The 115,539-nt window shown below is 39.3% G+C and overlaps 1 protein-coding gene and 1 pseudogene across 2 annotated transcripts; both read left to right on the top strand.

Moving 5' to 3' along the window:
• Window positions 1-20,097: 20,097 nt before the first annotated feature.
• Window positions 20,098-20,623, top strand: LOC123798592 (ferritin light chain pseudogene; annotated as a pseudogene).
• A 24,139-nt stretch (window positions 20,624-44,762) lies between these two features.
• Window positions 44,763-114,961, top strand: SEC63 (SEC63 protein translocation regulator). 2 transcript variants are annotated; one of them, XM_045806947.2, is made up of 21 exons: window positions 44,765-45,003; window positions 60,671-60,770; window positions 65,270-65,384; window positions 66,739-66,851; window positions 74,385-74,446; window positions 75,044-75,102; window positions 76,632-76,682; window positions 77,894-78,002; window positions 80,299-80,393; window positions 80,494-80,626; window positions 82,142-82,234; window positions 83,657-83,811; window positions 85,640-85,787; window positions 88,283-88,365; window positions 91,196-91,255; window positions 91,455-91,628; window positions 95,511-95,669; window positions 99,775-99,876; window positions 103,835-103,933; window positions 112,574-112,678; window positions 113,890-114,961. In XM_045806947.2, the coding sequence occupies exons 1-21, from the start codon at window positions 44,880-44,882 to the stop codon at window positions 114,031-114,033; spliced, it is 2,283 nt and encodes a 760-aa protein (XP_045662903.1). In that variant the 5' UTR covers window positions 44,765-44,879; the 3' UTR covers window positions 114,034-114,961. The 2 variants fall into 2 exon arrangements, with proteins under 2 accessions (XP_087721488.1, XP_045662903.1); XM_087865362.1 differs by lacking the exon at window positions 99,775-99,876 and having other exon boundaries at window positions 44,763-45,003.
• Window positions 114,962-115,539: the final 578 nt, after the last annotated feature.

Below are 115,539 nucleotides of genomic sequence, written 5' to 3'. Positions count from 1 at the left end.
TCACCCTTTATTCCAGGCTTCTTTATTTCTCAGGTGTAGAAATTACAACTAGTCAAGTGGTTTGCCCAAGTAGATGGAGCCGTAGTGGCAAAGCCAGGGCTGTGACCCGTGCCCCCTCACTCCCAGACTACCACCGGAACTGCACTGTGCCATCTCCCCACGTCCCCTTCTCCATCACTGCGTTCCCATACCTCCTTGTACTGCCTCTCAGTCAATTCCTTCTCTCTTGACCGATGCATCTGTTCTTCTTCCTCCTACAATTTCAAAAGCAAAAACTACCAGTGTCAAAACAACACACGTGACCAAGACTGGTTCCTTGGACATTCTCCTAACACCTTTGATTTGTCCATAGTTTGCTAATAAATATGTCTTAGATGCCAACATGCTTACGCATTCATTTCATTGAATTTGCTGTGGACTCATCAGTGTTTATTAAGTCTATTTCTAACAGGAAAAACATATTTTTCTTCTTCTTCTTTTTTTTTTTTTTTAGTTAAGACTTGTTTTGATTACAAGTGGCAGAAACCCAACTCAAACTAGCTTATGCATAAGAGGAGATTTATTGGATTCCGTAGCTGGAAAGTCCGGAAAGTGATCTCACTTCTGGTTTGACTGGACTCAGGAAATCAACTGGCTGCCCTATGAACCCTTCGTCCACTTATCTATGTTGCCTTCATTCTTTCCCACTGCAGACAGGTGCTCCCCATGTAGTAAAAAGAAAAAGAAAAAGAAAAGAAAAAAGGCTTCTGGCAGTCCTCATTCTCATACTTCCAAAAAGTAACACCCCTTCTCCAACTCCAAATTGAAAAGCCTCAGACAAGGGCTCTAGTTGGCCCAGACTGGGGCAGAGGTTGCCCATCCCTGAACCAATCACCGTGCCTAAGAGAATGAAGTACTATGATTGTCTGGGCCTAAGGCTCTATGCTTGGCTGCTCCTACCACTAACACACACTCATGTCTCTGTTCATCTGTTCAAAAGGCTGAGTCCTGCAACTTGGCAGCCTTGCCAGAATACTATGGAGTGGCAGAGGAAGAAGTATCTACAAAGACAAAATTGAAAGATAATTATCTTAAAAGACGAATTGGTAGACTCCTACTTTAAAGCCCTTCCCACTGTGTCCCCTGAAAACTATCTACTTCCCAGCCCTTTGGAGTAGATCTCTGCCTGTCACCGGCTTCCATTCCCATTGTACTTGTCATTAGCACTGCGGTATCTGCTCACTGGTGTCAACGCCCTTCTCTCTCTTTCCTGACCTCTTTTTTTTTTTTTAAGATTTTATTTATTTATTTGACAGAGATAGAGACAGCCAGCAAGAGAGGGAACACAAGCAGGGGGAGTGGGAGAGGAAGAAGCAGGCTCATAGCAGAGGAGCCTGATGTGGGGCTCGATCCCATAACGCCAGGATCACGCCCTGAGCTGAAGGCAGATGCTTAACTGCTGTGCCACCCAGGCGCCCCCCCCCTTTTTTTTTTCTTTCCTGACCTCTTAACACATTACCAGGTGAATACTCTTGTACTGCAATTCTGATCTTGTTTGCACATTTACTCAAAAATCTTCCTGATGGGAAATCTCAACAGTCAAAGTCTGCTGATTGCTCAGGTTTGGAAATTGTGATCTGAGTAGAGTTTGAGACGGGGCAAAAAGATACAGTACAGCTTTCTGGTTTCCTTTTGATTTCACACCACCTGGAGTGAGTGTCAGATCCCACAGGTTAAGGGCTTAGTTCCACAAAACTGCCCCCAGCCTCTCACTTCAGAAGCCAATCACAAGTCCTACGTTGTTCCCTATATTTCGGACTGACTGACTATACTGGGGTTCTCACAACCCTCTTTATGGGTTTGATAATTTACTAGAATGGCTTACAGAACTCAGGGAAACACATATTCATCAGTTTATTATGTAATTAAGAATATGATAAAGAATACAGATGAACAGTCAGATAAGGCGATACACGGGAGAGGTCCGGAAGGGTCCTGAGTGCGGTCCCTTGTAGTTGGAGTGCATCACCCTCCTCACATGTGGATGTGTTTACCAACCCAGAAACTCTCTGGATCCCCTCTACTTTGGGGGTTTTTATGAAGGCGTCATCATGCAGATATGATCAATTAGTAACTCAATCTCTAGCCCCTTTCCGAAACTTCCCAGAGAATAGGGGGTAGGATTAAAAATTCCAAGCTTCTGATTATGGCTTGATCTTTCTGGTGACCAGCTCCCATCCCGAAAGCTATTCAGGAGACCACCAAGAGTTGCTTCATTAGAACAAAAGACACCCAGGAAATTCCAAGCAATTGAGGAGCTGTGTGTCCAGAACCAGCATCAAAGACCAAATATTAGAACAAAAGATGCTTCTAGGGCTCTTTTCATTTAGGAAATTAGAAGAGTTCTAGGAGCTCCATCTTAGGAACTGGGAAGCAGAGACCAATATATATATTTTCTATTATTTCACAAAGTCCTTTATCTTTCCCCTTTCCCTCCATCCTGCTGCTTGGAATATGGTTGTAATGGCTGGAGCTCCATCTTGAAAGAAAGGACAAGGGCCCGTGCGCAGCAGAGCAAGAAGCCCGAGTCCTTAACACCATGGAGTCCCCTACCAACTCAGGACTGCCCACTCAGATTTTATGTGAAGGAAGAATAAACTTTCATCTTGCTTAGACTACTATTATTTTGAGTTTGGGGTCATTCCCAATTAAACCAACACCAGAGGAATTCTGTTTTGCACTAAGGGACAAGATAATGTGTAATACTGCTCACCCAGGATGGGGTGAATGTGTGGTAGCCTGGTATGAAAAGAGTGAAAAGCTAGGTATCTGTTTCGGGGGACTTGGTAGGAGCAGTGCTACTTCCTATAAGTAACCAAGGGCTAGGCTTCAAACTCCCTTCTTTCTCTGCTGTTGGTCCTTAATCTACCAGTACAAATCCCTCGAGCATCCAATGTCCGAATTGGTAAAATAATAATAATAATGTTCTATAATGTGTTTGGCTTTTCATTTCATAAATAAGAAACACGAACAATCAATAGAGAGATACAGATGCATTCTTAGACAGTTTGAAAATGGAAATATACTTAAAGATAAATAATAATAAAAAGAAGAACTCCAACTTATTGACAGTCTTTGATGTTTTAAGCACGGTGCTAAGTATTTTGCAAACATTATGTCATTTAATCCTAACGACAACCTGATGTGTTAAATACTGTTTTTAGCTCCATTATCTGGATAAGAAAACTGGTATTTAGAAAGGTGGCGCATACACAGAATCACACAATTAATAAGAACGGATCCGCATGACTTCAAAACCCAGATTCCTAAGCAATACTCTGAAGTGGTGAAGAAAATATGTTTTATTAACTCAAGATCTCTTTTAACAGCTTCATTTTGCAAATGAGTGGCAGTTGGTTTATCAGTCATTCTCCCCACAGGAAACAGAATTCACCCCAGACAGTTCGATGAAGAGACTGGAACCCAGTGGCTACCTCGAGAGGTGCGGGCAGGGTGACGAAATAAACAAGGGATTTTGAGTCCGACACCAGCAGGAAGCCATTATGTCCCCTAGGGCTAAAGGGGCCAAGGGCAGGAAGATCGGTGTTGGAGCCTGGTGAGAGCTAGAGCAAGAAAGATGGGCCACCTGAGCGGAGCCAGAGGTGTGGAATTTCCCGGCTCCCAACAGAGACACAGCTCCTAAGCAGGGAGGGCAGAGATTAAGTCCTCATCGCTCTCTCCTCCCACCCTCTCATTTGAGGGGGTCAGTCTCCTTGGGCACGGAGCAGGGCAGGGAAGGGTGGAGAATGAATCTTGAAGGCAAGCACAGGTGTTATAACCAGCACACTCCATCTCTGAACTACAACAGCTCTGTAATCCAGCCACCCTTCAGACTTATAAAAAATGGTCTCTTTGGGCAGTTCTTCTAGGGTCAAGTCACTCAAGATCAAGGGCAGCTCCCAGAGCTCAGTACTCCTCACTTTCTTGTGCCACTTTGCAAGGATAGCCCTGCAGAAAGCAATCTGCTGGATGGTGTGGGCATTTTCATCTTGTAGGCTCATGTCTTCTCTTCCTCGATGTGGCCTCCAGCTAGGCTTTAGGACAGTCTCAGCCTTCGTCGCTGAATTCCTTCATGCCATAGAGAGGAGAAGCACCTGTCAGAGTATAGAAGTCGATGGTGGTCAGTAAGAAGCTGTTTCAGTGGAATATTTTATCAATAAGAACCAAAAGTTTGTTTCAAACTGCGGTAGCAGACACTTTTTTTTTTTTTTAAGATTTATTTATTTATTTGAGAGAGAGCGAGCAAGTGAGCGCATGCTAACGAGGGTGGGGGGCAGGAAGGGGCAGAGGGAGAAGGAGAGAGACTCTTAAGCAGATATGGTGTAAAGCATAGAACCAGGTGCAGGGCTCGATCTCACGACCCTGAGATCAGGGCCCTGGGCCGAAGCCAAGAGTCGGACACTTAGTCCACTGTGCTGCTGCCCAGACCCCCTGGTAGATAAACACTTCTTAAAAGACACGTGACAAGGCCCGTTCCACTATTAGTTTTATCTCATATTATTCACAAATTTTCTGTTAAAAGGAAGTTAAGAGAGGTGCGGGAAACTTGTGAGAAAATATTTGGGGTGAAATGAAGTATAAATACATTGATAATCTACCGTCTTGACTTTTTAAGAAGGAAAAATTCTAAAATTTTTAGTTTTCTTTCAGAGCATATTTTATAGTCATTGGCTAAGAAAAAAATTGGTATTGTGAAGAGAAGGAAAAGCTAAGTTCTGGTCATTAAAGCCTCTGGGAAGCACAAGAGATTAAGTGACACTGCAGATGTGGGGTGCAATCTTGTTTTCATTAGGAAGTGTCTGGAAAGAAGTCAGCTGCCGGCACATTCCAGTAAAGGCTTTTCTAAACAGATATTGCCACCTTTGGGGCCACTGGAACATAAAATCAAATCCTCAGGCAAATTATAAAATGATACTCTTAGGAATTATGAAAATGAGTAAGTCTACTTTTCATATATATGATGAAATCACATTGTATCTCAGTTTTTGTGGTTAAATTTTATTTTTAAAGTATTTTTTAAAGTTACATTTTTGTAAATGGCGTTTCTAACTTTGTGTTCTTTCCCAAAGCAGTTTTGTCACATTTTTCTGTTTGTGATGGTCACTAAAGGGCTAGTTTATATATAGAAAAGGAATAATACCAGTTCTGGCTGCAATAGGCAGAACACCAAAATTTAGGAGAAGCACCTATTTCTTTCTTACTGAAAAATATATATTTCAGGTCTTAAAGCTTTCATTTGGGCTTTTGCCATGCCACACAAAAAGTAAACGAAGATCTCTGAAGAGTGTTGACATTGATGGGGAATTTCTTCTAGCACAAGAGTGCTTATGAGGAAGGTGGGATTGCTCACTAAGTCAGTGTTTTCCAGAAAGCACTCTGCAGAATTCGTCTTATGAGATGCTACACAGACACACACACACACACACACACACACACGGACACAGGGACACACACACACACGGACACAGGGACACACACACACACGGACACAGGGACACACACGCACACAGACACAGGGACACACACACACACACACAGACACAGGGACACACACACACGGACACAGGGACACACACACACACACATGGACACAGGGACACACACGCACACGGACACAGGGACACACACGCACACGGACACAGGGACACACACACGCACACGGACACAGGGACATACACACACACGGACACAGGGACACACACACACACGGACACAGGGACACACACACACATGGACACAGGGACACACACACACGGACACAGGGACACACACATACATTCTTTTGGAGACTCATAATGTACATTAATATATTAAAGGCTCTGAGAATTGCTACAAGAAAGAAATCTGCTTAACATTTGTTCTACTCACCCTTTTTCCCCTTCCACAAAACCTTACTAATCCCCCATGTAAGTTATTAGGAAAAATTTAAAACTATGTTTCGGGGAATGCGGCCTTAGCTAAGGTTCCTCTAACTACAGTATAATTCCCTATAAAGATTTTTGTTATCAAATTATTTTGAAATTTTTAAGCTCATCCCACAAAGAGTCTGGTTTCAAGAAAGTTTCATTGGGGACCAAGTCTAATCTTTAAGCTGGGGGACGTGCCCGTATGTCACATGACCGACCAGCAGCAACACGAAGGATATCTGGGACCCCTGCTTTGTTCTTGACCCTGTTCACAACCTGAATTTCGGAGAAATTCCTGATCCCGCCGGCCCGAACTTTCCTTTTATCTCTTATTTTTCGCCTCAAAAAAATCCCTCGGGGTGGGGGGAAACCAAAACAAAGTACATTTGATACTCCTCTGGTGTTGGCTCCCTTCCCTCTGCTTTGATCCGCATTTACTGCTTAAATTCTATCTCCTTCCAGCACTTCAGAAATAATCCAACCAGATTCAGTTTGTCCTAAGGGGCTGGTGCTGGATTGTGTCCACTCATTCATTCACTGAAGAGTGTTTCTGGTTCCCTAAGAAAGGCAGGCCGTGCGCCAGGCACCGGGGTTCCAGCAGTGACCCAAGGGATATGGGCCTGACCTCAAAGAGTTTCTGATCTAAAGACAGTGCCAGGGAGGTGGTCTAGCGCCCAGGCCAGGAACTAGGCAGGTCCCAAGTGAGAAGACCAGGAATTACGAATTTAGAGATAATGGAGACTGGAACTTAATTGAAAATAGGCAATTGCATTTTATTCAAAATTTTAAATTGTATAACCTTTTTAATAGGGCGGTTATTGTTTCTTTGGCTGTTTTAATTTTATATGAAGAGCGAAGCTGACTATAAAAGCATGATGATTTTCCTCTAGATTAACTGGTCTTCTAGGTAATACAACAATAACCACGTTTACTTGGTGGCCGCATATTCTAACGTCAGTAAAATAAGTGGAGACCAATAAAAAGCTTCTTCAGAGAGCTGGTGGTGTAACTCAAAACATTCATTTTTAAACAATGTTTTGAGTCATTTTATTTGTTTGTTTAAGTAATCTCTTTGCCCAACGTGGGGCTCAAACTCATGACCCCAAGATCAAGAGTCTCATGGTCCACCAACTGAAACAGCCAGGAGCCCTGCTCAAAAAAAACCCTTTTTTTTTTTTTAAAGATTTATTTATTTGTGAGAGCGAGAGAGAGCACAAGAGCAGGGGAGAGAGAGCACAAGAGCTGGGGAGAGAGAAGCAGACTCCCCGCGGAGCAGGGAGCCGGACGTGGGGCTCGATCCCAACACGCTGGGATCATGACCCAAGCCAAGGCAGCCGCCTAACTGACTGAGCCACCAAGGTACCTCCCCCCACTCAGAATTTTTAAATGCTAAGTGAATGGTAGGTATTCACACGTGCGGAAAACAAATCATGAAGAACTTTTTTATGTCCAAATTCTTTTGAAGTGAGGCTGGGGATTTTTTGCAAGGTGCTCTGCGGGATGGGTTTGGAACCACTGGGCTTGGATAACTTTGGTGGAGAGCGAGAATCGGATCAGAAAACCCGGCTTCAGATAGACCATATCGTCTCTTTCTCTTCCTTGTTCTCCTTTGTGAATACGAAATTCTACCAATCCCAGCTTCTCTTTCTTCTCCCTGGTTTCGAGATGAATTGAACTCCTTTTCCAGAGGCAGAGACTGGCAGCTGTGTGGAAGCTTGAGCTGTTCCCTGCCTCAAGGTGCTTGGGTTTGGGGCAGGAGGTGAGGTGGTGCTTCGGGAAGGGAATGGCGGTCACTTTCTCATAAGCCATTGTGGGTGACACAGCCTTTTGGGTCAAGATGTACTCAGGAGCAACTCAGAGGAAATTCTCTACCAAATCTCATGTTCCCGGCACCAGGGCCGAAAGAAAAAAATTTTTAAGAACACTTTGTCCTGGATCCTGTGCTCATCTCCATAAAATGTGGTCATTATGCCCCAACTGGCCTTATCCATAGGCAGAGTAGGTAATTCTTGCTTCAAAAATGACAATCCGGGGGCGCCTCGGTGGCGCAGTCGTTAAAGTGTCTGCCTTCGGCTCAGGGCGTGATCCCGGCGTTATGGGATCGAGCCCCACATCAGGCTCCTCTGCTGGGAGCCTGCTTCTTCCTCTCCCACTCTCCCTGGGGGGTGTTCCTTCTCTCGCTGGCTGTCTCTATCTCTGTCAACTAAATAAATAAAATCTTTAACAAACAAAAAAAAAATGACAATCCGTAAATAAGTCCTGGGGATGTGTAATGTACAGCGTGGTGATTACAGTTAATAATACGGCATTGTATGTTTGGAAGGTGCTAAGAGTAGACCTTAAAAGTTGTCATCACAAGAAAAATAATTATGTAACTATGTGTGGGGACAGATGTTAACTTGATTTATTGTGGTAAATTTCACAATAATACAAATACTGAATCATTATGTTGTACACTTGAAAAACTGAAATGTTATATATATGTCAGTTATATTTCAACTAAAAACAAATGCAATGAAAAAACCCCCCGAAACAAAAAAGGACAACCCGACTGCCCGCCAATCTATCTCTCTAGCTAGCTTCACCCTTTTTTTTTTTAAGATTTTATTTATTTATTTATTTGACGTAGAGAGGCAGCGAGAGAGGGAACACAAGCAGGGGGAGTGGGAGAGGGAGAAGCAGGCCCCCAGCCGAGCAGGGAGCCCGATGCGGGGCTCGATCCCAGAACGCTGGGATCATGACCTGAGCTAAAGGCAGACGCTTAACGAGTGAACCACAGGGGCCCCTAGCTTCACCCTTTTTGATTCTTGAGAGCTTTCTTCTTTAAAATGCAGGTATCCCTTAGAGCAGTTATAGCTCAATTTAAGAGTTACAGCTTGCTAGATAACATGTCCAAAACTGAATTTCTGGTTTTCCATCTCAGTAAATGGGTATCAATGCTCACACACTTACTCAAACTAGAACCACACCCTTTCCCCTGGGTTTCTTATGGAGTGCATTACCCATTCTTGTCAGTTTTTCCTCCAACATATATCTCAAGTCTATCTACTTCTCTCCCTTTCCACTGCCACCATCCTGGTCCAAGTCACCCTCATAGGTCATTTGCAATGTCCTCCAATGCATTCCCTCAGCACCTTGTACCACCCCCATCAGCAAGTGTTGTAATTGCTGTTTACTCACCTGCCCCCTCCCACATGAGTTCAGGGCCTGGTTTGTTGGAGAGATGAGTGAATCTAAGTGACACCATCTTCTCAGCCACTGGAGATGAGGCTGGAGATGAGGTTGTGAATTCTATTTACTATGCTCAACAAGAATATTCTTTCTCTAGGTCTGGTGTCTGGATACTTACGAAAAGCCCACAGATATATTTTGAAGGGTAACTTGACCTGAAATGAATACTAATCAGTTTAGACAGAAAAATATAAGACTTGATTTAGAACCAAGAAGTTTTTCTAAGTTTTTCCTATCAGAGTATCTTTGGTGCTTTCTCATCATGTTGAAATCCTTCATGAAGCATATTGCTAAGTGTGTAAGAGATGATGCTGGATACATTAAACAGCTGGTATACTTTTGAATTGAGTCTTGGGAGCAGCTTACACAGAGTAAAGATCCCTCTTAACCTTTTGGACTTCAGGGTCAAGTTGTCATGTGAGGGGGGAAATCTACCCCCACATCTGGATGGCTTGCGGGCTCCTTATGCTAACGATCACGCCTGCTCGTCCAGCTCCTGCCTTTCTCCAATGGACTGTAGTGCCCATTTGCACTTATACCAGCAGATGCATAGGAGAAACGAGAAAAAGCCCAGAACAGTTAATTTAGCATTGCTGATGTTTAACTAGGAGCGGGTTGACTAGAGTACATTCCAGACTCTTGTTTTTTCAAGCCTTACTTCGTTTTTCTTACAGTCTGTCTCTTCTTGCTTCCCTCATCTTGTAATAAATTTCCTCCATCCTTTCTCAGAAACATCTCTTTGCTTCCTAAAATCATAGACCCTTAGAGCTAGAAGGTCAAGAGACTCCCCAGTAGTTGGTTTAATATCCTCTGCAGGGAGGGGCGCCTGGGTGGCACAGCGGTTAAGCGTCTGCCTTCGGCTCAGGGCGTGATCCCGGTGTTGTGGGATCGAGCCCCACATCAGGCTCCTCCGCTGTGAGCCTGCTTCTTTCTCTCCCGCTCCCTCTGCTTGTGTTCCCTCTCTTGCTGGCTGTCTCTATCTCTGTCGAATAAATAAATAAAATCTTTAAAAAAAAAAATATCCTCTGCAGGGAAAGCTGAGGCTCAGAGAGTTGAAATGGCTTACCCACAGCAGTTAGGAAGCCGGTCTTTGACCCATGGCCCAAAATTCTTCCTCCTGTGTAATGCTGCCTAGCCTCTCTCAGAGAATAACAAGGAGAAATAAGACTCCAGTGCTTACAGAAAAAAAAAAATTCTCTTTCTTGTATTTGGAAAAAATCAATAACAATAGCACATATGCATTTGTGCTTTCAAGATATTAATTTTCTGACTTAAAGAGCTCCACCCACGTAAAAGAATAAAAGTGAAAACCCGATTAAACTAGAAAATAAAAATACTTTTAATATAAATTTATCATTAGATTTCTGACTTGCTTCTCCAGTTAACTAATTAGCCGCCCAGTATTTCTTAAGTACAATGCTCTGATAATGTACTTCTAATCACACTCTATTGAGCAGTGGGCACCCTCAGCCCTGGATAAATTAATTCAAGAGGCTCAGAACTCTCTTGCATGCCGTACTTGTTTCTTTACTTTCTTTTCATGGATTTGGTTCACTATTCTTCTTCTTCTGCATTCTCAAGTGTTGAAAGGTACCCATTCAAGTGTCTCTTTGTTTAGGTATGCTATAAAAATTAAAGTTGACACAAAAATGAAATATCAAAAGATTATACTCGATAGAAATATTCCTAGGGAGGGCTGCTTCCAATTCAGTCTTCATATTCAGTCTTGAGAACGTAGGACCTGTGGCTGAAAGGGGTTGTCAGAGACTGACTTAAGAGTAGTTGCTCAGAGTATAATGGGGTTTGTAGAGATCCAGATCACCTTCTTAGTACCCTGCAGAAGAGCCAGCATGTATACAAATGGAAAGTATCTATCAAACACTCTCTGAGAGAATCCTGAGAACCGTGTGGTCAGCCTAAACCCCTCACTTTGTTTAGCCTGCATGGCCCTCATGACTCGACCCTATCTGCTTCTCCTAGGCTCCTCGCTGACCACTGTCCTCTCGTTCACCATGCTGCAGCCCAGCTATTTTCCATTCTACCCCTTCAATTCCACATGCTCTTCTCTGCTTGGAGGCCCTGCCCCTGCCCTCACCTGTTCCCTTGACCTGGAATGCTCTCCCTTCTCAGGACTAGCTCCTCATCCCAAGGGGAAGCCTTTCTGAAGCACTTTACCAGAGGGAGGCACCACCTCTAACCAGTCTGTCTCCAGCCCATCATCCTATTTGTTTCCCTCATAGCACCTACCATGATCTGAAATTATTGACTTAATCTTTTACTGTTTGTTGTCTGTGGTATTCCCCTCCCCCAAGCTCCGTAAGAATCTGCTTATCTTGTTCACCCTGAGTATCCCCAGCATCTCAGCATCTGGCATGTTGTAGACGCTTGAGGAATATTCGTTGACTATATGAATTAATGAATCAAACAAGCTGGAGGTTTGTGGATTATTGTTCAAATAGCAATGGGCTGTGCAATTATAATGTCGACCAGATTCAGAATCGTCTGCCAGGATTGAAACCTCCAAGAACATCAGTGTGGGAAGGAAGACACTAGACTCATCAGCCTAAGGCAACTGCTTCTAATTAGAACTTTTCCTAAACCTGGGCTGTACCCTGATGGTCCTTTGTAATGTTTCCTATCACATGTCAGTTTAAATTCCTCAGTGAGGAAATGCCCAAGCAGTATTGGGAGGTGTGATATACCTTTTAATGGTAAGCCCTGGGGACAGAGAGATGAGGAAGACTCCATCCCTTTTCTGAAAGATCTTGTAGTCTAACAGGGGGAAGACATAAGGGGCTTTGTTGTTTGTAGATTGCCTAGATCACAGTATTCGCATTAGCACATGATGCAGTCTTAGCAGTGGTGTTCTATGATATAAGACGTTGGAATGGCTCCTGAGTCCTTCACCTTTTGAAGCCTAGAACGCTTCCTAGTCCACTAAAGTTCTGTGTTCCAAAATCAATAATGACTTTTTAAAAAAACCTACCCATTACTGAGCTCCTATTATATGCTAGACCTTGCCCTGGGCATTTTTTACAGTTTTTTTCCCAAGGTAGTTCCGGTGATATTATACTCATTTTTACCTATGATGACACTGAGACTCAGGAAACTTCAGTATCTTGTTCGAGGTCACACAACTAGTAAGTGAAAGCCATGAATCAAATCCAGGTGTTTCCAATGGCAGAGCCCGTGTGCCCTGTGCTATGCTACGGGCTCTTGTTTCAAATATTGCAGGAATCAGTTCCTCCATTTTTCACCTACACTGGATCTCTCCCCAGTTTCCCTTCTCTGCTCATGTCAAAGGCCATCTTTATACATACCAGGTCAAAACCTTACAGACCCAGGCTGTCTTTTTACAAAAAGAGTGCAGTCCAATGGTGCATTGTACTGATAGAACCATTAAAGAAGGTTATAGGAATTCCAAGGCTACCTAGGAGACACGGGGTAAAAAAAAGCACTAAATAATCCATTGTAGATGTGACTGACACGAGGCCCATAATGGGCTCAGCTTCTGCTTCCCCTTTTGTAATGGCAGAAACTTTCTGGGTGACACCATTTGTTCCCTAGGTCTGTCCAGATTCCCCTCATCTCTTGCCTTGGCATAGGTATTTTCGGTTCTTAACAGTTAGTTAAAAAGTGTTCATTGAATAGAAGTAGCTGTATCTTCCAAGGCGTGTGACTTCCCCCAGTGAATGGGCAGCATTGAGTGCTGGTTTCCCCGTAAAGCCAAACTCTTCCTCCACCTCAGGGATGCTGTGCCACTCCTCCCAGCCCCTGGTGTGAGGTTTTCATAATTTACCTGGAAAATTGTGATTTTACTCCTGCTCATTAAGTCTTATAAATATTATGATTTGCATGTCACATTCCCCAATGAGTTTCCCCTTTGTAAACTCTGAGCTGTTTGGACAGGTGCAGAAATAGGTAGGGAGGCTGGAGTTGGGGGGAATGAAGACAGTCACTGACACCCCCCCCCAATACCATCCAGCCACGGGCAGGGCACTACTGAAAATGAACAAGCACAAGGAAGGAAAACTTGTGAGAGCAATTATTATTCTGCTGAGGAAATACAATTGAGTTTCCTTAGACCCCCTTGGAGCATCCGGGAAATATTAAATTATCTTTCAACCTCTTGAGTGTGAACTGGTTTTGTAGGTATGCGTGACAACCGACTTCAAAACAAAGGCTTTTAGAGGAGGGTCTCTAACTAGCCACTCTCCTCTCTAAACATGCCTTCTAAGAAGGCATATGCCAACAGGAGAAAGGGGGGTGAGAAACTGGGGAAAGAGTGGAAGAGAAAATGAGGGGAGATGGCAAGGGAGGAGAGGAGAGAGGGCGAGGCAGAAACAAAGGACTCATTGGGGTTTATTTTTTTTTTTTTAAGATTTTATTTATTTATTCGACAGAGATAGAGACAGCCAGCGAGAGAGGGAACACAAGCAAGGGGAGTGGGAGAGGAAGAAGCAGGCTCATAGCGGAGGAGCCTGATGTGGGGCTCGATCCTAGAACGCCGGGATCACACCCTGAGCCGAAGGCAGACACTTAACCGCTGTGCCACCCAGGCGCCCCCACATTGGGGTTTAAGTGTTCTGCTTCCTTTTCTCTTTCATTAGCTCAAATAATGGGGCTGCCCATGGGTTTCAAATCCACTTAAGCTCTTCTTGGGAGCTGGTTGTGGCCTGAGGCACAGGCTGACTCAGAGGAGAGCCTGGCGGGGGCAGAGGCAGAAGTCACACAGAAAGGCTCTGACACGTGAGCTGTCGGGTGGTGTCAACAACAGCTGACCTGTCATAAGACCTTCGGAAGAAAACCAACGAGAATCTTGTTTCAGAGCAGTAGTGCCCGGCCAGCTCCCTGCTAGGTGCTTGGAAACAGACTGACTAGCATAATGGAGTGGTTTTGTAATCTGTCATAATACCATAAGCCACAGACCCACAGACTTTGACCCCTCACAGGTATAATAAGCTCCTTTATTCGGCTGCACATGTACTTCCTACGGGGAGAGAAGAAGGGGGCCCTTCTCCTCATTACATAGCCACAGCAGATGTTTTGCTGGAGAACAAAGCGCTATATTCATCAGCAACAATCTTATAAACCAGGTTCTTTCTTCTAGCCAGTTAACTAATTGACAGTTAAGAATTTGTATTAATAATACACTGCAGCCAGGCATGGCTTAATCTGACAGTTTTATTAAAAATGTAGGCAGGCTCTACAAGCCACCATGACCGTCAGCCCTTATGTAGGAATCCTGCTTACAAAGTATCTTAACTTGCCCGTAAAACAATACCACCCTGGCAGAAAAGTGTTCTCTCGGGTCGAAGTCTAGGAGTCAGCACAGTCAGTCGCTTGGGTGATTGTTTGTTGTTCTTCCCTTTGTGACACTTCTGAACAGGGAAGTGATTTTGTCCGTGTTTTCTTAAAATCTTATGGGTATGGTTCTCCTGCTCTGGACCAAACGATCGGGGTAGTGATGTATTCGGACTCTTCCTTTCTGCTATTCTGTGTCCTCTCGCTTGAGATGTTTTCTTACCGGGTGCAGAAAGAACTATTTCTCAAGTCATTAGCAGCTCCATCCCAAGCGACGTGGTGGGAGAAATAGAGAAATCCAAAACCTATCTTATCACTGCCTTTTTCCAGTCTTTGCCTTTGAAATCCTACCCATTTTTCAAGACCCAGTTTAAAGATCCCCTCCTCCGTGACATCTCCAATTTCCTTCACTGGCGGAAACCAAATATTTTCCTCTTCTGCTTTCCCAGCACGTGCACCGAACTTCTTTCGTGCCCTTGACTCATGGACTGTAACCCTCTTGGCACACAGTCTGTCCCATTATGCCCTCATCCTCCCTCCCGTGATCCCTTGCCTCTGGCAAATACTTACTAAATATTTGCTGGGTCCGACTGAATTTATTCCTTATCGCTTACTCTCATCTCAGTCAGTCTGTAGACGCTCTTTTGATCTCTGTTTTTTTTCTGTCTCTAGAATCTAGTCCTTTTCTGTGGCAAGACCTTACATATCTCTTGCGCATCTCCCTGCTTCAGTCTCAGCCTCCTTGAGACGGATCTTTCTACGACAGGCATACAGTCACTCCTCTGCTGCCAGTCCTCCCACTGGGCCTCCTTCCGTCATTCATTCTCCCAGACACTTACCGAGCGTGCACCACGTGCCATGCGCTGCACCGGGGGCTGGGAGTTCGGCATGAGCAAAACCCTCTAGAGTCCTGCGCTGGTGGAGCTGACACGCCGGTGGGGAGATAAACAATACTGAACAGGAACGCTGGATGGCAGATGGTGAGAAGTGCTACGGGAAAAGGAAAGCAAGGGACAAGGACAGGAATGAAGGATGGGAAGGTGCTATCCCGGGTCAGTCAGGAAAGGCTTCTGCTTGAAGGTGACTCTGAGCAGGGGGCCTGGCGAAGGGAGGAGCAAGCCGAGTGGGAACCTCAAGGAAGAGCCCCCCAGGCAAGGGGACACACGGTGAAGGAGGTCGTCTGGTGGGAAGGTGCCTGCCAGTGTGGTTGAGCAGAACGAGGCTGGAATAGGAGGTAGGTGGGTAGATAATGTTGGACCTTGGGGGCATTGAGGGGACGTTGGGTTTTACTCTGAATGAGAAGGAGAGCTTTGAAGGATTTTCAGCAGAGGAGGGCTTTGATTTAACTTCAGGTTTTTTTTTTTTTTAAGATTGTGTTTATTTATTTGAGAGAGAGAGAGTGAAAGAGAAAGCATGAGCAGAGGGGAGAGGGAGAAGCAGGTTCCCCACTGAGCAAGGAGCCTGATGCAGAACTCCATCCCAGGACCCTGAGATCATGGCCTGAGCTGAAGGCAGACGCTTAACCGACTGAGCCACCCAGACGTCCCAGAACGGGATACTCTTAAAAATACAACAAACACATACACTTATAGGTTGGAAAAGAGAGATTCTAAAATTCTAACAAGTTTAAGGGTATCTGTGCCCCTAATACAACGTTTAGGGAGGTAATTACACCCAGTAAGTCATGCCTCTCACGCCCTACAGCACATCCCATGCTTGGCTTCCTGAAGAACATGTTTCAGGGCAAAAGAAAAATGAAAGTAATAAAAACCTCTGGGATCATTGATTATGGAAACCCATGCTGGCTGGTTAATAGTCATAATAGTTAATTGGAAAATTTTGTTTCCAGTCACTTTAGTAACTCAAAATCTTTTTCTTTTCCAGCTTACTCCCCGAAAGTCCTAAACTGTTTCCAAAATGGTATTGCTCAGCTGAAAGGAAGAAAGGGCTGGGGCACTGATGCATGGATGGGTCATAGGTACGTTCGTATTCGTAGATTCACTCTGATATTTTTTATTGTGCGAATTCCTTTTTAAAAATCAACTTTTTTGAGGTATACTTCACACACAATAAAATACACCCATTTAAGTGTGCAATTCAGTGGGTTTGGACAAATGTTTGCCCCCATAGAAACACCACAATCAAGACATAGAGCACTGATGTCATTCCCCCCCAATTTTTTCATCCCAGCGGCAATTTGACACAAAAAGTAAAAAGCTCTAAAATGCCCATTTTTAAAGGATTTCATTTTCCTTAAACCCCAATTCTTGCCTTCGTGAGCAAATTGAGATAACTTTAGAAAAACATCTCTTAGTGGTTTCTTTCCAATAGGTGCCGGACAACACTTACCCGATTATGGTTTTCAGCTACTGGTGACAGTTAGGAGTATAGGTGCTTTCAGTCATTGGTGTCAGCCTTGCCTTCTGCCCTCATCTTGAGAAATGGCAACTACGGTTCCAGCATTACCTCTTCCCACTTCTGGACCCTCAGCCATGGTCGGACAGGATGCATGACTGCCTTTTAAGGGCACCATATTTAACACAAAACAGAACGCAAACTCAGTGCATTTGTTCACATGAAGTCCCAGTCTATAAAACCCTTTCCAGGATCCAGCTCAAGCCTGGCCTCTCTGAGAAGCCTTTCCCAACCCACCTACAATTGTGGAGATCCCACAGTATCCATATTGTGTGCTGTTCAGCACCCATGGTTAGCATCATCAGTTCAGTGTCTCGAGCATGTCTGTCTCCTCCACACCTGGGTGGTAGACTCCTCAAGGGCAGGGGCTTCCTTCTCCACAGCAGTGTCTAATGCCCAAGGAATAGTCACTGAATGACTGAGCTCATGAGACTTTCCTTGACAGAATACATTAAACAGGTCTCAGAACACTCCTTGACTCACAACAGATGGCTGGATTTTTATCCCATGACTTCCCTAGCCAATGACCTTAAAGGGACACATGGGAGTGTTGGGTCCTGCACTCTGATGTAGAAGCCATTCTGCCTTAAGGAAACCTGCTGTGTAACCGTCCAAACTTACAGAGTATATAAATCATGCATATTTTTTGAAGAGTAGGAAAAGGGTTGCAGGAGGGGGAGGGAAGAGAGAATATCCATGATTACTTTCCTTACAAAATATTATTTCACTATGTGGGAAGCAGTCATCACCAGGTTCCTTGAGTACTTGATTTCTTCCTCCTTTGGTCTCCTGTGAGTCTTCCCTTCATCACGCATCTTCTCTCTTTCCAATTCTTTCAGACTTCTCCCTCATGCCATGAACAACTCCAGTTTTCTTTAATTGAAAAAGAGAAACTGTATGTATCTCTCTGAGACCCTCCATCTCCCACAGCTGTGACTATATCTCCTTCCCTCCCTTCTCATCCAATTTTCAGAGTCACCTACATTCATGGTCTTCACTTTCTCTATCTTTTCACTCCTCAACTTGCTCCAGCCTCGCATCATCTACTGACATTTCTCTTGCAAAGGCCGCTGAACTTGTAACTGCCAGGACAAGTGGTCAATTTTCAGTACTATCTTTGTTTCATTCACAAAGCTGATCATTCTTTTTCCCCTCTCCTCCAAATTTTCTTCTAAGTCTTCCAAAGTTTGTCAGTCTCTTTCTTGTACACCTCTTTCTTTTTATTTTTATATTCCAAAATATTGCCATTACCCACAATTCTGCCCTTGGCCTGCTTATCTTTTCCTTTATATAATCTCTTTTCCCAATTGCATTTATTTCCCAAGCTTGAACTGTTACCTGTACAATGATAACAGTGGAATGTGGTTTTCCAGCCCAGCCCAGATTTTTCTCCCAAGAGCTAAGTATTGTCCATCAAATCTTCAAAGTCAACATGCCCAAATTCTACTCATGTTGTTTAAATGGCACAACTGTCTCTTCAACACCCAAGTCAGAAACATGGGTAACATCCTGACTTCTCTCTCTGCTTTCCTCCTGCCCTTCTTTCATTCAGGTTCCACTCCTGGTAGAGCAAATATTTTTTCCCTTAAATTATGTAGACTGGAGTTGCATTTTACTTGGCAAGGACTAGATCCCAAAGGCAATGAGCACAGTGACAATTGGGAGAGTTAAAATTAACCTGAAAGATTTTTGTTTCAGTCTATGAAGGATTAAATGCTACAGGAATGTCCCTTCTACCATAAACTACTAGAAAACCAGATAACACATTTGAAACAATGGTGTCCAGACATTGGACAACAAGTCATGCAAGACTGTAATCCCTGAGAGAAGGTAAAGAAACAAGGGAAGACTTATCAGTACTATAGCTCATTGTCTGGAGGCAATTTCTAGGCCCCAGACAATTTCCTAGGCAAGAAAAAAGAAACTAAACAGAGCCTGATGATCTTGCTGAGTTGAAAGGCAGACATCCGGGTTTGGCAAATCTGAGGGATAGAATACAAGAGTAGAGGGAAGTGAACAGAGAGCTACACAGGAGTTCCTTTGAGTCTTTGGCTGAGTACTGATCTGGGCATATATAAGTGGAAACTCCCCAAGGCCTGGAAATAAACCACTCTAAAAACAGAGGATGATCAAATGCTCAAAGCTCACGCAGGGCTGGGAGTAGTTTGTATTTCCACCAGCCAGAACAGAGGCCTCATATTAGATAAAGTATTTGCTCTTATAGTGGGTCTAACTTAGTACTAGAACAGTGGGTCCTCTGCAGTGTAGTTCTTCTGGTGATGAATTCTTTCAGCTTTTCTCTGTCTAAAAGCATTTTATTTTGTTTTGTTTTGTTTTTTGAAAGATATTTTTGCTGGGTATAGAATTCTGGGCCAACAGGTTTTGTGTTTTTTTTTTTAAAGTGTTGTTCCACTGTTTTACTGCCAATGAAAAATCTGTTCTCATTTTAATAGTTCCTTTCTATATATAATGTGTATTTTTTTCCTTTCCTGCTTCTAAGGTATTGAAAGTAATTTGATTGTGACGAGCCTCAGAGTAGTTTTCTTCATGTTTCTTGTGCTTAGGATTTTTTAATTCCTTGGACCTGAGTTTATAGTTTTCAACAAATTTTGGAAGATTTTCAGCCATTATTTCTCCAAATGTCTTTCTGTTCTCCTTCCCTTTCTTTGGAGGCTCAAATTATTATGTTAATCCTTACGTATCAGTATTTAATATAAATACAATATAATATATTCATATTATGTAAAGTTGCCTGTATTAATTGTTGTATATTAATATAGTATGTATACAAAACTGCTTTAAGTTGTCCCACAGATCACTGATGCACTGTTCGATTTTACATTTCTTTTCTCTCTCTGTATTTCATTTTGGATATTTTCTTCAATCGCACTAACTGGCAATGTTTAATCTGCTATTAATCTCATCCAGTGTATATTTTATCTCAGACATTGTAGCTTTTGTCTCTAGATTTGGGTTTTTTAAAAATATCTTCTGGCAGTGCACCCAGCAGTCCCACAGATCTGTCTCTTGCTTCAACAGCATTTGGATGCAACAGATTCAGGGATGCCCCTTCTACCAGCCTCTAACCACCCTCCAAACATTTTTCTAGTTGCAACTTTTGGAGCCATCTTCTTGGCCACCTTCTGCCTCCAGGTCCAGCCAATACCTTATTTTGAGCTTAGCTCCTTATTACAGATCAACCATGAGCTCCCAGATTTGTCAGCACTATTCCACTGAGGTGGAGGCCACTGTCCACCACCTGGTCAGCATGCATCTGTGGGCCTCCTACACCCACCTCTCTCTGGGCTTCTATTTTGACTGCAAAGATGTGGTTCTGGAGGGCATGGGCCCCTTATTCTACAAGTTGGCTGAGGAGAAGTGAGAGGGTGCTGAGCATCTCTTGAAGATGCAAAACCATGGCGGCAGCAGTGCCCTCTTCCAAGATGCGCAGAAGCCATCCTACGATGAGTGGGGTAAAACCCTGGATGCCATGGAAGCTGCCCTGGCTCCAGAGAAGAACCTGTACAAGGCCCTTTTGGATCTGCATGCTCTGGATTCTGCCCATGCAGACCCCCATCTCTGTGACTTCCTAGAGAACCACTTCCTGGATGAGGAGGTGAAACTCATCAAGAAGATGGACAATCACCTGTCTAACCTCTGCAGGGGCTGGCCCCCAGGCTGGGCTGGGTGAGTATCTCTTTGAAAGGCTTACCCTCAAGCATGACTAAGAGGCTCTGGAGCCCAGCAGCCTTTGAGGGGCCCCTCTGGTATCCCCCTGATGCCAGTGCTTCTGCCTGAGCCTCTTCCTGCAGCCATTAGGCATCTTTTTAACCACTCTGGAGCCCTCTCTCAAGCCATGGACCAAATGGAAACAATAAAGCCTTTTGCAGCAGCTGGTAAAAAAAAAAATCTTCCATGTTTCTACTTAACGTTTTGAACTTATGGAAAATAGCATTTTAATACCATCTGCTAATTCCAACATCTATACCAGGTCTGGATTAGCTTCAATTAATTGATTGCTGTCTCTGCACAATGGTGCATATTTTCTTGCTTCTTTGTTCATGTTTGATTGGATGGCAGACATTGTGGACTTTACCTTGTTGGGTGATGGATATTTTTGAATTTTTATAAATATTCTTCAACATTGTTCTGAAATACACTTACGTTACTTGGAAATCATTTGATTCATTTGGGCCTTACATTTAAAAGGCTATAGAATAAACTAGAATAGCATTTAGTTCAGGGGTAATAGTCATTCTGCATTGTTGAGGCAATACCCTTCTGAGGATTCTACAAATGCTACAAGCAGGAGGGACGAGGGACAGGAAGAAAGAGAATCTCCAACAGGCTCCGTGCCTAGTGCGGAGCCTGACACGGGCTTGATCTCATGGTCCTGAGATCATGACCTGAGCTGAAATCAAGAGTTGGAGGCTTAACTGACTGAGCCCCCAGGCGCCCTACATCTCATAAATTCTATATCCTAAATATTTACCTGTCTCCATCACTACTTCCTAATCATCTCTCCCTTTAGACTATGGCAAGCCTCTCATCCTAACTTCCACCATACCTAATCCTTTTCTCCCACAACATAGCCAGAGAGATTTTTCTAGAATGAAAACAAACCATACCTCTCTTCTGGCCTCTCACTGCCATTAGGATAAAGTTCACAGTCCGTATGAAGACTCAAGGCCCTTCTTGGTCTGGTCCCACGCTGCTTACTCTCTTGAATTTTTTGGGAAACGATTCTTGCCTTTCCCCCCTGGCTCCACTGCTACTCGTTCATCCTGGGGCTTCCTGCCTGGAACACGTCTCCCAATGATTTTTCACTCAGTTAAAGCCTGTTTCTTCATTAAGTTCCCAGTTTAAATACTACTTCCTCAGGGAAGGCTTTCCTGACCACCTACATCCCTCCCCACAACTCAGGTGCCATTCCTGCTCTGCACTCTCATATTTCTTTGCTTCAGTGATCATAAGACTTATCTCACCATATTATTAATTGTCTCTCTCCATCCCAACTGCTGTGCCTCTTCCGCAGGGTATCCCAGTACCTAACCCAGTGTTAGGTTCTAAAAAGAGCAGATATTTATCCTCCATAACATATTGCAGGTCTGCTCCTTCCATCCCATTCCCAGAGCCCTGCTCTAGGCCATGCCCCTGTAACCCTGGATTCCTGAAATACCCTCAGATCAGCTCCCTGCCCGGGGCTCCTTCATCTAATCCACCCTGCTCACAGCAGCAAGAACCATTGTCCTCAAGTATCATTTTTATCATATCATTCCCCTTCTTACAAGCCCACAATAGCTCCAATTGCCTCTTGAATTAAATTAAAACTCCTAATCATGGGTCTCAAGGGTCTCTACCAATTAGCTGCCTCCCTTCCCCCACACCTAGCTGCTGTCATCTTTCCACAGGCCCTCCAGCATGGCTTCCCCTGCTGCCCAGCAAATCTGCACCATGCCCACCTCCCCCCTAAGCCAGCCCCTGTGGCACTCTCTCCTCCTTTCGTAGCTTCTCTCTTTTGTTCGGCCATATCATATCCCTTCCTGCACTGAAAAACTACGGCTCAGTGATCATTTTCTTCATGGCTGTTTCCTAAATCAACCCCATGTGGCTTTGTCCTTTCTAGTGTAACCTGTTTTCAGGTGTGTAGAGTATGTGTGCTTATAGGCACGTTGTTAGTGTCCCGTGCCCTATGGCGTCTGCTAACTTATTTTTCGTAATGTCTTCCCTGCTAGGGTCCAGCAACCCGAAGGACAGGGATGGTGTCTTTTCACCCCTTGTAACTCCCTTGACCCTCGGACATGTTCTGTGCCTCAGGTCCTTGTTTACCTTCGCAACAGAGCTGGAGGGGAGACTGGAAAGTGCGAATTCCTAAGGAAACTGGTTTTCCTTCAGGTTTGCCAGACCGGACTCTAGTCAGTCTGACAAGTGCAGCCCCATCTAAGCAGCACATAGTTTGTACTCGGCATCTCTGTCATTGGGCGGGGGGGGGGGGGATCTTAGTGTGGTGAGGAACAGGGACAAAGACAAACCCTTCTGAGGGTCCGCCAGTGCCAAACACTGTCCTGCGGGCTCTGTGTATATGGTATCTCATGCCTGCCTTCCAATAACCTGACAAATTACAAAGGATTATTCCTGACTTACAAATATATTAGGAGTCAGAGAGGTGAGCATAATCTTCCTGGTCACTGATTCAGGTCTTCCTGATCCCAGTCAGGAGCTCCTGTCTTCATACCAAGGAAGACATGTTTCTGGGTGAGTGGACCTTCTCGCAGAGTGCCCCAAATCCAAGCCATAATTAGAGTCTGCACTCTGACACTGTTGTGTCCACACAACATATATAGGACATATACAATGTTGTCTACCACTTTATGTCTGAAGAAGACGCTCACCAAAGCTGAACCTCTTGGCTCTGCTCACCCTGCTTACTTGTCTAGCCCTTGTGAAATAAGATTCTTTCCATAAATGATGGCTTTTTAAATTTTAGTCAGAGATTTCTTTAAGAAATCAATGAAAGGCATGGACTCTCTCCCCAGAAAAATAAACATTTAACTTATGTGCAATATCAGAGTGTTGCAGACACAGCTGACTTCCAGCCGTGGGTTTATCTAGACCTCAGCCCTAGAGAGAGAACTATATACTCTTCTTACACCCTGCCTATTTTACAGACTCCAGACCTATTAAAGGTAAATGTGTGAGGACTGTGTGTCAATGTTATTTATGTACATGTTTCCAGTGATGGCTCCGTAAATCTTGACTCATTCAAAGATGCAAAAACTGCCTTCGACATGGAGACTTATGAGAAAACCTAGGGACTGAAAAGAGTTTAGAGAAGGGGCTTTTGGGAAAATAAATTTCATGACCCTTCACAAGACAGCTTATTCCTATATTAATCCGTGGTCCCTACTGGTAGGTTTTAATCACATCTTTATTTCCAGATCGGCTTTCATCGTGATTGTGGACAACACTATCCTTCCATCTCAGCTCAAGTTTTTGAAGCACCAGAGTCTGCTCTGTTTACAAGGGGAAGCTCCTTCCCAAAAAGAAAACTCATTTTCCGGGGAAACTCTTCCCTTTGTAGTTGAGGAGAAAGGAAAAAGGAAAAAACTGGAGATTTGGGGGAGGCTGTTTGAGGCTGAAGAGTGACATCTCTTGGTGGAGAGATGGAAGGGGCTTTTAATCAGGTCGCTTTTCACTGGGACATGTTGGAAAATGAGCGTTCTTGGGTTCAAAGTGTCCACGAACCCCTTAAAATCATATGAGAAATTTGGGGTATAAAATGTGTATTTTTCTGAAAACAAAACAAAACAAAACCAAACCCAATGGTTCAGGGCTTTCATCAGATTCTCAAAGGGTTCTTTGCTCATGAAAATTAAAATACACTGGGTTGGGCCTGTATGTTCTGTGTTTGAAGTCAGAAGATTACCTGCAGCAGAACCACTGTGGGGTGCTTGTTAAAAAGTCAGATTCCAGGGTCCCCATCCCCAATCTTCTTTTTTTTTTTAATTATTTTTTATTATATTATGTTAGTCACCATACAGTACATCCCCGGTTTCTGATGTAAAGTCCGATGATTCATTAGTTGCGTATAACACCCAGTGCACCATGCAATACGTGCCCTCCTTACTACCCATCACCGGCCTATCCCATTCCCCCACCCCCCTCCCCTCTGAGGCCCTCAGTTTGTTTCTCATAGTCCATAGTCTCTCATGTTTCATTCCCCCTTCTGATTACCCCCCCTTTCTTTATCCCTTTCTTCCCCTACCGATCTTCCTAGTTCTTATGTTCCATAGATGAGAGAAATCGTATGGTAATTGTCTTTCTCTGCTTGACTTATTTCAGTTAGCATTATCTCCTCCAGTGCTGTCCATGTTGCAGCAAATGTTGAGAACTCGTTCTTTCTGATAGCTGAGTAATATTCCATTGTATATATGGACCACAACTTCTTAATCCAGTCATCTGTTGAAGGGCATCTCGGCTCCTTCCACGATTTAGCTATTGTGGACAATGCTGCTATGAACATTGGGGTGCATATGGCCCTCCTCTTCACTACGTCTGTATCTTTGGGGTAAACACCCAGTAGTGCAATGGCTGGATCATAGGGTAGCTCAATTTTTAACTTTTTAAGGGACCTCCACACTGTTTTCCAGAGTGGCTGTACCAATTTGCATTCCCACCAACAATGTAGGAGGGATCCCCTTTCTCCACATCCTCTCCAACAATTGTTGTTTCTTGCCTTGTCTATTTTTGCCATTCTAACTGGCGTAAGGTGGTATCTCAGTGTGGTTTTGATTTGAATTTCCCTGCCCATCCCCAATCTTCTGAATTAGAATCTCTAGGGGTATGACCTGGACTCTCAATCTTTAACAACTTCCCCAGGTGATTTGGTTAAATTTCTGAATATGCTAGAAGGTTTCAAATGTTTGATATCACCTTTTACAATAAGGCCAACAGTCACAGTGTAGGGAAATGCTTACATTTACCCAGAGGCCTGGGTTCAAATCCCAGCTCAGCTACTCACCAGATGTGTCAGCTTGACACATGATGAGTGTCTCTGAACTTTGGTTCCCCCACCTGTAAATATGAGGCTAATTTATCTGTTTGGGATAATATTGCTTAATACATAGTAAGAGTCCAAAAAGTATTATTTACTGCTTACAGCTTCTTCTTAAACATTGAGTATTCTCCCCAAACTCTCTAGGTCCACTGTTCATTTTTTTTTACATACTCCATGAGGCTTTTTTCATATTGTCAATAAACAAAACAAAACCGGTTAATCGTTTTTTACAGTGTATTGCCATGTATAAGGGGGTTTTATTATGCCATGAAATATGCCTGAACTGTAAACTAGAAACTGAGATTTTCTTTGCCTCAACTTAACAGACAAATTAGCAATATTCATATTTTGCAGGCTCTACCACACTGCAACTCTCTCTGTGGACTCTTGGTGATTTTAAAAGATGGAAAGCATACAAGTCAGAATTTACCAACAAGGACAAAGTCTTCCATGCTTAATAGTCACATTATTGAGAACGTTTGGTTTTATTGAGAATCCACTCACTAGTACATCTCCAGAAGCAAACAGCAAAAAGGAGGAAAGAAGAAATTCCTGTTGTTGTACAACCCGTTCTAAAATGCTCATTTTGGTAAGAACACCTCCCGCCCCCAGGCCCATTCCACCTCCTTCCACCACCGCCCCTCCCTCCCCATGTTGGATTGTTTCAAGCAAACTCCTGATTTTGCAGCTCTGTCCTACTACAGCTGTATGTCCTTTATCACTGGAAAATAATTTACACAAATAGCCATTTTTACACGCCAGTGAACATTTATCCCTGCTCACAGTGTAAGCGGGGATAATGTCTAAATAAAAACAATAAATTCTTCTAATTCATCTTCACAAAGAGTAACCAAAGTTCTCATTTGATTCACTAAAGAATCTCAGAATTTGTCCCTGGTGCCTTTTTTTTTTTTTTTTTTTTGAGGCTAGACATTTATTTCAGTCACTGATGGAAGATGGCTCGTTTGTTTGGGGCATAAGAAATTGTGAGTCTGTGGAGAATTGGTGTCCAAGAGGTCTGCTGACCTTAAACTTGCCGTTTTATCAATCTAAAATCTAGCAAACGCTTCCTGAAGGATCAGCTTAGGTTTTGTGTTCTTTGATTGCCATCTGCTGGTGGCCCCCCATACTAGAAAATAAAACCGCTCAGGAAGATGGCAACAACCTGGTCGTTGCTTGCTTTTAGCAGTTTTTGCCACATCAGAGAGAAGGACATTTTTAGTGTCCCATGAAGACCATGATGACACCAGAGAGCAGAGAGCCATGCCAAAGTTCCAGAAAACATGTCTCTCAGAAACATTCCTGGTGGTGTTTCCTGGGAAGGTGGTCACACAGCTTCTAGGCATCACTCTCAAGGGTCAGCTGCTCATTCTTTTTAAAAAAAACACACTTTACTTTTTAGAGCAGTTTCAGGTCACAGCAGATTGAATAGAGAGTACGGAGGTTTCCCATGTAGCCCCGGCACCCACACAGGCACAGCTCCCACTATACACAGAGTGGTCCATTTGTCAGCGTTGATGAGCCTGAGCTGACATCTTATTATCACCCAAGGTCCGTAGTTTACATTAGGGTTCAATCTCTGTGTTGTCTATCCTATGAATTTTGACAAATGTATGATGACATGTACCCACTATTACAGTATCACACAGAATAGTTTCACTGCCCTAAAAATCCTCTGTGCTCTGCCCACTCATCCCTCCCTAACCGCCGGCAACCACGAATCTTTTTACGGTCTCCATAGTTTTGCCTTTTCCAGAATGTCATATAGTTGGAATCATATGGAACATAGCCTTTTCAGATTGACTTCTTGCACTTAGTAATATGCATCTAAGTTTCTTCCTTGTCTTTTCATAGCTTGATAGCTCCCTTCCTTTCAGCATCAAGGAACATTCTATTGTCTGGATGTACCGCAGTTTATCTATCCGCCTACTGAAAGGCATCTTGGTTGCTTTCAGGTTTTGGCACTTTGAATAAAGCTGCTTCAGGCATTCGTGTGTAGGTTTTTGTGTGGACACAAGTTTTCAACTTATTTGGGTCAATGCCAAGGAGTGCAATTGCTGGCTGATATGGTGAGACTTGCTCATTTTTAAAAGGACAAACTGGGCAGAGCTGGCCATGAACATCTATAACAAGAATCCTTTTTTAACCTTTAGTCCCTGGGCCCGTGGTGGGCTTCAGGTGTTCAGGAATCCTGCCAACCTCATACACAAGCTGTTGGGTAATGTGCGTTTTCTGGGGAGATGTTTCACTATTTTCATTAGATGTTCCGAGATGGCTCTGGCTCAAGAAACACAACTCCTTGGAAACTTTGAAAGGAGTATAGTTGAGTTGGAATTAGAAAATAAGAAAACTAGCATTCCTGGAGAACTTAACATGTGCCTGATACTCATAGACAGCTTCCACACTAAAAACAACAACATAATGTTGAAAACAACAGCTGCCATTTACTGAGAATCCACAAAGCTAAATAGTTTATCTTTATTACGGTATCTCCAAGCTTAGAACGACCCCATGCTTACAGATTATTTCCATTTTATAAAAATGACCAGGGATCAGAAATACTGCATTGCTCACGTTTGGACAGCTAGACATGAGACTGAAACTCAAATGCAGACCAGTTTAGACTCCATTCTCCAATAACAAAGACAATAAAACAAAACTTCTGCCTGCAATGGCTTCCGTGAGAGAAGACGGAGCTGCACGCCATCGGTGGTGAGGAATAGAGACCCCCAAGGAGGAGGAGGAAATATCTGAGCTAAGTCTTGAAGAATAATAAAGACTTGGGTAGGCAGAGAAGATGGGGCAGAGATGGAATTCCAAGGAGGAAACAGCACGTTCTGAGGCATAGAACATGAGAAAGAGGCTGATTGAAAGTTCCAGAGCTGGTGCCAAAATACTCAGAAAGAATGAACCCTTGCCAGCTCTTGGAGCAATAGGACAAAGACTAATCATCTCTGGTCTTAAAAGAAGAAATTCCAAAAGTGAATTTAAAATAGATAAATTGGACTTCATCAGAGCTATAAACATTTGTACTTCAAAGGAAACCATCAAAAAAATGAAAAGACAACCCACAGAATGGGAGACAATACTTTTATCTCCCATACCTAATATGGGACTTTCATCAGAGTATATAAAGAACTTTTACAACTCAACAATAAAAAGACAAATAACTCAATTTTTAAAAGAGATTTTATTTGTTTATTTGACAGAGAGAGAGAGAGAGAGAGACAGAGAGCAAGCAGGGAGAATGGCAGGAGGTGAGGGAGAAGCAGGCTCCCCGCTGAGCAGGCAGTCCTGACACAGGACTCAATCCCAGGACCCTGGGATCATAACCCGAGCTGAAGGCAGACGCTTACCTGACTGAGCCACCCAGGCGCCCCATAACCTGAGATTTAAAAGGGCAAAGGTTTTGGATAGACACGTCTCTAAAGAGGACACACAAATGGCCAATAAGGCTATGACAAAGTGAGTAACGTCAGTCGTCATTAGGGACCCGCAAGTCAAACCTACAATTCGATACCACTGCAAGCCCGCCGGAATGACTAAAATACAAAAGACAGATGATAACAGATGTTGATGAGGATGTGAAGAAATTGTGACCCTCACACTGGGTCACCACCATCCAAAGCTGGGGGAGTGTAAACGGTGCAACCATTTTGGAAAACAGTTTGGCAGTTCCTCAAAAATGTTTACCATAGTTACTAGATGACCTAGCATTCAGCTTCTAGGCACACACCTGAGAGAACGGAGAGCACGCCTCACACAGAAAACCTGTCCGTGAGAGTTCATAGCAGCATTATTCAGAACAACTCAAATGTCCATCAACCAATGACTGGATAAACAAAACGTGTGGAATGGGCATATTCTGGAATATTATTCAGCCTTAAAAAGGAATGAAGTACTGATGCAAGCCACAACGTGGATGAACCTTGAAAACACTGTTCAGGGGCGCCTGGGTGGCGCAGTCGTTAAGCGTCTGCCTTCGGCTCAGGGCGTGATCCCGGCGTTATGGGATCGAGCCCCACATCAGGCTCTTCCGCTATGAGCCTGCTTCTTCCTCTCCCACTCCCCCTGCTTGTGTTCCCTCTCTCGCTGGCTGTCTCTATCTCTGTCAACTAACTAAATAAAATCTTTAAAAAAAAAAAAGGAAAAAAGAAAAAAGAAAACACCGTTCAAATGGAAAGAAGCCAGTCATAAAAGCCCATGTTATGTAATTGTGTTTCTATGAAATATCCAGGACAGGCAAATTCAGAAAGACAGAAAGGAGGTTATGGTGGTTGCCACAGACTGGGGGGAGATGAGGGAGAATACCCGTGGCTTCTGCTAGATACAGGATTTCTTTTTGGGGTGATGGTGAGTCCTGAAATTAGACAGTGATGATGGTTGCACAACTCCGTGACTATATGAAAATCACTGAATTCAGTACACTTTACGAGGATGAATTTTATGGTCTGTAAATTATATCTCAAAAAAGTTGTTATTCCAGAAAGGGGGTGGGCGGGGGATGGGGTGCGGTGGGAATCATTCCCTAAGCCGAGTTGTCTGTCCTATGCGTGAAGCTGTATCAGAAAGGGCAACATGAGAGGGGTCTTAGGGAATGACAACAATAACAATGATAACACCTCACTGCATTCACTTAACGAATAGTTGTTGAGGACCTACTGCAGTCTAGGTGCTGGGGATACAGAGAAACAGACAACATCTCTGTCTTCATGGAGATTCTATTCTAATGAGGAGACAGGCAGGAAGCAAATAAGTGAGTGTGATCTCAGAGAGTGCTAAGTGTTACTCAGAAAAAGAAAGAAGGGCAGGAGCTAGAAAGGGATGAGAGAGGGAGGCACCATTGTAGATGAGAGGCCTGGGAAGGCCTTTAGGGGATGACACATGCACAGGGACCCGAACAAAGTGAATTTTGTCAATATTTCTCCTCTGCGGCTCTGAGCTTAGGTGTGCATGTTATTTGAGTCACTCAACAACCTGTGTGGTAGATACTACCATTATCCCCTTTCTACTGATGAGAAAATTGAAGTAGAGAGAGACGGAGCTGGTGTTCAAACCCAGGTTTGTCCTTTTATAGAGCTTTATAACTTTTCAAAGCTCTTTCATGCAAATGGAATAATATATGCAGAAGGGCTCTGTGGATGATAAAGTACTATGCAAATGTAAGTAATTATAACTGTTTTAATGTAATCTGGTTTGACCTCCATGGCATTCCTGTGAGAGAGATAAGGTGTGTAATATTATGTCATTCTTAGACAAAACCAAACACACACAGCTGTGAAGTGCAAAGTAAAGTGACTTGCCCAAGGTCACAAAGTTAGTGATGGTATATTCAGAACTAGTACCTGTTTTTAGAGTTTTGTATTTTTGTCTCCGGGGTAATAAATTGTATGTATTTTTCTTGCCAAGCATATTTATAAAACTATGCTAATTATTAGAGTTTAAAACATTTAGCATTCCTAAATAAATCTTCAGATGATCCTTTCTTCTGTATCTTTGATTCCACTCACCCCACAGGCTCCTTCCTTCTCCCTACCTTTTCCCATCCCCTAACTTTTCCAGACACTGACACCCTCACATACAGACTCCAGGAATTAGTGAGAAGCCATCGCATGCCTCTTAATTGGCACAGGGAAGAGGCACTCGCCTTCTTAACTGAATGAGACCAAGTCATTAGCTCAGATAGAGAGTCAGGGTGCAGTTAGTAAGAGAAAGACGGATTTCTGAAGTGACCACACGGGTTTTGAAAATCACTCTTCAAAGTGATTAAATGTGCTGGATTTTAGATGCCCTAGGTCAGAGGGAATTGGCAACATCCTCGAATGTAAGAGCTATGAAGAACAGGTAGTAGAATTTATTCTTCTGTTCATTCAAGCGACCAGAGATTGGCCCTTCCTTGGCCATTGAAGGCCAAAGCCAGAGGCTTTGAGACTGTAGGATTTCAGAAACCCTGCACTGGGAATTTGGTTTGCCAATGGTGCCTTGAAGCGAAGTGTCTGGTTAGGGGCCTGAGGATACTTACCTTAAGCCAACCTCCTCCCCATCTCCCATCCTCTGTGAAGTTCGATTCTGGACCCTTCCCTGAACCTTTGGATAAATTACTGCTTAAACCTTCTGTAGGGATCAAAGATAAAGCTGTATCTAAAACTGAGGACTCAGGCCCCTGCGTAGCGGGCCTAGGAACCTCCTGGTTGACCAGGAGGGGCCCTGCCTGAGAGGAGGGCAGCAGGAGTAACTCCTACTATGTTTCACCTGGAAAAGCAGCTAGACACATCCTCTGAGGGAAAGAAAACAGAGGGCTGAGAGCATGTTATATGGACATGGTGAAGTCATCCATATTTAAAAAGAAAAAAACCCCAACCATCAATCTGCCCTTAATATCGCACACGCCTCTCTCCTGTGCCCCTTCGTCCAGCTCTCATTCCTGTTCCTTCCCTTCCTGACAAAGGAGTCCGGCTGCCGAGCACCTTCCCTCATCCCTGTCTCTCCTTTCCCTTCTAATGCCTACGCCCTGGCTCCCCCCACGCCAACTAGTCCACTGCAGCTGCCCTTCTTGAAGTCTTCCATCAGTGGCCGCCACCTTGCCGTACCTACTAGACCAGCGTTGCCCCAAATGCGTTTCTGCAGACCCTAGCTATGCCCATTTTTTAAAAGCGGGAAATGGTCAAATACTTTGGGAAACCTCACATCTTTTACTTCGTCCTAAAGATTTACATTCCTATTAAGATATCAAGGATTTGGGGGTGTGCTTCAATCCCCTCTCTTTTCTTTGTTTTTGTCTTCCTGCCTGATTCCGGTTTGGGACACCTTCATCTGACACCTGCAGGTGAGGCGTGGGTCACCACAACTCCAGCGTGGGATGTACGACGGTAATCAGGCAGCCTGACCGCTTTCACTTGTCCTTACGTTCATTTATTGAACATGGAACTCTCTATCTGAAGCCCTGGGACTGCCCTCACCACTAGTTTTGGAACCCAAATCTGACTCACTGACAGCCTGAACAAATGAAACTGAGGTTGATTTTTCTTCCTTTTACCCTTTTTAAAAATCCTCCTTAGCCCCCAGCATCATATTAATGATATAGTTCTAGAATTTGGCTATAGATTAGAGTCCAGATTCCTTATTCTGATCTTCAAAGCCCTTTACAAACTGGTTCCACCAACGTCATCTTTTTTTTTTTTTAAAGATTTTATTTATTTATTTGACAGAGATAGAGACAGCCAGTGAGAGAGAGAACACAAGCAGGGGGAGTGGGAGAGGAAGAAGCAGGCTCATAGCGGAAGAGCCTGATGTGGGGCTCGATCTCGTAACGCCGGGATCACGCCCTGAGCCGAAGGCAGACGCTTAACCGCTGTGCCACCCAGGCGCCCCCCACCAACGTCATCTTAATTCCCATCACCAGGTGACTTTGCTGGAACAGACCTAAGATTCAGATGCCCTAAGAGAGTGGAGCCTGATGGCCTTCTTTACTTTGTAACTGTTTGCATGCATCAGAACTAAGGAGGCCTCTGGGTAAAACACTCAAACCCTGTGCACAATTGGGGTGAAGACATGGACAGACGAGTCTGATTGACTGGGGGTCCCAGGTGGCAGCTGAAGGAGCACATTGGGAAGTAAGGGGAACCTTGGTGCCGGGAGCAGGGTAGGGAGCAGACGCACAGAGGAGCGTCTCTGTCCTGGAATCTGACTGCCTGGATTCCAATCTCACCTCCACTGCTTACCACCTGTGTGTCCCTGGGCACATTTCGTCACCTCTCTGAGCCTCCTTTTCCTCATGTTGACAATGGGTGCAGTTCTAGTTCGGGAATGAAATGAACTAATGTAATGTATGTAAAGTAGTCAGCAAATGTTCCTGTTATCAGCAATAAGGCTTGAGCACCAAGGAGTTTATAGGAGCAGTTCTGGAGAGAGTGGAGATTGACCTTGGAACTGCACTTCGTTCGTGTGCTCTGGGGAGAAAACGCCTTTGTCTATGAACTGAAGGTTCTGTGATTTCTTGGCACAAGAATCCTTTCTGTGGACTTCTCCACTGGCTCTTCTCTCCCCTACCCCCAACCTCAGAGAACACTGTACTGCCATCACCAAGGAACATAGTAATACTGGGGTATATTCTTTTTGCAAGAGCAAGTGGACATGGACTTCAACAATCAGATGCAAAGTTTCTAGCATTTCAGCAGTGTCAACAGTGCTGGTGAAGGCTAGGCAATGGCCTCTCTGGATTCCACTGTAGTCTGAGCCTGCAGGGTTGTAACCTTCTTAGCCATGGGGGAGAACAAATTGCAAGTCCCAAATGGGCACATGAGAGAGCTCCCCTGGTCATTTGTGCAACTTCTCCATGAGGCTGGATTTCCCACAGCCTGCCGAGCAGGGAGGGAGAGCCATCAAAATTGGATGAATGAACGGAAATCTGGAGAACCTCCAGACCCCTAGGCTACATTTATACACTAGTAGCAATCATTTATTGAGGACCTACTGTTGCCAGGCCCTGGGTTGGGCACCTTTCATTTACTAAGCACACGAAGAAGTTGTTCCCATTTTACAGATGAAGTTAAGCCATTTGCCGAAGATCACACAGGTAGAAAACAGTAGAGCCGGGTTTTGAACTGTAAGCTGATTTGAAAGCCCAAACTCTTCCCTGCTAAGCTAGTCTGCTTTTTTCTATCTACGCTTCCAGCCATATATTCCAGTATTATACACACTCTTTAAGTTTGTCTCAAATCTATCTCATCAGTTTGGTCTAGTTCTTCCTACCTTCGTTCACTAAAGTACTGCCTTTTTTTTGAGGTTCAGTAGGCATATATATAGTGCCTTGCCTACATGGGAGTCACTGTCACCAGTCCCTTCTATCTTGCCATCACTATATGCTTTTGCAGCTTTTATCTACTGACAGTAGATTTGGGGGAAAATCTACAGCTTTGCTGCTCAAAGTGCAGTTCATGGTCCAGCCCCATAAGCATTGCCTGGAGTTTGTTAGAAATGAGGCATCACAGGGGCGCCCGGGTGGCTTAGTCAGTTAACTGTTTGACTTTGGCTCAGGTCATGATTTCGGGGTCTTGGGATCGAGCCCTGCGGGGTTCCATTTCTCCCTCTCCCTCTACCCTTCCCCCCACTTGTGCTCTTTTTTCCTCTCTCTAAAATAAATAAATAACATCTCTAAAAAAATTTTTTTAAAAGAAATGAGGAATCACAGATCCCACCCCAGACTTACTGAATTAGAACCTTCATTTTAGTAAGGTCCCCAGGGGATTGCTCTGCACACTAGACTTTGAGAGGCACAAGTCTATAGCTTTGAGCAGAATCTCTGAAGCCACCAAGCTTTGGGGGAGTTCCTGATTCACTACGGAGCTTTCTAAAGCTAATATGCTGCTGGTCAGCAGATCAAGAGCCCTCAAAATCACTTGATGGGGTATCACCTACCCCAACACTTAAGCCCCCAACACTTAAGCAGGTTGCAGGTTTTCATGGTGATTGGAGGCAACTACCATGGGAAAAGACTGAAAGGTGCTTGAACATGAAGAGGAGCTTACCTTTTATAAATGATGGTAGTCATTCTAAAATATGGTTGCCAACTGGAATCAGAGTGGGAGGTGGGGAGAACAATTCTGATCTAACTGGTATAGAGAATGGCCTAGCCATTGGAAATTTCTTAAGTTCCCCAAGTGGTTCTTATATGCAGCTGGGTTTGAGGACCCCTGAACTGTGAATACCGTCTTTCAGTTAATATAATTCTAGGGTCTATGTTATATTCAAAGGTAACACAGGGTTTCCCATACTTGATTTTAAGACTTACCTGGAGTAATTGCTAAAAATACAATAATCAGGTTTTATTCGCAGCTCACTGAGTCAGAATCACCAAGGGCCCGGGAGCTGTAATTTTCACCAGCACTTTTCCTCCTCCTAGAGGAGATTTGGAAGATACTGCTTCCAAAGACCAGCAGATTAGAAGCTCTAAACCCTGTAGCCTTTGCCGGCTTTTATCATTTTCTTATTTCTGGAAGGGCACCTGATCTTTGCCCATCAGGAACTCACTGGGTTTAAAAGCATAGAAAAACAGTTTTGGCATCTTCTACAGCTTTCTAAAGGGAAATGTTTTCTTATAAAATGCCCGGGCTGACTGTAATTTAGAGCTGAGCACAGTTCTTGGCACAGGGTCTCAAATATTTGTTAAATAAATTAATGAGTGGTAAAATAACTCTGAGAAGGAGCACTAGAGCGGCTGGAAGAAGGAACCAGCAAGCACACCGTCTCCCTTAATGCCTGACTTTTGAGTCAGGAAGTTTACTTCAGTAAGCTTGACATATGACAAATAGATAAATTAGGAAGTGGTTATTCATTGCACAAGAGGGTGATTTGATTTACAGATGATTCATTAGAGCAGTGTGGTTCCCAGACTAGCAGAATCAGCATCACCTGGGAACTCACGAGAAATGCAAATTTTCAGGCTGCCCCTGGATGGTCTGGATCCGAAACTCTGGGTTATGGGGCCTAGCAATCTGTGTTTTAACAAGCCTTCCAGGCAATCCTGTTACAACTGAAGTTCGAGAACTACCGTGCCAGAGGAGTTCTTTACATGAGACATTCCCCACCACAAGTGAGACAAAGTATGTCCGAGAATACACTTGCCGTCAAAGGGAACATTAATTGTTTTCTGGTGATTGAGTATCCCTGTGCGTCTTCTGAAAGCTTCCACACTGTCGCTGAGTATTTCTTTAAAGAAGCACTTTATATATAAATAAGTATATTTGTTTATATTTAATATGAATAATTGTGTAGTGTAAGGTAGAAAAACATCTTAGCATGTTGCACAGGTGAGAGTTAAGCTCCCTTTTTTGACCTTTTTTTGGGTAATATGCTGAGCCGCGGTGTAAAGTATCTTTCTTGCGGTGAATAATGGTCAAAAGGGGTTTGAAAAGCACAAGTTTTGGAAGTTCTTATGCATGTGAACAGAGAGTGTCATGTAAATAAGTATGCAGAAGGAGTCATTATAAGGATCAAATCAGTAATCCCTGCTAGGAAAGTACATTCCTTATGTTCTAAAAAGGCTTTTTATTTCTGTAGTCCTGCCTCAGATTTCAAGCAGCAAGCTGCCTGCTCAGGTTGATTGGTTGTTTTTTCCAGAGTGCCTGGGTTTTGGTGAGAGGAGATATAGGCATTGGCAGATAATTAAGACATGTAGGCTAGGCTACTAGTATGGGCGTAATACGGCCCCTAACAACCGCTAAAAGTAATTCGTTCAGCATTTACCTAATGTGGAAATGAATGAAGACCGTCCAAATGAGAACACACAGAGGCTATTTCTTCCGAGCTCGCCACAGCAAGGGGTTCTGCCACCATCACTTGTGCTTGGCAGAGACTTAAAGCCAGGCAGGGGGATGGGGAAGCTTTAGAATGCAAAGAAGGGAAGGCTTCACATATGCTCTGATTAGAGGTTGTTGGCATGGAGGAGCGAACTCAGAGTAGGTCATCCTGTGTGATTGGCTTAGGCAGTGTATTTGGCTGGTTGAGCCCGATTTGAAAATGGGGGCAAAACACTGGGAAGCTGGCTGTTGACCTAGTCCCGATGTTCTAGGCTAATTGCTGAAGAGATTGTGTTTTGATTTCCCGAATTGGTTGCTGTAAAGGTTATGTGTTAGAGTTCTATTGTTGTAGAGGTCTAGTCTGTCTCATTACCTATCAAAGCAAGGCAACAACTTAACCTGTAGGGCAAGTTTATTCATTTATTTAACACTTCGGGTCTCTTGCCCACTTGTCCAGTGAGTCAGAAGTTAAAATTAGAGTTGAATCTAGGCATAGGTCAAAGTTTCCCTCTCTCTATCTGAGTAGTTAGTGTGGGCAGGGATGACCCATAGAAATGTGCTTTTGGTGGACCAGAAGTGCCCACTGATGCTGAAACAGCTTGGCTCCTAATCATTCAGCTCAAGGGTGGCTATTCCGAGTCTGTGCTAATCTGAGTGAGCCATGAGAGCTGTGGACCTCACAGTGACCATAACCACTCACCCTTCTGTAGCCCAGCAACAAAGCAGACTCCCAGCCAGCTGCTTGCCCTGATCTTAGGCTACAAAGCAAAGGTTGCCAACCTTAGCAACCCAGAGAGGTCAAACTTCCAATATCTTCTTCTAAGTTCAATTAAGGGTCTCAGCCAGATGCCAGCTGCGGCCCAGGAAGTAATGGCTATAGGATTTCACCATTTAACTGCCAGTTTCCATGAACCACTGACATTCTTACTGGCATCCATACCCCTTCCAAAGTTTGGGACTCTCCCATCTTGTGAGGCAGAACCTTCATCTCACCATAGAAGATACTCATTTTCTCATCTCACCAAATACTCACTTTCCCAGTCTCCCCTGCAACTATGGCCTGGCTGTGACCCAGACCCACCAATTGGGCACAACTGTATGACCTAAGCCTCCACTCTATACAAATGCACAAATCCCACAACACACACTACTTCCTATTTTCTACATGTACTGCTGCTCCATAGTGTGAACCAGGTAAAGTGGGGAGAACCAGGAAAGGAAGAAAAGGGAAAAAAGAGTCAGTGAAGCGTGTTTTATTTATTTATTTTTAAAGATTTTATTTGTTTATTTGTCAGAGAGAGAGAGAGCATAAGCAGGGGAAGTGGCAGGCAGCGGGAGAAGAAGGCTCCCCGCTGAGCAGGGAGCCTGATGTGGGGCTCGATCCCAGGACCCTGGGATCATGACCTGAGCCTAAGGCAGACACTTAACTGACAGAGCCACCCAGGCTTCCCAGTGAAGCTTGTTTTAAATGGAAGATTTTGACCAGGCTTTTGCTCAAGTTTAAGCAGAAAATACAGTTCCTGAGATTGTAACAATTAACATGAATTTACATAGCAGGTAAGAGAATGGAACATATAGAATATAACAAATAAAAACAATTATAGGGGCACCTGGCTGGCTCAGCCAGTAGAGCGTCTGACTCTTGATCTCATGGTTGTGGGTTTGGACCCCACTTTGGGTATAGAGATTACTTAAAAATAAAATCTAAAATAAAAATAAAAATAATTTTGTCGAGTAGTGGGGGAAGAAATTCAATAAATAAATCAATATAGAATATATTACTTGGCGAGAAATTCCCTGAAGAAAAATAAAAGCAAATAAGGAGATAGAAAATGAAGGAAGATGCTACTTTGTTGTTGTTGTTGTTGTTAAGTAGGCTCCACACCCAGCGTGGAGCCCAACGTGGGGTCGTGGGGCTTGACCTCATGACCCTGAGATCAAGACCTGAGCTGAAATCAAGAGTCAGTCGCCCAACCAACTGAGCCACCCAGGCGCCCCACATGCTATTTTATAAGGAGATCAGGTAAGGCTTCTCTGAAGAAGTAATATTTGAGCAGAGACCTGCATGATGAGGGCTTCGAAGGGGACCACTGGGATAGCTGGGGGAACAATATTTCAGGCAGAAAAACTATGTACAAAGGCCCTGAGGACAACAAGGAGGCCAGTGTGGCTGGAGTTAGTTAATGAGGATGGGCAGTGGTGGCCATGGACTTGGAGAGGTGGGGCATAGGACAGATGACTTAGGACCTTGCAGACCCAAACCCTCGACTTTCATTCTAGTGAGATAGGAAGACTGTGGAGAATTTGAGGAAAAGAGGATTTTAGATGATCTTATAGGGTTTTGAAAGATCTTAGACACATATACACCCAGATGTGTGTGTATATAAAACTGGTGAAATCTGAATAAGATCTGTAGATGGTACCAATGTCAGTTTTCTGATTCTGATATTGTATTTTAGTTATATAAGATATTACCATTGGAGGAGGCTGAGTGAAGGGTACATGGGCCTCTCTCTACTATTTTTGCAATTTCTTGTGAATCTATAATTATTTCAAAATCGAAAGTTGAAAGGAGGGGGAAAAAAGGATCCCTGGCTGCTGTGTAGAGAACAGATGTGAGGCGTGACAGAGGTGGGCAGCAAGACTGGAAGGAGAGAGGGGAACAGGATGTGAAACAGAAGAGCCAGCCAAGTGAGGTAAGGTATGTCAAAGAAGTCTTTTTGGGGACATTACTTTTGTATTCGATCTTAAGAAGATTTGATTGGAATCAAAGAGTGGAAGCGATATTCTGGGTAGAGAAGAAAGAAGAAAATAATAGAAATGGTGACCTAGTTCACCCTCTTTTTCCTGCAGGACTGTCCTTAAACTATGCTAGTTCAAACCATTCCTTTTTTTCTCTTTCTTTAAGTCATCCCAAGGGGGTTGCAATGTCTCCCACTCATGTACTCCTTTAACAAAGTTCATTTTAAAAGCAATATTGCTAATATGTAGCTTGTAACCTGGAAGCTAGACTTAAAAGTATTTTTTCAACTCTGTTAGTCTCATTCACAGACAGACTGGACTTTATGCTGTTCTCCAAATGTTCTTTGAGCTGACTCCATCTGGATTTTTAAATTCAATTTCTATTTAAGTTTTGAGGCCTAGCTCAATTGCCATCTCTTCCTGGAAGCCCTCTGATGTTCTCTGACAAAAGAAATGCCTCTTTCCTATGCACTTTGCAAATATTTTTATCAGTATACCTCTACAGCATTTATCAATTCCTTCCTTTGCTTTTTGCTACTTACTGAGATAGCATGTCCTCTTCATTAAATTGTAGGTGAATTTCCAGAGGTCAGAGACTCTTGTCTTCAACTCCTCACACTTATATTCCCCACACTCACAGTGTGTGAGCTCTATGGATGTTAAATATTGAATGACTGAATTTCTTCTTCTTCTTTTTTTTAAAGGTTTTATTTATTCATTTAAGAGAGAGAGAGAGAGAGAGAGAAAGCGAGCATGAGCAGGGGTAGGGGGAGAAGCAGACTCCCCACTGAGCAGGGAGACAGAGGTGGGGCTTGATCCCAGGACCGACCCCGGGACCGTGACCTGAGCCAAAGGCAGACACTTAACCCACTGAGCCACCCAGGCACCCCATGAAAACAATTTTAAAAGAGGATTTGAGAGCCGTGCTTCTCTTAAGTATTGGGAGTAGGTCTATATTTTGGCTCCTCTCTTTTCATGAGTATGTTGGACTTGTCAACATTATTCTTACTCTATCCCTCCCTGCTGTCCCTCCCCACTGGTCGTGCTCTCTCTCACTTTCTCACTCATGCTCTCTCTCACTCATACTCTCTCTCTCCTTTGAATAAATAAATAAAATCTTTAAAAAAATTGTTTCTGTGATTCTGGAGTTGAGCATAATCAAGTCTTAACATCTTTCCAACCCACACCTCCCTTCACATTCTCTCCAAGTGTAAGACTGGGGTTTCATTGCATTCTAAGGGCTTTACAGGGGTAGGGAATGAAAGGATTAAAATGGTTTGATACCTTTTATCTAGTCAAAGTTCCAGCATGTAGGTCATAATCTGAAATTTTAACTGTAATAATGTTGTGGAAGCTTTTTGTAAATCATAAGTCTTATACAAATGTTACTTCGTTGGTTACAAAGTTTAATGTAATGTTTAATGATTTGTCATTACTGTGGGGGTATCTCTTCATCTCTGTTATGGACAAATAAAAAAGAATTGGCTAATTTGTATTAGAAACGATTTAGCTCTTTTAAAACTTATTTATTTATTTATTTATTTGAGAGAGAGAGAGCGAGAGCTTGCGGGCATGCGTGTGTGGGGAGGGGCAGAGGGAGAGACTCTCAAGCAGACTCCCTGTTGAGCACTGAGCCTCATGTGGGACTCAATCTCCTGACCCTGAGATTATGAGCCTGAGATCATGAGCTGAAATCAAGAGTCGGACACTAATCGACTGAGCCACCTAGGCACCTGAGATTTACCTCCTAATGGAAGAAAATCCTAACTCTGAAACAAAATAATAAGAGGTAAAACATTAAAGATGATTTGCTAGCCTTTGGCAGTGAAGGTTATTGTAGGGTAGGGGGAGGGAGAAAAGACTAAAAATAATTGCATGTATCTACCTAATATTTCGGGTCTTTCCAGTCTCTTTGAGGCTAATTCCATTAAATGGAAAATTAAATAATATTGATTACGGCCACACAAATTATTTTGGTACATATAAATGTAAGTCAACACCAGCAGTATGAGGATGATTTGGAATGAAGGACAGATTTGCTGTAAGGAAAAAGTAAATTATTAAGAAGTACCTAAAAATAATTAGGCTTTCTATACTTGAGAGGAATTATCTATCTAGCAATTGTAATGAAGTAGATTAAAATATTAATTTAAAGACACATAGACAAAATGCCCTTTAAAACATGCTGTCAGATTAAGAACAAAATGTGGGGGCGCCTGGGTGGCTCAGTTGTTAAGTGTCTGCCTTCGGCTCAGGGCGTGATCCTGGGGTCCTAGGATCAAGCCCCACAACAGGCTCCTCCGCTGGGAGCCTGCTCCTTTCTCTCCCACTCCCCCTGCCTGTGTTCCTTCTCTTGCTGGCTGTCTCTCTGTCAAATAAATAAAAATAAAATCTAAAAAAAAAAAAAAGAGAACAAAATGTGTTTGTAAATCCTGTGCCTGGGTGGCACAGCGGTTAAGCGTCTGCCTTCGGCTCAGGGCGTGATCCTGGTGTTATGGGATTGAGCCGTACATCAGGCTCGTTTGCTATGAGCCTGCTTCTTCCTCTCCCACTCCCCCTGCTTGTGTTCCCTCTCTTGCTGGCTATCTCTATCTCTGTAGAATAAATAAATAAAATCTTAAAAAAAAAAAATCCGGTTCTACCATATTCACTATTACAAAATATTTCATTAAAATGATCTCTTGAAAGAAACTATTGTGTTAATTTAAAAATATCGCTGAATCAGAAATTGTGATTAATTAAAAGTATAGTTCAGATTTGCTTTGGAGAATATTTGGGTGATCCGAGTTTATTTATGTTCAGTAACCTTAAGTTCTAGGATAAAATGTCTTTATATCTTTAAAAACAGAAGATACCTATGACAAGAGAGGAGCGAAAATACAGACCTGCTCCCAATACTAAAGGACAAACCACTGCCCTCAATCCCTCTTTAAAGCTGTTTTCATGATTTCAGAATTGAGCATAATCAAGCCCTAATATCTTTCCAACACCTCCCTTCACATTCTGTAATCTGCTATAAAAAATCATGTTTTAGATCAGTCTGGAGTTTAGCAAATAAATACGATTTGTTCTAAATATTTCATAGTTCAGTTCTGTTCAAGCCACTCTTATGCATGACCCAAAAGCTGCAGTGAAAAGATTACTCCTCCCGGAAAAAAATCAGAAGAATATTTATCATCAATAATTTATATTGTCACAAGGTTATAAAACTGATGTATTATCTTTGCACAAATGCTGAGTAAAATGTACAATCAGAGTAATAAAAAATAACCTGTTCAGCATTATTAAAACCTGGGAAGACTTAATAACAAATTCAGCATAAACGAAAGAAACTTCAGGAACCTACCCACTTCAGTTGAGTCAGTTTTATAGCTAATTTGTTTCTGAAGCAAGGCAAATTGTTCTGGGCATATCTGCGTTGGGATAATCAGAATGCTGTGCTGACTTCATAGTTCAATCCTCTTCCCCTCACTTTCCTTTTATTTTTTTCACCTCTAATATAGCCTTTGAAAACTTTATATAAAAAAGTGAGGAGGGAAATGCAGAGAAGACGATTTTGAAAAATTTCCTTTCAAAATGGGTAGGTAGGCCACTTGAAAGGAAGGAGACAATACATGTGAAAATAATCCATTATGAAGAAAAGCCTTATCTATTTTTTTTTTGACAGGAGAATGGGTTTTTATTTTTTATTTTTTTATTTATTTTTGTCCTCACTTCTTTTTTTTTTTTATGATTTTTTATTATATTATGTTAGTCACCATACAGTGCATCCCCGGTTTCCGATGTAAAGCTCGATGATTCATTAGTTGCGAAAAGCTTTACCTATTATGATAAATGCTAGTTTTGAGGACGCAAAATAAAAGACATGTGACCAGATCTCTCTTCCAACAATGGAAGGCATATTGAAAGTAAGTTAGTAAATCGATTGTAGTATTAAAATGAGTTTTAAAAAATAGTGTAATGTGTGGTATTTGCTTATTACATTTGTCAAAGCATTTTCACTATAATTTCCTTTAGTCTTCACAACTACTCTGTGAAGCAGGTCGGGTGGGTCTTTCCTTTGATCCATAGAGGGGAGATGGAGACAATGGGATAGGCCTCAGGCTGGGCTGCAGTGGGACCCTGGGGGGTCATTCCCAGATCAGCGCACCAATCCTCTCTCTCTCAGCTCAGCTGACTCCGGCCCCTGGGACCTCAGAGGCAGCCAAGGGAGAGGCTCCCGAGAGCGACTGCTTCTCTAGCTGTCCCTTTCCAAGCACAGATCATGCCCACACCTTGCAAGGAGTGCCAGCCGCTCTGAGGGAAACGTTGAGGTCCACGACGAAGTGGTGGCCAACGGCACTGGTTGTGGTGTCAGAGTGATCTGAGTTTGAATCCGCAGACCTTTCTTTACTGTGCATGACTTTAGGCAATCTCTCTGAGCCTCAATTTCCTCATCTGGAGAGCGAGCATGCTTTGATTTATTCCAAGGGGTTTACTGACGGTTAGATGATATAAAGCAATAAAGGTCTTAGTCTACCGCCTGGGTCGAAGAAAACACTAGTGACCTGGTGTCTGGGATGGATAGATCACCGTCTCTTTTGGCTTGGGGAATCTCCATCTGCAAAATGGGCGCAGGGTAGATCTCAGTCTTTTGGTAGCAAATATTACTTTGCTACAAAACCCTCACCACCACCCCCTGCACCGCCCAATTCTGAATGACCCTTGTTTTCAAAATGTGGGGACTGGAAGAACGGACCTGGAACCTTAAGAAATGTTATCAACCAGGGAAATTAAATAAGCAAGAGGGCAGGCAAGGTGAGGTAAGGATGGGAGAAGGAAGAGGCAAGAAAGTCTCAGCTCTGCTCGGAATAGCTATGGCTCCATGAGCAGTAAGGTGAACCACGCGCACACACTGTTCCGCGGGTCTTTGCTGGGACCCCCTAAAATGATCCTCCCCCCCCCCCCCCAGACCGCTGGTGAGACGCTGGGAAAGGACGCGGAGGAGAAAGCGCGGGGGGGGGGGGGGGCGGGGTGAAGGCTACGGGCGGGGCTCTAGGGGAGATCTACAGGAGCGCAAGGGGCGGGGCTGTAACTTGGGGGCGGGATCAAGGGCGGGACCTCGCAGAGTTCCACGGCTGCGCGCGCCACGTCTCCCTTAGCGAGTGTGTAGGGGAGAGGCAGAGGGAGGGAAAAACCGAGCGGGGCGGGAACTATCTCTTCTCGCGATAGCAGGCGACGGCAGCGGCGGTGGCGGCGGCGTGTCAGTGAGAGTAGCGTGGGGGCGGGGAGGAGAGGCGGCGGCAGCGTCCGAGCTACGCCACACAGGGCCGGGGTGCTGGGTGCTGGAGCGCAGAGCGGGGTCGTGGCGGCGGTGGTGAGAAGAGAGAGGCGGAGGGGGGGGGTGCCATGGCGGGACAGCAGTTCCAGTACGATGACAGCGGGAACACCTTCTTCTACTTCCTCACCTCATTCGTGGGGCTCATCGTGATCCCGGCCACATACTACCTCTGGCCCCGAGACCAGAATGCCGGTGAGTCCTGCGGGCAGCTGCCCGCGGACCCGCGCAGGCCCCGCCGGCCCCTCTGGGCCGCGCCGCCCCCGCCCAGCCCAGCCCCCAGCGCCGGGGTGATCCAGCCAGCCCGGCCGAGCCTCGCGTCCCGGCGTCCGCCGCTGGCGGGGCCCGGGCTCGCCGGTGTTCCCTCGGTTCCTCTCGGGGCTCCTCTCTGTCCCCGTTTCATTGTCTTTTTCAGGAGTTTCGCTTCGCTCCCTCTCACCCATTGTTCTGGGCGCTCCTTGCAGCCTCCTCCTGCCTCTTTGTCTTCTCTGCCTCTGATTTTATTGGTTATTTTTCTATACGGAGGGAGCAGGATGGGATGGGGAGGATGGGAACTGGGAGGTGAGAGAGGAGTTGGCAAAGGAGGAAGCCGAGCATGCAGGCACAACTCTGAGCTCCTAAGCCACGGTCCTCTTCCCTCACACCCCCGTTTCCCTGTTGCCGCTGTCGTTACAGATGTTTTGGGCACCGTATGAGCTGGGTGGCATGCTTTGGACTCCCAACTGAGCTGACCAACCGCCCCTCCCCCCGTGCCTTTCCCCTGTTGCTTTTTCATTTGTTCATTAACACCGTGGGGCTGGAAGCGATGCCGTTATTCCCCTTAGCAAAAATAGGCTGTTCTCTATTTCCTTTTCTTTGGAGTTTCCTGTTTATGGCGGAAAAAGTGCAAGTATGAAGGATTACGTCTAGTAGGTAGTTCATCTTGCAGGTAGTTGTCAGGTAGCTAGCTGGTCCATTCGCTTTTAGTTCTAAATCTTTTCATATTAAACACATGGGATTGGAACACAAAATAATATAGATTCTTTTCGAGGCATTTTATGTTGGACTGTACTAGAATATATGACAAGTGATAATCTTAAAGCTGATGGAACTGCCAGGCCCTAATAGGTTATTTAACAGTAACCAGTTGATTTGAGTATTAACACTTAGGGAAAGCTTTCTGTTTCACAGGAGGTATGCGAACTTGATGAAACATCTTTGAAGTTGGGTGTGGTGGAAGTCTCGGTTGTCCAGGTTATATACTCAGTTTGGGGGAGACTTAACAGTGAGGCATTGAAGCAGCTCAGAACTTGTTATGCTTTAAGACAGACTCAAATGTTCTGTAAAATTCTTGAGTTACATAATGGAATTAAATTGAATTTAGGATAAATAACAAAGGATTCCATTTTTTAGTACATGTGGTAGTAAGTTTAAATATCCATTAGGTGCAGAAATCTGCCCAGAGTTACCAGTTTTCTTATTCAGTGGGTATTTTTTGAAAATTGGATTTTGGACTGTTGTGTCTTTTTTTCCTAAGTGTATTTAAGTTGTCTGGGTTCTTTGGACAGTGGTTGTATATAAATGATTAAGTCTTAATACGGTAATGGTTTCCCTTATTTGCAAAACCTATGCCATTCTAATAATTTTGAGTTAAAAGTGCACTTTTCAGTACAGTAGTTTATTTTCACTAAACCCTGTGTGTGCAACTGATTGGAAGACAAAAAGGTATTGGGAGAGTAGGTAGGTTTGGTTAGAATGTGTTTCTCGAGAAGCTGCTGATTTCAGAAATTAGTCATTTTAATCTACACTGGATTTTTGAAATTTGAAAGTCCTATATATGTGGTGGGTTTTGTATTATGAAATTTGCCTTAAAACTTAGAGGCAAGTTATGCTTGAGATCCTTCAGCATATAGTTGGTCTTTGGAAAAGTAGTAGGGAATTAATAGTGACTATAGTTATTGCCTTCAAATGTTACTTTATTTAATCCTCTTAAAAATACAACGAAGTAGTACTATTATTATTATCTCTATCCTTAGGTGAAGAAACCAGAGTTTAGAGAGCTTAAGTAACTTTCTCTTTCGTGGTCTGCTTAGCTTCAAAGTCCTCTGTTGTCTCCATATTGCTAGATAGAAAGGTGTTGATTTGCCCCTATTTTACATCTGGCTCTGCTTCAGGCTTGCCTTAGTAAATGTGCATGTGTTGATGTATTTGTTTGGTCTTGCCCACAATTGCACTGTGAAAATTAAGGTGGACACTTAAATGCTATTTTCCTAATCATCATGAAAATTGGTGGACACCACTTGGACTATTTTTGTGTATCTACAATAATGGGGTTGTTTCTTTAGGATTACAGTGCTATTAAAAGGATGTTTTTGTCATAATAACCTTTTTCTGAAGTTCAATTTGCGATGTCTTGAGCATCAAAGAGAAATCTTAGAATTATTAGGTTCACCCAAAGCTCTGAAAGTTTTTTTTCAGATGTTTGCAGCAAAATAATTTGGTGACTTGTATCAACAGGAGGCTACTTAAAATCTTGATTCTTCTTACTTAGAAAATAGTCATTAATATGGCATATTAATTTGAAATATTGGTTTGATTATTGGTGCTGTTTTAGACCCTCAAGGGCTTGTAAAGGTAGGGACACTGTACTGTCTTTCTGAAATCTTAAACATTCTGAAATATATATTTCCTCGAGGGTTTTGAATAAAGGATGTGGACCTGTAGTAGTATTTTTGATCAACACAACAGGATATTTTAATATTTTGATTTTGAAGCTTATTTTATTTCATTTTCTTTTGAAACTGTAAGTAGTCAAATACAAAAATGTAGGCATAGGAGTTTGAATTTTAGAGTTCTTATGGCAATCTTGACTTTTCAGGGATACTGTCTGTAGGAAAGCATGAAAAGGGTTTCTTTGCCAGTAATTATACATTTTTAAAGTTCAGTGTAAGTAATCTTTGTTTGGTTTTTTAAAAAGATGATGCATGTGGGTCTTTTAGTTTCAAGGTTTAGTTGTTTCAGTGTTGCTCTTCTGGAATTATTGGACACTCGAGTCCATTAGAAAGCATGGCACCATTTCACAGATGGTAAAATCTCGGGTTTGAGAAATAGAAGTAACTTGCTCATTGGCATATTTGATATGTTAATTGAAGTTACTCTATTATCCAGAACACTGATGGAATTCTTTTGTCTTGATTTTTTGTCTAATCTACTGGGCTAAGTGCGCTTATAATTAATACCCCTTGTAGTAGTTGAGGGGTCCTATTTATCTTACTCTCCTGGTTGTTTGCAAATTGGCTGAATAAGTTGACTGAATACTTTTTCAGACCGTTATGGACAAAAGCTCTGGATGAAGTAATAACAGAGGGTTTAGATTTCCTTAAAACAGTGGTTCTCAACCCTGGCTCCATATTAGAATCACTTGGGGAGCTTTTAAAAACACTTTTACCCACCCCCAGATATTCTGATTTAATTGGTCTGGAGTGGGTGCCTTGTATTGGTTTTTTAAAAGGTCCCTATGTGATTGTAAATTGTAGCTAGCAAGGAGGAGAACTCCCTTGGCAGTGGTCTTTTGCTGGAGTTGTCATTTTGTGAGATGGTGTATTTTTATATGTGCTCTTTGCTAAAAACAAAAATCACTAATGCCTTAGCCTTTTGGTTTTACATAGTTAAAAGCACTTATTATAGAACAATGCTGTAAAATTCTTGTAGTTGAGAGCCAAAAATATTTGTTAAAACGTTAATAATACAGGTTTACAGTGGTATTTGAGAAAACTGCTTGCAATTATTAGAATTTCGGATAATCAAGAACATGCTTTTATTCGTTCCATAGGTGAAGGCTTATTGATCCTTTGAATTGAGATAAATTATATTATTACCTTTTCCAAGTTTTTGTTTTTTTAGCTGTTTGACCTTATTTTTTTAAAACTTATTTGACCTTACCCCTTATCTTACTTTTTCAAAACTGCCTTGTTTTGAAGCCTGTCTGGATCTGCCACTTTACTAACAGTGTGATCTTAGGCAAGTTATTTAACTTATATGTTTTTAGTTTACTCATCTATAAAATAGAGACAGTGAGTTACTTGTTTTACAGAATTAAAATGAGGATTAAACAAATAGATATACTGTACTCAGTTTTTTTCCCCATGGTTTGAAAGGATTAATGAAACTTAAAAAAAAAAGTTACATTTCTTTATTCTTTGCATGCCCCTTCTCAAACAGTACACAAGTGATTCAGCTCTCTGACTTGGGAATGTGAGTAGGAGTCCACTTTTAGTGCTTAATGGAATAAGAAAACTCTGAATTTGGAAAGTTAGAAGTTTTGGTTTTAAGTTCCAGCCTAGTCCCTATTTTGTTATTTCTGAATTCGGTCTCATTTTCTAGGTATAATAATAATATGCCCTATAAGAAGTGATTATGAGAAGCAAGGCAATAAATGCGTATAACCGTGCTTGCAAAACCAACACACTGTAGAAATTCCTTCATTAAGTAGATATTTATAGAGCATTAACTTTGTGCTAGATGCTGCTTCTGGGTGATGGATCAGACTTCTTAGTGCGTATAACGTTTTTCTTAATAAGTTGTATATACACAGTGCAGAAAAGCACACACAGAACAAAAATTGTTGTAATCCCTTCACCCAAAGGTAATGACACATTTTGGTGTATGCATCTCTCTCTTTTTGCCCCTGTGGGGATGACTTTAGACATTGTCCTTCCTCTTGGTGGGGAAGGCCCTATACCCCCTCCAGCTTGAGACAGGTGATTGTGATTCTCCTCATCTCAGCTCTGATGTCCATTTGAATATTTGCTAGCCCCAAGGTGGGTATGCTGAAAGCACTCACAACAGCACTTTGAGCTAGACTCAGATATTATCCCAAGTTTATTAATGTGAAAACTAAGCCCTAGAGAAGGTAAACAACTTACCTAAAGCCTTATAACTTCTAATTGGAAGGTTGGGTGTTGGATCCAAACCTGTCTTAATGCTCCAGTTTTCCTTGTTAGCCATTTCTCTTATACTGCCTCCTATAATTAATATAACACATTATAGTAAGTATTAAAATGGTAAGTGGAAAGTACTGTGGGAGCACAAAGGAAGGAATGAATAATTCTGTTTGGGGATTTGGGTGTTTCATGCAGAGGAGGTGATTTGAGGTAGGTCATAAAAGATAAGTGGGGAATTATATCCTTATGTAGGAGAAAGTATATGCAAAAGCATGGAGATGTTCAATAAATGGTGAAGATTTAATGTGCACTTAAAAGTAAATCAGCCATCTTAGAAAGCTTATACTTTGTTTTGTAAGTTATTGGGTAAACAGTGGAAGTTTCTAAGGTAATGACATGGTCAGTTTTGCCATTTTAGGAAGCTTATATTTTATCTTGTAAGATATTGGACAGACTGTGGAGTTTTTAAAGTAGGGTAATGACTTGGTCAGTTTTGCTTTTGTGGAGCATTGTGTGGAGAATGATTTGTCAGAAGAGGGTGGGAGGTGGTGGTTGCTGGGTGGGGAAAAACTAGATGGAGAAGAAGTCCATTTCAGAGGCTTATTATAAGTCCATTGAAATGTAGGGGAATGGGCAGATGAGAAAGAGAATTCTAAGACAGCTTGGACTATTTATATGGAATATAAAAGTACCTTGGAGGGAATGAGAGAGTGGAGTGCAGATTTTGAATTTCACTTATTTCTGTCTTTGCTTATTTCTCCCTCTCTTAAAAGCTGTTTGGTGATTGGCCCAATAATAATCTACTTTTATCAGTTTTGGGAATGAGTTCAGGGAAAAGGATGGGGATGATCATTTTTATTTAAATGGAAATATTGGCCTTATCTATTGATTTATCTAGGTTTCTAATTACAGGAGAGTTGATTATCTCAATCTCTTGTTGAGTGGATTTTAACAGAACAAAACTGGCAAATACCAGTTTTGTGTTCACAGGAGTATATTTTATGAATGTTCATATTTTATTTAGAGCATATAGTCTACCTAAGACTTTATTTATTTTTAAAGATTTTATTTATTTATTCAACAGAGATAGAGACAGCCAGCGAGAGAGGGAACACAGTAGGGGGAGTGGGAGAGGAAGAAGTAGGCTTATAGCGGAGGAGCCCGATGTGGGGCTCGATCCCATAACTCCGGGATCACGCCCTGAGGGGAAGGCAGACGCTTAACCGCTGTGCCACCCAGGCGCCCCTTCCTAAGACTTCAGATCTTGAAGGGAGAAGTTTGATCTGAGAAGTTTGAGTCATTTTATTTATATTTTTTAAAAGATTATTTATTTATTTATTTATTTGAGAGAGAGAGAGAGAGAGATAGCAAGAGAGAGTACGGGCAAGAGGCGGAGCATGGGACAGGAGAGGGAGACACGTGGGGCTCCATCCCAGGACCCTGGCGTCATGACTGAGGGAAAGGCAGACACTTAACCGACTGAGCCACCCAGGTACCCCAGTTTGAGTCATTTTAAAATAAAGTCATTCTCCTCTGCGTTCTATCCTGACAGAAAGGGGTATCAGACATGTACTATATATACACCTAAGTTCTACACAGTAGAGGGGACCAGCAGGGACCTTGGCAGTGTGAATTATGGTACAACATTTAGACTTTGTAGATGTGGTGACAAACATTGGATGAGTAAATGCATTGTTTACAATTGTTTTTATTTTAAGGTCATTTTGGATACTTGCTTTTTCTTGGAAGAACCTGAAAAACAAAAAGATAGGCTTGTTTTCATTTTCTCAGATGTTTGTTCCCTTAGTCCTACTTTTTACTCAGACATAGAGGAGGTCACAACAAATATATCTATATTGTACTTGGATTTCCTTTTAAAGAATGTTTCCTATTGTCAGACTTTATGGGTAAGAAATGTTACACCATCTCACCATCACATAGTTTCTTTGAAAGTGTTGTTGGTTATTCATTCTCTTAAAAAGGTGTTCCTTATATTTTGAGAATTGTGTTTGTGTCAGTATGGATGGAAGGGATTTTCTCATGTAGATTCCAGATTTTTTTGGCGTTAGGTTTTTTGCTTGGTTAGTTAAATCTAGTAGTTATCGATTGAGCCTTCACTGTTTGCCTATACTAGGAGGGCAGAAGATAAGAATATGAATGCAGTGTAAATATGATCCTGTTTAGATAGTTTGTAATCTAGGTAGGGTGGGAGGATTAGGATTAGACAAATACATGAATTATTATGTCCAGAGCACAACAAAGGAATTGTAAGAAAAGTGAAAACAAGTCTGTGGAGGTTAGCTAAAGTATTTGCATCTAGTTGGGAATGATAGTGGGGATCTAGAGGTATTTTGACTAAACTGTTAAAGGGTAAGAAAGATTTAATGGGTGGAATGGTGGGAGTGGTAGTGCAAAGAATAATCACATGAGGGGGGCACCTGCCTGGCTCAGTTGGTGGAGCATGTGACTCTTGATCTTGGGGTCATGAGTTTGAAGCCCCACGTTGGGTGTAGAGATTATTTAAAAATAAAATCTTTAATTAAAAAAAATTGTGAGGAAAAGTACAGAGGCTGGAAAGCATGGACTGTATTCAAAGTACAGATCAATTGAAGCAGAATTCATTCAGTGACTAAGTGAGAAAAGGCCAAAAAAGTTGACTCAGGTCACATGGTGGAGAATCTTATATGCCTAGCTAAAGAGTTTATGTGTGATTTGGTTGACTGTATGTCATTTTTGGACATTTTAGAATGTATTTTTACATTTGTGCTGTATATGAATTAATGTAATAACATCTCATAGAATGAGAAAGAACAGAGATTAAGAAGCAGACAGGAGGTAATGAGGACCTGAACAGTGATGGTGGCAATAGGAGGATAAGAGACATAATTGAGATATTACTGAGGTGGAATCTTTCCCTTTTTTATGAAAAAAAATTTTTTTGTTGGTAAAGTGTATATAATGTAAAACTTATAGTTTTAGCCATTTTAAATGAACAATTCGGTAATATTAATTACATTTACAATGTTGTGCAACAATCACTGCTGTTTACAACATTTTTTTTTTAAGATTTTATTATTTATTTATTTGACAGAGATAGAGACAGCCAGCGAGAGAGGGAACACAAGCAGGGGGAGCGGAAGAGGAAGAAGCAGGGTCCCAGTGGAGGAGCCCAATGTGGGGCTCGATCCCATAACGCCGGGATCACGCCCTGAGCCAAAGGCAGACGCCTAACCGCTGTGCCATCCAGGCGCCCCTGTTTACAACATTTTTAATCACCCCAAACAAACTCTACCTATTGAGCAGTAACTCCCCATTCTTTCTTTCACCCCTGAAAAACTATTCTTTGTCTGTATACATTTGCCTATTCTAGATGCTTAATGTAAGTGGCATCATACAGTATTTGTCCTTTTGTGTCTAGCTTATTTCACTTAGCATAATGTTTTCAGGATTCATCCATGTCGTAGTATGTATCAGAACTTCTTTCTTTCTTATGGCTGAATAATATTCCGTTGTATGGATATACCACATTTTTATTCACCTGTTGATGAACACTTGGGTTGTTTCCCCTCTTTGTTTATTTAAGTGAATAATGCTGTAGTGAACATTGCCATACAGGTATCTGTTTAGGTCCTTATTTTCAGTTCTTTTGGGTATGGTCCTAGGAGTGGAATTGCCAAGTCATATGGTAATTCTGTTCTATTTTAGCTTTAGCTTTTTGAGGAACTGCCAAACTGTTTGCCACAGTAGCAGCACCATTTACATTTCTACTAGCAGCATACATGGGTTCCAATTTCTGTATATCCTCTTCAACACTTATTTTTCATTAAAAAAAAAATCATAGCCATTGTAGTAGATGTGATGAAGTGGGTATTCCACTGTGGTTTTGATTTCCATTTCCCTAGTGGCTAAATGGTGTTGAGCGTCATTTCATTTGTCTGGTGGCCATTCGTATATGTTCTTTGGAGAAATGTCCATTTGGATCCTTTGCCCATTTTTAAGTTGAGTTGTTAATCTTTTTTTGTTGACTTTCAGGTGTTCGATTCATGGTTTGAAATTATTTTCTTCCATTCTATAGATTGTCTTTTCACTTTCTTGATTATGTCCTATGATGCACAAAAGTTTTTAATTTTGATGAAGTCCAGTTTATTTTATCTTTTATTGCTTGTGTTTTTGTTGTCGTATCTAAGAATCCATTGGCAAATCCAAGGTCGTGAAAATTTATCTCTATATTTTTTTGTAAGAGAATTACAGTTTTGTTGTTGAGTTGTGTTTATATTTTGGATGTTAACCCCTTGTTGGATATATCATTTGCAGATATCTTCTCCCATTCAGGTTTCATTTCCTTTTTGTTGGTTTTCTTTGCTGTGCAAAAGCTTTTAAATTCCAATAGTTTATTTTCACTTTTGTTTTCCTTGTCCTGTATCAATTCTTTAGTGATTATTTGCTATTCCTTTGTACCGTTTGTAACTTTAGGCAAGTTCCTTAACCTCTCTGAGCCTCAATTTTTTTTTTTAAGTATAATACATACATATATATCCCCAGGGTTATTGGGACGTCTAAATGAGAAAATTCATGAATTCACCAAATATTTATTAGGCACCTACTGTTTGCCAGGCATTGTGTTAGGCCATGGAATGTGGGGTAAGCAACGTAGGTGGGACCTCTATTCTCTTGAAGCTTACATCCTGCTGTGGGGGAGATGATTGGCATACTACATATAAACAATAAAATATTAGATAGTGATATATATTGTGTAGAAAAGTAGGTGATTCAGAGAAAGTCTTCCTGAGAATGTTCCTTCAAGCCGAGTGACATAAGGAAGCCGGTCATTCAGGGATCTGAATTGGGTGGGAAAAGCCTGTTACTGGCTGGATGAACGGTTCTTTGTGCACAGGAGCCTTTAAGGCAAAAACGAGTCAGGCATATTCCATGAACAGAGAAGACCAAAGTGGCAGGAGTCTGCCGGGTTAGGAGAATAGGGATAAAGTCAGAGAAGGAGCTGGGGTGCAGAGCCTGTCTCTAAGCCAGGGTAAGAAGCTTGGATTTTATTTTAAGTTCAGTGGAAAACTGTTGAAGGTTTTTAAGCAGAGAAGTGACAAGATCTTGACTTAATAAAATTCTCCTGTTTCTTAATGAGGTGAAAACAGTCTTTTGGCCACCTTACTTATATATCCTTTTACATACGATGTCTTTTCTACTTAAAATGTTTAATTGAGAAATTTTAGTTGCATATTTAAAAAATCACATACTATAAAGTATTATACAGATGGTCCTGGGTTATAATGGTTCAACTTACGATTTTGGGGCTGTAAAGTGTGAGATCGACATTCAGTGGAAACTGTGCTTCGAATTTTGAATTCTGGTCATTTTCTGCGCTGGTGATACGTGGTACAGTACTGTCATGATGCAGGGCAGCAGCAGTGAACGCAGCTCCCAGTCAGCTGTGTGATCACCAGGGTGAACAACTGATGCACTTACAACCATTCCAGACCATACGCGCATTCTGTTTTTACTGTCAGTACAGTATTTAATAAATTACCTGGGTTTCCTTCTCGGGTGTAGGTGGCAGATGAACCCACGTTTCTGCAACCTTCCAAGTTAGATCATCTGTGATTAGTGCACTGGTGGTGGTGAGTAGTGTTCAGTCAGTTCTCCGTCTGTCCCAAATCCAAGTGGTTCTGACTTGGCCTTGAGAATGACACATTTTGGCTACCTATTCAGATTCAAGTTAAGGTCATAACAGAAGCTTTAGTTTCTCTTAGTCTATTTTGAGATTAGAATGATTTAGGTGAGCTGTAGTTTTGGTGGTCTAGAGCAGTGAGTCCCAATTTTTCACTAATAATTTATCATTCTCATGCTTCTCCTATTTTGCAGCATTCTGGGAACCAAACTGCACTATTACAGTAAAATGGGTTTTCCTGTTTTTTAAAATTAGTAGAACAAAATTGTCCCAATAGCGAGCGAGCCAGTATCATCATGGTGAGGTAATACGTTCTCAACTAGCTGCAGAAGGACTTTGGGTAGCTAGAAAACTGATGTATAATGCCTTTTAGACTCTTTGGGTTATTGAATATTACCTTTTGACTCTTGGTACTATTTTCTTGGACCCCTGAGGGATTTAGGAATAGTTTTAGTAGTGATTGAATTTTGGAAAGAGAAGTGTGGTACTTTTGTCTTTTAAATAAATTATGTCCTCTCTATATCATTTAGCTTTATTAATTTAAGTAATCTATATTACAAGGCATGTTCTAAAATTTATTTCTCAGTGATTTTTATAATTTTCAAAATATCAAAATATATATTGATATATTTATTTGAACTGAAAAATGAAGTCATGCTGCTTTTTTTTCTTTTTTTTTTTTTTTTTACCAAGTTTGTTTTGTCTAATTGATTTAACAATAAGGGTTGCCTTTGCCAATGTGGTTATATCGGGTATATTGTCTATAAATTGAAGGATTCAAGGTAATCTGTGCTTCCAAGTTCTAACAAAATATACTTAAATTAGGAGATAAAGCTATTTTGTCTAATATTGTATTGGATTGGCAAAAATGTACTTCTCATTTTTAAAAATAAGTTTTGGTATTTATGGGATATTTATAAGCTTGTAAGTTATATTATAGCAGATATTTTACTCTAATTTTAGTAATTTATCAACTAATAATATTTATGTTGTCTTGATAACACCAGAAAAAGTAGCCGGAAGTTTTAACATCTAAAAGCTTATAGAGGTCAAACCTGAGTATGATAAACTTTTACTGATGTTCTTTGGCAGTATGTGCTAAAGCCTTTAGAGGTGAAGCATCTTGATGTCTGCAATTTACAGGAAGATAGTTCAGATAAAAAAGAGTGGGAGGTGAAAAAAGGAAACTAGAGGTAAGGCCAAGAGTTGCAAAATGTTGTTAACATTTGGTGAATTTAGGTGAAGGGTATTGTTCATTGTAATATCCTTTCAACTTTTCTGAAGATTTGAAGATTTTCAAAATGTTAGGAAAAACTTAATAGTCATGAGGAATAAAAAAATAATTTAAGAGTATTTGTCAGCATTATAAGAAATGACTTACCAGGATAAAAATATGTTACATTAGGATAAAATTATGTGGCTGTAGTAGAATGAAGTGTTGGCTTGTTCATGAAGTTTTGTAAATGGATGATGGTGGCTATGAAATTGCTGTGGCTTTTCGATTTAATTGGTGTGTTTGAAAGTGATGGAACTTTTATTTTAAAGTGTCAACTTCAGGTCAAAAATGACATCTTTTGCAACTCCAGATTTCTGATAAAAAATTTGAGATACCAAATTAGAAATCTACAGCTAGATAATATTTTTAAAAATTCTTTTTGCTGTAATCAGGCAAACAGGTTTGAAGACTTCAGTTCTGGCTAGCATTCTTTCAGCTCTTTGGGTTCTAGGAATATGGTGCTAAGAGTTCACTCAGTTATAGTACACCCTGGCAGATCATTCTGGCATGGACAGATGGCTGTGACTATTTTAGCAAAGACATTGTATAGCTTATGAAGCACAACCATAATAACCTTCCCCCAAACCTGTGTATTATTTCCACAGACATAAAAACTTTATGTTCAGCTGCTGAGAGCAATCATAATATGTTATATTGTTTTTTAAATCACAGAATTGTTTTATGATTTTGTAATTTACCTTTTCTATAAATGTGTATAATTTCTTTAAAAACTATAAGTTAATGGTATTATTAATATAATTTTTACTAGCCATGACACTAGTAATTCTATAAACTAGAAGTTTATAAATGAACTTTTTTTTTTTTTTTTTTTTAAATCCTAAGTGTTTTCTAAAAAACTGCCTGGAAGGACTTCTCTTGTGACATTTACTTTCACTTGAGGTCATTCATGTAGAGATTTGGAATGTGTGCTCTGAATATTTAGTTGTTCTGGAAATCTAAATGCCAGCGTGTTACTGTGTAAACCATAGCTTGTAGTACTTATTGATTGACTTCAGTATTGTCCTAAAAAGTTAAGATTTAAGTTTTGGATTGGAAGAGTGAGGCATAGAATGTTCATGTACACATTGTGAAAAACTACGGGGCTGAAAAACATGTCTATTTTTTTTTTTTTGGCCTGAGACCTTGGGAGAATATCATTCCTTTGAACAGATCAAGCCATCTGGTTAATAGAAACTTCAGCATTGTTCTTACAACCTTATCAAACATTTCTTTGGTTTTATAGTTGAAAATGGGAGACTGTGGAGGCTTAATTTAATGAAACACAGATTAAAAAACCACCAGTGATATTTTCAAAAGTGTCCATAATTTAAGCATGAAAATAAAAAAAATTAACATTACTACCACTTCATTCTCAGACCCTATTTAAGTTTTGTCTCAGTGAAGTTCTTTATAGCAAGAGATCCAGTTCAGAATCACAGATGACATTTAGTTGACATGTTTCTTTAATCTCCTTCAGTCTGGAACAGTTCTTCAGCTTTTTGACTTTGAAGGTTATAGGCCAATTATTTTGTAGAATGAACCTGAATTTGGGTTGTTTGGTGTTCTCTCATGATTAGATTCAGGTTATATATCTTAGGCAGGAATTTTACAAAACTGATTCTGTGTGTTTCTTATTGCATTCTATCAGATGGTATATGATTGCATTTTGTCCCATTGCTGTTGATGTCCACTGATCACCTGATTAAGATAATGTCTGCCAGGCTTTCTGTATTAGTTTCCTGTTGCTGCTGTAACAAATTACCACAACCTTATTGGCTTAATACAACACAGATTTATTCTCTTACACTTCAGGAGGCTGGAAGTCCAAAATCAATTTCACTGGGCTAGTTATGGGATTGGTAGAACAGGTTCTTCCTGGAGGCTCTAGAGTTGAGTCTATTTTCTTGCCTTTTCCAGCTTCTAGAGACAGCCTGTGTTCCTTGGCTTAATGACTCCTCCCTCCATCTTCAGAGGACATCACTCCAACATCTGCTCCCATTGTCACATCACCTTTTTTGTCTTTAACCCTCCTGCCTCCTCCTTATAAGGACCCCTGTGATTATATTGTGCCCATCCAGGTAACATAGGATACATCTCCCCATCTCATCGTAATTTAGTCGGATCTGTAAAGTCTTTTTTGCTATGTAAGATAATGTATTCACTGGTTCAGGGTATTAGGATGTGGACATTTTGGGTGGCAGCTGTTCAGCCTACCATATTTTCCCACTCTAAAATTATTCTTTTCCCTTTTGTAATATTTTGTGGAAAGATACTTGAATCCCTTGTTCTTGTTAGTGGAGAATGGTATTTAGAAACTAGATCTGGCTGTTAATGTGATCATTGCTATTGATATCTCACACACTGTGCCTAGGCTCCCTTTATTGTGGTAGGCTGTGTGTGTGTGTGTATGTATGTGTGTGTGTATGTATATAGAATACATCTGTATTTCTATATTAAAAGATATTAGTTCATACCAATATCTAATTCCAATTCAGTACCATAGGATTTGTTCTTATTTTTTATTTTTTCGTATGTGTAACTTGAGTTATCCTTTATGTGTTAACTTATTCGATCAATCCCCCTGCATATTACCAGTCTTCTTTGCTGTGACCACCCCCTCCCACATACGGATCCCTCTTCATCACACTTGATTCTGATACCTCCTGCCACATACCTCTCCTATGTGGATGCTTTCCTCAAAGCATGGTGGTAACAGGGCAGTTGGACTTCTTACATGGTGGCTTTGGAACATTCTGTTATATGCAAAGTTCTTTTATTTCTCTAACATCTCATTTAAGGACTGTGGTTTTGTAGTTTCTAGTATTGTGAAAAAATTTCTATTTAGTATTAGCCAGCTGGACTCAGTGTAGTGATCTAGTTTTGTTGGCAACAGCCAAAGCATTATAGTCAGGAGCCAGTGGACCATATGCCTTCTTCTCCCATCAGGCCTGATCAGGGTGTTGACCTTGGCCCTTGTCAGTGTCGTAGAGCTTCTTCATAATCTGTTTGATCTGGTGCTTGTTGGCCTTGACATCCATAATGAACACAACAGTTATTGTTGTCTTCTATCTTCTTCATGGCTGACTCATTGCTCAGGGGGAACTTGATGATGGCATAGTGGTCAAGCTTGTTGCTCTTCCAAGGAAAATATTTGGGCTGCCTTTGGAGTGTCTTGGGCCACCAGAGGGTGGGTGACATGCAGAGCATCCCCCCTGTGGCTGTGGTTGCCTTTTAGCACTGCCTTCTTGGCCTTTGTTTTGGCTTCAGCTTTGGGAGGGCGAGGGTTTTTTTCCCTTTGTTTCTGCATGCCATCTTTGTGAAAAGGTACATTTTTATTTAAAAACTTAACTTTTTTTTTTTTTTAACTTGGGAAAGTTATTCAAGTGATGGTAGTGAGTTTCTTAAAACAATATATGGTGTTTTGGCTTTGGTTTAATTCCTCTAATTGAATTGCAGATTTTTCCTGGTGACTAAAATAATGCCTTTTCTTATAACTCCTATATGAACCTATTTTAACTTCTTATGGGTTTGGGTGACTTTTCTAATTTAACATAATTACTCTCATGATTGAATAATACCATTTCTGCTTAGCTTCCTTAATAAGCTGCATGTTTCAACTATTTTATACCTTGTACCTTCTGTAGCAAAAGGGAAAGGAAGAGAGAATTTCTCAGAAATTGCTGATCGCGTGATTAAATATTTTGGGTTCAAGTTAGTTTTTGCGTTTTTCAGTTAGAAGTTACTTAAGTCTCGCATGAAAATGGTTGCGTGGTAGTTGAACAAAATTTTCCATAGATCATTTGTTCTGAGTGGCAGAAAAATTAACGTGTATTGTCAATTTTTCTTAAAGGTTATTTGAGTAGGTAGTATTTTATGTTCCAGTAAAATTTTAGCATGGTAATGAAGGTTAGTGTGGTATTAACTGGTTTTGTCTTCACTGTGAAAAATGCTTTAACTTATCATCTTATTTATTTTTTTTGACAGAGCAAATTCGATTAAAGAATATCAGAAAAGTATATGGAAGATGTATGTGGTATCGTTTACGATTATTAAAACCCCAGCCAAATATTATTCCTACAGTAAAGTAAGTAATTGGTTTCAATAAAAAAAAAAAAACTTAGTGCTCACTCTTTCCTAGGTAACATAAAATATGGCTATAATGATGAATAAGACATATGTTTAAAGAAATTGTAGCCTTAGTATGGGTAAGATGTGAATTTGGGAGCTTTCTAAACAGAATGATTTAGAAGTTCAAAGGAGAGAGAATGTTCTACTGACTTGGGGGAGGAAGGGAGAAAGGGAAGTCAGATCTTGAAGGAAGACCTTGTGCATTTTGTTAGGATTTGAATTTTGCCTTAAAGACTATGGGGGAATCTTCAAAAGATTATCAGAAGCAGGGAGGTGACATAATCAAGTTAGCATTTCATAGTGATAATTAAAGTTTATTGAGCACATGCTGTATGCCAGATGCTGCACTAGGGCTTTATGTATTATCTCATAATTTTATTATTAACTTCAAAGTAGATGTTTTTGCTGTTTTCTCAGATGAAGAAATTAAGAGGAAGATAACTTGACCAAGGTCCTGGAGCTAGAAGTGGTGGAGCAGGGACCTTTTATTTTGGCAGGCCAATCTGATTAAACAGGCCATTAGCATGTTTAATGAGAGCAGGCCTATTTAATTTTGTGAGACTGGGGGGTATGGTTTAGAGCCTTGGCTTAGAGTCTTCACCCTGAGTCATCAGTTTGGGGGTAATAGATGAATCTGATAGGTAAAAGAGTTGCCATTTTTGGAGGATTGTATCTTGTGAATTACTTCTATCTGTCTATCCAGTAGATAGGAGGGGAAGAACTAGCAGAGGAATTAGTAAAAGTAGAACCATTTATTTTTTAATATTGGTTTAAATGATCATGATAGTTTACAACATATCTGTGTAACTTCAAGGGGTTTAAATGGTTTTTCTTTGTAAGGTTTTACTTTGCCTAGTTTACTTCCTTTGCAGAGGGAGGGAAATTTTAGCTTTTGTGTTAAGTGTTCTTCATTGATGTGAAACTAAAAGGCAAAATTAGTGTTTACAAGAGTAGTTTTATGTTCACTGTTTATTCTTTGCTTTTGCTTCTCATTTAAAGTTTTATGAGGTAGCAAGGCAAATATTTTTGGCCTCCCAATCTCTTCCTTTTTGGGTTTTGGTCAATACATTGTGGGTATCTGAACCTCAGTTTTCAAGGAAAAAACCCAACTCTGTGAATTTCTCTTCAGTGATTAGTCAACTGATTTACTTAAATGCAATCACAGATTAAGGGATGTTTATAAGTAAGGAAGAATTAAATAGGTAAGAGATAACAATTTAGGTAAGGTCAGAAACATCAAAACCTTTGTGCTGCTTAACTTAAAGCATTGCTTCACAATTAAGCAGTCATTGTGTAATGCTCTTTCTGGAAATGACCTTTAAAATATGCTTAGAGAAAATACACAAGATTTCAGGAGTTGATCACTGATGCTATATGTAGGGAAAAATGCTTATCTTTTCACAGGACCTAAATAATGTTTTTAAAACAACGGGTGTAGATCACAGTGAAATCCGTTATGTTTCCCCCTTTGTTTTGGCTTTCAGGAGATTAAAGCATGGTTTTATTGGTTGTTACAGTTTTCATCAGCCTGGGGGGTTCTGTTAGGAGCTTCTCTAATCCTCTCTTCATTCTTGGGCTCAGAGAGCCAGGTGCAACATGTAGAGCATCTGCCATGGGGGGGGTATAGTATGTCCTAAGTGTTGTGATCCCTCTCCCTTTTTCTCTTCTTTGCTTTTAAGTCTTGTTTTAGTGGTTTTCAATTTTACTTTTATCTTTGTTTTCTGAGCTTTCTTAGCTTTTTTAGGGCATTGGCAAAACAAAATGTGGGATTGTAGATTTTCAAGTGTTCTGTAGCATATTGAAGGTATTGCAGACTTTGGGTTTGAGTTAAAAATTACTATGTAAATTATTTCCATTATTCATTCAGGAAGTAGTCATTGTGTGCCTATTATTTATGTGCCAGGTATTATACCAGCAACTGATATATTGTGATTAACCAATAGACGTGGTTCAGCAACTTAACGGTTGTGGGAGATACTGGCAAATAAACAAGTAATGATAATAGAGTTTAGTAAGGCTGCGAGAGGGGTGCCATGACAGAGCAGAGGAAGGGCTTCCTGGCTTGAGACAGAGAAGGCTTCTCAGTGAGGTCAGGGCTGAGATTTGGGTAAGAAGTACTGAGAACAGCTAACAGGAATTGATTATTTACTATCTGTGAGGTACCTTCTAGGTGCTTTACATACCTAATCTCTTTTAATTCTCAAACCTACCCTAAAAATTGGAAACTGAGTTGTAAAGGACAAAGCAACTTTCCAAGATCTCTAAGTTATTAAGTGGTGAAGCTGGGCTTTGACCTCAGGTAGTTTTGTTCCAGAGCCTATGTTCTTAATTACCTCCCCTCGATAGCTGGTGGAAGTGGGAGTGTTCCACGTAGGGCATTCTTTTCCTCTTTGGGGATATAAGTTGTATGGAAAGCAGTTTGCAATATTAAGTACTTAATAAGGATTAGAACATTATTTTGGCCAGATGGAAAGAATTTGGTATGTGAATGCCAACTGTGTTTAAGCTACTCTGGGGTTAGTAAAAAACTCAGTAAGATCCTGTCCACGTGCTCAAGGAGCCTGCAGTGAGTTAGAGGAGAAAAGTCATGGTTTTTGTTTCTTTTTGACTGTAATCCTGATTTCCCCATTGATCACCTTGACAGGGTAAGGATTGCTTTGAGGTGAGTCTTGAAGGATGAATAGAGTTTGGATGGGCGGAAATGGGAATTCTGGGTGGAAATATTCAAGAGCAAAAGTATGATGGTAAGAAAAGCTTAGGGATGGGGCGCCTGGGTGGCTCAGTTGTTAAGCGTCTGCCTTTGGCTCAGGGCGTGATCCCAACGGTCTGGGATCGAGCCCCACATCAGGCTCCTCTGCTGGGAGCCTGCTTCTTCCTCTCCCACTCCCCCTGCTTGTGTTCCCTGTCCTGCTGGCTGTCTCTCTGTCAAATAAATAAATAAAATCTTAAAAAAAAAAAAAAAAAGAAAGAAAAGCTTAGGGAACTTTGGGAGATGGGTTTTTTTTTGTTTTTTGTTTTTTTTTAATTTGGGTGATAAAGGTCAGTAGGTGGATTGGAACTTGATCCTAGAGGCTCATTCCAAATAAACATATTTGAGCTAGGATTCTACCAAATGAGCTTAAACACATGGAACATTTTCTGTCTTTGAAAAAAAGGTCACTCCAATTTTGTTTGATTAGGCCTCATATGATTCATTTTATGTGTTTAACAGTTCTTACTTAGCATAAAAAGTGTGATATAAAGAGTATAAAAAAATTAAAATTACTCGATTTCATCACTTAAAGATAGCCACTATTAAGATGATTTACCTTCTATATTTTAAATAAACTTTTATTTATTAAAAATAGCATATTATATATATATCTTTGAAAGCTGTTTTTCTTGTTTTAATTTAACAATACAAGGTAGATAATCTTCCACAGCAAATATATTGCGTTTATTGGCTAGATGGTATTTCACTTTATTACAATACCCTTAATTTATTTGTCTACTACTCTATTGATGGACATCTCTGTGTGTGTTTTCTCTTAATATTTCTGTGTATTCTGTGTATTAGTTCTGTTATATATCTGTAACCAGCTTTTTATACTTTATATACTTAATTCTAGTTTATTTTCTTCCAAATTTCTTGAAATTTAGTTAAAAGGGTATGTACTTCTTTAGGGTTTTGATACCTTATTGCCAGACAGTCCTTCAGAGTATGAAGGGTATGAGTGTTCCTTTTTTCTTTAGCCTCTCCAACACTGGTAGTATCAGTCTTTTAAATATTTTTACAAACAGAACATATTGGAGAGAAGAAGTAGGTTTTTTTTCCAAACTATATATTCCTTTATATCCCTTTTTATCCTATTATGTACATCTTTCTATATCTGTATTGGCTAATTATTTGGCTGTGTCTTGGTTTATTAGTCTCCTATAAGTGGTTTATTTAATTAGTTCCATATAAATGGATATTTAATTTGTTTCTAAAGTTTTGCTGTTATAAACAAGGCTATTCATTCATCATTGCACAATTGACCCATTATTTTTTGCAGTTTATCTTACTTAAAGTCTAATTATTAGGTTAAGAGCAGCTTTTTTTTTTTTTTTACAGTAAATGGTTTACTGAATACTTAGTGTTAATATATTTTGATCTAATATAATGAGACCAACAAGTTAATAAGTTGAATTAAGTTCTACACATAAAATTCTGCAAAGAGTAATTGAGGGAGTATTACATGCAAGATTCTAGATGCAGACTACTAGATTCTAGAGAATTCAAAGGTAAAAAAGATACTGTTCTGGTTGTGACAGGAGTTTACAACCCAGAGATTATAGAATTGAGTCAATATCATAGTGATGTAGGACACTTTAGATTGTCTTTTGCCTCGATCTGCCATTATGTCTTTATAGACTCTTAAAGGAAAACCATATAGGTATATTTATTTATACTTCACTTATATTTTTCCTAAACAGGAAAATAGTTCTGCTTGCCGGATGGGCATTGTTCTTATTCCTTGCCTACAAAGTTTCCAAAACAGACCGAGAATATCAAGAATACAATCCTTACGAAGTATTAAATTTGGATCCTGTAAGTAGTACTTTCATACAATGCACATAAGTTTATTGACCCTACGAGAATACCATAAGCCCATATCCTAAAAGGAATTGGGTTGTGCCTAAAGAAATCAGACTTTGGATATATAATTCATTTTTATTCTAATGTATAAATGTTTTTTGAGCTAGATGTTAATTTCTATCCTAGTAAAGCTTGGTTTGAAATTGCTAAATATAAGAATATTTGAAGATGAGATGAGAGGTTAGTATATTTTAAAAAGACTTTTATAAGACTGGTTTAATGCAAAGTTAAAACCAGGAGGTTCATTTATGTTGGTTGGATGGTAAAAACTCATGATCCTGTGTTAGTTGATACTAACGCAGTGTGTTAAGTCTTTATGTCTTACAAAGAACTTGTTTCATTGTTAATGGAAATTCAGGTTAACCCTGGATATACTCCTTAGGTAATCTTTTGATTGAACTTGATTGAGATGGGTCCCAATAGAAAATTAGTCTTCAGGTATATCAGTGGAAAGTTAGAACTGAAATGAATGCTAGAGACCATCTAGCCTTTTTTGCCAGTGGAGAAAACGAGGCCTGGAAAATTTGTGTCTTGTCTGGAGTCCCATAACTTCTTAGTAGCCAAACTGAATCTAGCGCTCTTTCCATTTTTTTTTCCCCAAACCACTTTCTTTACTTCTAGTATTTGCTCAGTAGATGGCTTTATCCAGTTATTCATGTAATACCAATACAAAACATGTCTTCTAGTTTTCTGTTTTGTAGAAGCAGGATTTACATCATATCATCTGATTTTTCTTACTGTGATGATCATGGTCATCAAGAGATTTTTTTAAGATTAAAAGATTTGGGGGGGCAATTTAATCCCATAAAAATAAATATGAAAAATTTATTAATAGAAATTGAGTCTAATTAGGAAATAGCTAAGGTAAACTTAAGTGTTTAATATTAAAATATTGATAAACAAATGAAACCAGATATTCTTCTGATTATTTCTTAGAAAGGAAGTTAACCTTTGATTTGAGAGTTTCTTCAGACAGACTTAATTTACTGTGATCATTCTTTGACATTTAAATGTTACTATCCTTTTATTTTATTTCAATATGGCATTGTGTGGTTTCATTCTTAAATCATTGGTGCCTAGTGTACCACACAACACCTAGGAGGTGCTCAATAAAATAAACGTATTGGACAAAATAAGTATTTTTATTTAAAAAATACATGGGATGAAACTTACAGGACAAACATAGGATGAAAACATTTTCTCTTTCTGAAAATATTGAATAGTTTATATTTAAAGTTCAAAGTGGGATGAATTATGTTTTTACAGCATTGTGCTTATTTTTACTAAAACAAAGCTTTCCTTTTAGGGGGCAACAGTAGCAGAGATTAAGAAACAATATCGTTTGCTGTCACTTAAATATCATCCAGATAAAGGAGGTGATGAAGTTATGTTCATGAGGATAGCAAAAGCTTACGCAGCGTAAGTATCAGTAGGACCCATTACGCATTTTAAGGAGTGGTAAAGATAGTTTTTTATTTGACTAAAATAGTTGTCATTGCTTTTAAATGCTGACCTTATATGTTGAGTCTTTTATTTATGGAACTGGCTGACAATCCTGAACTGCTAATTTAACTAAACTTGAATTTTAAGCAACTTAGAGTAGTGCTTTTGCCCTGTGAAGTTAGTTAAGTAGTAGGTAATATGTTAATTGAGTTATTTTGTAAGCATTCTGATTAGAAGAGGATATACTTACACCTTATTTTCATTTCTAGGCTTTTATTAGACTAGATCTATTTCTCTTATTTTGGTAATGTAGCTTGTCTCATTAGGCTATCTAAAGACTAGTTTAATTTTTGGGAAACAAGATAGAATATATAAAATTAGAGGTGGTTTTTCCTTGAGTGTTAATATTACAAGAGATAAAAGTTAGCTGGATTCTTCAGGACTCATAGGCATATCCCCATACAGCTCTTATGTTAAAGAGTAAAATACAGACAAGATGTTATCTATTTTTAGAGGACTCAGTGATGTATAATTTTGTGCTGATTTTAAAAATAGAAGTAAATAATAGGAGGGGTGCCTGGGTGGCTCAGTTGGTTAAGCATCTGCCTTTGGCTCAGATCATGATCCCAGAGCTGTGAAATTGCCCTGTGCCGTGCATCGGGCTCCCTGCTTAGTGGGGAACCTGCTTATCCCTCTCCCTTTGCTTGCTGCCCCCCCTGCTTGTGCGCACGCTCTCTCTCTCTCTCTCTCTCTGTCAAATAAATAAATAAAATCTTAAAAGAAAAAAAAAAAGTAAATGGGATACTCAGATGTAATAGCAAGTACAAGTGATATATGACTTATAGAAGATTGGGAAGTACTCATTTTGTGCTTAATAAAAGTATATTGACTGTGTCTCCTCTCCCCTCTTTTTTTTGAGTTGCTTGTTATATACATGAATATGATTTTATGATAGCCTTCAGGAACTTCCTGAAGTGTTTACTACATTTTGTTTTCTGCATAGCAGATGTCCTCCAGATTTCTGTCTTTCAGTTGGTGTCTCCCCCTTTTTTCACTGTGTCTTCTCCAAGCATTTACTCTCATTGCGTGAGTGTTTCAGTGCTTCAGTTGCTGTCTTCAGGTAATTTAAGAAGAACTGAAGATACCCAGAGGAAGTTGGATAGCTAAGCTTGTTTAATTGGTAGTTTTAATTTCAGTGTCTTTGGGTTTTTTTCCCCTCAGTTTTCAGGTATTGTAACATTCTTAAGTTCATGATTTTGTTCTCAGGTTACTAGAAATCTGACTCTTTATGTTGTGTAATCACTATTCTAAAAAGTACAGAAGAATAATATATGCCTTTGGTTTTAAATCAATTATATGATCAAGCTATAGAATGTTTTTTAAGTAAAATGTCTTAAATAGTTGATGGTCCATCAGACAAATGAAGGAATAAAATGATTATGGGACCTAGAACTTTGAGATCTTGTAACTTGTGTAAGTATAAATGGATTAGATAAAGGTACATTTTACTAAATATAAGCTCTGGGTGATTGAAGTTCCCATTCTATGCATAGCTCTAGCAGCCTAAGTATAACTCAAGCAGCTTTTGGAATGCATTTATAGGCTTTGAACTGCAAAGTTTTTTAGAATTTGCTTTGGCTATTCAGGATATTTTCTCTTCCCTTATTTGCCCATTGTAATAACAAGCTGGGTCATTCCTGTTTCTTCATACCAGTTTCTAACTTTTAAAGGAAAGGAGGTCTGGTTGTTTTTGAGGAGTTAGACCAACGATTGAATTTTCTGGTTCATAGCTTCTGGTTTCTTTTGGATATAGTTGGGATTTGGCTTTCAGGTGTAAAACTTATGTTTAAGCTACTTTATAACAAGTGGACAATGTAGATGTTACTTTAAAGCTATTTCTAAAAAAAAAAACACATGTGTTTTCATGTGTTCCTATGCATGAATATGTAACTTAGCTTTACGTAGTCAGTTCAGGGTCATTCACCTATAATTTAATGAAAACATTCTCCAGCTTAGGATGTAAAATCTGGGACCCCTGAAACTGTATACAGAATTTATGTGTATATGTAACTATGCATTTTTCCAGGGCAGAAGGGTTAGAGATTTTATCAGATTTTTAATAGGATCTATGACACAACCTCCTACCTGCAAAGTTAAGGGATATAATCATGTTTAGGAAACTTTATACTCATTGAATTTTAAAAAATTATGTTAATATCATTGGTATTGTTTAAGCTTATTATATATGAATTATACTAAAATGACATAACTTTTTTTTAAAGATTTTTAAAATTTATTCATTTGATAGAGAGCAGGAGAGCGGGCACAAGCAGGGAGAGGGGCAGAGGGAGAGGGAGAAGCAGACTCCCTGCTGAGCAGGGAGCCTGATGTGGGGCTCCATCCCAGGACCTAGAGATCATGACATGAGCTGAAGGCAGACGCTTAACTATCTGAGCCACCCAGGCACCCCTAAAATTATATAACTTTTAAGTACTTTAAGTCTCAGGAATGGTATTATACTTCAGTATAGTAAATATAACAAGAAGCCAAAAATTAGTTGCTTTCTTACACTTTTAAAAAGTTTGTGGTAAAAGTTCCTTTAATTTGATTGACTATGGAGCATGGTACCTGTCACACCAGTTGCACAAGTCAGCTTAATGGAATGGTAATCAGTTGTGTGTGCAGTTTGAAAAAAATCAAGTGCTTCTGTGATGTGAGCTGTGCTTTATTTTGCAAAATCTGAGGGCATTGTATAGAGAACAGAGCAGTTTACCATGGTGCCATCAGAAAGGTAGAGTGGACAGATAATTATTTTTGGGAAGAGAATCTGATTAGAAGACAGAATATTGAGAAAAATTACAGCAAAAGCCCTGGGTAAGTGGACAGTTGTACATGGAAACCAGGGCAAAATTTTTTGAGAGATATCCCTCCCTTAGTAAAAAAGAGCCACCATAAGCACCCCTCCTTATGAACTAGCAACCTCTCTACAGTGCTTTTTGTTGGCTTCTGTATTTTACTGTGGACTTAGGTCAAATAGTATAAGTGGAGTTAAAGTTAGAAAGGGACTGAAGATGCCTATGTACTTGTTTTCATAAATGACCAAATTGATAAGTTTAAAAATATTTTCAATCCCTGATGAACATAGATGCAGAAATCCTCAACAGAGTATTACACATTCAGTAGTACATTAAAAGGATCATTCACCACAATCAAGTAGGATTTATTCTGGGGATGCAAGGATGTCTCAGTATTTGCGAAATCAGTCAGGGCGATACACCACAGTAACAGAACAAAGAATAAAAATCAGATGATCATCTCAATAGATTCAGAAAAAGCATTTCGCAAAATTCAACATCTGTTTATGATAAAACTCTCAACAAAGTGGTTTTAGAGGGAACATACCTCAACATAATAAAGGCCATATATGAAACACCCACAGCTTACATCATACTCAGTGGTGAAAAACTGAGCTAAGGCAAGGATGTCCATTCTTACCACTTTTATTCAACATAGTACTGGAAGTGCTAGCCACAGCAGTCAGACAAGAAAAAAATAAATGAATAAAAGACATCCATATTGGAAAGGAGGAAATTAAACTGTAACCTTTTGCCGTTGGCATGATACTATACATAGAAAACCTGAAGACCACCAAAATACTTTTAAAAGTAATAAATGAATTCGGTGAAGTTGCAGGGTACAGATCTTTCTTTCTTTTTTTTTTCTTTTAAAGATTTAATTTATTTGACAGAGAGACAGCCAGCGAGCAAGGGAACACAAGCAGGGGGAGTGGAAGAGGAAGAAGCAGGCTCCCAGCAGAGCAGGGAGCCCGATGTGGGGCTCGATCCCAGGACCCTGGGATCACACCCTGGGCTGAAGGCAGACGTTTAATGACTGAGTCACCCAGGCACCCCGCAGGGTACAAATCTAATACCTGGAAATCGGTTGCATTTTTACACACTAATAATGAAATAGCAGAAGGAGAATTTAAGAAAACAATTTCATTTACAATTGCATTAAAAAGAATAAAATACCTAGAAATAAACTTAAGGAGATGAAAGACCTCTGTACTCAGTATAAAACACTGATGAAAAATTAAAGATGACACAAACAAATGGAAAGATATTCACCATGCTCATGAATTGAAGAATTAATATTTTTAAAATGTCTGTACTCCCCAAAGAGATCTACAGATTCCATGTAATCCCTATTCAAAATACCAATAGCATTTTTCACAGAACTAGAATAAATAATTCTAAAATTTACATGGAAGAGACCCTGAATAGCCAAAGCAATCTTGAGGAAGAAGAACAAAGCTGGAAGTATAACAATTCCAGGTTTCAAGATATACTATAAACTTATGGTAACTAAACGTACAATATCGGCACAAAAATAGACACATAGATCGGTGGAACAGGGTAGAGCGCCCAGAAAGAAAAACCTGTGTTTATATGGTTAATTAATCTATGACAAAGGAGGCAAGAATATACAATATGGGGAAAGTCAGTCTCTTTATAAATGGTGCTGGGAGAACTGGACAGTTACATGCAAAAAAATGGAACTGGACCACTTTCTTATATCATACACAAAAATAAACTCAAAATAGATTAAAGACCTAGTTATGAGACCTGAAACCATAAACCACCTAGAAGAACATAGGCAGTAATTTCTTTGAGATCCGCCATAGCAGCATTTTTCTAGATAAAAATCATAAGGCAGGGGTGCCTGGCGGGCTCAGTCAATAGAGCATGTGACTCTTGATCTCAGGGTTGGGAGTTGAAGCCCCACATTGGGCGTGGAGCCTACTTAAACAGATTTAAAAAAAGATTGTAAGGCAAGGTAAACAAAAGCAAAAATGAATTATTGGGATTACACCAAAATAAAAAGCTTTTGCACAGTGGAGGAAACCAATAAAACAAAAAGGCAACCTACTGAATGGGAGAAGATATTTGCAAACGATACATTCAATAAGGGGTTAATAGCCAAAATATATAAAGAACTATGTAATGCAACACCAAGAAACCAACAATACAATTAAAAAATGGGCAGAGGACCTTAATAGACATTTTTCCAAAGACAACATATAGATGGTCAATAAACACATGAAAAGATGTTCAACAGCACTAATCATCAGGGAAATGCAAATCGAAACCACAATGAGTTATCACCTTTCACCTGTCAAAATGGCTGCAATCGAAAAGAAAAATAAGTGTTGGTGAGGATGTGGAAGTTTCTGTGCACTGATGGTGGGAATGTAAATTGGTGCAGCCATGGTGGAAAACAGTGTGGCGGTTCCTCAAAACATTAAAAATAGAAATACCATGTGATCCAGTAATTCCACTACTGGATTTTTACCCAAAGAAAGCGAAGACATTCATTCAAAGAGATACGTGCACCCCTGTGTTTATTGCAGTATTATTTACAATAGCCAGGATGTGGAAGCAACCCAAGTGTCCATTGATAGATGAATGGATAAGGAAGATGTGGTACACACACACACACACACACCCACACGACTGTTATTCATCCATAAAAAAGGATGTGATCTTGCCATTTGTGACAACATGGATGGACCTAGAGGGTATTATGCTAAGTGAAATAAGGCAGAGAAAGATATACCATATGATTTCACGTATATGTGGAACTTAAAGAACAAAACAAATAAATAACCAAAAAGCAGAAACCGATCCATTAATACAGAGAATAAACTGAGGTTGCCAGAGGGGAAAGGGATGGGAGGATGGGCAAAATGGGTAAAGAGGAATAGGAAATAGAGATTTTTACAGAAAAAATAAGTCACGGGAATAAAAGGGAATAAAAATAAGTCATGGAGGGGGCACCTGGGTAGCGCAGTCGTTAAAGCGTCTGCCTTCGGCTCAGGGCGTGATCCCGGCGTTCCGGGATCGAGTCCCACATCGGGCTCCTCCGCTGGGAGCCTGCTTCTTCCTCTCTCACTCGCCTGCTGTGTTCCCTCTCTCGCTGGCTGTCTGTCACATAAAAAAAAAAAAAAAAAAAAAAAAAGTCATAGGGAATATAGTCAATGGTATTATGATAGCATTGTATAGTGAAAGATGGTAGCGACACCAGTGGTGAGCATGGCATAACTTATAAACTTGTCAATCTCTATTTTGTACACCTGAAACTAATGTAATATTGTTTGTTATACTTCAATTAAAAAAAATTAGGGGGCACCTGGCTGGCTCAGACAGTGGAGTGTGCAACTCTTGATCTCAAGGTTGTAAATGAAAGCCCCCACGTTGGGTGTAAAGCTTACTTAAAAAAAAATAATAAAAAATAGAAATTATGTTTTAGATGAAAAAAAGTTGAAATCATTGAAATTTTTTGCTATTTTTTAAGGTACTTCTGTATTTTCTCTCTTAACGTGGAGCTTTGTTGAAAACTACATTGTATCCTGTGTGTGTATATTCTGGGAAGGTTAAAATTAGATTTGGACATAAACATAATCTTTTGCCACTTGGTCTTCAAAAATACCTTTCTTATGATATTACTGGTCATTTTGTGTGTGTCTGCCTTCTCTCCTTAACAACATTGTAAAGTTTTTGAAGGAATTGAAATTTTCTCTTAGTGTTTTTTTAACATCTATTTTGGGACCTGGAATAAAACCACTCTCATTCTGTGCCTTGAGCCATGGCCCAGATCAAGGGTTATATTTTTTTTTACGTGTTTAATAAATCACTGTCATTTTTATATTGCTGGGTTAGGAAGCTGTTGCTTTAGCAGGTATTTTCCTAGTCCTTCTGGCGTTGTTTTAGAAGAAAAGTGTGACCTCAGCACAATGCAAATGACCTTTTCTATAGCAATGGAATTTTACAGGTGTTCATTTTGTTCTTTGAGAATGTGTACCAGTTTTGGAGGGATTATTATTATTAATTTGTATTAAGTTTATAAATAGGTATGATTATTAAAGTATAAATAACGCTCATTGAAGGAATTTTGGAATATATATAAGGATACAAGAAAAAAGTCACCTATAGGGGCGCCTGGGTGACACAGTTGTTAAGCGTCTGCCTTCGGCTCAGGGCGTGATCCCGGCGTTATGGGATTGAGCCCCACATCAGGCTCCTCCGCTATGAGCCTGCTTCTTCCTCTCCCACTCCCCCTGCTTGTGTTCCCACTCTCGCTGGCTGTCTCTATCTCTGTCGAATAAATAAATAAAATCTTTAAAAAAAAAAAAGTCACCTATAATCCTCCTTGCCTTCTCAGAAAATGTAGTAACCTTTGAAGTTTTATCTTCCAGCTTGAACTGGCAAAACTTGAGAACCCACGGGCCAACCAGGAATTTCTGAAAAGGCTCAGTAGTTCTCATTTGCTTTACTGTAGAACTCCTTGCTTTCTTCTCTCTCTCTTTTTTCCTGATTTCAGAGAGGCTTTTCTTGATTTTCTAAAATTAATATCTGTAAGAAATGAGTTCGTTAGTTAATAGAGTTTATATATGTGAGTACCTTTCAGACGTGGCATTCTAATTTTGCAATTTTGTTCTTTTAATGCTAGTTTAACTGATGAAGAGTCCCGGAAAAATTGGGAGGAGTTTGGGAATCCAGATGGCCCTCAAGGTATGGTAAATAATAATTAAAAATTACTGGTGATGTGGTATTTATATATATGTGTGTGTGTATATATATATAATGAAAATATTAATAGATTGAAAAGAATATTTTTATTTTCTTAGTTTGTGAATAGGAAAATTATAACCTCAAGGAGTTAAATAGATATGTAAATGAGTTCTCTTTAGCTAATTTTTACTTTATTTTTCTTTCTAGCAACCAGTTTGAAAGACAGAACTTAGATTGGGTTGATGAGAAGAGTAATCACTGTAATTATTCATCATTTCCAGCTAGCAGTCGATAAAAGTTGGATGAAAACAATCTGTTTTTCTTTATTGACTTTGAACATTTTCTTGTATATTCATAGTGTTTACATTACCCAGGACATATAAAAGAATTTAGATTTATTAAGAAATTCATGTACTTTGGTCGAGTTTTTTTCTCCCCTTCTGGAAAAATCCATTAACTTTTATGTAATGGGAACACACAATATAATCTTTCTCAAAGCTTTTTTTGGGGTGGGGAGGAATTGGGACGAATTTTGGGATATAACTAAATAATAAAACTGAAAGTGGAGATTCTTTAGAAATACTCTTTCTATTTTAGCCACAAGCTTTGGAATTGCCTTGCCAGCTTGGATAGTTGACCAGAAAAACTCAATTTTGGTGAGTGCATGTAAATAAGACACATTTAATATGTTAGATATATCTTAGTGATATTAAAGAGAGGTATAACAAAATACTGCTGTGCTGTTTTTAATGTTACTGTGTATTGTGAAAACTTTTTATATAATGGAAAAAAGAATTGGTTCTCATTATTAGGTTGCTGTTTGGGCAGTATGTTCTAATTGTAGTTTTAAAACCTTAAAGTTGTGATTTCTTTTCTTTTGGCAGTTTCGGGTCAGGTCTTATCCTTGGCTTGGAGAACTATGGTTCTATATGGTATCCTAAGTAGTACTCAAAATTTAAATTATCCTTCATTTCACATTTATCCAAGCTAACATAATGTTAACATATGCTAAATTAATGCTATATATATTCCATATGGTACTTAGGGAGGCAGTAGGATATCAGACTTTTTTTTTTTTTTTTTTTAAGATTTTATGTACCTGAGAGAGAGGGAAAGGAGGGACACGGGGAGGGAGAAAGAATCGAGGCAGACTCCACACGGAGTGTGGAGCCCACGTGGGGCTCATTCCCATGACTGTGAGCTCATGACCTGAGCCAAAGCTAAGAGTTATACACTCAACCACCTGAGCACCTGAGCCACCCAGACGCCCCAGGATATCAGACTTTTAATCGGTGATAGATGCTGCAACCCTAAAACATCAGGAATCATCTTAACCTATGGTTTAGGAATAGATGTTTCCCTATTTCACATGTCTTACAAGTGGTTAGGAGCTGTCTTTGAAGCAATAAAAAAGAAAATTCATATAGTCTATAATCCCTGTTTCACATTTCTTAAAAATGATTAGGAGCTATCTTTGAAGCAGTAAAAAACAAAATTCATATAGTCTGTACTTTGTTTTGAAAATGGCTGTTTAATGTTATTTTATGGCTGACAAACATTCATTACATTCAGGGATATATGGTTTCATATATAAGAGTGTCTGTCATGCTTAGGATTACTGTGGGAAAACTGGAGAAGAGAAAGATAGTTAGCTACCTGATTTGGGATCAAGTAGTAGGAGAAAAATCTAAGACCAATAGCCGGAAATTACTTGTAAACAGAACATTATGAAGTTGCTCCTTGATAAGGAACCAGGGCTCTGTTGTTTATTTCTAAGACACTAACTACTTGCTGAGGTGTGCATCTATAAGTACCTGACTGGAAGGAAAATATCATTTATAAGGCTGTTTTGCTGGTGTAATCTGAGCAGATTAAAAGGTAATTTATTATAGTGGATAAAAGCATAAATTTTTAGAGTTGAAATGCCTGGATTCCAGTCCTGGCTCCATCGCTTAGTGGCTCTGTGACCTGGGACAAGTCATGTAACCTGTGTGTGTTGCAGGTTCTCTGTTTGCAAAAGGAAAATAGTAATGGTACCTTTCTCATAGAGTTTGAAAATTAGGATTAAATGAAATAATACATAAGTGCTTTTGATAGTGCCTCCCCCATGTAAGCCTAAAAATAAGTGTTCTTAGATGTTATAATTCACCTGTGAAAGCCATAATTATTTTCTTTTCAATTCTAGGTTTTACTTGTATATGGATTGGCATTCATGGTTATCCTTCCAGTTGTTGTAGTAAGTTCTAACTCTTTTTATTAACAGTTTTTGGGAAGGGAATTGGTGGTGTGCTTTGGAGTTTCCCTAGAAGATTGCAATTTTTATTAGAATATAACTCCATTGATCCTTGAATTTTAAGACTCTTATATTCAGCTACACTTTAAAGGTCTTCTAAAGGTGATATCATTTGAGTATGTTAGAGTATATCTCCTCCCAATACAAAAGTTACACACAACTGAAATAATACAGATGTATTTAGAATTGAGAATGTCTTCCTTTATCACCTGCCTCAAATTCACTTCTTCACTGGAGAACACCAGTGATTATCTCTCTTTCAGATGTTTTTTAAAAATATTATTTATTTTTGGTGGGGTGGGGCAGAGGGAGAGGGAGAGAAAGAATCTCAAGCAGACTCCCTGATGAGCAGGGAACCCTATGCAGGGCCAGATCCCAGGACCCTGAGATCATGACCTGATCTGAAATCAAGAGTTGGACGCTTACCAAACTGAGGCACCCAGGCACCCCTTTCAGATATTTTTCTATGGATTGTATATACATACATACTTAAAAAAAAAATGTCATCTTACTGTATATATTGTTCTGTGACTTTTTTTGCTTCCTATATTTGGGGCACAACATATAGAGCAACCTCATTTTTAAAAACTATTGCAGAATACCTCAATATGGAGATAACATAAAGTTTATGATTTTACTGTTTCTTTCGTGACTGGTGGGTTTTTTCTGGTCTTATAGTTCCTCTGAGTCCCATAGTGAGACTAATAACTAACCTGTCTTGCCTTCTTCATAGGTTTGTTGTATGAGGATTCAGCTGTATGGAATCCTGTCGAATGAAAGTAGTATCTATCAACTGTAAAATTGCTCCTGCACTTACTTATCAAATATTTATTGAATACGAACCATGTCAGGAACCAGCTTGGTGCTTTTATAGCAATGGGTTGTTTTGTTTCCGTTTTGTCTTCAGTTTCTAACTGAACCATAAATGTTTTAATCATATATTGTATGAGTAGGTTGGTGTTTAGGTGTTGGGCAGCATAAATACTTGCTAAATAATTTGGAATATCTAACAAAGCATTTGTTCTAAAGTTCAGATATTGTTACTTGTTTCATGAACATTTAGAAAATTTGACCAGAAACATATTCTGTATCAAACCTAATATTTATTGTGGTTTTGATGCTTTATTTATTGTTTAATTTTATTTGCATTTTAGGGCTCTTGGTGGTATCGCTCAATACGCTATAGTGGAGACCAGATTCTAATACGCACAACACAGATTTATACATATTTTGTTTATAAAACCCGAAATATGGATATGAAACGTAAGTAAATTTAAGTAGCTGTGATATTAGGTTATTTTCTGAGTCATTTATGTGGAGTTGATATATATTCAACTGGAGACATTTCATTTCAGTTTTATACTCTTTCATATAACTGAAGCTGGAGGAGAATGCTAACACCCTTTATCACATGTATTGTATTTCTGTTATTCCCATTTACTCAGAGATATATATACACACACACATACACACACACACACACATACACACATACGTATACATACATTTTTTTTCCCCTAGAAATTTTATGGTAAAGCTTTGTGTGTGTTAATTTTGTAATAATACTAGCTAATATTTCTTGAGTATTTGTTGTGTGCCAGGCATTGCTAGGGATTATGTATGCATTAACTCATTTAATCTTTATTTTGCTCCCATAAGTAAGCTACTGTTTTTAGCACATTTTATATATGGGGAAACTGAGCTTAAGGATACATACAGTAAGTGGTAGAATTAGGATCGAACTCAAGCAGTCTGGTTCCCAAGCCCTAAATTAGTACGTTGTACTGTATTAATCTCAATAAAATAAGTAGAGGTCTTGGATGTGTTGAAAGAAAACTGCCAGAATATTTCATTCCCAGAGTCTTATTTCAGAATTTCTTTGTGGAAAAAAAGGTTCTGTTTAAAATACTTTCTTTGATTCCATAAAGCTAACATTATAAATTTTATCCTTGGAATGTACAGTGTTGCCTTTCAGAATCACTGCTCTGCAGAACTTTTAGACACATCATAGATAAGCCCTGCTTCCCCTCCTTGGGAAAAAAAGAAAGGAAGATAGAAGTTTTAAAAAGTTTTAAATTGTGCCTCACTGTAGAGTACGTTTTTATTCCAAAACCTAAATGGAGTTTTCTGTAGTTTGGCTTTGCCAGTTTTATTAATTTTTTTTTGGTGATGAGCAAGACTACTTAGAATCATGTGACTGTGTGAATAGATCTTTTATTTTTGGAATGAGCAGATCTTTTATTTCTGAGGAATAAGTGGATGCTACTCTCCCTTTTACACACATATATCACTCTTTCTTATGTTGAATTGAAATTTTAATACAGAAACCCTTTTATGAAAGTGTTTCTTATTTATGATGTGTTTTAATCAGTGAGCTTGGTTTCTATTTTATTTCTGAGGGTGACACTTAGCCTTACACTGTTCCATTGGAAGAGCGTTGTTTAGCTGCTGGTGGGCTTGGTTTCGTATCCTTGATTACTTTATTTTGGCGTCATTTATTATATAGCTGTTTTAGGAGTAGTTGTTTCATGAAACATTTGAGGGTAGTGATGGTAGTTAGTAGCTTACACCCACTACTGTGCTTACGTGTGCCAGGCACATCTGAAGAAACTGAGGCCCATAGAGAGGTGAAGAATATTGTCCTAGGTCATTTAGTTAGGGAGTGAAACTCTAGGGTCTATGCTCTTAACCTCTGTACTGTCCTGCTTTTTGTGAATACATTGCGTGTATTTTCTACTGGAAGATGAGATTGATGACGAGAGTAATGCTAATAGTGTGTGTGGCTGTGAATCGTGTACATCGAAGAACATTCCCCATAAACCCTCCAGAGTTCCAAAATAAAAATTTCTTTCTTTTTTTTTTTTTTTTTGAAGATTTTATTTATTTATTTAACAGAGAGAGAAACAGCCAGCGAGAGAGGGAACACAGGCAGGGAGAGTGGGAGAGGAAGAAGCAGGCTCCCAGCGGAGGAGCCTGATGTGGGCTCGATCCCAGGACTCTGGGATCACGCCCTGAGCCGAAGGCAGACGCTTAACTGCTGTGCCACCCAGGTGCCCCCCCAAAATAAAAATTTCTGTAAATTACAGAGTATTTCAGTTTACTTAAGGCCCTGAGCAGTCATGAAGTGAAGAAACCTAAAACTCTTTTTAACTCCTTGTTTCTTAGCCTGTTTATGGAGCACCTTTTCCCCCACATAATAGGTATTAAGATCACATGGGATACTTAATAATTACTCTGTAGAAAGTTTCTGTAGAACACATGCTTAAGTCTAGAAGCAGATGCTATTTGAACTGATTTTAATGCATCCAATGCTTTGGGGCCCTTAATTTGATGTATATTTCTATTTACTTGTGATAGGTAATATTGTACATATTTTAAAAAGTGAAATGTTTCTTTTTTATGGGAAAATGAATGCTTGTTAGTGGAGTTCAGATGATTTTAAGCTTTGCGTGCAAGTGGAAAACTGCCTCAGTGTAGGACTAATGAAGTATGATAGGAGAGGAAATTAATAGGTGAGCAGATGTATTTATTTACCTTCATATTACTTTTGTTTTCTTAGGTCTTATTATGGTTTTGGCTGGAGCCTCTGAATTTGATCCTCAGTATAATAAAGATGCCACAAGCAGACCAACAGATAATATTCTAATACCTCAGGTTAGGCCTATCTCCCAGATTCCTTGATACAAGCATTTAGGTATTAAAGTTAATGCTTTTTTAGGTATATATTTTTTAAAAATTATTTTATTTACTCTAGCTAATCAGAGAAATTGGCAGCATTAATCTAAAGAAGAATGAGCCTCCACTTACTTGCCCATATAGCCTGAAAGCCAGAGTTCTTTTACTATCTCATCTTGCTAGAATGAAAATTCCTGAGACCCTTGAAGAAGGTATGATTCTAATATCTACAGGGTTTGGTTTTTTTTTTTTTTTTTTTAATTTTACTTATTTTAGAGAGCACATGCAAGCTGGGGGAGGGGGAAAGAATCTCAAGCAGACTCGGAGCTGAGGATGGAGCCTCGGGTGGTGCTTGATCTCACGGACCTGAGATGATGACCTGAGCCGAAACCAAGAGTTGGATGCTTAGCTGACTGAGCCACCCAGGTGCCCCTCTGCAGGGTTTTAATGGTACAAAAGCAGTGGATTTAATTAGACCTCATGGTGCAGTGTTTTGGCCCTGTTCTTTTTGCTCAAATAATTGATCAAGGACCTTTTAAAAAGAAATCTTCATACTACATAATTCACAAATATTTGAAGATCCAAAGTAAGTCACATATTTTGACAAATATTAAAATTTAGTATTTCAAGGTGAGAGAATATTCTGAGAAATGTTTATTCAGTTGCAGATTATACAGTAAATTCTAGTGACTTTTTAAAAAAGATTTTGTAAGGTTTTCAAGCTTTACAGGGGAAGAAAAAATGGATTTCACAACAAATATCTCAGTCAAGTCCACCACTACTTCCATCACCTCCAGCAGTGTTGCTGATAAAGGATTTAATCTTTATTGAAAGCTTCCCAAATTGCTTGAAGCCACCTCACTGTATGTAAAAGAAAAGCAGTGGATTGGAACAGCGCTGTTTCCAGGGATGTCATGAATTTGAGTGTCATTTCTTCTTTACTTGCATTACTTCATTTGAAGTTTTAAAAGAAAATTATTATCCCTAGGGAATAAATATTCTTTCTGAATGAAGCTCCTCCCCTTCTGTCCCTTTTTAAAGCCAATAATATAATCAAATGCCTCCAAAAACAAGGCCAGTTGGTGCTGGTAATTGGTGATAAGATAGGTTACTTGTGATGGAATGAAGGATCACTATTTAGGCATTGTTATTGGAGTTGCAAATTAACCAGTAATTCTGATTTTCCTAATGTCTGTACAGATAACCATCTCCATTTTTTATCAATTAAGAAACAGGGAACAAATATTTTTTTAGATTGAGTGCTAACCCCAATGGGATGATCTTAATATAGTTAACCATTACATGCAATAAAAATGAGTCTGTCTCCTTTCTCTTCCTCCCCCATGTCTTTCTGCGTTAACATTTATTCTCAGTCTTAATCTTTGGACTTACTCATAGTTATAGAAACTTAGGTGCACAAGAAGAAGATTCTTAAGGTTCTTAAACGTAGTAAGATTAGAATTAAGTTTAAGACTATTACAAAAAAGGGAGTTAACTTACGAAGCACGCCACCATAATATTAAAAATTTGCCTTTTAAACATCTAATCTGAACTAGGATTTTCTGACTGATTTTTGACCATGCTGCTTAGGAGAAACTGTTGTGTTCAACCTGTAAAATTCTGAGGTCATGTGAAATATTTGGGGGACAACTTGAATTTAGTATTGATAAAGATGTTTTAACTATAAAAGTGGAATCATTTGTTTCAGGTTTTCTGTTGTTTTGCAGATCAGCAATTTATGTTGAAAAAATGCCCTGCCCTGCTTCAAGAAATGGTTAATGTAATCTGCCAGCTAATAATAATGGCCCGGAGCCGTGAAGGTGAGGTGGAAATGTAATTAATGATGTTGTACTTTTTCTTGCAAGCTTCTGAGGATTATACTTCATAGTTTTAGGAGTTATGAGTACCTGCAGTAATTCTGCCTATATATGTTGAATCAGCTTTCCCACTTTTGTTCATGGTTTTCCTTACTTCTCGCCTATATTTTCCATTATGTAAAGTCTTTATCACAACTCATGTTTTTGAATTTATTGTTTTATTGTTTATTGTCACTTACTGTTTGTAAAGATTTAAGATACTTTTTCCTTCCTTTGAATATTTTTAGTGTTAGGTTATTCTGTATTTTAACAATGAGTCTGAAATAATTCTTTAAGTGATGTAATAATGACTCATCTGACATGTAGTGTTTTTCGCGTGAAGGGAAAAAAGAATGAGGGGAAAGAAGAAAGAATGAGGGAGTTTGTGGTCAGTAATGGAAAGGGAGAGACCCTTAAGAAAGGAGATAATGGTTGTAGTTTGTTGTTACAACGGCTGATGTCAGTTCTTGGCATGGTATCAGTATGTCATTGATACTGATAATTTACTGTTTTGGGAGGTGATGCAAAGAATTTTTCTGTAAAACCAGTGCTTGTTGCTGGATAATGATTGTTGCATTTCAACATGTTTGTATATTTTTGGTATCTTACAACTTTTTTTACTTATTTTAATTTTAGGTAGTTAACATACAGCATAACATTGGTTTCAGGAGATTTCAGTGATTCATCACTTACACACAACACCCAGTGCTCATCACAACAAGGGCCCTCTTTAATCCCCATCACCCATCTAGCCCATCCCCCACCCTCCTTCCTCCATCAACCCTCAGTTTGTTCTCTATCATTAAGAGTTTCTTATGGCTCCTTTCTCCTTTTTTTACTTTTCCCCCTTTCCCATATGTTCACGTTTTCTTTCTTAATTCCACATGTGAATGAGATCATGTGGTATTTATCTTTCTCTGACTTATTTCACTTGGCATAATACACTCTGGCTCTGTCCACGTCGTTGCAAATGGCAAGATTTCATGCTTTTTGATAGCTGAGTAATACTCCATTTTGTATATATACGCCACATCTTCTTTACCCATTCATCAGTTGATGGACATTTGGGCTTTCTCTGTACTTTGGCTATTGTTGATAATACTACTGTAAACATTGGGGTGCACGTATCCCTTCAAATCTGTATTTTTGTATCCTTTGGGTAAATGCGTAATAGTGCAATTACTGGGTCATAGGGTAGTTCTATTTTTAACTTTTTGAGGAACCTCCATGGTGGATCTTACAACTTTTAAAGGAAAATCAGCACTATGATCTTAAAGTTTGAGGTGTTAACGATATTCATGAGTCATGTTTTCGTGATGAATTGTATACTCCAGAACATATAAAAAGTCCAGCCTTGTTTTTTCTTTTGCTCCTGTTCTTTCTAAGAAAGGGAGTTTCGTGCTCCAACTTTGGCATCCCTAGAAAACTGCATGAAGCTTTCCCAGATGGCTGTGCAGGGCCTTCAGCAGTTTAAGTCTCCCCTTCTGCAACTCCCTCACATTGAAGAGGACAATCTTAGAAGGGTTTCTAATCATAAAAAGGTAATTCTTTGCCACTTTAAAATCAGCTTTAAACGGTTTGTCATGTTACTTAAAGGTAACACGAATGAAAAGTGTTAGTTTACTATGAATTTTTTAGATTTAGAATGTCTTGAACACTCTACAACTATCCCTAAAGTGGTTCTGTTAGCATTTTCTTGATGAGGGAGGTGTTTTATAATATTTACCTACTGTAAGGGATTTTACTACTTGGGGGTCAGTGCAATTTACTACTACTATGGGGGTCAGTGCATTTTAGCAGTTAAGACTTTGTTCTTTATATTATGTTAAGAGAAATAAATATACAAAGTAAAAATGCACTATATGCTTACCAGTCATACCATGCCTGGCTTTAAGGTTGGGCAGTGGTTTATTAGTTGAGTAGAAACAAAAAAAATTAAGTTTTCATAGCATAAGTAGATCAAATAAAGATGCTTCTAATTTAGATAATGCAATCTATAGTAAAGATTTGATAGCCTTAAGATGTGGCAAAATATGTATAAATGAAAAAACTTGAGGAAATATAAGAAAAAACATTATAATTCTGATAGGAGATTTTGAACATTACTTTGTATCCATTAGACAGAGTGGGTGGAAGATAGACATTGGATTTGATAGTATATTAAGGTAGAACTAATGTGTATTAGAGATTCACATATGAGTTCTCTGTCCTTTCAGGTAATCGTATTGTCCTTATAAATTTGTTCACATTTTTAATTGAAAACTGTGTAATCAAAAAGTGGGCATTCTACATTCCTCATGATCTAATCTCTCTCTGTGAAAGTAAATATTAATAACTAGTACCAAATGCCTGGAAATTAACACTCTCCTAAGTATCCCTTTAGCCTAGATGGATATTACTGCAATAACAGCTGTATTTAGAAAATAACAAAAATGAGAATATTGCATAGCAAAACCTTAAAGGTGCAGTTATACTTGGAGATAAATTCATACTCTTAAAGGTTTTTAACATTAAAATTGAAAATATGGGTCAGCAAACTGAGCATATCAAATGACAGTTGTTCTTGGTTGGGTCAAGATTCTATGAATATTATTGGTTTTTTTTCCTAACTTTTTTCTAAATTTAAAAAATTACCCTGTATTAACTTTGTAATTTAAAAAAATCCTAAATTTGAATTTCTTTGGATAAAAGGCCATGAAATGCTATAAAGTTGTATTTTTTGCTTTGAAATGTGTATGCAGATCTTCCTCAGCTTACAGTGGGGTTACATCCTCATAAAGCCATCGATCGTAAGTTGAAAATATCCTAAGTCGAAAATGCATTTAATACACCTAGCCTACCAAACATCATAGCTTAGCCTAGCCTACCTTAAACATGCGCAAAACACTTACATTAACCTACAGTTGGGCAAAATCATCTAACACAGAGCCTGTTTTATAATAAAGTGTTGAATATCTGTCTCGTAATTTATTGAATACTGTACTGAAAGTGAAAAACAGAATGGTTGTATGGGTACAGGATGGTTGTAAGTGTATGGATTGTTTACTCTTGTGATTGTGTGGCTGACTGGGGGCTACAGGTCGCTGCTGCTCCCCAGCATAATGATAGTATTGTATCAAATATCATTAGTCCTGGAAAAGATGAAAATTCAGAGTATGGTTTCTACTGAATGCATTGCTTTTGTAGCATTGTAAAGTTGAAAAATTGTAAGTAGAACCATTGTTAATTTGGGACCCAGTATAATCTTAGCATTTTTCTAAAAGTTATTGGATTTTGTTTTAGTGAAACATGCTAATTTTCTTTTTGTGAAAAATTCTGTGACTTTGGGATTTATTTTCTTTCTCTCTGTCTCTCTTTTTTAAAATTCAGTACAAAATTAAGACTATTCAGGATTTGGTGAGTTTAAAAGAATCAGATCGTCACAATCTACTGCACTTTCTTGAAGATGAAAAATATGAAGAGGTTATGGCTGTTCTTGGGAGTTTCCCATATGTGACTATGGATATAAAATCACAGGGTAAGTGGGAGGTTTCCCTGTTGAACATTTTTTCCCTTTTGATAGATTGGCTTTTATTTATATGGCCTAACGTTCTCAAAACATTTGATATCATAATGTGTAATTAGACTTTGCAGAACTGTGGTTTTCCTGTCAGATTGGCTGTGATAGAATATGATATATGCTCAATAGTTTTGAAAACACTTACAGAATCCCACAGAATCTTACTTTTATTATCCTCAGAATGGGATTGAGCTTGAAGACTCTGTTCTGTAGTTCAAGTTTTAGGAATATCTTAACTTTTCAAAGAATGAAAGATTTTCAGATGCACTGAAAGATACTTGACGTGTATATTGTTAGTGTAAAGCCCAATCTACTTTAGTAAGCCTTGGAAATTACCATGTTCTATGCCACATTTCATGTGTTTTTCTCAACCTGTCTCTATCTTTATGTTTGCTAGGGTGAAAACATGGGTTTTTCTACCTGTGACAGTTGTCCTGTGAATGCCCATTTTAATAGCTAAATAGTAGTGTTTTATAGTGGTGACAGAATTAGAGATTATCTGCTCCATTCCTTCATTGTGACATTATTCTGAGTTTGACATTTACTAAGTTCCTGTTGTGAGAACATTCTTGTGGGACCAAGAATACAAGGATGTGTTAGGAAAATAGTATCTGTCTTTAAAGAGTTTAGAGCCTAGTTGAGGAAATAGGACATAAACATAGGATTAAAAACAACGTAAGGCAAGTGTTAAGTGAATGACACAGACATTGTGCCATTCATTCATTCAACAATTATTGAGCACCACTCATTTTTGGGGGTGTTGAGGAAGCAGTGGTAAGACAAAGCTTCTGCCTTATTTGAGTTTGCATTCTAATGGAATTTAAAAGAGATAAATGGCTCTCAAAGACTGAGGTGTTATGAGAGGTGAGGTAAACTGCAGTCTGGTTTCAATTTTGCTGGAGTGTGGGATACATGTAATGAAAACTGGGACTGCTTTGTTGGGGAGTTTGGATTTCCCTGTGATCTTACAGGGAAACTTCATCATGTATTTCATTCCATAGCATCTTGTATAGACAATTTATTGTATTTTCACAATGCTATCCAAATGTGTAATATGAGTCATACAGTTAATGGGGGGAGAGAAGAATTTTAGAAGCAGGAAAGGGGCATCTGCATGATCCAGTGTTAGAGATGGTGGATCTCTTTCCCACATTGCTTAGGGGCTTCGTAGAATCTCCTAGAGGCTTTTTCTCCACTTGAAAGCCTGAAATGGCAGGTAGATATTGTTATAGCTGTTAATTCACATGCAGTGCTTATGCACATACAGCTGTGCAGCGTTGACGAATGTGTAGCCCAGATGAGATAATGGAGACTTCCAGATTGAAGAAAGGATATTGTTATCTTTCTTTTTAAATAATTATTACTTTTTCTTTCCTAGAGCATGAAGTGGGAGGCGGGGGTGGGGGAGGCGGGGAGGGGCAGAGGGAGAGAGAATCTTAAGCAGGCTCCATACTTACTTAGCGTGGAGCCTGATGTGTGGCTTGATCTCCATACCCTGAGATTGTGACCTGAGCCGAGATCAAGAGTCGGATGCTTAACTGACTGAGCCACCCAGGTGCCCCAGAATATTGTATCCTTACTGACGCCCAACTGTTGCACCTCACAGCCAGTAATGGAGGAGAAAGGAGTTATAGTTTGTTGGAGGCTGTTCTTTTCCAGCTGGTGGTATGTTAATGTACTCCAGACCAGAGTATGCGAATCTAAATCTGTGTAAAATAAACATAGCAAACTTAGAAAAATCTGTAGGCAGAAAACTCTTACAGATAAAATTTGTAGGAAAAAATAAATTTGAATAAGATATGTTTGATAAGTTATAGTAATTTTATTTATTAACTTTAACATTAATGTTTATTTTAATGTTTATTAATTTTAATGTTTATTTTATTAGCTTTTGGCAATATGTGTAGCAAATACGGTTGTAAAAAAAACAATTGCAAAAACTTTTTAAGGTGCTTTTTACTATAAACAAGACTTTGAGGTTCTTACTTTAAAAAATAAATTTAATGTGACTTGGAATACTAGTTCTAATTATTTCATTTCTGACAGGCAGACCGACTTTGATCATGTAGGTAAAATCTTATGAATACAAGGCTTGCACGATTTAATAGAGTGACAGATCTTTATATCACTATGAAAGAAAGCTGTGCTACAGTACCCCTCACATTATACTTTGTTTTAAAAGACCAGGGTTTGAAACTTGGCAATGCCAATATAACCATTATGGGACCTCAGGCATTTTACTTTGTTTTGAACCTCACTTCTTTAAAGTGGAAATAATCTCCAGAGAGCTATTTTAAAGATTAAATGAGTGCATTGTTGAAGGCATCTAGTGGAGTGTTCTACATAGGTAGACAGTCAAAATATTTTTTATTAAGTTTAAAATATATTTGAAATACTGAAGTGCCAAATTGAATTTTATTTTTTTACTCTGATTTTTTACTCTCATCTTGTAGTATTGGATGATGAAGATAGCAACAACATCACAGTAGGATCCCTAGTTACAGTGTTGGTTAAGTTGACAAGGCAAACAATGGCAGTAAGTAATCTCTCTTTATTTTTATGCTTTACGAGTTATGTGTTAAAAAAAAGTTATGTGTTCAGGGGTGAAGGGGAAAAGGAGGTGCAGACTTCTGATTATGGAATAAGTCATGGGATTCAAAATATAGCACAGGGAATATAGTTAAGGTCATTCTAATAGTGTTGTATGGTTACATAGCATAACATACAGAGTTGTTGAATCACTATGTTGTACACCTGAAACTAATGTAGCATTGTGTGTCAACTATACCCCAGTGAAAAGGGAAAAAAAAGTTATGTGTTAAAGTTCTTATATTTATTTTCATACAAAGAACCCTTGGAAAACAGATTAATTCCTCATGTGATGATTTGTTAATTCCCTGTAAAATATTATAATAAGGTAATGTGAGTATAGTATTGAAACTCCAAAGTACTATACAAAGATTAATTATTGATTATTGTTGCAAATTTCATTACCTATTCCTTCTTGGTCAATTCTGAATTTACTCTTAATTTTTTAAATTATAGTGAAAAAATATATTTTTTTCTAATTATATGAAAAATTCATGCTGTCTGGGGAAAAACTTCAAGCGATGCAGGAAAGTATGGGAAGAGATTAAAGTCACCTAAAGTCCTGCCACTCTGAGATTATTGATTTTGAAGCTTGTCACTTTAGATACCCTAATGCATGAAAACCTGTGGGTTAAATGATGTTTTTTCACTATAATGGATTCCTTCTCTCACCCACCTCCCTCAGGAAACCCTTTGTCAGTCCCAGACGACCAGAATTTAGTCTTGTGTATACCCTTTCCTATCTTCCTCCATGCTCATATTTACTGCCTGGGCCTTTACATTGTATGTATGTATATATACCCTGGTAACTTTTCTCATTCCCTTTCGTAAAATTCAATCACATTGTATGTGTTTCCTGTATATCTTGTTTTTCTTAGTTTCTATTACATATTTGTATTACCTCCCAAGTCAACTATTATATTACCTCCCAAGTTAGAACTATAGTTGTAACTGGTTTTTAATCGACGGTGCTATTTTTTTATTTTATTTTTTAAAGATTTTATTTATTTATTTGACAGAGAGAGAGATAGCCAGTGAGAGAGGGAACACAGGCAGGGGGAGTGGGAGACGAAGAAGCAGGCTCATAGCGGAGGAGCCTGATGCGGGGCTCGAGCCAAAGGCAGACACTTAATGACTGAGCCACCTAGACGCCCCTGACGGTGCTTTTTTTTTTTTTTTTTTTTTTTTTTTTTAGATTTTATTTATTTATTTGACAGAGAGAGAGAGCCAGCGAGAGAGGGAACACAAGCAGGGGGAGTGGGAGAGGAAGATGCAGGCTCCTAGCAGAGAAGCCTGATGTGGGGCTCGATCCCAGAACGCTGGGATCATGCCCTGAGCCGAAGGCAGACGCTTAACGACGGCGCCCCCCAGGCACCCCCCTGACGGTGCTGTTTTTAACTCCACATATTCAACTAGTGGAAGATTTTAGCCTGTTTTACTCTGGGGCCTGGGAATACTTGCAGGAAACATACTCTGCATTTAAACCCCATCTCTAAAACCTCTGGATGTTGATTTTATGGTAGCAAGTGGTAAGGAAGCATTTGTGTCATGGACTGTGGAGGAGAAGTGCCCCCCCCCCCACCCCGGGAGAAGAGGAAGCTTCAAAGTCGGTGGCTAGGATTGGGCATAGAATCCAAATTTATATTACCTACATGCTTTGGAATTCCCAGCCTGAAAAATGAGTAAAAATTGGCCTTGGGCTATTGACACTTCTGGGATAGTTGGTAGGAAAAAAAAATAATTGCCCAGGAGGAAGGGAAAGAATTAAGTATCCTATCTTCAAGTACTTGTATGAACTGAACCTCAGAGTAATTAGTGTTAGAACCCAGCTAATAAATGAAGTGAAGCAGAGATGGTGGAATTAGACTAGGGACTCGCAAACTTCTTCTGTAAAGGTCCAATTAGTAAATGTTTTAGGTTTTATGGACCACATGGTTTCTGTAGCAACTACTGAATTCACAAATGGGCATAGTTGAGTTCCAGTAAAACTTTATTTGAAAACCAGGTAATGGGTCATAGTTTGTGGACCCCTGAATTAGGCTAACAGTTTAAAGCGTAAGTTATCATTGTTTTTACTTGTTGGCTTTAGTAATTCCAGGGAGTTTATTAAACCCCACATCACTTATTATATTCTAGTATAGGTTCTCACTGAAATCTTACTGGAATTTAAATCCTAAATTTATGCCTTCTATTCTGATCCTAAGTGGATTATATGGTCCACTTATGGACCTTATGGATTATATGTCTTTAGATTATATGGATTCTCTCACTGTTCCACACCTTAGGTCTTTTACTTATTTATATATGTAATTAATTTAAAAAATTTAAGAAATGTGTTTTTCTTAAGTAAACTCTACCCCCAATATGGGGTTTGAACTCACAACCCTGAGATCAGGAGTCTCACACTCTACCGACTGAGCCAGCCAGGCGCCCTTCCACAGTTAACTTTAAGCTATGAAATATTCCTGACCTTATAATGAGTTTATATATCTTAAGTCAGTGCATTTGTAAATTTAAGTAGACTGTACTTTTCAAAATATATTCAAGACAGATGTGCGATACTTCAGGAGGTAACTTCTGAAGTGTCATTTAGTAATTGCTGAATTTGCACACATCGTTTAGTAATTGCGAAAAGTCTCCTGTTCTCCCTCCCCCCACCAATTGTCACCAGTTAAAAAACTTATTGGTCATCTATTTTGAAAGATTGCTTTATCTGAAAGATAAATATTGATAAGTCTATCAAGCTATATTTATATTTTTCTTCTCTCTGCCTCTAGGAAGTATTTGAAAAGGAGCAGTCTATCTGTGCTGCAGAGGAACAGCCCGCAGAAGATGGGGTAAAACTTTGTTTTTCTTACCTATCTTTCCTGGTGAAGGAAGTGTTTTGTTCAGTTCTCTGATTGATTTATATTGTTGTGGGAGAGTAATTCAGTTTGTGAAAACATTTAGTTAGCCATTTTCATCTAAAAATTACTCTGACTCCCAATGACACTATTGCTATAACTTCTGAGTGTGTATGTGTGTTTTGATTTATAGCAGGGTGATACTAATAAGAACAGGACAAAAGGAGGATGGCAGCAGAAGAGCAAAGGACCCAAGAAAACTGCTAAATCAAAAAAAAAGAAACCTTTAAAAAAAAAACCTACACCTGTGCCCTTACCACAGTCAAAGCAACAGAAACAAAAGCAGGCAAATGGAATTGTTGGGAGTGTAAGTTTATTACTGTTATTATCATTCTTTATTGAGTTATAACATACACTAAAATGTTCAAATCCTATGTGTATAGCTCCTGAAATTTTACATATGTATGTACGTATGATGGCCAGATTAAGATGGAAAACTTTAGCACCCCAGAAAGCTCACTTGTGTCCCTTCTCAGTCAGTGACCCCTCCATCTACCTCCATACCCTCCAGTTCTGGCTGTTATTACCAGAGATTCGTTTTGCTTATTCTTACAAGACTTCATGTAAGCAGGAACTTGTTTGTGTGCTTTTACTCAGCATTATGTCCATGACACTCCTCCGTGTTGTGTGTAGCAGGTGTCTGTTCTTTGTGTGTGTGTGATACTCCATCTAATGAGTACACTACAGTTTGTCTGTTCTGTGGTTGGTGGACATTTGGGGTGTTTCTGGGTTTGCCTGTTATTGAATAAAAATGCTGTGCTTATTCATGTACATGTCATTTTGTGGACATTTCATTATTCTTGGGTATGTACCTACCTAGCAGTGGAATTGTGGGTCATAAAATAAGTGTATGGTTAGCTCATTGAAAGAGCCTGTTTTCCAAAGTTGTACTATTCTGTGTTCCTACTAGCAAAATATGAGTTCAGTTGTTCCACATCCTCACTAATGCTTGCTTTTACCATTCTTTTTTATTTTAACCACTATGCTGGATCTGTAGTGATATCCCTGTGTGTGGTTTTTATTTACCTGGCAACTAATGATAGTGAGCATCTTTTCATACTTACCAGCCATTTGAATATCCTCTTTCCCTGTTGGGTTGTCTTATAGATTTGTAGGATTCCTTTATATATTCTGGATATGAGTCGCTTTAGACTCTCTTAATGGAAGCTTTTTGATGGTAATTTTAAGGAAGTCTTTCATTAATTATGATTAGTGCTTTTGAGTCCTGTTGACATTTCTGCTTATCGAAAATTTTAAGATTTTATTTATTTGAGAGAGAGAGAGCGAGAGAGCACAAGCAAGGGGGAGTGGGAGAGGGAGAAGCAAGCAAACTCCCTGCTGAGCAGGGAGCCCGACATGGGGCTCCATCCCAGGACCTGGGATCATGACCTGAGCCGAAGGCAGACACTTAATCGACTGGGCCACTCAGGTGCTCCACAATATTGAGTCTTTTTATTCATAATGATGGTTTATCTTTATTAATTTGGATCTTCCTTAATTTTTTCTCAGCAGTGTTTTGTAATTCCCAGTGACAAAGGTATGGCACATCTTTCATTAGATTTATCCTTTTGTGTTTGATACTTTCTGGTGCTGTTGCATATAACATTAAAAAAAAATCCATTCATCAGTGTTTATTGCTGGTGCATAGAGATACAGTTGTCTTCTAAATATTGACCTTGTATCAAGGAGTCTTAAACTGACAATATGGATATACCTTGTTTTATTGCACTTCAGTTTCTTACACCTGGCAGATACTGTATCTTTTACAAATTGAAGGTTCCTGGCAACCCTGTGTTGAGCAAATCACCATTTTTCCAGCAGCATTTGCTCACTTTGTGTTTCTGTGACATTTTGGTAATTCCCTCAATATTTTAAACTTTGTATTATTGTATTCGCTATGGTGATCTCTGATCAGAGATTACAACTTGCTGAAAGTGCATTTGATGGTTAGCATTTTTTAGCAATGAAGTATTTTTTTATTTTTATTTTTTTTGGTTTTTGTTTTTTTTCATTCTAAAATGATTTTTTTTTTTTATTTTAAAAAGAGAAACTGATACAAGGTTAGCAATTTATTCTGCAGATGAGTAAACTGAGGCACAGAATCATGGAGGAACTCGCTCGGTCAGGGTGACTCAGGCAGTTACTGAGAGAAGTAACCAGTCCTCCGGTTAAAGCTCAGCCCTCTTTCCACTGAGCCATGCTATGAAGTATTTTTTTAATTAAGTTGTGCACATTTTTATAGACAGAATACTGTTTGCATGCTTAGCATACTACAGTATGGTGTAAACATTTATATGTAGTGAGGAAACAAAAAAAGTCATTTGACTTTATTGTGACAATCTCTTTACTGCAGTGGTCTGGAACTGAACCTGCAATATCTCCCTGGTATGCCTGTAATTCTGACCATTTGTAGGTACTTTTTAAAAGATTTTCTGTGTACACAATCTGCCTTCTGGGAATAAAGACGGTTTTACTTTTTTCCTTTTAATCTTTTTTGCTTTTTCTTCCTTGTTGTCTTACTGTATTGGCTGAAACTTTCAGTGTAATGTTGGTTGGAGTGAGGACGGTGGTCACCCTTGTCTTATCTCCAGGAGGAAGGGAACAAACTATTAAGTGTGATGTTAGCTATAGGGTTTTTGTAGATATTCTATATCAGGTTTGCTGAGAATTTTTATCATGAGCAATACTGAATTTTATTAAATGCCATTTTTCCATTTGTTGAGGTGATGGTGTGATTTTTCTTCTTTTTGTAATGTAGTGAATTATGTTGAAGCATTAAAAAATTTTTTTTAACTGTCCTTGCATTCCTGGGACAAATTCATTTCATCATAACATATTATCCTTTTTCATATTTATCTGGATTTGATAATATTTGTTTAGGATTCCTACATCCATTCTTATGAGAGAATATTGTTTTGTCATTCTTTCTTGTAATACCCTTGCCAGGTTTTGTATCAGGTTTATGCTGGCATCATTAAACAAGTTAGGAAGTATTCTTTTTTTCTTTTTCCTGGAAGAGTTTGTATAAGATTGGGTTTGTTTCTTATTTGGAAGAACTACCTAGAGAAGCCATCTGGGCTTGGAGTTTTTAAAAAGGGCTTAGTTTTAGAGTCCATTTCTTTAACAAATTCTATTTTCCTTGTATCAGTTTTAGTAAATTACATTTTTCAAGAAATTTGTCCATTTCTTCTAAGTTAACAAGTTTATTGACAAAGTTATTCATAATATTCTCTATTTATAATTTCTTTTGGATCTGTAGTAATGTCTCTTTTATTCCTAATACTGGTAATTTGTGTTCTCTTTTTCCTTTGATCAGTCTTGCCTAATAAAAGTCTTGTCTCAGTTTTACTAATTTTTTCAAAGAAACAACTTTTGGTTTTGTTTAGGTTTCTCTTTGTATATCTGCCTTCTCTTTAATTGATTTCAGGTCTGCATTATTTAAGGTTTTTTTTATATTTAATTTGCTGTTCTTTTTCTCGCTTCTTGAAATGGATTAGTAAATATTTTGTTTGGGATGTTGGCTTTCGTTACTACATTATACTCTATCAGCTATAGAAGATAATATTAAATTCTTAAAGCAGTACTTTTCTATGAACGGTCCATTACCCCATCTCAAATAAAATAGATTGTAGAAGTGGGGTGCCTAGGTGGCTCAGTTGGTTGGGTATCCGACTCTTGTTTCGGCTCAGGTTGTGATCTCAGGGTCATGAGATCATTCAACAGGGAGTTGGCTTGAGATTCTCTCTCCCTCTGCCTCCCTCCCCACCCCCTGGCTCATGCCACATGTGTGCGCGCGCGCTCTCTTCAAATAAGTAAATAAATCTTTAATAAAAAAATATATTTTTTTTTTATTAAACCCTGCCACTGCTTTGTATAATTGGTGTTTTGAAAGGTGAGCCATGTTACCATTGTGGTAGTGTACTTTACAAATAAAAATAAAATATTTTTTTATTTTACAAACATGAAAAATAAATAAAATAACTAACACTAGACAAATAAGCCAAATGTTAAAGTCTTTAGTCTGACTACCACGTATTTATAAATACTTGTGTTTATAATTCTCTAAAATTCTGTACGAATAGTGAAATTATAATCGAGCTAATTTAATTATAATGACAATAAGTTAGCTTCAGGGACTCAGAATTCACTGAGATATTCAGAACTTCTGTGGTTTTCTTTTTTGTTTTAGGAAGCTGCGGTAAAGGAAGACGAAGAAGAAGTTTCTGACAAAGGCAGTGATTCTGAAGAAGAAGAAACCAATAGAGAATCCCAAAGTGAAAAAGATGATGGTAGCGACAGAGACTCTGACAGAGAGCAAGACGAGAAACAAAGCAAAGATGATGAAGCAGTAAGACTTATAGGTTTAAGTAATTTGAATTATATACCTCTGATAGTTTTGGTTTTTGTTGTTTTTCGTTTGTTTACTTGTTTGTGTGCTTGTCTTAATAATACCAGTATATTTTATAATGTTCTATTATTTTGTAAGAATATGTTTGTGGGGTGGTGGTCAGAATTATAAAGAAAAATAGTTTCTAACAAGGAGTGGACCTCCTAATTTTCTTAACTCTGAAATTGCTGTTAGTATAGGATGTGGATCTGAGGTGAAGTCAGTTTGGTGTCTTACAGTAATTTTCAGCATTGGAGTTGAGTCTGCAAATGAATTAGGAAAGGTGGGTTATGGTTTAAGCCGTTACTGTAAGAGTCTTTCAAAAGTTCCAGGTAGTTTTTAGAGTAAAGAAACATTACCGTGAACTCTAATGTCAAGAGGTTGGTTAAGGAGAAGACTAACATTTACAGAATGCCACCTTGTTTCAAGAGGTATTATAAGACATTATGGAAAGGAGGAGTCTCTGAGGAACTTATTAAGATTGTGAGGGTAGAGAGAATAGAAAAAAATCTCATGGTGTGGCATTAAGTTGCACCTGATTTATGGATGGGCTATAGAAAAGAGGGTTTGGTGGACAAATAATGGGTCCTTAGAGTCTTACTGCAAATGAACTGTAAACTGATCAACCATTCCTTTATGTTTGTGTTGTTCTGTTTTTTTCTGACTGGGGCATCGACCTAAAAGTTACCATTGTGGCTTAGGAGAGAAAAGAGGATTCCCTAAATAGCCTGTGAGGCACAGGTAGAGGCCAAAAAGAGGATAAAAAATAAAGGGCAAAGGATAAAAGTATAAGGAATTGCAGGCATACCTTGGCGATATTACAGGCTTAGTTCCAGACCACCACAATGAAACTAACATCGCGGTAAAGTGAATCAATTAATTTTTTGTTTCCTAGTGGATTATAAAAGTTACGTTTACACTATATTGTAGTCTGGTCTATAACATATGCAATAGCATCGTCTCAAACAATATACATGCCTTAATTAAAACATTCTTTATTGCTAAAAAATGCTAACCATCATCTGAGCTTTCAGCGAGTTGTAACCTTTTTGCTGGCGGAAGCTCTTGCCTAAGTGTTGATGGCTGTTAACTCTTCAGAGTGGTGGTTGCTGAAGGTTGGGGTGGCTGGGGCGGTTTTTTAAATAAGATGACAAAGTTTGCTGCATTGACTGTTCCTTTCACAAATGATTTCTCTGTAGTATGAGATGCTGTTTGATAGCATTTCAACCACAGAACTTCTTTCAGAAGTGGAGTCAGACCTCTCAAACCCTGCCACTGCTTTGTCAACTAAGTTTTTGTAATATTTTAAATCCTTTGTTGTCAGTTCAGCAGTCTTGACAGCATCTTCACCAGTAGATTCCATCTCAGGAAACCACTTTCTTTGCTCATCCGTCAGAAGCAGCTCCTCATCTGCTCACGTTTCTCATGAGATTGCAGCGGGTCAGTGCCATCTGCAGGCGCCAGCTCTAATTCTAGATCTCTTGCTATTTCTGCCGCTTCTGTAGTTACCTCCCCCACTGGAGTCTTGAACTCCTCCGAGTAATCCGTGAGGGTTGGAATCAGCTTCTTCCAAACTCCTGTGAATACTGATATTTTGACCTCTTCCCATGAAACATAAATGTTCTTAATGGCATGTTAAAGGGCGAATCAGAAAATTTTCAATATACTTTGCCCAGATCCACCAGAGGAGTCACTCACTATCTGTGGCAGCTATCACCTTAAAAAAATGTATTTCTAAACTAGTAAGACTTGAAAGTGATAATTATGCCTTGATCCATTTGCTGCAGAGTGGATGTTGTGTTAGCAGGCATGAAAACAACATCAGTCTTACTGTGCATCTCCATCAGAGCTCTTGGGTGACCAGGTGCATTGTCAATGAGCAGTAATATTTGGAAAGGAAATTTTTTTTGAGTAGTTGGTCTCAACAGTGGGCTTAAAATATTCAGTAAACCATGACTTGTAAACAGATGCGCTGTCATTCAGGCTTTGTTGTTCCATTTAGAGAGCACATGCAGAGTGGATTTAGCATAATTCTTAAGGGCCCTAGGATTTTCAGAATGGTTGGTGAGTAGTGGCTTCAAATGAACATCACCAGCTGCATTAGCTCCTAACAGGAGAGTCAGCCTGTCTTTTGAAGCCAGGCATTGACTTCTCGCTAGCTATAAAAGTCCTAGACGGCATCTTCTTCCAGTGGAAGGCTGTTTTTTGTCAGTACTGCAAATCTGTTACTTAGTGTAGCCACCATCATTAATTCTCCTAGCTGGATCTTGTGGCTAACTTGCTGTAGCTTCTACCCCAGCACCTGCTGCTTCACCTTGCACTTTCCTGGTATGGAGACGGCTTCTTTCCCTAAACCTCACGAACCAGTATTTGCTAGCTTCAGATTTTCTTCTGCAGCTTCCTCACCTCTCTTAGCCTTGATAGAATTGAAGAGGCAGGTCCTTGCTCTGGATTAAGATTTGGCTTAAAGAAATATTGTGGCTGGTTTTTATCTTCTGTCCAGACCACTAAAACTTTCTTTGTATGTGCAGTAGGCCTGTTTTGCTTTCTTACCACTTGTTTGTTCACTGGAGTAGCGCTTTTAATTTCCTTCAGGAATTTTTCCTGTGCATTCACAACTTGGCTAACTATTTGGCACAAGAGGCCTAGCTTTCAGCCTATCTCAGCTTTCAACTTGTCTTCTTCACTAAGCTGAATGATTTCTAGCTTTCGATTTAAAGTGAGAGACGTGCGGCTCTGCCTTTTCATTTGAACACTTAGAGGCCATTGTAGGGTTATTAATTGGCCTCATTTCAATATTGTTGTATTTCAGCGAGGCCCAAGGAGAGGGGGAGAGATGGGGGAACAACCGGTTGGTGGTGCAGTCAGAACACATACATTTATTAAGTTTGCCATCTTATGTGAACATGGTTCGTGTGTCCCAAAACAATTATTGTAGTACATCAAAGATCAGTGATGACAGATTACCATAATAAATATAATAAAAAGTTTAAAATATTGTAAGAATTACCAAAATGCAACACAGAGACTCAAAGTGAGCAAATAAATTGCTGTTGGAGAAATGGCAACAATAGACTTGCTCAACACAGCGTTGTGGTTTTTGTGAAAACCGCAATATTTGTGAAGCATGGATGTGCAAAGTGCAATTAAATGAGGTATGCCTGTAATGTACCTGCCCTTGGGAGTGGTGGGGAAAAACAAGGATGATTTTTTAGCAGTTGCTGGCCCTTGACTGTTTTTGTACTTTAGGTATTAAATTGATTGCCAAGAAACTAAAGCCCATTAAGGAAATTATTTCCCCAGGCATGCGTTGAGAAAGAGTTGACATATTCCTTTCTGAGTATAGTATTAGGATTAGTAGAGGTGACAGACTAGTTTCTTTAGATATCAAAAATACATTCATTCATTTGTCAAATAATTATACAAACAGTTATTCATTATCTGTCACACTACAAGGACTGTGTTAGAGGAGAGGAATGCAAGCCAAATGTAAAACAGTTTCTGCCCTTGAATGATAGGCTAGTGGGGAAGGCAGACTTGTAAATAAACATTAAAGTACAAAAGAGATTATGCACATTTTGTGCAAGGTACGGTGATAGCACAGAGGAGGGAGTGATCAACTCAGTTGAGGGAAATTTCTGGTATTCAGGAGCTCATGGTTTAGGCTTTAGCAGCTCCCAAAGGAATAATAGTAGGAATTTGCCAGGCTAGAGAAAGAGAAAACAAAAATCCAAACATGGATTAGAAGGAGTGAAATAGCTTGGTGAATTTAGAGAAGTCAAGGTGGTTTGAAGTGACAAGAATAGAAAGTTCAGAGATAGGCAGTGACAGGAGGCTGGAGAGATTGGCCCAGGTCAGATCATGACTGTGTAGTTCCTGCTAAAGGACTTAGATTTGATTTATGAAATGATGCGTTGTAACAGTTTTGAGCAGGGAAGTGATCACGTTTGTGGGACTGAACTCTGCCATAGTTAGCATTGTCAGGAATAATAGCTGGAAGAAGATGGAACAGTGAGAACAATTGAAAACATACTTGATTTCAAGTGTTTGATTTTTACTTTGCTAGGAGTGGCAAGAATTACAACAAAGTATACAGCGAAAGGAGAGAGCTCTCCTGGAAACCAAATCAAAGATAACACATCCTGTTTATAGTCTTTACTTTCCTGAGGTGAGTTATTCATGGCTCAGTGTTTTCCTTACTCCATTTACTTTCTCTTCAAGTATTTTTCAGTTGCCTTTTATCCCTCTATGGTGTATACTGGCTCAAATGTGCTAAAGATGGTCTATTTTTGATAGGCAACATTTTGAAGGATACATTTCAGTATGAATTAGATTTAGTGAATGTGTCATTTAATGGGAAGGTTGTTAACTTTTTAAGGATTTCTTTGGTTTCCTGGGCTTCTGTCTTTTCTGTGCCTGGATGACTGAAGGTTGTGCTGAATGATGATTTCTCTTTAGCAGTTCAGGCAGTCCTTCAGACAAATGCATATTTTGTCCTCGCCTGAGTGGCTCAGTCGTTGGGTGTCTACCTTCGGCTCGGGTCATGATCCCGGGGTCCTGGGATCAAGTACCGTGTTGGGCTCCTTGCTCAGCAGGGAGCCTGCTTCTCCCTCTGCCTGCTGCTCCCCCTGCTTGTGCGCGCGCGTGCGCGCACTCTCTCTCTGACAAATAAATAAAATCTTTAAAAAAAAGTTTTGAATAGGATGAAAAAAGTTCTTAAATATTTTTCCCATGGGTTTTCTCGATGGTCCTATACTGGCCACTTGGAGCCACTATACTTGCTCTGGCCCTCATAATTGCTGCAGTCCATGGGAATAGGCCAGCCCGTGGCTGTGGGACCAGCTAAGTTCAGTAAGAGTTGAGAGGGGCTGATCCCTAAGCTCAGGACAGATTGATCAGTGCTGTTTGTTCTCTTGTCTTTGTTCAGTTTGTGGTTGTGGCCTGCTCAACTGTTGATCTCCTTGAGTTTTTTGTCTTCCAAATTTGGAATTTGCTTTTGCAGTGACACTGTGTATGGCCAGAGGTCAGGAACTGGTTGCCTCTTAGTTCAGGGAAGCTGTTCCACAGACTGCCTCACAGCTTTGCCATAGAACCTTCTGCTCAGCACTCATGTTTGGCAGGTGATTTCATGTATAAATCTGCTTTCTGCTTTAGAACGTCAATCCAGAGTTGCTGGGGGCTGCTGAAGGCAAATTCCCAAGTAATTTGGCTTTCCTAATAATAAATGAATGGCTCTGCACAGACTGTTGTTTGGACTTGGAAAGAAGTCAGCCCAGGATTCCATGTTAATGCGCTTGCTGATCTTCTGGCACGTCCCGAGCGCAGGCCCATCTGTTAAGGGCATTTTGCCCATTGCAGTGGTAGCCTGCCAACCCCGAAATCAAGGCTCCCGAAATCAAGCGAGTAAATTCCACTCATTGATTGGTTTTAAAAGTGCCATGGGATGTTATAAACTGCATAATTTGTACCCTTATAACAGACAGTTCATTTTAGACCATGCTTAGTTAATAAGCAAAACATCCATTCACTGCCTTAGAACATTGTAGCCTTGAAAATGCCTTTTTCTAATTTAAGCTACAACTGCACTGTAAACATCTCAAAGTACCATTTATCAGATAACATTTATTTAGGATTTTCCTGACATCTACCTGTCTGCGTTCCTGTGTACCTACTGAACTTACTAACAACCACACTACCCTCTTAAATTGCTTAAAGTTTTATGATTATAATTGACTTACATGTTACTGAAACTCATTCATTACACTTAGTATGGTAAGAATGGTAAGGAATCTCACACAACAGAAAAACTGTTGTGTTGAAAGTGCAAATAACTGATGCTACAGTGTATTTTCCACTTTCACTATGTGCATCAAAGAGTCTAGGCACAGGTACAATGCCAGGGATTGATATTCATTAGCTTCTTAATAAATATTCTTGAATGAATCTCATTTTAATCAAGTAACCTGGGAGAGCAGAAGGAAAGGCATTCTCTTAGTGGTGAGGTAAAGAATTGCACATTCTGGAACATATCCCTGTGCTTCTTCCATTACATATATGTGTCGGTAATGAGATTTCTGACAGTGAAATGTCAGAACCACATAAATGATTGAGGTGTCTACCTCATTTCATTGATAATCATGATTATCATTTGTTTAGGATTATTTAAGTGACAGAGAGTGGGTGCGCAGGCGCTCGCTCTTGCACAGTCGGGGGGAGGGGCATAGGGAGAGGGAGAAGCAGGCTCCCTGCTGAGCAGGGACCAGGACCCTGGGATCATGACCTGAGCCGAAGGCAGACACTTAATGACTGAGCCGCCCGGGCACCCCCATGATTATCATTTATCACGATCAATGTGCTAGACATTCTGATGTATCTTTTGCTTATATTATCTCAGTTCATCTTCAGAGCACGGCCTGAGGTAGGCACTCATCATTTAACAGAGAAGAAAAGTGAGATTTGAAGAGAGGTGAAACAGTCCAGATCTGTGTGGCTTTAAAACGGGCATCGGCAAACTACAGCCTGCAGACAAGTCTGCCTCCCTGCCTGTTTTATGAATGAAGTTTTACTGGAGCACCGTCACACTCATTCTGTTCATGTTACAATGGCAGAGTTGAGTAGTTGTGACTCAGGCTCTGGCCCGCTTCGAGTCCATTATGTTTTTACCCACTTTGTGTGTGCAGCACACACACACACACACACACACACACACACACACACCTGTTGTGGTAGTCCCCTTGGGTTAAGCAGAAGTTAGATTAATCATGTACTCGTGATTTATTTATTCTGCTTATTAATGTTGTAGTGCTTTGTAGTTTACAAGAGTTTTTAGTTGACCTTAGTGTAGCATTCTTAGAAAGATAATCAAATTTTAATGTCTTGTGGTTAAAATAAAATAGAAAGTGCAAGTGATTTTTGCTTAAAAAGACATTTTCCCTATGATACTGTTTTCAGTAACAAGTTATTTTTTTTTAACTTTCTTTTGGATAATTGAAAATTTAGAACAGTCTAGTATTGTTTTGGTTGAGTATTTAGAATATCTTAGAGTTTGTTTTATTTTTTAGCTCCAAAACATTTTTCTTTAAGCCTTTTTAGAAAGCTTTCTTCCCTGACCAGTTCTTAAGCAGTGGATACCAAGAGGTGACTAAGCAGTTACTGATGTGTCCTGTACAGGACTACTCGCTGAGCGCACTGAAGCTTGGTGGTTCCGGACTGCTTGGGCTGCCTTTTCTTTTTTTTTTTAAATACTTTTCTGTCTCCTGTCAATTCTTCCTGCTGTCATTGTACATTCTGGTGGCAGTTTCTTTTTCTTTTTCTTATTTTTTTTAAAGAATTTATTTATTTATTTATTTGACAGCGAAGGAGGGAAAAAAAGCAGGGGGTGTGGCGGGGAGAAACAGGCTTCCCGCTGAGCAGGGAGCCCCAATGCGGGGCTGATGTGGGGGGTGGGGGTGGTGGCTGATGTGAGGCTCTATCCCAGGATCTTGGGATCATGACCTGAGCCAAAGGCAGACGCTTAACGACTGAGCCACCCAGGTGCCCCTGGTGGCAGTTTCTTTACTGAGCTCTTTTTCTATTCCTAATCTTTTATGAGGTGGTACTAAAAATGCTGCACTTATTAAAATCGTGTGCAGTGAAAGGTATAGAGAGACTCTTAAATCTGAGATGCTCTCTTATGAGTAATATGTTTTAATGATTTCTGATTCGGTTGTCCAAGTCCCTTCCACTCCTACTTTCTGGCTTTTGCTTATTACTAGGTAAGATTACTAAGATTATTTGCTAGATGATATTGTAGTAGTTTATAATGTCTTATTTTTTAGGCTATCTTTTGTCATTTAAGGTTAATACAGGGGTTTTTATACAGAGGCCCATCATTAGGGTTTTTTAAGGGGCCATTTGAAACCCCCAAATTACATGCAGAATTCTTTTGGACAGCAGATCTACAAATGGTTAAGAATGATTTATTTGTTCAGTAAATATTAAATATCTATTTTGTACCAGGCACTGTCTCTGTGCTGGAAATACTGCAATGATAAAACCAGAACAATACCTCTAAAAGGAGACAAGGCAAAACAGTTTCTCTAGTTCCTTCTGAAAACATAAACTCTTTTTTTTTTTTTCTTTTGCAGGAAAAACAAGAATGGTGGTGGCTTTATATTGCAGATAGGAAGGAACAGACGTTAATATCTATGCCATATCATGTGTGTACACTAAAAGATACAGAAGAGGTAATTATCCAACAATATTATTTCAGTTTTTACAAATATATGGCATCTCACCATCATGCTGCTTCATAAAGTCTTTATTAGAAATCAGTTTATCATATTTGGCTTATTGTATTTTATTTGTTAAGGCACATTTTATAACTGTTCTCTGGTGTTTTGGGAGTAGCTGACTGGACATTTATACAGTATTGTTAAAGGTAGGCAACTTGATCAGTGTTAAAAACTTGTTTTCAACTTATTTTTGGGAGTTTTCACTGTTAGTTCCAAGAACATATGCCTTTTGTTCTCCTGTCCAGAATTTAATTATATTTTACAAAGATTTATGATTTTTATCCTCATTGGATTAGTGCTAAGATAAATATCTTTGGTCTTAAAAACAAATTTAAGAACTGGTAATTAGATTTTTAGAATGGAATTTTTGATTACATGGCATTATTCATTGTTAATGACATCACTAATATATCATTGTTATGAACATATTTTATCTGTTTATCTTGTTTTTCTTGATTTTTTTTCATGCTGCTTCTCTAGAAAGGTTCTTTCTGCCTGGATTTGGTAGACAAGAGCAAGGTTTTTTAGAATTTCAGGATAGTTCTGTGATGTTGATTTTTAATCCAGAAGTATTTTCCCCCCCTTTATAACCAAGTAGTAAATGTATAAGTAGTTTGTTGTTGTTTATTTGACACTTAGAGTTAGTGCTAACTTAAGGGTATTTCTTGGGTAGAGCAGTTTTATTACTATTTTTTAAAATTTCAGTTTTACCTAGTTTTGAACAGATAATAAATTCACCTAGTTAATATTTCAGAAGATATACAAAAGTGCACCCATTGAAACATCCCTGTGTCTTAGTCACCCCTTTACCTTCCTGGAGGCCGTCAATGTTATCAGATTTTTATGTATTCTTCATGTGATACTGTATGTAAATTACAAGCAAATACACATGTGTATTTTCTCTGGTTTTACCTATAAAACAGCATACACCTTACCTTTTTCTCTCAATGATGTAACTTGGAATTTGTTCCAAGTTATTATAGAAAAACCTTCCTCATTTGTTTTTACAGCTGTATGATACTCTTATGTGGTTATTTATTTAGCACTCGACAATTTAATGGACTTCCAAATTATTTCTTTTGCTGCAGTGAATAACCTCATTTTGCACATGTACAAACATATTTACAGGATTTTTGCACATGTACAAACATATTTACAGGATACAGAGTTAGAATTAATCAGAGGCTGTGTATATTTGTAATTTGGGTAGGCATCGCTAGATACTTATTTCTCCATAGGGAGAATGAATGTTTTAAGAATGCCCTTTATCTCTCAGTGTATCAGACATTTTGAATGTCACTGCTAATCAGAAAGGTGAAAATGGCATCTTAGTGTTTTTTTTTCCCTCTGATCTTTTAAAAAGTTTCAAACCTATAAAAATGTTGCAAGCACGCTATCATGAACCTCCCGTAGATCCTTCATCTGCACTGATCAATTAACATTTTGCCTTATGTTTAAGATAATTTAATATCTTTCTCTGCATGTGTGCCTATAGACATCATGACATTGTAACCCTAAATTCTTAAACATGTCCTACGAACAAGGGCTGTCTCCTACATAAGCACAATAAAATTACTATATTCAGGAAATTTAACATTCACACAGTATTTATCTAATGTGCAGTCCATATTCAGATTTCCTTAAATATTTCACTAATGTCTGTTACAGTTTTTGTTTTTTTTTTTTAAATTCAGGATCCATTCAAGGATCATGCATTGCATTTGGTTGTCATTCTTCTTTATTCTAGAACTCTTCTTGATGTTTTTGTTTTAAATTTTTCATGCCATCAATATCTTTGAAGAGTCCAGGCCAAACATTTTGTAGAATATCCTTCAGTTTTATTTTGTCTCATTGGTTACTCATGATTATATTCATCTTAAATATATTTTGGCAGAAATACTACATAAGTGATAGAATCTTCTTATGGGGCACAGTATATCAGTTGCCCCACATTAGTGATACCATGGTTGAACATTTAAGTAAGGCTTTTCTCTACTATAAAAGGTATTTTTTTCCTCTAATCTTTTGGGCAATTCTTGGGCACTGTTAGTATCTTGTTCTGTACTAGTCTTTTATCCACTCATTTTAGTACACATTGATGATTCTTGCCTGAATCACTTTTTACGGTGCTGGTTATACTCAGTGTAGTTTAAATTTTGTATCTCTCTTAAGAGTGAAACTGAACATCTTTCAGTGTATTTGAATTGTACTTCTTTTTATGTCTATTTGTGACCATTGTTCATTTTTGTTGGGTTTTTGGTCTTTTCATTGGTTTTGGGAATTGTTCTTGTAAATATTATCTCTTCGTGGTATTTGTTGCAAATATTGCTCCCCAGTTTGTTTTACTATTACAGTTGTTTTTTCCAAGCAGAAATACAAACATTATTTATTTGGGTTTTTTTGGTAGTGTGATTTAATAATTTTTTCTTTTATGATTTCTGGGTTTTGTGGTATACTTAGGTCAAACTATGAGATTAATTTTAAAAAATGCTATTCCCATGTTTCTAGTTTCTTTTTCCTAGTTTGTTTGTTTTAATATATAATCTTACCTACAAAATCTGGATTTTGGAGATTGGGGGCAGATCACCAGAACATCCAAATGCCATCTTAATAACTTATTCTTTCTTTGTCTAAGTGGAAACGAAACTTTTTCTATAAGTTTTTATTTTAATCACTGGTGCTTATCACAAGTGCACTTCTTAATCCCCATCACCTTTTTCACCCATTCCCTGCCCACCTCCCCTCTGGTAACCATTGGTTCTCTATAGTCGAGTGTCTGTTTCTTCAGTAGTCTCTCTCTCTCTCTCTCTCTCTCACCCCCTTTGCTCATTTGTTCCTTAAATTTCACATATGAGTGAAATCTTACAGTTTGTCTCCCTCTGACTGATTTATTTCACTTAGCATAATACTCTCTAGCTCCATCCATGTCATTGCAAATGGCAAGATTTCATTCTTTTTTTATGGCTGAATAGTCCATTTTATGTATATACCACATCTTTATCCATTCATTGGTTGGTGGATATTTGGTCTGCTTCCATAATTTGGCAATTGTAAATAATGGTGCTATAAACATAGGAGTGCATGTATCTCCTTGAGTTAGTGGGTTTTTTTTTTTTTTTAAGATTTATTTATTTTACAGAGAGGAAGAGCAGAGGGAGGGGCATAGGGAGAGGGAGAGAGAATTTCAAGCAGACTCCCCATTGAGCACAGAGCCCAACCTGGGGCTTAATCCTACGATCCTGAGACCATGACGCGAGCCGAAACCAAGAGTTGGATGCTCAACTGACTAGCCATCCAGGTGCCCCTGAATTAGTGTTTTTTGTACGTTTTGGGTAAATACCCAGTAATGAGATTGCTGGATCATAGGGTACTTCTGTTTTTGACTTTTTGAAGAACCTCAGTGCTGTTTTTTTCATTGGCTGCACCAGTTTGCATTCCCCACCAGCAGTGCAAGAGGGTTCTGTTTTCTTCACATCCTTGCCAACACTGGTTGTTTCTTGTGTTTTTTATTTTAGCCATTCTCACAGGTGTGAGATGATATCTCGTAGTTTTGACCTGTGTGTCCCTGATAAGTCATGTTAAGGATTTTTTCATGTGTCTGTTGGCCACGTGTATGTCTTTTGAAGAAATGTCTGTTCATGTCTTCTGCCCATTTAATTGGATTACTTGTTTTTTTGGTATTGAGTTTTATAAGTTCTTTATATATTTGGATACTAACCCCTTTTTTTGAAGATTTAAGAGAGAGAGAGAGGGTGAGAGAGCAGGAGGAGGGGCAGAGGGAAAGGGAGAGAAGCAGATTCCTGTTTGAGTGAGGAGCCTGACACAGAGCTCAGTCCCATGACCCTGAGAGCATGATCTGAGCCAAAATGTAGAGTTGGACACTCAACCACTTGAACCACCCAGGGGCCCCACTGGATACTAACCCTTTATCAGAGATATCATTTGCATATATCTTCTCCCATTCCATAGGTTTTGTTGACTGTTCACTGTGCAGAAGCTTTTTTTATTGTGATAATGTCCCAATAGTTTATTTTTGCTTTTGTTTCCCTTGCCTCAGGAAACATATCTAGAAAAGAGTTGAAATGGCCAGTGACAAAGAAGATATTGCCTGTCTTCTAGGATTTTTGTGGTTTCAAGTCTCATATTTAGGTCTTTAATCCATTTGAACTTATTTTTATATATGGTGTAAGAAAGTGGTCCAGGTTCTTCTGGGCATGTTGCTGTCCAGTTTTCCTAAAACCATTTGTTGAAGAGACTGTCTTTTTCCCACCAGATAGTCTTTCCTGCTTTGTTGAAGATTAATTGATCATACAATTGTGGGTTTAATTTCCGGATTTTCTGTTCTGTTCCATTGTTCTATGTGTCTGTTTTTGTGCCAGCACCATACTGTTTTGATAACTTCAGTTTTTTAATAACTTGAACTCTGGAATTGTGATGCCTCCAGCTTTGCTTTTCTTTTTCAACATAACTTTGACTATTCAGGATCTTTTGTGGTTCCATGCAAATTTTAGGATTATTTGTTCCGGTTCTGGAAAAATGCTGTTGGTGTTTTGGTAGGTATTGCATTGAATGTGTAGATTGCTTTGGGTAATATAGACATTTTAACAATATTTGTTCTTCCAGTCCATGAGCCCGAATGTCTTTCCATTTCTTTGTGTCTTCAGCTTCTTTCATCAGTGTTTTATAGTTTTCAGAGTACAGGAATAAACCTCTTTAGTTAGATTTATTCCTAGGTATCTTACTGTTTTTGGTACAATTGTAAATGGGATTGATTCCTTAATTTCTCTTTCTGCTGCTTCATTATTGGTTTATAGAAATGTAACAGATTTCTATACATTGATTTTGTAGCCCGAGACTTTATGAGTTCTCGCAGTTTTTTGGTGGAGTTGTTTGGGTTTTCTGTGTATAGTATCATGTGATCTGCACATACTGAAAGATTTCTTTCTTTCTGACCGATTTGGATGTCTTTTATTTCTTTCTTACCAGTTGGGATGCCTTTTATTTCTTTCTGTTGTCTGATTGCTGTGGCTAGGACTTCCAGTACTATGTTGAATAAAAGTGGTGAGAGTGGACATCCTTGCCTTGTTCTTTACCTTAGGGGAAAGGCTGTCAGTTTTACCCCACTGAGGATGATGCTAGCACTGAGGTTTTGCATATATGGATGGCCTTTATTTTTTTATTTTTTAAAGATTTTATTTATTTATTCAACAGAGATAGAGACAGCCAGCGAGAGAGGGAACACAAGCAGGGGGAGTGGGAGAGGAAGAAGCAGGCTCACAGCAGAGGAGCCTGATGTGGGGCTCGATCCCATAACGTTGGGATCATGCCCTGAGCCAAAGGCAGACGCTTAACCGCTCTGCCACCCAGGCGCCCCATGGATGGCCTTTATTATGTTGAGATGTGTTCCCTCTACACTTACTTAACTGAGGGTGTTTTTGGTTTTGTTTTGTTTTGTTTTGTTTTAAGTAGGCTCCACACCCAGCATGGAGCCCAACACAGGGCTTGTCTATTGGATGACATTCTGTGTCTATTGGAATGATCATATGATTTTTATCCTTTCTCTTATTGATGTGATGTATCACATTGATTTGTGCATTTTGAACCAACCTTGCAACCCAAGAATAAATCCCACTTCATCATGGTGAATGATTTTTTTAATGTATTGTTGGATTCATTTGCTAGTATTTTATTGAGGATTTTTGCATCTCTTTTCATAAGGGTTATTGGCCTGTAGTTTTCTTTTTTTGTGTTATTTTTATTTGGTTTTGATATGAGGGTAATGCTGTCCTCATAGAATGAATTTGAAAGTTTTCCTTCCTTTTCTATTTTTTGGAATGGTTTGAGAATAGGTATTAACTCTTCTTTAAATGTTTGGTAGAGTTCTCCTGTGAAGCCATCTGGTCCTGGACTTTTGTTTTTTGGAAGTTTTGTGATTACTGATTCAATTTGCTGGTTATCATGCTGTTCAAGTTTTCTATTTCTTCCTGTTTTAGTTTTGGTAGGTTATATGTTTCTAGGAATTTATCCATTTCTTCCGGGTTGTCCAGTTTGTTGGCATATAGTTTTTCATAATAATCTCTTATAATTGTATTTCTCTGGTGGTGGTGGTTATTTCTCCTCTCTCTTTTGTGATTTTATTTATTTGTGTCTTTTCTCTTTTTTTCTTGATAACTAGGTAGAGGTTTATCGGTTTTATTGATTTTTTTTTTTTTTAAGAACCAACTCTTGGTTTCATTGATCTGTTGTTTTGTTTTCTTTAGTCTCCTGGGTTATTAATGTGTTCCTCTGCTTCTTCCACCCTGCCATTCATTCCATCAAGTGTGCCTCATTTTGTTTATTGAGCTCCTTATCTCTGCTGTATTTTTCCTTATCTCTGTGTTAATGGTGTCACTGATGTCCTCCACTCTTTACTCAAGCCCAGTGAGTATCCTTATGAGCATTGCATTAGGTTCTCTATTAGGCATGTTACTTATGTCTGTTTTGCTTAGATCTCCTGCCGTGGCCTTGTCCTGTTCTTTCATTTGGGGAGAGATTCCTCTGTCTTCATTTTAAGTCTCTGTGCCTGTTTCTCTTTGTAGGGAAGTCAGCTGTGTCTCCTGTTCTTGAGAATAATGGCTTTATCTAGAGGGGGTTCTTAATGCTCTGCAGTGTAGTGTCCCTTGTTCCCTAGGGCCTGGTGCTTCAGAGAGTGTCTCCAGCGTGTGCCGTGTGGGCTTTGCTTTTGTGTTCTGGCTGCTTTATCTTTCAGGCCAGTTGTCTGCAGAGGGTCCCTTTGCCTGTTGGTGGGCAGTATTTGGTCCCTGGCCTGAATGTGGTGAGTTTTAACTAGGTGTGTTCTGGTCTACTTGTGGAACGAGTCCTGTTGCCACCACTGTGGGAACTGAGGCCCTGCCAAACTTGGGGCCCACTGTGCTGGGACTGAGGCAGGTGTGACTGGGAGGGGTGGTTCCACTGGCATGCAGTTGTTGGGGGCTTGGTGTAAGCAAGTGAGGTAGTGAGTATCAGCACTTTGCTGCTTCCTGCAGGTGGCCCTGTCTTATGCTGAGGGGTGGGGGTGGGGGTAATGGCCCCAGCCAGGGGTCTCTCTGTGAACACTGTCTCTCTGTGATACCCTCTGAGATGAGCAAATACCCTCCCCACAGTGTGCCCCATGCACTTTTCAGGTCACTGTTTCCATGCTGTATGTCCATGGACTGTTTGCCCTGCCTTTTCTCTAAGAGCAGCCCTAGTGCCATCTGAGCTCTCCCAGAGCCAAGCATGCTGACATTTAAAACTCCAGGCCTTAAGCCCTGCTGGTTGCAAGAACTCACGAAATTTGGGCCCTCTTGCTTTCCAAGCCAGTTGCTACAGGAATTCCTTTTCCCCGTCTACTCCCCTGTGTGCTAGTTTGTCTCTTGCCCTTAGCTGCAGCTCCCTCCCTACCACAGTGGCCATGACATCCATTTCTCTTCCAAACGTGTCTCCACACTTCCTACCTTCTTCGACATGGCCTCTCCTCTCTCTCCTCACAGCCCTTTGCTGTGGAGTTTGTTCTGGCAGTCTTCAGTTCGATGTCTGGGGTATTTAGGATGATTTGATAGTTATCTAGTTGTATTCATGGTATGATGTGAGCCTTAGGGTCCTCCTACTCCCCTGCCATCTTCCTTTCCCTGGAATTGAAATTTTTAAGAGTTTGTAACTCTTTGTATATGAAGTTTATGATTTAATAGAAAATAAGTATCTTCTTGAGAACCTTTTAAGGCCTGGGCATATTTTTAAAAATTTTATTTGAGTGTAGTTGACGTATGTTTTTTATTTGAGTATAGCTGACATACAATGTTACATTAATTTCAGGTATATAACAGTGATTCAACTTCTATAGATGTTATACTGTGTTCACAATGAGTATAGCTCCTGTCTGTCACCATACAATGCTACTACGATATTACTGACGATATTTTCTATGCTGTACCTTTTGTTTACATGAATCATTCAGTCCATAACTGGAAGCCTATATTTCCCACTCCCCTTCACCCATTTTGCTCATCCCCTCACCCCCTGCCCCCAACATTCCCTCTGGCAACCATCAGTTTCTTCTCTGTATTTATAGGTCAGATTCTGTTTTTTTATTTGTTTATTCATTTGTTTTGTTAGGGAAAGACTCACTTCTCCTGTGTGTTTCTCATTTACTCACATAACTGTCACACTCACAACACTTTTGACACCAGGTGTGTGGGTTTTTCCCCACAGCAGGGAATTCTCTGTCACACCAGCTGAGTGTCCTGCAACTTAACTCAGTGCTGGCACTGTTTATCCGGAGTTAGCATCAGATCCCACAGGGTAAGAGCTCAGTTCCGTAAGACCACCCCCCCCCCCAATGTGCTTCAGATGCCATTGCAAGTCTCAAGTTATCACCTGTACTTCTCACCAGCTGGCTATGAATTGGTGTTCCCATGATCCCCTCCTTGTGTCTGATAATTTTCTAGAATGGCTCATAGAACTCAGGGAAACACATTTACTAGTTTATTATTAAAGAATATAAAAGATCTAGATAATGTTGTTTCTTCCATTTCTCAAAATACGGATTTTAAGTGCTGTTTTTTTTTCTTCTAGGTAGAACTGAAGTTTCCTGCACCAGGCAAGCCTGGAAATTATCAGTATACAGTGTTTCTGAGATCAGACTCCTATATGGGTTTGGATCAGATTAAACCCTTAAAGGTAAGAATAGTGACTCTAGAATAAATATGGTTGCCTTTTTAAATAAGTTCATAATATACTAGGAAAGCATTTCTAGTTCTGAAATGTAGAGTAACAGAGGGAAAAAGATGTTTTCTCATACTTTGTATATGATACACTCAGTGGTCTGCTCTTTCAATAATAAACTTAAGTTGTTGAGTTAAAGGAGCATACTTCTTTAAAGAGAACCTTGAATATAAATTATTAGAATGACTTAGAATGTTAAATATAAATTACTTAAGTGATACTCTTACTGTGCTATAATTATGACTTTACAGGGCCTCACCAATTGGGTTCTTTTTTTTTTTTTTTTTAAGAAAAGTACATGTATTTTCCCACAGATTCTGTTGGAGTGTTTATTAATTTCTGAGATTAATTTTTTTTTTTTATCATCTTATACACTTTGTGTAAGTGTCATTTGAAGCACGTTCCTGTCAGTGCTTACCAGTTTCACTTGAGGTTTTTATAAAAGGCCTTCTTTTGTGTAAACATTGTGCTGAAGTGTTGTTGCACTGTGTACTGGGGTCCCAAAGTAAAGGGAACTGGGAAAGGCAGGCCTGGTTGTTCCCATGAGGGTACCGCATTTCTTTCTATTGTCTATAGCATTTTACTTCATGAGTATGGGGGCTGCAAAAGACCTTTTTGAAAGTCACACTTGAGTTTTTCTTCTCTCAGCAGACGTATTAAGACATAAGGCTTACTAAGGCATAACTCAGTGTGCTTGCTCAAGAATCACAATTATTATTTTTTTAAGATTTTATTTATTTATTTGTCAGAGAGAGAGAAAGGATGCACAGGCGGGGGAGAGGGAGAAGCAGGCTCCCTGCTGAGCAGAGAGCCTGGCATAGGACTCAATCCCAGGACTAAGCCTAAGGCAGATGCTTAACTGCCTGAGCCACCCAGGCACCCCAAGAATCACAATTATTAATCTTTCATTATACGGAATAAATAGTATAGCTTCTATAGAATTAAGATGTTAAACAATATTAGAAATTTAACTACATTTGCATGTTAATAGATTACCTTTTTATTTCTGGGATGAATGTCTATTGTAAATAAATGTGTTAAACTTAGAATTAACAGCCATAAAGTCTATTTCTGTATAATTGCTGTGGTCAAAGAAAACGTTTTCTTTATCAGATATTTCCTCCATTTTTCCTCCCAAAATTTCTGCATTTAATTCTTCTTTATAGTTGGAAGTTCATGAGGCTAAGCCTGTACCAGAAAATCACCCACAGTGGGATACAGCAATAGAGGGGGATGAAGACCAGGAGGACAGCGAGGGCTTTGAAGATAGCTTCGAGGAGGAGGAAGAAGAGGAGGAAGGTGATGACTAAGCAGTACTATGAATGGACCACAGTATTTGGAAGTTTCTGCTATTTTGGAAGTGTCTAATAAACCAGAAACAGTGCAGAACTGATGTTGAGGGAGCTGTTAGTTCTTTACTAGAAATGGGTGCATAATATAACTAGGCAATGGTGATGCCTTGGTACAGTCTGAGAAACGCTTAAGGCTCGTTACAGCCTTTCAAATGTGGGATGGTGCATTTATTTCATCGGCAAATGATAATAAACCCTTTGTTATAACTGTTCCAGAAGTGTGGGCTATGTATTATCTGATCAATTTATGGTCCCAGTAAAAGTAAAGGTACATGAAAACCAATCTATAAGTGAGCAATTTTTGTTTAGCTTTAGTTTTCAGCAAACATTAAAATACGATAAATACCACACATATGTTTTAAGTAACATCTGCTCGAGTTTTACTCTTTTGATAAGCTCAGTCATTCATTTATTGACATTTTGCAGTGATACAAGACTATAACAGCTCCATTCATAGCTTTAAACTTTTTATTTTTACCTGTCTCGGTCGTAAGTTGGCATTCTGTCACATTCCACATAATATAGACGGCTACATTTGGAGATTTTCCTTTTCTTAATTGCCCAGAGTTATCAGACAGATGATAAAAATGGCTTTCAATGGCTTAAAACATTTTTAAGCCTCTATTTTAGCAGATCAGTGCAGGATCTAATTCTTTTTATAAGCTATAGGTCTAAAAATGATTGTGGGACCATATGTTCTCTGACGTTGGTGACTCATGTTATTAAACCTTTTTTAAAAGGTTCTCTATAAAAGCTGAAATACATTCTTAGCTTTTAATCTACCTGACTCAGAAGCCTTTTAAGGAAAAAAAATACATAACATGCAAAGGAGGCATTTTTTTGTACTCATTTTGGACTCCTGTCAATAAAATAGAAGTTCGACTCATTTTATGTTTGTAATGGTGTGTGTCTTTTTACTTCCAGAGAAAGGATATAATAGGATAATTCACTCTTTTATTTTCAACTAAAAATTTAATAATGTCCATTACTGCTGAAGTGATCGCCACTTCTGTATGGTATAGAAAAACCCATGTGTGGGAGGAATTTCCCCCTCACACGTTACAACCCAGAAGGATAGTGCTTATAAAGAGTAGAAATGTATACATGATGAATCATGGAGGTAAAATGAATATTTTTATTACGAGATACTGAGGAAGCATATGTCTGTAATATTATAGGACTGATTGTAATAATCCTCTCCTATAAAAATCTCTGTAGGCCAAAGTACTGTTGGAATACTTACTTGTGACCTTATTGATTTAAAAGGTTGCCACATTCCATGCAGAATTATCACTGGTATTTTGTTACTGCAGTAGTTGGAAATAAAATTTGAAAATTACCAAAAACACAAATGGTTTTTCTGGTTCTAAATTTAGGATATGATTTCTATAATATACTCAAAGCAAGTTTCTTCACTGGAAATTCCATCACTTTTTTTTTTTTTTTGGTAAAGGTGTTAGTGAG

This window comes from Ursus americanus, chromosome 11, assembly GCF_024610735.1.
Source record: "Ursus americanus isolate L20-20 chromosome 11, mUrsAme1.1.p, whole genome shotgun sequence".
Classification (NCBI taxonomy): Eukaryota; Metazoa; Chordata; class Mammalia; order Carnivora; family Ursidae; genus Ursus; species Ursus americanus.
The sequence above is the reverse complement of the archived record's forward strand: the minus strand, read 5'-3'. Positions and strand labels throughout refer to the sequence as shown.

Excerpts from the sequence above, each read along its gene's own strand:
- SEC63 (XM_045806947.2), top strand. The coding sequence starts at position 44,880 with ATGGCGGGACAGCAGTTCCAGTACGATGACAGCGGGAACACCTTCTTC. Across the intron at positions 88,366-91,195 it reads TGACAAGGCAAACAATGGCA|GAAGTATTTGAAAAGGAGCA; the intron begins GTAAGTAATCTC and ends CTCTGCCTCTAG. Across the intron at positions 103,934-112,573 it reads CACTAAAAGATACAGAAGAG|GTAGAACTGAAGTTTCCTGC; the intron begins GTAATTATCCAA and ends TTTTTCTTCTAG.